The following is a 144179-nucleotide window of genomic DNA, read 5'->3' as shown; positions in this document are numbered from 1 at the left end:
TGGGGCCATGAAAGTGTTAAGTGTTGTGTAAGTGTTAAGTGTTGTGTTGGGGCCATGAAAGTGTTAAGAGTAGTTTAAGTGTTAAGTGTCGTGGAAGTGTTTTTAGGTGATAGAGTATTGTTATTATTATTATTATTATTATTATTTTATTTATTTTTTTATTATTGGCGTAGAGATTAACCTAGCATTACATCACTCTTTTAGTTGTCTAGGCTATGTGTTTGTGTTGTGTTTTCTTGGTGCTTTAAGTATTACGTTATGTGCACTTATTTACCTAGTTGTATTTACCTAATGTGATATACAGGAAATGAGCTACGCTCGTGGGGTCCCGTCTCCGGTTCTCAATAAGTCCAATTTTGCTTTGAACTCGTTTTTTTTTTTAGACTGGGCGATCTCTTTGTCCAGGCCATTCCACAGGTCTATGCATCTATATGGAAAACTACCTGGTATATTTCTTGATATCCTTCAAGCAACCTGGCTTTTTCAGTTTCATTCTGTGTCCTCTTGTTACTCTCCCATCCTATACAAACAGATCTTCTCTGTCAATTTTTTCCACTCCCATCATGGCCCTGAACACTGCAGTCATGTCTCCCGTCTCTCTTTCTCCTAAGGTAGGCAGATCTAGCTTTTCCAGCCTTTCACCGTACGACAGATCTGCCAGGCTATCTTGGTTGCTGTTCTTTGTATTCTCTCGATCTTGTTTATATCTTTCTTTTTGTGTGGTGACCACACTACTACCGCATATTCCACCCTGGAGCGGATCATGGCCACTATCAATTTTTTCATCATCTCCTCATCCATGTAATGAAATGCTACTCTTATGTTAGTCAAGAGATTATACGTCTCTCTAACTATTTTAGTGTGCTTTGACTGTATTCTTAGTGTGCTGTGACGAGTACTAATAGTAGTAGTAGTAGTAGTAGTAGTAGTAATTAGTATTTCAGTAGTTTAAACCCCGGCCTTTGACTCGTCTTCTTCACTCTTTCCAAAGTTTCAAATTTACCTTTTGTTATTTTTAATGTTCTGTGTTTTCTCTAAGCTTTCTGATGCCTAGATATAATGTCTTTTCTCATGTTTGTTAACCTGCTACCCTCCAGTCTAAGGTTTTCTCTTCCCTCTCTTCCCCTTCCTAAGTTTTAAAAATGACTCCTCTCTAGTCCTTTCTTAGTTCTAAGTGTCCTCTTGCCCTTGCATGTTTAGTTTTCTTTCAGGACGAAGTAGGTTTCAGACGTTGAACAAGTTCGCCCGAAGATACCAAGATTAAAGCAAATTTTAGATTATAGGCCAAAGGGGTTAGAATAAAAGAAAATTATATCTGTTTATCTACCTACCTACCTAACTACTTACCTACCTACCTACCTACCTACCTATCTATCTATATCTGTCTGTCTATCTATCTATAGCCAGACCCATTAACCACATTAACCCATTAGCTCCCAGGGTTCCTGTGTAGGGATTGTGCTTGAAGGGTATTAAGTGTACTGCCCTCCGCCTGTCTGCTCGTTGTCGGGACGCTCATAGGTCCCTAGCCCGGGGTTCCCCTCCTTGTTAACTTTGAAAATACCCAGTTCCGTCCTGCACTGGGGGCACTGGATGCAAGTGGGATGGCCACAAACAAATCGCCTTGATGTCGCCCTGTCCCCTGCCATATCGCTGCCCTCCACCCGGCGTACACTCTCCTCAAAATGTAGCTCCATTCCTCCATCTCATCCTCGGTCTCCCTCTCCCTATCTACACATGAATCTATACAGTTCAGGAAAAAAATATGAAATGAAGAGGCAAGGCAAAGCGTAAAAGTTAAGCTGACATTATGAAAGGCTTTGAATTAGTTGAATAGAGGAGTTTAGAGGTAGCAAGGACAAAATATATAGGCGTTATGGGAGGCAGGGAAATGACACCCCACCCTTGTGTGTGTGTGTGTGTGTGTGTGTGTGTGTGTGTGTGTGTGTGTGTGTGTGTGTGTGTGTAGTTGTCATTATCTTGTGTGTGTATATGTAAGTTCTGTCATTGTGTGTGTGTGTGTGTGTGTGTGTGTGTGTGTGTGTGTGTAGTTGTCATTATCTTGTGTGTGTATATGTAAGTTCTGTCATTGTGTGTGTGTGTGTGTGTGTGTGTGTGTGTGTGTGTGTGTGTGTGTGTGTGTGTAGTTCTGTCATTATCTTGTGTGTATATAAGTAAGTTCTGTCATTATGTGTGTGTGTGTGTGTGTGTGTGTGTGTGTGTGTGTGTGTAGTTCTGTCATTATCTTGTGTGTATATATGTAAGTTCTGTCATTGTGTGTGTGTGTGTGTGTGTGTGTGTGTGTGTGTGTGTGTGTATAGTTCTGTCATTATCTTGTGTGTATATATGTAAGTTCTGTCATTGTGTGTGTGTGTGTGTGTGTGTGTGTGTGTGTGTGTGTGTGTGTGTGTGTGTGTGTGTGTGTGTGTGTGTGTGTGTGTGTAGTTGTCATTATCTTGTGTGTATACATGTAGCCTAAGTTCTGTCATTGTGTGTGTGTGTGTGTGTGTGTGTGTGTGTGTGTGTGTGTAAGCTTTATAATTATCAGCCCCATTTAACATTATCACTCAGCCATGATAAGTACATTCCACACTGTTTTCTCTTCATCCTACTTTTTTTTTTCATTAATTCCTCGTGCTTTGATGTGTGTCTTTGTTCTCTCTTTGCTTTCCCAGGTGTGTGTGTGTGTGTGTGTGTGTGTGTGTGTGTGTGTGTGTGTGTGTGTGTGTACCTTAATTTGTGTTTGGTTGCGTTTTTCTTCGATATTTTTCTTTAATTAGCTGCGGTCGTCCACTTCCTAAATCTCTGTCTGTCTGTCTGTCTGTCTGTCTGTCTGTCTGTCTCTCTCATGTTTTTGTTTTTTTTCTCTCTCTCTGTCGTGTCTGTCCCTGTATCGTCTGCCTGTCTGTTTTGTCTTTAAGTATGTGGCTGTTGATACTCTGTCTGATCGTCCAAGGGATTTCCTGAATTAATTACGTAACAGTGTGATAAGGAACACCACATTACGTTACGGGGTGGAGGGGGAGGGGTTCAGGTTGACTCGGGTGTAGAATAAGGAGATTAGTTTCCTTAGAGTTTTTCCCCATCTCCGTTTTGGGAGATTAGTTTCCGTAGAGTTTTCTTTTTTTTCCTGGTTACTGGTGCTGAGAGCCTTCATGTGGTGGTACAGATATAACTGGGCGGTGGAGCTACCTAGTTAGCTACACAAACATTCCTCAACCCGCCTCCTATTCCCCCGAGAGGAGGATGGTGAACTGCAGCAATAGGGCAACTTCAGCCAGCAGACCACCGGATTCACGTTCATATGAGACTGGGGTTGCAGCTGATCCACTTTCTTGCAGCCGTTTGATGATTTTATTCCGCTGAACCCCAACCCTATGATGACAGCTTGTTTTGTAATATACTCTTGCTACAGGAGCTGTCTTCCTCTGTATTTCCTACTGCCTGTGGCCTCCAGTCTGTTAAACGCTGAGTGCCCAGGCATCTCGAAATACCGAAACGGATCTTGAATTTGAATCTGTGGTATCTTGCTGTTGTTTTTTTCTTAGAGGGAATCATCTTGCGGGCTTCTGGCCTTTGGTTCCTTCTTCCTTGCATAAAAGAGAAAAGTCAGGGTCGCGTATTAGTTTATGAGAGAGGTGTCGAAGTGCAGTAGCCATCATTTACATCTTCAGTACGAAATAATATGAATAAAATTATGTGTATGTAGGAAGAAAAACTGAACGTGTCGGATTCAGTGTGGTTTAAATAGACGTTTTGAAGTGAAGGGATTATATGGTTAGGGTTAAAAGGGCTACATAGAACGTTGATATACCTGAATAAATTATCTGGAGGTAGAGGTAGAGAGAGAGAGAGAGACATGGGGATTGAGGTGGTAATTGTCGATTTTTTGTAATCCTTTCGCGGTAAAATTTTTCTCCCAGAGCTGAAGGTAATAAAGTAATTGTAGTGAAGGGTTAAAAACACCCTGAAGCACCGTGTGTGAATCAGTGTGTGTGTGTGTGTGTGTGTGTGTGTGTGTGTGTGTGTGTGTGTGTGTGTGTGTGTGTGTGTGCGTCGTGCTAAATGTCTGTCTGCCCCAGTTGTCCATCGTTTTTCTGTCTTTGGGTAATATTTTGAAAGATGATTTTCCCTGTTTTCACTTTTTTCTGACATTTCCAGAAGCTCTTTAACCTATCCTGCCCCGCCCTAACCTAACCTGCCCCGCCCAAACCCACCCTGCCCCGCCCTAACCTATCCTGCCCCGCCCTAACCTATCCTGCCCCGCCCTAACCTGTCCTGCCCCTCCCTAACCTATCCTGCCCCGCCCTAACCTATCCTGCCCCACCCAAACCCACCCTGCCCCGCCCTAACCTATCCTGCCCCGCCCTAACCTATCCTGCCCCGCCCTAACCCACCCTGCCCCGCCCTAACCCACCCTGCCCCGCCCTAACCCACCCTGCCCCGCACTAACCCACCCTGCCCCGCCCTAACCTATCCTGCCCCGCCCTAACCTATCCTGCCCCGCCCTAACCCACCCTGCCCCGCCCTAACCCACCCTGCCCCGCCCTAACCTATCCTGCCCCGCCCTAACCTATCCTGCCCCGCCCTAACCCACCCTGCCCCGCCCTAACCTACCCTGCCCTGCCCTAACCCACCCTGCCCCGCACTAACCCACCCTGCCCCGCACTAACCTATCCTGCCCCGCCCTAACCCACCCTGCCCCGCACTAACCCACCCTGCCCCGCCCTAACCTATCCTGCCCCGCCCAAACCCACCCTGCCCCGCCCTAACCTACCCTGCCCTGCCCTAACCCACCCTGCCCCGCACTAACCCACCCTGCCCCGTCCTAACCGTGCCCCGCCCTAACCTAACCTACAAGACCCATATAAAACCATACATAAAGGCTTCAGGAAATAACATAAAAAACAAATTAGGGAAAGTCAGATTTCAAAATCATCCTGCTTTTTGTTTACATGTGTAGCGCATGAGGGAGTGACGGAGAGGGATAAAAATAAGTCACAATAAAGAATAAGTTAAGATAATGACGAAGGAGAAGAAGACCGAGAAGGAGAACGATGATGGCAGCAAACAACACTTTTTTCCGGTAAGTGAGGTTGGCTGTTTCTCCCCCCCCCCCCTCTCTCTCTCTCTCTCTCTGTCCTCTTCCTCCTCCTCCTCCTCCCTTTAAATTCCTCTCCCTTTCCCCTCTCCACTCCCCTTCCCCGATCCACTCCCCCTCCCCCACATCCTCCCCCTTCTCTTACCTTTCCCCCTCCTCACCTGCCCTAATTTTGCCTTCCGTGACCCCCCACTTCCTTCCCCCCCTCTCTCCCTCCTTCCCTCCCTCCCTCCCCCTCCCCGTCCCCTCCCCGATCATGCTGTCCTCCCTCCCGCTTCCTCTGTTTCCCTCCCTCCTCCCATCTTTATTTTTCTGTCCCTTCCCATCCTTCCTCCCTATTGCTCTCTCTCTCTCTCTCTCTCTCTCTCTCTCTCTTTCTCTTTCTCTCGATCACCTACGCCCTTCCCAATTTCCCACGCGCATGCACCCCTCCCTCACACACACACACACACACACACACACACACACACACACACACACACACACACACACACACACACACACACACACTAGAGAGAGAGAGAGAGAGAGAGAGAGAGAGGTCCTGAACTGGCACAGCACAGTGTCACGTTACTGATGGTAGGTACCGTATTAGTGCTGAAGTGGTGGCATGTGAAAGTGTGTGGTGTCAATTTATTTTTCACAGTACTGGTTTCCTCTTGATTCTTTTCTTTTTTTTCCTCTCTCTTTCTCCCCTTCCCCTCCCCTTCCCTTCCCCTTCCCTTCCCTTCCCTTCCCTTCCCTTCCCCTCCCTTCCCTTCCCCTCCCTTCCCTTCCCCTCCCCTCCCCTCCTTTCCCTGCCCCTCCCCTCCCCTCCCCTCCTTTCCCTGCCCCTCCCCTCCCCTCCCCTCCTTTCCCTGCCCCTCCCCTCCTTTCCCTGCCCCTCCCCTCCCCTCCCCTCCTTTCCCTGCCCCTCCCCTCCCCTCCCCTCCTTTCCCTGCCCCTCCCCTCCCCTCCTTTCCCTGCCCCTCCCCTCCCCTCCCCTCCCCTCCCCTCCCTTCCCTTCCCTTCCCTTCCATTCCCTTCCCTTCCATTCCCTTCCCTTCCATTCCCTTCCCTTCCCTTCCATTCCATTCCCTTCCATTCCCTTCCCTTCCCTTCCCTTGCCTTCCCTTCCCTCCCTTCCGTCTGTCTCATCAGTCTCCTGCATCTCTTTAAGCAACCATATCCACCATTGCCTCTTCAACCTGTCAGGCTTTTCATCATCTGCCACCTTTATCTACCATATTCAGTTTATCTATCGGCCTGTTCTTTTTCATGTCCAATATACTTTCTTTTCAGAGAGTTTATACATTACAGCAGCGACGCAGGTACCTGGTCAAAGAATATAGCCTAAGCATCTTGAATACTTGCCTAATTCACGTATACTGTAGGTCAGATTGGTATTGTGTGACCTCTCTCTCTCTCTCTCTCTCTCTCTCTCTCTCTCTAGCCAGACGCCGTAATCCCGTAAGTTCTTTCATATTGACTGGCTCAAATTTTCGTCCTTTTGCAGCTTAGTTCACCATGGCCAGAGGTAGACTGAGACAATATTACCACTCTGCATCCTCTCCCCAGCACTTCTTCGTGACTAGCGCTGTTTTTGCGTTCATCTCATGTTACTGATCAGTATTCAAGACGAATTGAGGCCAGTAGTGAAAAGATTAGAATGCCATCATCACAGCTACCACCACAACCACAATTACCACTACAACTGTCACCACAACCACAACTACCACCACAACCACTACCACAACCACAATTACCACCACAACTGTCACCACAACCACAACTACCACCACAACCACTACCACAACCACAGTTACCACTACAACTCACCACAACCACAACTACCACCACAACCACTACCACAACCACAATTACCACCACAACTGTCACCACAACCACAACTACCACCACAACCACTACCACAACCACAATTACCACTGCAACTGTCACCACAACCACAACTACCACCACAACCACTACCACAACCACAATTACCACCACAACTGTCACCACAACCACAACTACCACCACAACCACTACCACAACCACAATTACCACCACAACTGTCACCACAACCACAACTACCACCGCAGCGACAACTACCACCACAACCACTACCACAGCCACAACTACCACCACAACTGTCACCACAACCACAACTACCACCACAGTCACAACTACCACCACAACCACAACTACCACCACAACCACAACTACCATCACAACCACAGCTACCATCACAACCACAGCTACCATCACAACCACAGCTACCACCACAACCACAACTGCCACCACAACCACCACCACAACCACAGCTACCACCACCACCACCACAATCATCATCATCAGTGTTCCATAAAATTCCACTTAAAATCCAATGTTGTAAAAAGGCAGCATTGTTGACCCATTTTCTTTAATCACTGTGCTTTTCAGTAAGTTTCGTTCTTTCCTGTGGTGTTGAGGGGGAGGAGGAAGTATGGGTGAGCGAATAATTATGGGACGGAGCGAAGGGCTGTGGGAAAAGGGGTGGAGAGAGAGAGAGAGAGAGAGAGAGAGAGAGAGAGAGAGAGAGAGAGAGAATCTGTACTCACGAGACACTATGTATAAGAATTAATTTTTGCGAGGTCACCCAGCCTATTATGGGTTTATGAATTATTTTTTCTTCCTCTTTTCATATTAAAAAAAAAAAAAAATTCAGTGGCGGAAGCTGTACATTTTCGACTGACAGAGGTAAGAGGAAGCAGGTTATATTTATTACTGAAATATTACACTGAAGCATATTGTTTACCACCACATTTGGGACAGGGATGTGTGTGTAGGGGGGAAGGAGGATTGTGTGTGTGGGGTGGGGATGTGGGGTTGTGTGTGTGGGGTGGGGGTGGGGGGTTGTGTGTGTGGGATTGGGGTGTGGGGTTGTGTGTGTGGGGTGGAGGTGTGGGGTTGTGTGTGTGGGGTGGGGATGGGGGATTGGGGGTGGGGGTGGGGGGTTGTGTGTGTGGGGTGGAGGTGTGGGGTTGTGTGTGTGGGGTGGAGGTGTGGGGTTGTGTGTGTGTGTGTGTGTGTGTATGTGTGTGTGTGTGTGTGTGTGTGTGTGTGTGTGTGTGTGTCACCTGGAAATTTTGAAGGTCAGAGAGAGAGAGAGAGAGAGAGAGAGAGAGAGAAATTTGAATGGAGGTAGGGTTCATTTTTCTATGGTGCTCTAATGATAGTTGCTTTTTTCACTGTTTTCCTGTGTGTGGATCCTGCCCTCCCGTTTATAACAGTAGCAGGTTCCGGTACTCTTGCTGTATTACGTTGGTTTTCATCTAAGGGAACTGGATCACTCACAGTAAGTTGGATGAGCCTCTGGGGTGTGAGTCTCCCTGGTTACTAGTCAAATCAACTCTCCAGTCTGTTTGACCGTGGCCATCAGCCGAGTTAAAAGGGGTTATAGATTATTGTCAGGGAGGTGATGGAATGGGGGGACTGACACCATCCACTCACCTGATGTATTGTTGTCATACTCCGTGAAACCATTTACCTTGGTGGGTGTCTTGGATATAACCAGTAAATGGACGCCTGGTGGTTTAGTGGCTTAAGATGCCCCAAACTTCTGTCAGGGTTATGGTGGTGGTGGTGGTGGTGGTAGGTAAAGGCAATGGTGATAGTGATGACGATGATGGCCAAAGATGATGATGACGATGATGATGATGATGATGATGGTGGTGATGATGATGATGGTGGTGATGATGATGATGATTGAAAGTGCAAATGGAATGTCTTAGAAAGTGTGGTAGACGAACGCATGTCTGCGAGATTAATGCTGAGTGAATGTGGATGTGACTAAAACGTTATTATAAATGCATTACGAGAGAGAGAGAGAGAGAGAGAGAGAGAGAGAGAGAGAGAGAGAGAGAGAGAGAGAGAGAGTGGGGGGAAGAGGAAGGGTGGAGGTAGGGTGAGATAGTTAAAGGAACAGGAAGCAGGTGGGATAAGATGAGAGATTGGGGGAGGAAAGGTTAGGAGAGAGGGAGAGAAGAGGAGGGAGGGGAAGAAAAGGGCAGAGAGAGAGAAGGGGAGAGGAGGAAAGATGGGGGGATTTGGAGGGAGGAAAGGGGGGAGGAAGAGAAAAGGGCAGGAGAGGGGGAGTTAGGAAAGGAGGGGAAAACGAGAGGGAGGGAGGCAGAAGAATAAGGGGGAGGAGCAGGAGGGAGGGAAAGGAATGGTTGGGAGAGAAATGGATAAGGGAGGGAGAGGAGAGAAACTGAGGATAGAATAAGAAAGGTTAGACAGGCTGACAAATGGAAGAGGAGAGGAGGTGGAAAGGAGGGAGAGGAGAGGGAATAGGGAAGAGGCAATGGCATTTAGGAAGCATGGATGTCCTCTGAGTTATGCGTGAGTCAGTGGCGTGATTGCTGAGAGAGAGAGAGAGAGAGAGAGAGAGAGAGAGAGAGAGAGAGAGAGAGAGAGAGAGAGAGAGATGTGAGCGGGGCGTGTCGTGTGGGTGAATACTATGAGGCAGGCTGACATAAAGGACAAGCAAGGGAGTCTCTGGTTCAGTGTGGTTCCTGTCGGTGAAGGGAAAGGGGACGCTGTTGAACTCTCCTAATTCCGTTAAATTCGTTACCGTTATTCCGTCTGTCCGTTCTGTTGTTGGTCTGTTGTTCCGTGCGTTTGTAGGATGGAGTGGTGTTGGTCTGTTATCCGTTAATTCAGTGCTGTTATTCCGTCTATGCGTTCTGTTGTTATGGTGGGGTGTTGAAGTCCCTCTTGCTTGTTAATTCCGTTTATTCCTTTGAATTCGTTACCGTTTATCCGTTGTGTTTATCTTTTATTCCTTGCATATGGACGATGGACTCTGTTGAAGTCTCCGTTGCCTGAAATCCGTTCATCCGTTTCCTTTGTTCCGTTTATCCGTTCTGCTGTTTTTGCTCTTCCGGACGTGTGGTATTCTTTGAGCCGTTCTTATGCTCTTTTTTAAAATCCGTAATTCTGGTGTTTTGCGTGTCTAATATCCCGTTCTTCGTTATCTGATATTCGATTTTTATTATCATTATCCATCCTCTGAAAAACCAAGTGTGGTTATTTATGTTCAGAAAAAACTCTAAGAGAATGTTGCGTATCTGTGTTTATAACTTGAAAATTTTGATGAATCAATTATATACAACAGATTAGTGTGTGAAAACCATAGAAATATGTATCTGATGCTCTTTCTGAAAATCTTAAGTGTTTTATAGCTCTAGGATAAACAGATCTGTCGTGAAGTTTGAAAAAGGTGTATGGGGTGTAGCTGGAAAAAGTTGTAGTAATAAAACAGGTGTATTGGGTATAGTTGGAAAAAGGTGTAGTAATAGGAAAGGTGTATGGGTTGTTGTTGAAAAGAGTTGTAATAGATTATCTTTGGGTTAGAGTCAAAAACATCAATTTTCTTTCCCAACCCGGATTTGACTGTCTTAGACATCAGTACAGGGAAAGAATCTCTCTCTCTCTCTCTCTCTCTGCGCCCTTCCTGCGAAAAATAAATCTTAGCTGCGGCAGAGAGCTGAATGTTTCTGAATTCGTATCATCATCATCATCATCATCGTAATCCCTCTCTTCCTCCTCCTCCATATCATCATCATCATCATCATCCCAGTTATAAATGAAGATATTCTTAATGGTTGGGGTGAGAAAAGAGAGGCAACGGGTGATTGCACGTACGCATGAAGATTTTAATTAATGAAAAATTACGCGAAAATATATGAAAGAGGTCCAGATGTATGCGTTGAGAGAGAGAGAGAGAGAGAGAGAGAGAGATTGACAAGTAGATACATAAAGGGTGAATGGATTGGTAGGTAATGGATGGATGGATGAATGCATGGGTAGATAGATTATTGTAGGTAGATAAATTTAGATAGATAGTTGGTGGGATATGTAATTTCCTGTGTGTGTGTGTGTGTGTGTGTGTGTGTGTGTGTGTGTGTTTTGGTCAGTGCACAGTCACGATTATGTTAACATTTTTCATCCCACACGGGAAACTGTAAACACATTCTCTCTCTCTCTCTCTCTCTCTCCCTCCCTCCCTCCCTCCCTCCCTCCCTCCCTCCCTCCCTCCCTCTCTCTCTCTCTCTCTCTCTCTCTCTCTCTCTCTCTCTCTCTCTCTCTCTCTCTCTCTCTCTCTCTCTCTCTCTCTCTCTCTCTCTCCGTCCAGTAAATATGTAATGAATGAGTCAGCGAGAGAGAGAGAGAGAGAGAGAGAGAGAGAGAGAGAGAGAAAGAACGTGTCCTAGCATCCTCTCAGGTGTATAACGAAGAAAGTGTCAGGTGACTCAGGCGAGGTTACGTGTCTTAACCATAGTAATAATAATAATAATAATAATAATAATAATAATAGTAATAAATATTCTAATAAAATATAATATAATAATAATAGAAGTAGTAGCAGTAGGAGGAGGAGGAGGAGGAGGAGGGTAGACATAGATGGATGTATAGTTAATAATTATAAATGCAAGAAAAACTCATGATTTAGGATACCAATGATGATGATGAAAGAAACGTGATAAAATATAGTGAGAAAGTTGTTGCTGTTGCTAAGGTGGGTTTGGGTTGATCAGGTAGACGAGAAGCTGAAAGGTTACGTTAATGAGAGAGAGAGAGAGAGAGAGAGAGAGAGAGAGAGAGAGAGAGAGAGAGAGAGCAGTGCGATTCATTAAAGAGCAACACAACGCATACACAACAATAGCACTCAAATTTTAAAATCTTTTGTCATTTGGCCGGGCAGCTTTTCCTGAAACAAGTATATATACAGTAATTAAGGCAATAAAAGACTTCAGCACCGTATATTAAAGAACAGCGTGGCGAAATTATGTATGTAATATTAGTTCTGTATGGAGATGTGCACAGGATGGAGGATGAGTGACTGGCTAGAGGAGTGTATCTTGGTGAGGGAGGGAGGGGCAAGTTAAGGGTGATATAGAGGGATGAAGAAATAAATGAGAGGCAGGGGAGGAAGGATAGATACATACTGTAGATAGATTGGCAATACAGTCAAAAGCAACACGCCAGAAATGGGAATAGCGATATAATTTTCATTCTGTCTTCCATTGAGGGATAAAGAAGTATGTTTGAAAGGGGGGTGTAATATGGGGGGAGGGCGGCGAAATGACAGGGGACACGGCGGCATGGAGGCGGTTTGTTTCTTGCCACCCCATGCGGGATTAAGATATCTGACTAGAGATAGATAGATAGATATAATTTTAGCTCCCTACGTTGCGGTAAAACTCAGCACACTACAAAAATATATAGCCATGTAATTTTAGCGGGTTTGTCCTTGAAGCGAGATGCCCTTTCCCCCTCCTCTTAAGTGTTGCTGCACCCGAGGCTAAGAACACTGCCTTAACCTGCCATGCATACCCGGGTTAACCCAGTTCCATTGTGTGTGTGTGTGTGTGTGTGTGTGTGTGTGCTCCTCTCTTTATGCCTTGTCAGGCGGTGTATGGATGGATGAATAGGTAGGTAGGTAGATAGATAGATAAACGTCGATAATGATGGAACAACTTGCCGTCTTACTACACGACCTGTGTGTGGTTATGCAGTGAACAGCACAGTATGGCACACTAGTCTGTTTCAGAGAGAGAGAGAGTGTGTGTAATGGGAGGGAGGAGGGGGGGGGAGAAAAAGGTTGGGAAGGGGGTAGGGGGTAATGAGATATTTTATAAGCATCAGCGTGACGGGAGGGAAGGTAGGGGAGATGGGGGGTGGAGGATGTGAGGAGAGAAAACGAAGAGAGAGGGAGGGTAGGAGAGGAACTGAGAGAATGGGAATGAGGAAGGATGGGAGAGGAGGAAGGAAGGGAGTGAATGGAATGATGAAGTGTAATGGGATGGAGAAGAAAGGAGGCGAGAGGAACAGAACGGAACTGAAAGGAAAGAAAAGGGAAGAGTTGAGAAGGGGAGGAAGGAAAGAGGAGAGGGAAGGGAAAGAAGAAGAAGGGGTAGGAAGAGCAGAATAGGTTAGGGAAGAGGATAGAATGGGAGTGAATTGAAGAGGAAAGGAGAGAAAGAGAGAGAGGTTTGGAGAAGAGTGGACAGAAGTGGTGAAAAGATAAGGGAAGAGATAAGAGGAGGAAAGAGAGAAAAGGGTAGGATTGGAGAAGAGAGGAGGAAAAAAAGAGCAGGATAACAGGACAGGAGAGGAGAGAAGAGGGAAGGAAAGAGAGAAAGGGAAAGGGTTTGAGAGTATAGGAGGAGAGAGGAGAGGAGATGAGGAAAGTGGGAAGGGGGGAGGTGGAGGGAATGGGGGTAATGGGCGGTGACTCAGATGATGTCATTACTTCCTTCCTGTCCCTGATCCTGTGTATTAGAGGGAGAGAGAGAGAGAGAGAGAGAGAGAGAGAGAGAGAGAGAGAGAGAGAGAGCAACAACTGTCACTTGTAAATGGGAAAGGGAAATGTCCCCCCGAGCTAGACCTCATGACATCATATAGCCCTGCTAGGTGACAGGAGGGTGCTACCCCTTCCGGCATGGCAGCTACCTGGCATCGCTAGAACTCATGACCCCCCAGTCCCGAGTTTGACGCTCTACCACTGAGCCACCCTGTCCCCCCTGTGTCACTTGTAAAGAAATTCCTTAACTGTTGATCCCACGTGCCTCTATGGTAGTGGGAAACTAAGAAATGATGATGATGACAGAATCTGCTTTCATGTTTGTGTATTTATTTGAACTTGCGTGTCCTCTTTAGTTGTGGGAAATTGGGCAATAGTGATGATGATGATAGTGATGATGATTTGAAAAATGAGGCTGAAAAGCAAAGAATACAAACAACACGAATACTTAAGGAATGCTTAGTAAATAATTGGTATGGAAGTAATTAAAAAGATGACATAACGTTAAAAAATGTATAAATAATGAATTCTAACCAACAAAGCCTACTTAACAAAAGAACAACATGAACTGCATAGTTAAGGCAAGCAGTGTAAAATGTGTGGTGGTCTAGTGGTTATAACGCCCCAGTCAGAGTGACAGACCTACATAGGTTTCATCCACGAAAAGGTGGCTGGAGGTTTTTATGGCTTGTGGAGAAGATGGAGGATGACAATTGGGTGCAGAAAGTGAGAAGTGTGAATGTTGGGGGTGGGGTTGTGAGAGGCAGATAAAAAAAGACCTGGTACCTCAGAGGAGGTCGTAGAGTGTGACCTCAGGGATAAGGGACTGAGTAGGGAGGCTGCCAGAGATTGAGCAGTGTGGAGAGCCACCGTTATGTGACCAAGGGTGATGCATGCAAGCATGTTGGAGCCTTTATAAACAAATGAACGAATATGTTAGCCTTGCCTCTACCCCTAGGCTATACCTCAAAGGGGTCACCTACCCTGTAAATATACTGGACTACATTGGCCTAGCCTCGGCTGCCACACCTTGCGAGGATAATATGGGAATTGCTGTTACCATTTTTTTATGTCAGTGTAAACAAAATTGCAGCAAATAACAGGATGTACAGTTAAGAAAATAAATATTTGTGTAAGGACATAAAGAAAAGCATGTAAAGGAAAACAGAATTATTGAAAACCATGTGATGAAATAGTGTCATGGAGATTGGGTGTCATGTGAATGTGGACTTGTTTTGAAGTAAGGCGGTGTCATTTAAACCCTGGAGGGCATGAATGGGGAGAGAGACCATGAGGTGACCACTGTGGAGGAGGGAGGGAGGAGAAAAGGGAAAGAGACTGGAGAGAAGAGGAAGGAGTGGAGAAACACTGGGGAGGAAAAGAGGAGCCCAAAAGAGGACAAGGGGAAAGGGAGAGGAGTTGGGGAGGAAAGGAGGGAGAGAGGGAAGGAGGGCACATCAACACCTTCCTTGTCCGAGAGTCTTTACTTTGAACCTGATGGATTTGTGGTGGACAGGAAGAGGACCAAGATGAAAGAAAATATTATCACTCAGAAGTCACCTCCAACTCCTTCTTCTCAAAATATGATCACTTCCTCTCAGAATAGGACCCCTGCCACTAAGAATGGGACCCCTGCCAAACAGAATAGGTCCCCCTCCACTCGGAATGGGTCTTCATCCACTCGGAATGGGTCTTCCTTCACTCGGAATGGGTCTTCCTCCACTCGGAATGGGTCCCCCTCCACACGGAATGGGTCCCCCTTCACTCGGAATGGGTCCCCCTCCTCTCGGAATGGGTCCCCCTCCTCTCGGAATGGGTCCCCCTCCACTCGGAATGGGTCCCCCTCTGCTCGAAATGGTTCTTCCTCCACTCGGAATGGGATCCTCTTGGCTCGAAGTATGGCCTTTACTACACAGAATAGGACCACTTACAATAAGAATGGGGTTTCTTCCACACAGAATGGAAACTTGACCTCTTCCACTCAGAATGGGATTGCTGCCACACGGAGTATAACCCTGTCCACACAGAACAGAACCACTAATGCTAAGAATGGGACCTCACCTTCCCAGAACAGGACTTCCTTCACAAAAAACAGAAGCCCACCTACTCAAAAGGGGACCTCATCCACTCAGAATGGTGCCTCCCAAGCTCAAGATATGGCCTGTACCACTCAGAAATCAGCCTCATCCATTCAGAAAAGAGCCACCACTCAGAAAATGGCACCTTCCACCCACAAGGTGGCCTCATCCATTCATAAGTTGGCCTCTACCACTCGGAGTTCTCCCCCTTTTGTGCAGAAAATATCCCCATCTACTCGGAGTTCTCCCCCATCTGATCAGAAAGTGGTTCCATCCACTCAGAGGTTTCCCCCATGCGAACAGAAAATGGCCCTGTCCACTAAGAAAATGACCCCAACCACTGAGAAATCCATACCAGATGCACAGCAAACAATGGCTATAGAAAGGAACTCAAAGAGAAATGATATCAAAAAGGGCAGGGGGGGAGATCTGAAGGGGACTGGAGGTGGGGAGAGGGATACAGAAGCAGATATGAAGGGTACTGGAGGAAGTGTGACAAGTTGTGGTGACAGGGAATCAGGATGGGGTGCTGAAGGAGGCAAGCGGGACTTTGAAAGAAGCATGAGGGAAGATTGGGGCATGGGGGGAGAGAAGAATGGCATTAGAGGAATCATAAGAGAAGATCTGGGCATAGGAGGAGAGAAGGGCATTGGAGGGGGTGTGGGAAAAGATATGGGCATTGGAAGTAGTTTGGATGAGGTTGAGGGCATGAAAGAAATTATGGAGGGCATTGGAGGAAGTGCAAGAAAAGTTTTGAGTTTGGAAGGTGATGAGAAGGGCACTGGAGGGATTAATGGAAAGGGTATGGATATGGAGGGACACTTGGAAGGTACTGGAGGGAATATGAAAGAAGTTAGCAGCATTGAAGGGAGTGTAAGAGGAGAAAATGGAAAGGAAGTTAGCAGTATCGGAGGAAGCATAAGAGAAGATAATGGAAGAGACATTAATGGTATGAAAGGGAATGTACGAGAAGTTAGTGGCATTGTAGGGAGTGTACGAGAAGGTATCAGTAGCACCGGATTACGAAATGTGCCAAAGAGAGGGTGGAACACAGTAGGGTCAACCAAGGTCAACATATATGAGACTGAAGACTTGCTCCGCCATGAAGCCTTCCGCCACTACACCGCGGCTGGTGTCAGTCTGGTGGTGCATCCTGAGAGTGGGGTTCATGATGGAACCTGGAAGCCGGCCCTCACAGATTCTGCCAGTGTTGACTTCCTCACAGCTAGAGCGGTGTGTGTTAAAAGAAAGAGAGAGAGAGAGAGAGATAAAATGCATTTGTTCTAACTATATTTTTTTACACTTTTATATTTTTAATCTTAGTGCACTAGCCAGTGATTATTATTACTATTATTATTATTTTTTTTTTTTAATGTGTTTATAAAGTATATTGTATTGTCAGTCCTTTAAGATTGTTATGTTTAGTAATTAATATTTTGTTATTCCATTTATTACTGCATGTTTTTCTGTGATTCTATTATTATATTACTGTATTATTTTGAAAGTTATTGTAACAGTATTTCATTGTTGTATTAGTGTTCTAATGCTGGAGGGGGACATTGGGCCTCAATTGTGGTGGCACTAATATATCTGGGAAATTATACTGCCTTGTTATAGAAATGTCTCTCAAGTCCCTCCATATCCCCTGAATGAAAGGTGGTGGGCTGTAGGGGAAGGGCAGTTTCGGCCAACAGCCCACTGATCTGATGTCCTTATGAGCCTGGGATCACAGCAACAACAACAACATTATGCTGTCATTGTTTTATTTAAATTAATTCATTCCTCTGTGCAGGGTGACTACATATGGATTGAGCCAGTGTCGCGGCGGGAGTTTGACGTGGCCATTGGTGCGCGTGTGGTGAGTGCAGAGGGTCGACGCATACAGGTGCAGGACGACGACGCTCAGGTGGGTTAATTATAATTTTGCATAGCTAGCTTACTTTGGGTTAGGTGCATTAAATTGGGTTTGGTTTGGTTTGGTTTGGTTTGGTTAGGTTGGATTAGGTGGGATGGGTTATGCTGGGTTGGGTTAGGTGGTGTTAAATTGCATTGGTTGTGGATAGGTTGGGTTGAGATTAGATTGGGTAGGATTAGTTTTAGTTGATTCAGGTTGGGTTGGGTTAGAGTGGGTTGGTTTGGGTTGGTTTGAGTTAGACAGGTTAAGTTGCCTAGTCATTCAGTTAGCCAACTAGCCTACCAGTTTGTGACTAGTCAACCAAATTAAACAGTTATACAGTCAGTATTTCACCCAGCCAATCAGTCAGTCAGTCAAGCAACTCTGGTAAGTCACCTTTTTCTCACAGGAACAATGGCTGACCCCGGAGCGTCGAATCAAAGCAATGCACCCGACCTCAGTCCAGGGTGTGGAGGACATGATCAGCCTGGGCGACCTGCACGAAGCCGGCATTCTCAGGAACCTTCTCATACGATACAACGAGAACCTTATTTATGTATGTAATGAGGAAGGAAGCTGATAGCTGGTTTTATTAGTCATTTAACACCACTTGATATTAACAGTGTAAATTGGTAGTGATACCTCAGACATGCCTAAAGGCTAAGCAGATGAGTTGGGTCCAGAGGCACATGAAGGAAGGCATGAGATTAAAATAATATTTATTAACCTGAGGCCTAGAAGTACAGTACTACTAAAGCACTGGAACAGAAGTACAGTATTACTAGAGAACTGGCACTGAGATAAACCAAGGAAGACATGGGACAAAGATGTGTGTGTGTGTGTGTGTGTGCAGACCTCAGATCTAGAAGTAAGAGTAGAGAACAGAGGAAGGTGTTGGAGTGATATGATGTGAATCAATATGCCACATTGATAACAAGATGCACCTACCTGTAGTACAGTAATAGTAGTAGCTGCAACCCATGGCTCATCTGGATGTGAGCCTGGTGGACTCCATGCTTAAGTTGCCCTTCTCCTACAGTCCAACAAGCCTCTTTTTGGGGGTTAGGAATGGAGTTAAGGGACATTTGTATACCAAGGCATAGCTGTCCAGTTATATCAGCGCAACCATGTGTAGGCATTCCTCTCCAGCTCCATAACAAGAAGTAAAACTGAAAATGATGGTGAATTGATGGGGTGAGAGCAGTTTTAGGCCAGGTCAAAGTAAAATGACTAGCAGAGTAAAATGACAATGGTAATGAGCTGGTGGAGAAGAAAACAAGGTGGAGGAGTGCATTCAGTGAACCTGTCTGCTGCATGAATAACAGACAAAACTTGATGATGATGATGATGGTCACATTTTTTAACACATTAATGATTTGATGATGGATGGATGGACGACCATTAATGACGGCAGTGTGTGTACATTGCCTCCCGTGCTGTGATATGATAGGGTTGCATATTTCCAAGATAGGGGGTTGGTTTTGAGATAAGGTATCGAGGCCTTATCACTGTCCACTTTTATTGTCTTCATAATACTGTATGGTGCTGCTGGGGATGTCTCTGTGTGGTGGCACTGACATAACTTCTTACATGCTTAAAAAAAAAAAAATAAGTTTGTAGTCAATGTATTTTCCTTTGGCAAAATGGGTCCACTCACGCAACATTAGGTTGTGGTTGCATGAAATTCAGTGAGCTTTAGTCATGTGGAAGGGAGGAAGGAATATCCTCAGTAACCAGTCCTATTTATTCACAAGTCCAGCCACACCTGGTCATCACCTGAGCTGCAAAGGGTTTAGGGATCTTTGTTAGATGAAAACAAACAAACTAGAACAGTGGAATGTTAATTAGGTAGTACTGATGATGATGATAGGATAGGATGATGATGGATGTAGGGTGAGGATTGTGGTGATGATAATGGAGGCTGGGCTTGATGATGATGGATACAGAGTATGATGATGATGCCCGGATTCTGGAAATAGATGTGTGATTAGGATGCTGCAGCTGCTGCTGCTGATGATGACGATGATTCTCCCGAACCCCACAGACATACACAGGATCAATCCTTGTGGCTGTCAACCCATACCAAATCCTTCCGATCTACACCGTGGACCAGATCAAGCTGTATCGGGGCAAGAAGATTGGGGAGTTACCACCTCACATCTTTGCTATTGGCGACTCCTGCTACAACAACATGAGACGCTTCAAACAGGACCAGTGTATTGTCATTAGGTGAGTGCATATTATCTTTCTCTACCTATTTACCTACCTACCTTCCTCTGCCTACCTACTTCCTCTCTACCTACCTGTTACAACATGAGGTGATTCAGATTGGACGAGTGTATTTTTATGAGGTGGGTACAAGCACTCAGGATAGGCCTTTGTCATATCCTGTAATGTCTTTCTACTTGTCTGTTCATACCTAACTACCTGCCACCCCACCTACGTTTGCCTGCTTACCGTTCTACCTCCATACCTACTTTTGTCTACGCACCTACCTACTTCCCCACCTGCTTTTTCCTACGTACCTACCCCTTTCTGTTGCTATGTCTTTCACAGCAACATGATTTGCTTTAAACAGGACCAGTGTATTGTTATTACTCAGTACAGTCATGTGTAATATGCATTTTTCTTCAATTTTTCCATTTGTACTTACCTACATGTGTATCCATAGAGCTACCTTCCTAGAACCTGCCTACTTGTCTTTCTCCTTTCCTTTATCTCCTGTTTTGTCTTCTCTCCCCTTGCATTTCCGTTTTCTCCTTCTGCCTTAACCCTTGCCTCTCCCCCTCCTCTCCTTTTGCCATTCTGTCTTACCAGCCCTGCTTCTTCCCTTCCCATTCATTTCCTTTAACAAATATCACCTCTCTTCCTTGTCCCAATCCCTAATGTTACCTCTCCTTTTACCTACAGCGGTGAGCAAGGAACTGATAAGACTGAGAACACCAAACTGATCTTGCACTTGGCCACCTTGTCATATCTTGCTCCATTATCTTGTGTCTTCTCTCCTCTCTCATTTTCTCTATCTTATCCTGACATATCTTACATTCTGTTCCTGTCTTTCCTATTGAACCTTTCTTACATTTCCTTTCCATTTCTTCCATTCCGTTCCTTCCCTTCCCTTTCCTTCCCTTCCCTTCCCTTCCCTTCCCTTCCCTTCCCTTCCTTTCCCTTCCGTTCCCTTCCCTTGTAATTAATATTACTTCTTTTCATCCCTACAGTGGAGAGTCAGGAGCTGGTAAGACTGAGAGCACCAAGCTGATCCTGCAGTACCTGGCTGCCATCTCTGGAAAGCATTCATGGATTGAACAGCAGATCCTGGAAGCAAACCCAATTTTAGAAGGTTTGTGCACTGACATTTGAGTTACCTGTAGGTTTATGTTAAGTGACAGAGTTGCATGAAATTATATGAGCCTTAGAGTTCTTGGTTACTATTTAAATGAACCCTCCAGTCTGGCTACATTTGCCCATTAACTGAGCTGAAGGGGGTTAGGGATCTTTGTCTTCCTCTCTTGTTTTCTCTTCCTTGCTTTCTGAACCTTACCTCACCCCATCCTTAGGAGGGAAAAAGAGGCCAAGATGATGATGGTGGGTATGATGAATATTGATAATAATAATATCAATTCTCCCCATCCTCCAACAGCCTTTGGTAACGCCAAAACCATCCGCAATGACAACTCGTCCAGGTTTGGCAAATACATTGACATCCACTTCACCAAAGACGGGGTCATCGAGGGTGCTTCCATTGAACAGTACCTCTTGGAGAAATCTCGCATTGTATCACAGGGAGCCGATGAGAGGAACTATCATATATTCTATTGTATGTTGGCCGGGATGACCAGGGAGGAGAGGCAAAAACTGGAATTGACTGATGCATCGCAATACAAGTATTTGATAGGGGTGAGTAATATGTTCTTCTATGTCTGCCTGTATGTATGTATGTATGTATGTCTTTTTATCTATCATATTTTAGTGTATGTTGGCCCAAGATGACCAATTAAGATGTTGGGACAGACTGAGGTTTTACAGTATGTGGGTGCACTTATCATCCACTCACTCGATGTAGTGCTGCTCTTGGGTTTATGCCCTTTCCTCTCTTCCTTCCTTCTTTCTTTCTGCCCACTTCTGTCTTTTTTCCTTCATTCTTTCCTCTTCATTATGCCTACGGGTGACCACGCTTCCTCTTGTCTTTTTTTTTTTTTTCCTCTTCGTCCTTTCCTCTTCCATCTGCTTGTGGGTGACTCTACACTGAGTGACAAACCAAATGGTTTCCTGTACACCAGGAACCCACTTTCTAAGCTGGGTGGTAACCATATAACCAGATTATGGCACCTGGTGGTTTAGTGAGTAATTAAGGCACTCCAGTCAGATTGAGCATGTGCAGGTTTATATCCAAAGGGTGGTTGGGGTTTATTGCTCACATAATGCCACTCAGGGATGAGTGAGGCTGGTCACTCTCATCTTAACTGTCAGGACCAACTTGCTTAGCCCTGGGCTTCTACGCTTCTCATGGAGCAGCACAGGATTAGATGATGATGATAATGATGATAAGGGTGAGTACTGTATGGATATATTAAGAGTCATTCTCTGTCTTATATATGTCTTTCTATCTTTCTGTATGTTTACATCAGTCTGTATCTTAGTTGGTGTATGTTTTATATCCATCTATCTGTGTATGTCTGTCTGTCTGTCTGTTATCTCTGTCTTTGTTTATTTGACTATCACATATTCCACTCTATGTTCGTTTGGATGACACAGAAGAGGCAAAGGCTTGACCTGACAGATGTAAATAAGTAACTGATGAGTGAGTATACTTGTTTCTTTGTTTGTCAGTCTGTTTATCTGTTTCATCATCTTTTTCTCTTTCAGACTTTTGTTTGTCTCTGTCTGTGTCTTTTGTCTGTCTGTGGTATCTCAGGATGATAACTTTGATACTGATGATGATGGTGGTGTCAAGAACAGAGAGCTTAAATATTAATATGTAAGACCTGGTTTAATTTAGATGATGATGGTTGTACTGCAGGGTGGGAGCATCACGTGTGAGGGTCGTGATGATGCAAGGGAGTTTGCCGACATCCGTTCTGCAATGAAGGTGCTGATGTTTAGTGACTCTGAGGTGTGGGAGATTATGAAAATATTGGCAGCAATATTGCACATGGGCAACATCAAGTTCAAAGGAAAAGTTGTGGGTGAGTACAGGGTGTTTAGTATACGTAAAGTATAAGGCAAATTCACCTAATATTTGACCTCTTCTGCTTGACATTTTCTTCTGCTGGCTAATATACCAAAGCTGAGAGAAGCTTGGTATGTTTCTTTGTTCATAGTTACAAAATTTTGCCAAATGTTTGACTTTTTGTACTTGCCACTTGAGAGGAGCATGTGGAGTGACGTGGAGGGACAGGTTGACGAATGAAGAAGTGAGGGAGCGTTGTGGGGTGGATGTGGATGTGGTTGAGAAGATTAGGAGAAATGCACTGAGGTGGTTTGGACATGTGGAGAGAATGGAGAATGAAAGACTGACTAAGAGGGTGTATGTAGGTGAGGTGGAGGGAGGGAGAGGGAGGGGTAGACCGAGGATGAGGTGGAGGGATGGAGTTGAGAGGTATATGAGGGTGGGGGTGAGTTGGGGGGAGGGGAGTCAAATGGTGGGTGACAGAGTGACTTGGAGGCGTTTTGTCTGCAGCCACCCTTTGCGGGATTAGGGCGTCGGGCTATAGATAGATAGATAGATAGACTTTCCTTTGCTAATATCCGAAAGCTAAGAGGCTTAGTACTGTATATTTTTCTGACCATAGATTATTATCTTTGATATGGTGCATCAGGGAGGTGTGTGACAGACATACCCTAAGTGTTAACTGGTTTCAATGGAACAGAGGCCAACTAGACATTAGAAGATAAGATAACATGGGTATACAGGTAGATGGGTATGCAGTTAAACTGATATACTTGTTTCGTTTAGTTTTTGAAGACTCCAACATCCTTGCATGCGTCGGCCTTGGTCACCTAGTGATGGCTGTCCGTGCTTGCTCAGTTTCTGGCAGCCTCCCTATTCAGTCCCTTAACCCTCAGGTCACACTTTATGACCTCGTCCCAGGTCTTTTTTAGTCTTCCCCTTGCAACCCCACCCCTAATATTAATGCTTCTTACTTTCTGTAACCAATTCATCCTCCATCCTCTCCACATGCCTAAACCACCTCACTCTACCTCTCCTCATCACAGCAGCAATACACTCCAATCTCATCCTCTCAACTCTTCCATCATAAACCTAGCCCTCCCAGGCCTTGCACTGAGGGATGCACTGCACTTCCACCAAATCATTGTCATTTCTGTACGTTTGAGCCTGCAAATATCCTCTTCCTTTAGTGCCATGGTCTCACTACCATACTGTATTACACTCCTAACACATGCTGCATACAAAGATCCCTTAGCCCACAGGGAGAGACCTCTCAATGTCAGGAGAGGCAACAGCCCCCTGAACTCCCAGCCACTCCTCACTGTAGCCACAGAGCCGGCTCCACCTCCACCGTCAGCGTATAACATGTCTCCCAAATAACAAATCGCTTCCACACACTCAAGAAACTCACGGCAAGATCGGTCCTTTCACACCTGACAGTCTCCACACTTTCTCCCTGACACACCACACACATAAAATCAGCATTATCTCACAGTCTCCCTCTAATACCACTACATTTCTCATGCACCCACTTACCACAAACACTGCACAAGATGGAATTACCTCCCACTTTCTTGTGGCAGATTGCTCATGGCCACTCTCCCTCTTCTATGACAGTACCACCACCAACCCTAGATACCATCACTTTTGTTTTATCTGTATTTACTCTTAAGCCCTTGTGCCCCATACCATCTCTTCATTTCCTAAATCTTTCCTCTGCCTCCCATTCATTCTCTGCAATCAACACCAAATCATCAGCATGCAACATCTCCCATGGAAGTCCATTTCTGAAGTCACATGAGAGGGCTTCAGGTACTATTATAAACAACAAGGGACTCAAAAACTGATGTACTGTATAGACAAATAGCTAATAACAGTAGAGGTAAACAGATAAATGGTTATACAATTAAACAGATATATAGACAGAAAACGTAATAACAGTTTTGCCTACCAGACAACCTGGATGCATCCGAGATCCCTGACACAACCTCATTAGTGCGCGTGGCCAGGTTCCTGGGGATGGAGCCTCGTGCTGTGAAGGAGGCACTTACCACCCGCACCATCTTTGCGCAGGGAGAGACTGTCGTAAGTTATTATTTTGAAGCTGTATTTATGGTGGTGTAAGTTATATTTATTGTTAAAAAATGGTAAATGTCAATGTGGTTATGGTGGAAAGCATTAGAAGTACCTTGAGGTGGTTAATGTATGTTTATGATGTGTTGATTGTGAGTGATGCATGTATGTTAATTTTATGTGATGTTTGTGAGCAATGCATGTGTGAAATTTTTGTCTGTTTTTTGAGAGTGATGCATGTGTGATATTTGTGTGAGTGATGCATGTGTGATAATTTTGTTGTTGTTTGAGAGTGATGTGTGTGTGTGAGATATGTTTGCTTGTGCATGATGAATTTGTGTGTGATGATGTTGTTACATGATGCGTTTGTATGTAGAAAACGTCTCTGAGATCTGTTTGTGCATGATGTAGTTGGTGTGTGCAGCATTTGTGTGTGATCTAGTTGGAGTGTAATATGTTTATGTGTGATGCATTTGTGTGCAATGCATTGTTTGTGCATGATTCATTTGTTTGTAATCACCTGGGTCCCATACAGGTTTCCAACTTGAGCCACAGTCAAGCGACAGACGTGCGTGATGCGTTTGTAAAGGGTATCTATGGCCGACTGTTCATCTGGATTGTCAGCAAGGTCAACGCTGCCATCTTCAAACCCAAAGCATCATTCAGGACATCCATAGGAGTACTGGACATCTTTGGATTTGAGAACTTCAAAACTAACAGGTACTAATCCCCTTTTTAGTCATCTGTAGGTGCTGGAGAGGAATGCCTTCATGTGGTGGCATTGATGTAACTGAGCGGTGGACCTGCCCAGCCATATAAATGTCCCTCAGTTCACTCTCTTTCTCCCCATGAAGGAGTGATGATGATAATGGTGTTGACTGCTGCTGAACTTCCTTAATGTCACCTCACTTCCTCCATTCCACTCATTAACAGGCCATCCTCTCTCCATCCCCCAGCTTTGAGCAGTTCTGTATCAACTATGCCAACGAAAACCTGCAACAGTTCTTTGTGCAGCACATCTTCAAGCTTGAACAGGAGGAATACAACTCTGAAAACATCAACTGGAAACACATAGAGTTTGTGGATAACCAGGACACTCTCGATCTCATTGCCATAAAGCAGCTGAACATTATGGCGCTGATTGATGAAGAATCAAAGTTTCCTAAGGTAGGTTGGATTTTTTTTGGTTAGGTTTGGTTAGGTAGGGTAAGGTAAGGTAAGGTATGGTATGGTATGGTATGGTAAGGTATGGTTATATTTGTAAAGTTGGGTTAGGTTTGGTTTGTTACTTCACTAATATAACCCTTTTCAAATTAGAGGTTATGTAAAATAGAAATATCAGTACATAGGATGATAGTCATTGTTTCCTACTGTAAATCATATACAGAAATATGTCAACATCATGAACTAGACAACTGTGTGAAAGGAGAGTGGTGGCCGAGTGAGTCTGGGAGAGAGACTAGTGTACCTCATACTGTGCAGATGAGTTTGTTCAGTGATAGAAAATGTCATATTTCAATGCATGCCATGTGTTATCTACGTTGTATATGTTTTGAAATAGTTTCATGTACTTGCTAATCAGCCCACTGCATTCAGAACAATACTGCAGTGAAAACACATGTAATGGGTGAATAAAATATCTGAAAAGGTCTCACATATACTGTAGGTAGTAGGGAGTGATTCACATAAATAAGTAGATCGTTGGATGAGTGATTACCTAACTTGTCCTGCATGTTTTTCAGGGCACAGATCAGACCATGTTGCAAAAGCTGCACAAACAACAGTCACACCACAAACAGTACCTCAAGCCAAAGTCGGACCTCAATGCATCATTTGGCATCAACCACTTTGCTGGCGTGGTCTTCTATGACACTAGAGGTAGGGTGGAAGGAGTCAGTGTGTGAGATGGAGTGTATGTGTGAGTGTTGGAGGTAGGAGAAGGAGAGGTATACAGTACTGAATATGAGGTGTGAGAGTGATAGTAATGGGAGATGGAGTGGTAGGGTGAAAATGAGATGTAAGAGGAAGTATGTGAGCGTTAGAGGTGTGAGAAGGAGTGTATGTTAGTCTGTGTGTGTGTGTGTGTGTTAATGAGAGGGAGGAGTGTGTGTATGAATGTTAATGGGAGGGAAGAGGAGTGTGTGTGAATGTCAGAGATGTGAGACGGTGTAAGAGAGAGTGTGTTGGAGGTGTGAGTGTGGGTGATGTGATGTGGGTGGATGATTTTGTGTGGTGTGATGTGAGAGGGTGGTATCAGGTGTTAGGTTCTGTGGTGCAGTGTGAATTTATTAAGTCTCTGAAGTCAACACCTCATTTCTGAAAGGATGGACAGGGCTGCTGCTTCATTGGGGGGGGAAAAAAAAAAATGTGGCACAGTCAAAATATTTAATAGAGAGCTACTACAGTGATTACCTTTTCCATTTTAGGGTTCCTTGAGAAGAACCGAGACACTTTCAGCGCAGATCTGCTACAGCTGATCCACAACACATCCAACAAATTCCTTCAGCATCTCTTTGTGGAGGATATTAGTAAGTACATGCATACCCTGGTTTAACAGTGCAATTGGCTAAGCAGAAACCTGTCGCTAGGCGGGGTATTGTATCTCGTGGTAGATTTAACATGTATAGGGATGCATTTTTGAGCTATGGGTTTCCCTCCCAACCAAGTCCTAAACCCACACAGATAAGTCCAAAAACAAGTTTCTAGCTAACCTAAACCCCCAAATAGCCTTAAAACAAGCTAAATTAAGCCTAAAAGAAGTTTATAACTCGCCTAAATCCAAAAATAAAATCTGAAAATCATCAAAAATGTCTGGAAAAAATCAGATTTAGTAAACTGTACCCCAAAATGACAGTGTTTATCCCACCTATGACTAAAACACGTTAATCTAAAAACAGTATATAAATCAGCCGAAACACAAAATGTAACTTTAAAATATCATCAAATATGGTTTAAAAAAAAAAATAAAAAAAAATAAAATAAAAAAAAATAAATCATTATGCCGGGGTTTGGCCATCATTTGGTGGGGTAGGGTGGTATTTCTACCCTTGTTGCTATGCCGCAGTACCGCATATAGGGGTATCATATCTCGGGGTCTGCCTGTGTACACCTGTGGAAGTAATCAGTTGAAATAATGCTTATTTTGGTGATATGGTTTTGTGCGCTGTCCTTGTTTATGGATCATACCTTGCTTCATCTTTAGGTGGGAAAAAAGTTAGAATGATGATGTTGATGAACTCTTATTTGAGACTTAAGGTTGTAATGATGATGATAGTAATAGTAGTAGTTGTAGGAATAATAATAAACAGTAATAATGGTAATAATAACAATGAATATGTTGTTATATTAACAATACAGTAAACAAATCCCCCCCCCCCTCTATGGTCTAACAGGCATGGGTTCTGAGACAAGGAAGAGAGCACCCACACTGTCAGCTCAGTTCAAGAAGTCACTGGACATGCTGATGAAAACACTGTTGTCATGTCAGCCATTTTTCATCAGGTGCATCAAACCCAATGAGTTCAAAAAACCCATGGTAAGAGACTCTGTGTGTGTGTGTGTGTGTGTGTGTGTGTGTGTGTGTGTGTGTGTGTGTGACTAAAAAGTGTTCCCCTGAGCTAGACCTTATTGGATCATATAGCCCTGCGAGGTGACAGGAGGGCGTTACCCCTCCCGGCATGGCAGCTGCTGGGTGTGGCTCGAACTCACGACCCTCAGGTCTTGAGTCTGATGCTTTGCTGCTGAGCCACCCTGCCACCCAATGTGAGTGTAAGTGAGTTTGTGTGTGTGTGTGTGTGTGTTTTAGAGAGAGAGAGAGAGAGAATGTTTTTTCAGTGTACATTATTTATTAATATTTTTTTTGTATATTAGGTGATGATGATTTGCCTTTTTTCTATTGATCTATCTGTCTATCTATCTATTGCCAGATGTTTTAATCCTGTGAGGGCTGGCCACAAACAGATTTCCTCCATGTCGTCCTATCCCTCTCCATTTCACTGCGCTACCCCCAGCCCACATCCCCCTCTCTCACATACCTCTCCACTCCATCCTTCCATCTCATCCTTGGCCTCCCTCTCCCTCTCCCCCCTTCTACCTCACTCATAGACTCTCCTTGTTAGTCTCTCACTCTCCATCCTCTCCACATGGCCAAACTACCTCAGTGTATTTCTCCTAACACTTTCTGTCACATCCACATTCACACCACAGTGCTCCTTCACTTCCTCATTTGCCAGTCTGCCCCTCCATGTAACTCCACATGCTTCTCTCAGATAACTATTTTTTTTTTTTTTTTAAATGAAATCTCCATTTTTTAAATGTTTATTATATAATAAAGTATTTTTTGTTGTACTGTATCTCTTGTATATCTGACTTTGTTGTATGTTTGTCATATACTGTATCAGGTTTTGAGAAAAGCAAGAACACAAAGTAGCCATGAGGCTTAAAGTTCATGTATTTAAAGCCCTCAAGTTTTAGATCATTTTATTCAGGTGAAATTCTCATCATGGTAAAGGCAAACTAACTAAACCATTCTTTGGTATAAAATAGAGCAATGAAAATGATTGCCATGGAAAACGGTATATACTTGTATTTGTGTACATGTTATGTCAGTTTTTAATTTTTACATCTTCTGTTTCCATCTGTGTTGTCAATGTGTTTACAGTAGTCCCTGTATCAGTATTATCTGTCTTAATGTATTTGTGTTTCATGGCACCAGATGTTTGACCGTGAGTTGTGTTGTCGTCAACTGAGATACTCCGGCATGATGGAGACAATCAGAATCCGACGGGCAGGCTATCCCATCAGGCACACATTCAGGGAGTTTGTGGAGAGGTACAGGTTCCTTATCAATGGATGCCCTCCTGCCCACAAGGTACACACATCTTGCTTTTGTATATTCTGTATGTAGAGAGAATGAAAAATTAGAGATTGAATAAAGCTCATTTATTTTAATTTGGTGGAGATTTTTGTCCTTTTCCTGATTATTTTGTACAGTTCAGTAGCAGAATAAGGCAATATTATGGTGTGGCATCCTTTTCATAGAACTGTTTTGTGACTAACATCATATTCTGATGTCATTGTCTTGTTACAGCTCAACATTGAAGATGGAGAGGTGGCAGTTGTATGGCAACATAAAGTGAACAAAGTATAATTCCAGAATTAACTGTTTTTGTGTATGTGCAGGTTGACTGTCGTGCTGCCACCAGTAAGATCTGCCAGCAGGTGTTGGGCCGTGCAGACTACCAGATGGGCCACACCAAGGTGTTCCTCAAGGATGCACATGATCTCTTCCTTGAGCAGGAGAGAGACAGAGTCCTCACCAAGAAGATCACCATCCTCCAGCGTTGTGTCCGTGGATGGTACTACAGACGCAGGTGTGTGTGTGTGCGTGCATGATGGAGGTTGGCACAGATTGATGCATGCTTTAGTGATTTAGAGAGCACGCCATGTACTGTGCTTAGATGTTAAGCAATTAATTCTACTTTAGGGCCATTGCTTAATGCCAGGAAGGGCATCTGATTGGAAAGTGCTACATGCTGCAATAAAGTACTTCAGTATAGGGACAAAACTTCAACCTCTCAGTAGGGGACAGGTTGATTATGGTTATGTTGGCTCATAAAAGCCCTCAGCATCCTCCTAGTGCTGAGCTTGATGCCAGTACTTGTGAGATATTACTGAATGTGTATGAGGGAGAATGGTATAGACCTCTTTGTAAGGTATGTGAAGAGAGGAAGAGGTTTAGTGATTGCTTGATTGGCAAGTATTCATGCTTTGTCTCATTCTGCAGGTTCCAGAAGATGCGAGAGAGTGCCATTGTTATACAGAAATACTACCGTGCTTACGCCCAGAAGATGCGTTACCAACACATGCGAGTGGGATACATGCGGCTACAGGCTCTCATACGATCACGAGTCGTATCCCATCGCTTCAAGCATCTACGTGGCCACATTGTGTCACTACAGGTATGTAGGTTTTCAGATTCAGTGATAATAGGGAACCTCTGCATTTCCATTAGTTTTGTTTATAAAGACTCCAACATGCTTGCATGCATCAGCCTTGGTCACCTGATGGCAGCTCTCCACACTGCTAGATCTCTGGCAGCCTCCCAATTCACTCAAAATTGTGGGAAGAGTAGAATTTAGCATCTGTGTGGCCATATTGTATCACTGCAGGTCTTCCGTGAAGGGTAGACTGAGGTTGAGGTGGAGGGATGGGATGGAGAGGTAGATATGAGAGGAAACTTTGAGTTGGAGAAGGCAGCTAGATGGCAGAGGAGGATGACATGGAGGTGATTAGTCTGTGGCCACCCATTACAGGAGTAAGGCATCTGAAGATAGATGGATAATAGGGAACCTGTCTTTTGAGGTCCTAAAATTGAGAAAAGGTGTAGAAAAATATGTAAATATATATATGGACATTTATGGGACTGTCTTCAGGTTTATGATTCCTGGTTTTCAAATGGGTTAAGGCACTTAGTTGTGTAGGGCTCACAAGGGTGTCTGAAGGGTGGATGTCATTTATTACTCACCTAATGACACTTGAGAAGCAAGCAGGACTGGGCACCCTAGCCTTGAGTGTCAGGACCAAGTAGCCTAGCCCCAGGACCCTATGCTTGGTATGGGGGAGGGAAGAAAAAAAATTATATGGCGGATGGATGGTTGGATGGCACTGATCATGTTTTAAACCCACACAGGCGCGGTGTCGAGGGTACCTTGTTCGCCGAGAGTTCCAGCACAAACTATGGGCTGTAACCAAAATCCAGGCACAGGTGAGGGGACTTATAGCACGTCGACAGTACCGGAGGCTGAAGATGAGGATGGAGGCAGCCCGGCTAAAGGAGGAAGAAGAGAGGGCATTGAGGCAACAGATGGACAAACGCAAGGCCAGGGAGATAGCTGAAATGAAGTACATTGTGAGTACAGATAAGTGTTTTGTTTTAGGATACATGTTTTATTATCTAGATGGTGGTTTTATATTGTGTGGCACAAGGAGTAGGAGGAGTAGAGGGCACTGGGGCAACAGATGGACAATCGCATGGTCAGGGAGACTGCCAGAATTAAGTACGTAAGCTAAATTCAGGCTTGGTTATGGGGGATTTGTTTTATTATAGGGAAGGCATTTTGGTTTGATGTGGCTCAGGGAGGAGTACAGGGCACTGAGGCAACAGATGGACAAATGGAAGGCCAGGGAAGCTGCTGAATATTGTGAGTACACACTGTGTTAGTGGTGGGCTGTGTTGTGTAGCTATTATGTAGGATTTTTGTTGGAGCCACAGATGGATTACAGTATAATAACATAAACAGTAATATAGTAATCATCATCATCATCAGCAACATGCAGATCTCCTTTCCCATTCCTAGGGCAAGGTGAGGAGTAGCAACATCCAGACAGCCTAAGTTTGCCCGATTCAATGGGCCACGTTTCCTTTCACTCATCATTCAAGTCCACAGAATCCTGGCTTCATCTGATAGGCCAAAAAAATTTCACCACATTCTGTAGCTTCACATATACCTAATAATAATAATAATAATTCCAGGACTTGAATGGTGGGTGAATGAAGGTGTTGCTCATTTAGTTAGGCAGATTGTTGGTTAGTTTCTCTGTCAGATTTTTCTTGCTGTGTGGAACCATACCTCACCCTCATCCATAGGTGGGAAAGACCTAGATAAGTAATAATAACTAATAATGATAATAATAATTGTAACAGTAACAATAATGCAATTCCCACATGCAGGAGCGGATGAAGGAAATGGAGAGGGCTGAAGAACAGCGAGCGTTGGAGGACCGGGAGATGATGGAGCATAAGCGTGCGTTAGTTAGGGAAGCAGAGAGACAACGAGATGAACCTGTAGACGACTCAAAATTGGTGGACCAAATGTTTGAATTTCTGCCACCAGACTCATCATCAGAGTCACATGCACCACCATCAGCCTTCAAGGTGAGAGAGAGAGAAAGAGAGAGAGAGAGAGAGGGAGGGAGGGAAAGAGGGAGGGAGGGAGGGAAAGAGGGAGGGAGGGAGGGAAAGGGAGATGGGGGGGAGAGGGAGAGAGGGGGGAAAGGGAGGGAGAGAGATGGGCAGAGATGCAGTATTTAGCAAAGTCATCATGTTTGTTTGTGATAAGGAGTGTCGTGTAATGTGAAAAGACGGAGGGGAGTGGAGGGTTTGGAAAGGGAGGAAAGAGGAAGGGAGGGCAGGGCAGGAGAGGAGAGGAGAGAAGATTTGCTGTGATGTGTAGAACAGTGTGTTATGGCATATAATAGCAAAGGTAAACTAATATAATCCCCTCCTCTCCCCCAGGACTTACCCCAAGCAGGCAAGGGTACAGTGTCAGGTGAGGACATCATATCCGGTATCCCACGACCAGCTGGTGACCAGGATGAGGACCTGTCTGAGTACAAGTTCCAGAAATACGCAGCAACATACTTCCAGGGCAACGTCAACCACCAGTACTCACGCAAGCAGCTCAAACAGCCACTACTGCAGCTACAGACACAAGGAGACCAGCTGGTAAGTAGGTGCATGGATGCAGAGTAGAGGACCTGTTTTGAGGAGCATTGTAGATGCTATAGCAGACCTTGTAGCACCTCTTCCTTTGAAATTTCAGTTTATTCCATATTACACCTTAATGTTCCCTTTTTTATTATTTTTATGATTTTAATACTGTATTGATTTAATAAGAATGTACTTTACTCAAGGGTCTTATTAACAGAACTAAGGTAACCATACCAGTAACACAAGTCTAATGTTTTTCTTGCTAACAGGCAGCATTGGCTGTGTGGCTGGCAGTCCTGCAGCAGTTTAATAAAAGTGACTTATAAAGAGGACTTAATTTATTCATAACGAGAGCAGGAACAGTATTAAGATACACACCAATCATCATCATCATCATCCAGACCTCCTTTCCCACTCTAGGGCAGGGTGAGGAGTAGCAGTGTCGAGACAACCTAAATCTGGTCAAATCAGTGGGCCACACTTCCATTCATTCATCATTCAAACCCTTGAAATTCTGGCTTCATCAGATATAGGCCAAAAAAATTTCACCACGTTCTTTAGCTTCACATATATGTATCTGATAGAGCCAGTCTAAATGCTGTCACATTAGAAAGGGGTGCCCAATCCCTGGTTATGCATTTCTCTGCACAAAATTCATCCAGCCAGCATGATCCATTGTCAGTCCCTTAGCCTCACCAACATCCATATTTCTCTTCCTCACACACTCATCTACCATATCCCTCCACCTTCTTGGCCTACCTCGCCTCCTCCCTCCTTCAGATTCGCTCAGATATACCTGTTTCACCACTCTGTTGTCATCCATTCTCTCCACATGACCATACCATTTCAGTACACTGTCTTTCATTCTGGTGTCCACAGACGTCCTCACTCCGCATCTTTCACGAATCACATTATTTCGTACTCCACATACATTCCACAGCCATCCCATCTCCACTGCTCTTGCTCTTGGCTTTTCATTTTCATGCCACTCCATAGTCTTATATCCATGTGTTAAAGTTGGTACTAACGCTCCTTCATGTAAGCCTCATGCAGCTGCAACACTCAAGCCTCTGTTTCTTATCAAGGACTTCATAGCACCAGCTACTTTCCGTCCTTGTGTCACTCCACTTTCCATGTCTTTTGCACATTTTCCTCTCTTTTCTATCACTGTACCCCGGTATTTGAACTCTCTCACCAATTCCAGTCTCTCTCCATTCCTGTAATATCACACTGGGAGTCACCTTCTCTCTCAATAACCATCACTTTACCCTTTTCTGTGTTTACTCTCAAGGTATGACGCTCGCAGACATCTACAAAACTCTGCATTAGTCTACCAAGTTCTTGTCTGGTATTTGCAAATAGTATTGCATCATCAGCATGCAACAAATTTGAGATATTCCATCCATCACCATTCAATACCAACGGCATCTCTCTCTCTCTCCGTTACTCATGTTTTTACTTCTCTCATCATCCCATCCATATATATCTTGAACAACCATGGGGACATCACACAACCTGGTCACACACCCACAGTGATTGTGAACCATTCACTAAGATGCCCATTAACCCTTACACATGCCTCACAACTATCATGAAAACACTTGATGGCACCTAGTAGCTAACAATCTACACCATATATGTGCAAAACTTTCCACAGTCCTACTCTGTCTGCTTTGTCATATGCATTTTCCAGATCCTTAAATGCCATAAACACCTTATAGTCCTCCTCACAAGCTTTCTCCACTATTTGTCTCAGAGCATATATTTGATCCACACATCTGCCACTCCTAAAGCCACTGTTCATCACTCACTAGGACTTCTGATATCTCTCTTACTTTCCCTCTAGTAATTGTTCCGTGTGCCTTCCCGACAATACCCAATAGACTTATGCCATGCTAATTCTTGCTCTTGCTTCACTCACCTTTATTTTTGTACAGTGGTACAGTCACTGCCTTTTTCCACTGTACTGGCACAATACATATCTCCAGCAAGCACTTCATTCCTCTTTCTCCACTACACCTAATCACCTCTGCATACACCTCATCAACCCCTGCTGCTTTCCCATTTTTTTTAGCCGCTTCACAGCGTTCTTCACCTCAGCAGGTGACATGTTTCCTGGCACTGCATTTCGTCTCTGTACACCCTCCAAATCAGTCATGTTAAGTCATTGTGCTGTCTCCATTCCCATTCATCAGACTTTCAAAATATTTTTTCCATCTGGTCCTTGCTTCCCCATGGGTTAATAATCTACCATTTACCTCCTTCAAACTGTCACATTTCTGCAACACTTTCCAGAATGATTTCCAATTTTCAGAGTAATTTGCATTCATTTTTCTTCCTAGATTATCATTTACCTCCCCTTTTTTCCTCTTCACTAGTCTCTTTACATGCTTCTTGCTCTCAGTATGTTCAGTTTTCATTTCAACTGAGCCCCTGTTTTGTATCCGCTGTAACTACTTCTTCCTCTATTCCTCCACTGCCCTCTTGACCTCTTTATCCCTCCAGTACAGCAACATTATGTATTATGTAGTACAGTAGTAACAGTAGTAGTAGTAGCAGAATGTGAACACAGGACTGCAGGCTAAAGTTGTCCTTCTTCTGTAGGCTACTATCCTCCTTTTGGGGAGCAAGGAGAATGAGGAGCATTTGTATAACCATGTAGTTCCATCACCTACTTATAGTGGTGCCACTACTTGAGGGCATCTTTCCCTAGCACCCCATAACAGTAACACATCGTTTCAATTTCTCGGCAACAGGCGGCATTGGCTCTGTGGGTGACCATCCTGCGATTCATGGGCGACATGGCTGAACCCAAGTACCACATGATGGACCGGGACAACACTTCTGTCATGTCAAAGGTGTCGGCCACACTCGGCAGGAACTTCATCAAGAGTAAAGAGTTCCAGGAGGCTCAGATGATGGGCATGGATCCTGTAAGTATCTGCCTTTGTATCAGCTGTGTCTGTATGTATCTTTTTGTGTCTGTATGTATCTTTGTCTTTACCTTTCTACATCATTTTTTTTTTTTTTTTTTTTTTAGTCACTTCAGAAAGTATCTGTACTTTTTATCATCATTACATTTTGAAATTGGGTGAAAGGTTTGAAAATATTCTCCAGTAATTTCTCATGATGTGGATATCTTGAACTGTTTTTAATACAGCACAGAGAAGGATCTGTATCATCATCATCATCATCTAATCCTGTGTTGCATGTAACACATAATGTATTGTTACATCCCCATCCCACACTGCCTCAGACTCCAACAGCAGTAGTTCATTGTAGGAAGGACGTTGCCCAGTGAGTTGTTCTTCTTATGGTCTGTCTTTTGGTGTGCAACAATGAGATCAGATCAGGTGTTGTAAATAAACATTGGCTTCTTGGTTAGCTGTCTTTATTTTCCAGATAATTATTGTGGTAGGTGGGGGCGCTCACCATCCACTCACTCGATGTAGTGCTGCTCTCGGGTGTCTGCCCTTTCCTCTCCTCCATCTTTCGTTCCTTCCATCCTCTTCTTTTTTTCTGTCCTTCATTCTTTCCTCATCCTTCTGCCTACAGGTGACTTTACACTCCCTCTTCTGTCTTTCTTTCCTTCATTCTTTCCTTCCTTCGGCCTGTGAGTGACCCTACACTGAGTGACAAGCCAAATGGTTTCCTGTACAGCAGGAAACCATTTACTACGCTGGGTGGTAACCATATAACCAAATTTTGGCGCCTGGTAGTTTAATGGGTAATTATGGAGCTCCAGTCGGATTGAGTCGGTGAAGGTTTATATCCAAGGGGTGGTTGGGGTTTATTGCTCACATACTGCCACTCACGGATGAGTGAGGCTGGTCACTCTCATCTTAAATGTCAGGAGCAACTTGCCTAGCTCCGGGCTCCTACGCTCTTCATGGGGCAATGTAGGATTGGATGATGAATGCTGAATGAATTAAACTTAATGCTTGCCAACTTCACTGTTTTTACAAGCACCAGAGCTATACAGTCTTACTAACAACACTGACACTGAACTATACTCAAACTGAACTGAAACGATACTGACCCCAAGAGGCTTTTCCACCTCCTTATATAAGCTCTCTATTTACTTGAATGATGTACTATCTTCTCGGGAAAAGCAACAGTTACCAACTCGGAGACATCCAAAATATCCAGAGTTTTCTTACATTACACAACACTCTGACTGCTTTAGCATACAGACTGAAACAAAATTACATAATTTAACAATGACATTAATAAAATATCATAGAGAAAAAGAGCACAAAAATTAATTGATAACTTTACAAAATAACTCCCCTCATAATAGCAGGCTAACTGGCAACTCTGACAGGTAATGGAAGAATGCGAAAAGTACTGAGAACCCTCTAGACTATCTAACAAGCAAATCCTGCTTCTCAACAGTATTGTACCAGTATGTTCTGATGTATTTATGAAAAACATACAACCATAGCTCATGTGGAGGAGTAACCACATCCTGTGAATTCTGTGTGCATATACTTGGAAAGAAGTGTGGGATGATTGCATAGGTCAGCCAGATTCACCAGGCAGTAGGTGTCCAAGTTTCACAGTCTTCTGCAGCAGTCAGGTCCCTTAACTCTGAGGTCGTTCTATAAAACTCATCCCACAACTTTCCTTGGTGTGTCTGCAGGAGCATGGGCTTCCTCAACCTCAGTCTACCTCCTTGTCATCTTCCACTCTTCTACTTGCACTACCCATTCAGAGGGTGTTATTTTGCCTACAGGTTGTGTACATGTCCCAGAAGAACCGCAGTATTCGTCACAAGCTGGTATCACTGACGTTGAAACGCAAACACAAGCTTGGTGATGATGTGAGACGCAGACTGCAGGAGGATGAATACACTGCCGAGAGTTACTCATCCTGGCTGGACTCACGACCCACATCCAACCTTGAGAAGCTACATTTTATTATTGGACACGGCATCCTCCGTGCTGAACTGAGGTGACTTAATATTAATGCAACAAAACATATCCTAACTCTCCCCAAAACACTTACCAGTTCTATCTTAAATTTTCCTTTTCCTCAGACTGAGCTGAACCTTACCTAACATAACACTGTCAAACTAAACTTTCCTTATCCTTTGATGCCCTGCCTTACCTTACCAAACCATACCCAACCCTACCTTACCAAACCATACCTTACCCTACCTTACCAAACCATACCTTACCCTACCTTACCAAACCATACCTTACCCTGCCTTACCCTGCCTTACCAAACCCTATCCTATCCTACCCTACCCTTCCCTACCCTACGTACCCTTATTGTTTGTAACCTAGCCAACTGACTTAACTAGTGTATCTTAACTCAGCATAGCTTCACGATGATGGTGACAACAATGTTGATACTAATGCTGAAGCCATAGTATACTTTGCTAATCAGTATGCTTCTAATCCTCGCTCTTCAGAGACGAAATTTACTGCCAGATCTGCAAACAATTGAGCAACAACCCTTCAAAATCCTCACATGCACGAGGCTGGATCCTTCTGTCCCTGTGTGTGGGATGCTTCGCCCCCTCTGAGGATTTTGTGAAGTACCTCCTGTCATTCATTCGTGAGGGACCACCAGGGTACGCTCCCTACTGTGAGGAGAGACTCAAACGCACATTTGCTAATGGCACACGCAACCAACCTCCCAGCTGGCTTGAACTGCAGGTGCTGTTTTTAGTTTTTCTCAGTTTATTTTAGGTAATTATGCCCTGAAGGGATTAAAGTGTCTGGCAATAGATAGATAGACAAGATGCTCTTCATGCTAATAATGATGATGGTGATGACTGGGAATGAATAATGATATCAATTATGACAGTGATTGTGAATTTGGTGACAGATGTTATAATGTAGATATAAAATACTTCAGCTTCCTGACATCCCTATATTTTTTCTACATGCAAGAAATCCCTCAAATTTTGTTTCCCACCTACAAGAGCAATTAAAAAACAATAAATTTACTGGTGACAAAAATCCTCCTCCCCCCCAGATTTTTCCAGTATTGATTCCCCTCCCCCCACAGGCAACAAAATCCAAAAAGCCACTGATGCTGCCAATCACCTTCATGGATGGCAACACCAAGACCCTGTATGCAGACTCGGCCACAACTGCGCGGGAACTCTGCAACCAACTCTCGGACAAGATTGGGTTGAGAGACCAGTTTGGCTTCTCACTGTACATTGCACTGTTTGATAAGGTATGTCAGTGTATAGTTAGGTCTGTCTAGGTGTAATCAGTTTGTCTTTTGTAGCTGTGTATATATACTGTATATATTGTCTGTGTGTTAATGTTAATCTGTGTAATCTACTGTCTGTTGTATCTCTGTATACATGTCTGTCTGTCATACCTGCTCGCAGCTGCTGTATATATTTGTCAGTTTTGCTATTGCATCTATACATGCATCAGTCTGCCTTATCTGTGTATATGTCTGTGTATGTAGTTATCTATAAATGTCTTTCTCTATCTAGTTATCTCTGTCTGTCAGTCTGTCTTGTTATCTACATATCTGTCTGTCTGTCTATCTGTCTATGTATGTTTCGGTCTATCTTTTATCAGTCAGTCAGCAACCAGCTCTCAGACCAGCTCGAACTGAAGGACGAGTTAGAGTTGTCTCTCTACATCGCTCTCTCTAATAAGGTGTGTGCTTGTCTGTTGTCTGCCTACCTGTTTATGTATTTGTCTGTCTGTATGTGTCGTCTGTCCTTGACTGGGTTGGGTCCCATCTGAGGATAGACAGTGATGAGGGAGCAGTAGTGTGTCCTGCCATGTGTTCGTACATGTTTGCATCAAGATGAGGTTTCCAGTGTTAAATTCAGTATACTGCACATGCACTTCTCACCATACATACAAAAGCCATCCACACCTACTGTGTACCTGTATGTAAAACAGTGTTAGTGAGTAGCAGCAGGCCTTGCCTTCAGTCATGGAGTTTGGTGCTGTATGGTAGTGAGACCTGGACAGTGAACATAAGAACATAAGAAGAGAGGATAACTGCAGTAGGCCAGTTGGCCCATGCTAGGTAGCTCCTAGAAGAGTAACTGAACTGCTAGAATGAGATAAGGACATCAAAGAAGTGGGGGAGGAGGATGTTCGTGGGCTCAAGCATACAGAAGTAACGGTGATTGGGTGGATATGTAGTCTGTCCCTGAATGTGAGGCCTGGAAGGGCTAGGTTTATGACTAAAGAGCTTACAGGAAAGATGAGAGGGGTAGACTGAGATGGTTTGGGCACATGGAGAGGTTGGAGGATGACACCTGGGTGCGGAATGTGAGAAGTGTGAACGTTCAAGGTAGGGTTGCAAGAGGCAGACCAAAAAAGACCGGGGATGAGGTCATAGAGTGTGACCTTTGGGAAAAGGGACTGAATAGGAAGGCTGCCAGAGATTGAGCAATGTGGCAAGCTGCCATTAGGTGGCCAAGGCCAATGCATACAGGCAAGTTGGAGCCTTTGTAAACAATACGACGAGTGGTATTCCTTGGCTCTGTGGATCAGCTGCCCTTCAAATGAAGACCTATAAAACATAACTTGAATATGTATAATAGAGCTGCCCACCCATGCCACACCTGTACAAGTTAACTACGTCAATACATTCATGCCAACTCGCAAACATGAATGCATTTGGAGGACCAGTTTGGGTTCTCCCTCTATACCACACTGCCCAGCAAGGCTTGTGAATAACTGTCTGTCCATCTGTATGTGAAGGTCTGTATCCGTTTAACTGTCTTTGTGTATTTAACTGTCTGTCTGTCTAAATGTCTGCCTGTTTGTGTACGTGAAGGTCTTTGTCTTTGTACTTGGAGGTTTGTGTTTATGTTGCATGCTTTTGCCTTTGCTGTGCATGCATGTGTAAGCCTTTTCACTGTTGATGGCAACTAACAGTGCTGCTGGGTGCCATGCAGCTTTAGGTCTGCTGGTGATCTTGCCAACAATTTTTTTTTTTTAATGCCTTTTCAGTTGACAATTGCCAATCCTTCCTAGGGCCCTGTGTTTGAATTAATTTTTTTTTTTTTTTTTTTTTTTTTTTTTTTTTTTAGGCCAGCTGCCATCCAAGGCTAGTGAGTCCAGCATTTTGCCCAAATACATTATAGATTTTGAGGACTGATGCTATGTGTACCAACTCTTACAAGATACCAGAACTGTACAGTAATACTATAACAATATGTAACACGTGTCTTGTTTTCAGGTGTCCTCGTTGGGAAGTGGTGGTGATCACGTAATGGACGCCATCAGCCAGTGTGAGCAGTATGCCAAGGAACAAGGTGCACAGGAGAGGAATGCACCGTGGAGGCTGTTCTTCCGCAAGGAGATATTTGCACCATGGCATGACCCCACTGAAGACCCTGTTGCCACCAACCTTATATATCAACAAGTCAGTTTATCCCTCTCTCTGTTACTAACCTCCTACTGTAAATTAGGCAGATTAGCTCTTCATCCCTTATATCTATATATCTGTTACCAAGCTTGTACAGTATATCTCTTGGTCAGTTTTTCATCTATCTCAGTGTTTGTCTGGTTTGTTTATCCGTGTCAGGAATATTTAAAAAAAAGAAAAAAAAAAAATCAAATTTTTGCTTGTGAAGCCAAGATTATTGAGTCCTTTCATTTTAAATTAGATAAGCCTTATGTCCGTGGATGTTACTTATTTTACAGTGATAATGAATTTGTGGATGATTATGAGGATAATGATGCTAGTACATAAATATCTCCAGGTCGTACGAGGAGTAAAGTTTGGGGAGTACCGCTGTGACAAGGATGAGGACTTGGCCATGATCGCAGCACAGCAGTACTACATAGAGTTTGGCACAGACCTCAACCCAGATCGCCTGTACACCAACCTTCCTGGCTACATCCCAGACTATTGTGTGTCGGCTGGGGAGAAGGCCGTCGATCGCTGGGCCAGCCTGGTGACTGCCGGATACAGGAAGAGTTATTATGTCAAGGAGAGGGTACAGGCACTGAAGGTCAAGGAGGATGTTGTCAGCTATGCAAAATTCAAGTGGCCTCTCCTCTTCTCAAGATTCTATGAAGCATTCAGGTAAGTATTTAAGTCATGCAAAAGGATATTAAAAATGTCTGTTTCAAAGAGAGGGTACAGCCATTGACGGTCAAGGAGGATGTTAACTGTGCAATATTCAAGTGGCTACTGGAGGTTTTGTAAAGCATGCAGGTGAGTTTGTCTTAGTTTTTGACAGAGTCTCAGGATGTGCTGCTACTTGATTGGGAGGATTTTGACCCCTGACTGAGCACCCATACTTGATCATTTGAACCCATTTGTTTGAGTGCCTGGCTGTATTTTTATGTACTGTACTAAAAGTTTGGTGGTATTTTCATGCTCTCTGGACCCAGTCTCAGCCCATCCATAGGTAGGAAAAAAGGTTTGATGATAGTGATTATGGTGGTAGTGATTTTTGTGTTAGGAGAGGGAACGAAGGAATAAAAATAGTGAGCCTGAATAATTTCCTGCCTCACACAGTTACTTGTGGTCCAAACCTGCCAAAGAACAATGTGATAATTGCGGTGAACTGGATTGGCAAGGATTTTTTTTTTTTCCCACCAGTTTTTATACAGAAAAGAGAGAGAGAGATAAAAAGTGAGAACCTCAACCAGTGCCTTCCTTTACACAGGTACTCTGGCCCCAACTTGCCGAAGAATGACGTGATAATTGCAGTGAACTGGACGGGCGTGTATGTAGTGGATGACCAGGAGCAGGTATTATTGGAACTGTCCTTCCCAGAGATCACCACTGTGTCATGCAACAAGACGCAGAAGGTATACACACAGACATTCACCCTGGCAACGGTGCGGGGGGAGGAGTTCACCTTCCAGAGCCCTAATAGTGAGGATATCAGGGACTTGGTGGTGTACTTCCTGGAGGGGCTGAAGAAGAGATCCAAGTTTGTCATTGCATTGCAGGATTATAAGGCTCCAGGTTGGTCACAGGGTTTGGTGCTTGTCATTTTCATAATCTTCATCTTCATCTATATTTCCATTATCTTTATGTTTATCATCAAGTTGGTTGGTTTATTTTATGTGTTATTTCTATGTTCTTCATGTTTATCTATACTTTCACCAAATCTTTTTTATATATTAATGACAGCCAACTTTCTCTTATCTCAGGTGAAAACTCTTCCTTCCTGACATTCAACAAGGGTGACTTGATCCTGCTGGAGGAGGACTCGTCAGGGGAGACAGTGATGAACGCTGGGTGGTGTGTGGGTCGTTGTGAACGCACAGCGGAAAAGGGTGACTTCCCAGCAGAGACTGTTTATGTGCTGCCCGCTGTTACCAAACCACCACATGACATACTGGTGAGAGAGAGGCAAAGGGAGGAGAAGGAGGGGGAAAAGGGGGAGAGAGGATGGACTCATATTGTAGATGGTGATGATTGCTGCTGGGTGGTGTGAATGCACAGGAGAAAAAGGTAACTTCCCAGCAGACTGTTTGTTCTCCTAGCCTTTACCAATGAACTGGTGAGAGAGAGAGAGAGAGAGAGAGAGAGAGAGGGAGGAGGGGAGGAAGGGATGGTTGAGTAGACAGATGGATAGATGGATTGAGGGTTAGAGACAGATAGGTAGACAGATATAGACAGAGAGACAGAAACACTCTATGATTCTCCGGCAGGCACTGTTCACAGCAGAGGGGGCAGAACACGGGCGCAAGCTGTTCACACCACAACTGAACGGCAGTGATTCACAGGAAAAGCCACATACGCTGGAGGAGTATTCCCTCGATCACTTCAGGTGCGTTGTCACCCATTAATGTCTTAATAGTTGGTTTGTTTTTGCCTGATGGAACTCAGCCGCTCCCACAGCTTGCAGACCAAGCTGTGGTTGCATTAAGTTCAGTGAGCTTTAGTTATGAGATAGGAATATTGTTAGTTACTAGTCAGAGCAACCCTCCAGTCTGACTACACCTGACTATCAACTGAACAAAAAGGGCTTAGGGATCTTCCTCAGATTAGGACAAAGTTTTCCTTGTCATATTCTTTTTGCTGTTGCATGAATTCACATAGAAGAGGAGAACCCCCCCCCCCAAGCTTTGTTTAACTGAAATTAGAAGGAAATGAATTTAAATTTGATTTAGCATGTTAAGTATTAACTTTGTGTATTGACAAGAGTATTAGGAACATATCCTTCATATGTGTATTGACAAGAGTATTAGGAACATATCCTTCATAGATTATGAGGTAACACAATACAGTTTAACAGTATTTTTTGTGTCTGGTCAGAGCTCCACCCAAACGCACTGTATCCCGGGCCATCACCCTGACATCAGCTCGTCGACCGACCACAGACGTGTTGTGGAAGTACTCCCGAGAGCCACTGAAGCAGCCGCTGTTAAAGAAACTGGTGCAAAAGGAGGAACTGGCACAGGAGGCTGTGTATGCCTTCAATGCCATACTTAAGTACATGGGTGATTTGCCGTCAAGGAGGAACAGACAAGGCAATGACCTCACTGACCAGATATTTGATGGCCCACTCAAACATGTGAGTTGGTTGTACCTGTTATTTCCTGTGGTATTTTTGTGACTCGCTGCTTTTGTCTTAACTGTTCATTTCACTAATAGTATTTACATTATGGAGACATCTGAATTGGTTGAATATTTCAAGGGGATCAGTGGTTACCATCATCCCTGGGAAGAGCTACCCTGCAGTTGGCCTTGCACAACATTATCTGGCAGGAAACTAACCCACATTTACACAGTCAAAGTACAGGCTGAGATTACTACCCATACACATATCTTGCACAAAACTACAGTGTTCCCTAGGGTAGGCTTGGCTGCCTTGGATGGCAGCTGGCTGGGAGAAGAAAGACTCAAAAATTCAAACCATCAGTCCTAGGTAAGGGCTGGCATCAATAAGGGCACATAGCTATCTTAAAAAATAATAAATAAATAAATAAAAACTTGGCCTAACCATTTGTTGGTGGCAGACATGCTGGAGCTGCCTAGCAAGCAGTATCACCCTTAATTGCCACCAACAGGTAAAATAAGCTTACACAGATGTGGATGGTCAAGGACTCACAAATATAAATGTAGTAATTAATACATTATTGTCTTTTTCTGTTAAGGAAATCCTGCGAGATGAAATCTACTGCCAGATAATGAAGCAGCTGACCGAGAACCGTAATCGTCTGAGTGAGGAGCGTGGTTGGGAACTGATGTGGCTGGCGACAGGACTCTTTGCTTGCTCGCAGAACTTAGTCAAGGTACTGTGCAGAATTAGTTGGTGGCAGTGTGTTCAATTGTGTTTAAGTGAATGACTATGCAGCCCATCTCACTGGCTGTTCTGGTGGTTCTTTCACTTCTATACTTTCTCTGTCCTTGTTTCAGGAACCTGTAAATCCATCCTTTGGTAGGAAAAAAGGTCATGATGATGATGATGAAACATAAGTGGCATGTATCACAGTGGTCCTTTTTTTTTTTTTTTTTTTTTTTTTTTTTTTTTTTTTAAGTAATGATCAGAGGCAGTCCAATATTTTGAACTGAACAGATATATGATACTGATGTACTAATTTATTTTTATATTTGCAGGAGTTGTCCCAGTTTCTGCGCACCAGACGTCACCCTATTGCCCAGGACTCACTGCACCGTTTGCAGCGGACGCTGAAACATGGCCAACGCAAATATCCACCACACCAAGTGGAGGTGGAAGCCATACACCACAAGACCACACAGATCTTCCATAAGGTAGGTTCTGTAATATTCGCAATTAGCACCAACATTCAGAGTTTTCATTTTCTGATTATAATTTTCAGTTGTTCCAGGCAAAAATTGCCCTTCTCTTAACAGTCTACCATCCTTGTTTAGAGGCTAGAGAGGGAGTTGAGGGACATTCTTATAACTGGGCAGTACCAGTAGCTCTGCCGAGGTATGTCAGTGCCACTGCATGATAGCATCCCTTTCCAGCACCAGTGGCCAAGGTGCTGTACTAAAATTAACCACTCAGAAACCCTTGAGTTAGCAGCCCCAGCTCCCATCACATCCTCCTGCATCCCAGTTGGATGCTAACAGTCTTACCTTCTTATTGTAAGTAATTATCTACCCAGTTTCCCACATTCATTCTCATGCTACTAAATTCCACCTCCTTTGCACAGGTGTACTTCCCTGATGATACAGATGAGGCGTTTGAGGTGGACTCATCTACCCGTGCTAAAGACTTCTGTTCCTCCATTGCCCACCGCCTCAACCTCAAGAGCTCTGAGGGATTCTCACTCTTTGTCAAGATAGCAGACAAGGTCATATCCGTACCCGAGGGAGACTTCTTCTTTGACTTTGTACGGCACCTCACTGACTGGATCAAGAAAGCTCGACCGTCACGAGATGGTGGGTCTCACTGGGTTGAGGTACATTGGGAGAGAGAGAGATTGAGTAAGAGAATGTAGCTGTGTGAGTGAGGTGGAGGGGGAGAAGGACACTGAGGACAAAGTAAAGGGATGGGGTAGGGGTATATGAATGAAAGAGGGAGGGAAAAGGACAACATGGAAGGGATTTGCTTGAGGCCATATCCTTCAGCATTAAGACATCTGGCTATAGATAGAAGCTTGGTTTGGTTGCACACTTGGGTAGGCTGAGATTGCTGTTATTAACCCCTTCGCAACGACGATGCTTTTGTCGTCAATACCCTCCAAAGCGCACGTACTGTGACGCCCCCATGTTGTCACATATCGATGTTACGAAAGACAGCAGAGGGGTTCATTTATTGTGCTAGGGCCTTTCATATTGGCTGTTTTTTTTTTTTTTTTTTTTTTTTTTTTTTTTTAAAAATAAATAATATGAAGCCAATCCCAATATATATGGGAGGTCACATGATCACTGGTGCACTGAATAGGAACACTGCATGCTGCCATGATCAGGCTCTGCTGCGAATCATAGGAGAGTTTTTGTTGCTCCCTCCACAGTGAATTATAGCTGAATCACAAACTATTCTTGAGGAATCTAGCGATTCCTCAAGTGATGAGGAGTATATTGGACTGAACCCAGCAATTAAAGAATCTGAAATTGTGACACCTTTGGATGCTTTCAAACTAATTTTCGTTGCTGATGTGGTGAAGAAAATGTCAGTGGCTCAGCTAAGATACTCCATAGCCTGGGCCAAGCAGGGGCCACAAGGCCAAGAAAATGAGGGCTTAGATGTGCGTTCAGAGGCAACGTTTCTAATAAGTACTGTAAGTACATTGAATTAATTTCGTTTTGTTTTGTTTTTGAAGGCTCCAACATGCCTACATGCATCAGCCATGGTCACCTAGTGGTGGCTGTCCATGCTGCTCAATCTCTGACAGCTTCCCTATTCAGTCCCTTATCGTGAGGTCATACTCAGTGACCTCGTCTCAGGTCATTTTCGGTCTACCTCTCGCAGCCCTACCCTTAACCTTAACACTTCTGACTTTCTGCACCCAATTATCATCCCCCATCCTCTCCACATCCCCAAACCATCTCAGTCTACCTCATCTCATCACAACACCAATACACTCCAGTCCCATCCTACCTCTCAACTCTTTCATTGTAAATTTAACCTCCCCAGGCCTCACACTGAGGGATGCACTGCACATGCACCTAATCTCTGTCATTTCTGTACATTTGTGTCTGTGTATACCTCTTCCTTTACTGCCCAGGTCTCACTACCATACAGCATTACACTCCTAACACATGCTGCATACAAAGATCCCTTAGTACAGAGGGAGAGCCCTCTCAGTGTCTTTCACTTTTTTGTATTATTTATGATAAACCTACTCACAAATGTCTTTCAGTTTATATTATTTTTATTACAAACACAAGCAGTGGCAGATTCAGTCTTATGCACATAGGCCTATACTCACTCACTAATAATAATAATAATAATAATAATAATGATGTGCAGAGTTTTGCTGATGTCTGTGAGCATCATGCCTTGAGAGTAAATGTAGAGAAGAGTAAAGTGATGGCTATTGAGAGAGAAGGTGACTTCCAGTGTGATGTCACAGTGAATGGAGAGAGACTGGAATTGGTGAGAGAGTTCAAGTACTTGGGTACAGTGATAGAAAAGTGAGGAAAATGTGCAAAAGAAGTTGAAAGTAGAGTGACACAAGGAAGAAAAGTAGCTGGTGCAATGAAGGGCTTGATAAGAAACAGAGGCTTGAGTGTTGCAGCTGCACAAGGCTTACATGAGGGAGTGTTAGTGCCAACTCTAACATATGGGTGTGAGACTATGGTGTGGCATGAAAATGTAAAGTCAAGAGTAAGAGCAGTGGAGATGGGACTGCTAAGGAATGTATGTGGAGTACAGAGGGTGGATAGGATATGAAATAATGTGATTTGTGAAAGGTGTGGAGTGAGGAAGTTGGTGGACACCAGAGTTGAAGAGAGTATCCTGGGATGGTATGGTCATGTGGAGAGAATGGATAACAACAGAGTGGTGAAAAAGGTATACCTGAGCGAATTTGAAGGAGGGAGGAGGCGAGGTAGGCCAAGGAGAAGGTGGAGGTATATGGTGGATGAATGTTTGAGGAAGAGAGGTTTGGAAGTTGGTGAGGCTTGGGAACTGACAAGAGATCGAGCTGGCCGGATGAATGTTGTGAGGAGAAGTGCATGATCAGGGATTTTGGCACCCCTTGTGAGCATGGCAGCATCCAGATTGACTCAGTCGGATACGTTTGTGTGAAGCTGCAGAATGTGGTGAATGTTTTTGGCTTATCCGGTAGAGCCAGGATTCCAGGGGCTTGAATGATGAGTGAATGGAAGTGTGGCCTATTTGGATTGGGCAAGTTTGTGCTGTCAGGACATTGCTACTCCTCACCCTGCCCTTGGGTGGGAAAGGAGGTATGGATAATGATGATGATGATAATAATCTGGTCTTTTGTTTCTCAAAAGTGCCAGTTTTCTCATAGGGAATTCACTAGCACTTGACACACAAATACATTATTTTTCCAGTTACAAGAATTGTGACATCTCTCATATGCAATACAAACTTCATCAGCAAAAAAAACATGAAAGTGGCAGTAATTAAACCCTATAATCATCCATCATAGTACCTCTCTCCAGGTCATAGCATTTTGAAAAAAGAAAGACTTCCAGCTGTCTCTTAAAAGATTCAACAGAAGAGAGTTGTCTTATGGACATTGGTAATCTGTTAAATAATCTAGGGGCTCTATAGACAAAAGAATGATCAGAGAAAGATGATTGGTGAATGGCTCCAGGGTCATCAAGACACAAGGAATCACCTTCACTGCACAACGTCACACCCGGGCTTGCTTATGGGAGTTTTGACAATTCAGCAAGATACTTCGGTTCGCCAAACTTAAGAATCTCGCATGTAATAAGACACAGTTTAAATTCAGCACTAGCCTTTACTGGTAACCAGTGCAGTTCAGTTAGGAATGGGGTAGTTGAGGTTCTCAGGGGAAGACTAAAGATAAGCCGTGCTTCCCTGTTCAACACAGGGTGAACTTTTGTTAATATATTATTTGGAATTGTGGTAGGTGGGGGTACTCACCATCCACTCACTTGATGTAGTGCTGCTTTCGGGTGTCTGCCCTTTCCTTTCCTCCATCCTTCTTTCCATTCATCCTCTTCTGTCTTTCTTTCCTTCATTCTTTCCTCTTTCTTCTGCCTGCGGGTGACTTTACACTCCCTCTTGTGTCTTTCTTTCCTTCATTCTTTCCTCTTCCTTCTGCCTGTGGGTGACTCTACACTGAGTGACAAGTCAAATGGTTTCCTGTACACCAGGAAACCATTTACTACGCTGGGTGGTAACCATATAACCAAATTTTGGCTCCTGGTGGTTTAGTGGGTAATAAAGGTGCTCCAATCGGATTGAGCCGGTAAAGGTTTATATCCAAGGGGTGGTTGGGGTTTATTGCTCACTTAATGCCACTCGGGGATGAGTGAGGCTGGTCACTCTCATCTTAAATGCCAGGACCAACTTTCCTAGCCCCGGGTTCCTACGCTCCTTATGGGGCAACGTAGGATTGGATGATGAATGGATGGATGGATTATTTGGAAGACCAATCCACAGTGAAATACAGTAATCAACACGAGACAAGACCACAGGATGGACCAGTGTTAAGAGGCAATGTCTATTCAGGAATTTTTCTCACAGAGTACATTTGCAAGTTACACCCTCAGACAACTTGATTAACCCCTAACAGGCGGGCGACATTACATAACATCTGTGTGTGGGGAGGTGGGCAACATTACGATCAGCCATTTTCGGTATTTATTTATTGGTGAAATTGGGCGATAAGGCATCTTTGTCACCTACTGTCCTGGCCTCTACTCTCCCAAGCCTTGAAACAAGTAAAATAGAATATACATATAGAAGTTGTAGTGTTATAATTGTTCAAGTAAAGTAGTGTATACATATGTAGGTTTTATTGTTATAAGTGTTCAAGTATAACAGAAAACACATACAGTACGTAAGATTTTTAAGACAATGAATAGTGTAAAGAATGCATAAATGATAGTGTTCAAATAAGTGAATAGTTTGCTAGCCTCACCCCAGGCGTTCCTGGTGATAAGCTGCCAGCCCGGATTCCTCCCTCATTCCTCCCTTTCTCCTCCCACAGCCAGCAGAGACGTATTACCATGCTTTTTTTTTTTTTGCATAGGCTTCATAGCCTGCTATCAAGGCCCAGCAGTCCTCCTACATACCATACGCCTCTACATGTCACCACTTCGGCGCTGACACCCACCATCCATATTGAATACATGCTAGGGCTGTTTCATACAGGACTGGTGTATTGGTATTAGCAGGGGTATTTTTACGACATGTCGGCGGGTCTTCTGGTAGATCAGTAAAGCCTGATTTAATTAAATTCAAATCCTTAAACTGTTCCCTCTCCCAGCTGGGATTCGAACCTGGGTCCGTTAGGACTTCAGGCCACCTCTCTACCGATTGAGCCACCGCATCCCCTCTTGCCTTCGTTTTTCATCAATTTTCATCGATTTATGCATGTTTAGTCTTATTCCTTGATACATTATTTTTCCGAAAATATGCCGCCCCACACGGTTGTATATTTGACAAGTTGCCCGTTCATTAGGGGTTAATATGTTCTTTGTACTGTAATTTAACTTTGAATTAAAATAAACACCCAGATTTCGAACAGACCTGACTGGATGAAGCTGTGACATGCCAATGTTCAAAGCCAGGGCATTATTGGAGTCATCAACCCTTCTGTTTCCTCAAATGATGATGATCTCAGTTTTACCATCATTCAGCTTTAGTTTCCTCTTAGCCATCCAAATCTTAATATCAGACATTAGAGATTTAAGCTTTGTCTTAGTATTGTTGATATCTGACATCTTAACATAGAGCTGGGTGTTGTCAGCATAAAAATGATGGGACACATTGTGATTATCAAGTAAAGATGATAAACTACTTGTGTAGACAGTAAACAGAATTGGACCCAAAACTGATCCTTGAGGGACTCCAAACAGATGGGGAGCAGAATCAGAGCTAGCGCAGTCAACAACCACTCTCTGAGATCTGTCCGACAGACTTGACTTAAGGAGCGAAAGGGCACTATCATGACCGCCATAAAAATACAGATCATCCAACAATAGTTTATGATCTACTGTATCAAAAGCTGCAGACAGATCCAACAGAACTAGGAGAGAGGACATCCCACTACAAGTGTTTGCCACCAAGTCACTCTGAATCCTTGTTAGTGCAGTTTCAGTTGAATGGTATTTTCTGTATGCTGACTGAACAACAGGAACAACTCTGTTGTGTTCCAGTAGTGGTAAGAGTTGATCAAGTATGGCATGCTCAATAATCTTGGATAAGAAAGATAGGTTAGAGACAGGACGATAATTTGTCGTGCTCTCGACATCAATGGCAGGTTTCTTGATTAGTGGCCTAAGCAAAGCACGTTTCTCAGACTGCACAAAATTACCTTCTAAGAAGCATCTATTTATTATGTTGCAGATAAAGTCTGCTGCTCCTACACATCAGGCAGTTGTGACAAGTTACACCAGTTGAGTGGGCAAAATGTTTTGTTAAGTTCTCTGCTGTAACATTTGACTTTGTTTACATCCAGTGGATGAAATGTTGGAAGTAATTGACCCCCTGTGTTCCGTGATTGGAAGTCAGCTGAATACACCTCACTAAAAGAATTGTTGTCTAAATTATTTCTTGTGCAAGATATCTTAGTTTTAAAAAAATGAAGCAAAATCAGAAGCCAATTGGGCATCAGATACAGAAGCTGGTTTAACAATTACAGTGGAACCTCGGTCCTCGAACGTCTCACATGTCGAACAAATCGGACCTCGACCAAAAAATTCAAGAAACTTTTGCTCCAGAGGTCGACCGAAATATCGGACCTCGACCAACCTGAACGTAGCCGAACGAAGGGAAGCTGGCTGACCGACAGTCACGAGTCCACCTTTGTTGTTCGTCAACGTGGTTGTCCTGCTGTGCTTCACATTTTTTCTTGAGTCAGTGTAGTATTAGCCCCTAATAATGGCTCCAAAGAAAGCAAGTTCATCCAGTACAGCTACTGGCAGTGAAAAGAGGAAAGTAGTGCCGAAAATAATTGAAGAAGTGGAAAAATTATTGCTTATCTTCATCAATGAGAAACAGTTAGCAGGAGACAGTGTTAGTGAGTATATAATTTGTGAAAAGGCAAGAGAAATATACAGTTACCTCGTAAAGTGCTGAAACTTAAATAGGTAAGCATCTGGGGTCTTGGAACGGATTAAAATGATTTACATTATTTCTTATGGGGAAAATTAGTTCGGTCCTCGACCAATTCGGTCCTGGAACAGCCTTCCAGAACGGATTGTGTTCGAGGACCGAGGTTCTACTGTACATTCCTTCAACCAACCAAATTGTTCACAATTGCAGACTTCTTTTTTTTTTTTTTCTTTTTTTTAAATCACCACCACATGAATCAAGTCACACGCATACACACAAGCATACAAAACACCATAGCTTTTTTTCACAAGATAGCAGCTTTTCCCTGGCAAAGCAGTGTGGGGAAACGAATGGGGAAGCCTCGTACAGAATACCGCATGAGATTATTCACCCTCATGGTGAAGGGGTTAAGTTACTGATGAATTACTGCAAAACACGTTGTATGCCACACTGCATCAGGATTTAACTTTAAAATTGGTGAAAAGTTAGGTGAAAACTTTTAAATCTTGTTATCCATGAGTCAGTTGCTGTTTTTGTTACTGCAGCACCAGGTTCATCTGCATGGAAACTTGATGAACTGCAGATTGAAGCTGCCCATTTCCTGCATTCCACTATCCCTGTTTCAGTGGAAAGGGAGGAACTTGAGGGATGTAACACCAGGTGAAGGCATCCCTCCCCAACACCAGCCTTGAGCTTGATTTTTTTTTTTTTTTTTAAATAGATAATGAAAGGAGGAAGGAAAAACGAAGGGAAAAAAAATAAGTCCATGTGCCTAAAGGCATTCTCCATTCATAAAATATTTATAACAACTGGATTTTAATTGAAGTGGATTAAATGCTTGTGGGTAACAACTCCCAGGAAGTGAATTCCAGAGAGTAGTAGTTCTGGGGATATATGAATTTTGATAAGAAGAGGTTTTGCATTGCAGGGGAGATAGTGTGAGTTCATGGGCGCTCCCAGCTGCCCGAGTATTTCGGGAGAAAATGTGAAGGGGAGGCACAATTGAAGCCAGATTGTCAGAGCACTTATGGTAAAAATATCGACAAAATGTGCATCACTTTAAAGATTTGTCATTTTATGAAGTATTTTACATGCCGTTGTCATATGTTATGGTGGAGTCAGGATTCTTGGGTTTGAATGGTGAGTGAATGTATGAATGTCCCTTTTAACTGGGCAGAATTTTGCTAATCATTTACATGTTAGGTTTTTTTCTTGCTGTCTGAACCCTACCTCACCCAATGTTTTAGTGGGAAAAGAGGTGTGGTTGATAATAATGATGAAATGGTACTTGTCCTTTAATGCTGACCTGTTATATTGTTTTTCAGGAACAACACCTCACTTCACCTACCAAGTGTTCTTCATGAAAAAGCTGTGGACCAACACCATACCCGGCAAGGACCGCAACGCTGATATCATTTTCCACTTCCATCAGGAGCTGCCCAAGTTGCTCAGAGGTAACACATATTCTATACCTAGGACTTTTTATTTTTTCTATCCTTACTACACCCCATCCATAGGCACAGAAAAAAGGCTGGGTGGTGGCTGCAGTGGTGTGCTTGTGTTAAGTCAGGAGTAGATTGGTCATATGCCCAAATTATGGGCTACGGTATCATAACCTTAGGCCCCTACACTCATTAAGAGTTGCATTATATTAGATTGAATGTTATATTTTATACCATACTGTACACCATGTTGTATTCTTCATATTCATTGTTTGAGCTAGGTCAGTGGTGTGATGGATAAACATACATTTCATTGAAAGAAATTGGAACAGTCAGAAGTTTAAGAAAGTCAGATGAATATGATTAGGCACAAGAAGGTTATATCAATCAAGAATCCTTTTAGTATTCCAGCTGTGTGATATACAGGTTATCTGTTGTTGAAGGTTTTGAGGATTTTGGATTTCCAGTGCTTTTTTCAGTCCCTTAGTTCCAGAGTCTGTCTCTTATTATTCCAACCTATAGTCAGTGTTCCAGTGTTACATTTTTAAAATATTCCAGAATTTTTAAGTTCTACTATAGTATTCCTTCATTCTGGTACTTGTGCTTTTGATTCATCAGCTTTTATGTGTTCATGTATATAATATCAGTCCCCTCCCCTTCCCCCAGGCTACCACCGGTGCACCAAAGATGAGGCAGCGAGACTGGCGGCGCTGGTCTACCGTGTCCGCTTTGCAGAGAGTAAACAAGAATTGTCCCTCATACCGTGAGTACCTACACCACCTAAGTTTAAACACATTTAGGCACTGGAAAGGATGCAGACTGAGAGACAGACTAATAAAGTGTATGTGAATGAGGTGGAAGGGGAGACCAAGGATGAAGTGGAGAGGTGTATGAGACAAGGCGGCCAGATGGCAGAGGACAGGGTGACATGGTGGTGATTTGTATATGGTCACCCCTCAGGCAGTTAGGGCATTTGGTGATCAATAAGACACTTTCATCATTCCAGTCTCTCTGTAGTCAGAATTTCTAATACTGTATTCTAATTTTCCAATATCCCAGCTTCCAGGTATTAAAGTTGATAATGATGATGGTATTAATGCTAAACTGTTTGATGCAGGAATATGTTGAGGGACCTGATACCCGCTGACCTTGCCAAGTCTCAGAGCACCAACGAGTGGAAAAGAGTTATTGTACAGCACTACAATGGCGATGCAGGTATGTCATCCATTAAAAGGCCTCACACTTGTATGGTAGTAGATGAATGACTACCATCAACCCTGGGGGGTACTACTGTGAGGATAATTGTGGCTGCAAACATGGTAGCTGGCCACACAGTCATCACTCTTAGGCAGGAAGCATTTAACCACAAGTACAGTAACTCGGTGATTCTTCTGAGTGATTGAATGTACAGTCATATGAGTTTGAGTCCAGATAGAGATTCTTGCATTGTTACAAATCTTATTACACATCTCAAATTTTTTTTTTACCTGACAACTTCCAGCAACTGCTGGGAAGTAATTGGCTGGCTTTGACACTTACTTTAGCCTCCAGTCCATACAAAACATCAGCTCCAATACAGAGTTTCCTCAAGAGGAGACATTGCCTCAGTTTTTGATAAAATATGATTCTTTCTAACTTAATAATGACACAGTTGGAAAAATTTAATAGTAGTAGATTTTGCATCATGGTTATATCAGTTTAACCAAAATGGAATAGTCTGCACAAAGCCAGGATTCTGGAAGTTTGAATGGTGAATGAATGTTAGTTCACCCACTGTAATGTTTGTTACTTTTCCTTGCTTTCTGGACCTTACCTCACCCCACGTGCAGGTGGCAAAGAGGCAGAACAATAGTGATGATGATTCACAATTTTATTGCTGAGAATGATTTGACAGTGCTAAAAACTTTGCTTTAAGGAATGAGCCCTGAGGAAGCGAAGATAGCGTTCCTGAAGGTGATCTACCGGTGGCCAACGTTTGGTTCTGCATTCTTTGAGGTGAAACAGACAACGGACCCGAACTACCCTGAGCACCTCCTCATTGCCATCAACAAGCAGGGAGTCTCACTCATACACCCAGTCACTAAGGTGGGTATTTTTTGTACTTTTCATACAGCATTTCTTATAGGCTTTTGCTTTATTAACCCCTTAAACGCGGCCGTGAACAGTCGACCCCCCCCTGAGTGGCGGGGTTGTATTGCGGTCTGAGTACCTGTAGGAAAATATTAGCCAAAAATCAGAGATTAACCCTAGAACATTATACTTGGTATGGCAGATAGTACTTACATTCAGCTTTCTCCAGAGACAGGTGTTGAGCCTTCGTGGACTACCCAAGGACTTGTGGAGACTTGCAAAGTTGGGTAACCAAATCTTCACTTTCACACCTCCAGCAACCCGGTTTCCCCTCTACAACAGCCTCATTCTGTCACAGTAAACTTTATACTACAACGTAAAGGTAGTTTGGAATCCGTATTTGTACAATAAGCACTGAAAATATGGCTAAAATCAACGGAGCGTACGGTCGACATGCACCGTGGCGGCGGTCTTCCCGTCACTCAACAAACATTTTCATTTTCACAGCTTTCACATGTATATTACATTATTTTCAATCATATTACTTCCCAAAAGATCACCACGGCGCGCTTTTTATTCTGCGCCACTTTATTCTCGTTCCTGTCGGCCGCTTGCACTGACTCGTAAGAGTTAGAACTCCATAATGTCACTTTGAAAGCCTGCGGTAAACTGATGCTAAACAGGGGCAAACCGTGAGAAAAAAAGCTAGTGTTACAACTGGGGAAACAAGCGTTTCCTATTAGCATAAACTGCTTGTGAGAGGAGAGCGCAGATTTACAGTTCTGAGCGCTCAGAGCGCTGCCATGTATCACAGCCAGGCTGGCCTGGCCGTGGTGGTGGTGGTGGGGGGGGACGGGGGAAAAACACGATACTTGGCAACAACTGAGGTCAGTGGTACAAAGGTAAAGTATGCTAATTGTAGCTAAAGGGTGGTGGTACTGATAGACAATACCAGCTGGAGCCTGCTTGCCCGCGGTTATTCAAAATTGACTAGAATCGCAAATGCGACAATCCGCCGTTATGTCCTTTTTGCCGAGCGTCGCAAACGAGACGATCCGCATTTAAAGGGTTAATAAAAAAAACATTATACACAGTTTGATGATGATGATGATGGTTTTCATGTGGTAAAGATCCCTAACTCAGCCACTAGGGTAAGTTATTTTGTATTTTTCATAGTGTTTCTCATTTGCTTGCAGTTTTACGTTTTTCATCTTACTCCAAAATATGATTACAGTCTGTTTCTTTTCACCTGGAAGAGATCTCGAACTCCTCACAGCTCAGTTGATGACCATGTGTAGTCCGATTTGAGAGTTGATTTAACTAGCAACCATGAAGACTAAGTCATACCTCATAACTAAATCCATCCATCATCATCCAGTCCTGTGTTGCCCCATGAGGAGCCTATCAAATTTTATGTTATCACAACTTAGCATTCAAGTTGTGGGAATGGACCAGTCCTGTCAGGTGAAAACAAAGCCACAAGTAAAATCATTACAATTATTGCAATTTACTTACAGTTGCAGACAGAAGTGTGAAATTAATGTAATACTTTATAACAAACTTCAGTTTACCAAATTTGACTGTAGCAAACATCTTGTGCTAAGACATGATGCATCACAGCTGCAGTGAGAATGAGGCATCCCTAACGCACCAAACCTGATATTGCCTTATTTAGAATGGGTACAGCATCCCATCAGGAGGCACCAAGAGACTGAGTATGTCTCTACAGATCACTGCATCACATGCCATGACAATTCCTCATGTTATGTGTCATGAAAGCTGAAGACCAGACATAGTAGCTCAAAGAACAAAAGATAGTACCTGTTAACATCCATGTGTGATGTTACCATCTTCAGAATGGGCATAAAACCCCATCATATGGCATGAGAAGAAGCCTAGATCTGTATAGCACTACAGCCAGCATGATGCTTGTAAAAGGTGGGAACAGGTTTGAAAAAAGGCATCCTCACCGAGCCAGGTTAATGCTGTGAGGCGGTTAAAATTGTGAGAGACGAACTGGCAGGATGTATCCAAGGATGGTGGGAGTTGGTTCACGAGAAGTCATTCTTCCTACCTGGAAGATCCCGCTCTTGGACTCTGAATCAATCTGAGGGAAACTGGTATCCTGCAGAGATTGTCAGTGGAGAGCTCAACCAGGGAGGGAACACAAAATGCATGACTCTAATTAAGTGACCCAAAGGCTGCAGAGAGAGGGGTGGGGGGGGAATGTGGTAGACCCACCTGTAGCACTTGCCTCCCCAGCAGCAATAGTTAGGGGGAAATGATCCAGGGTGGACTGAAGCCCATAAGACAGAAGAATCCTTGTCCCATAGGGCAAGGCACAAGAAAGGCCTGGAAAACACAAACAAGAAGAACCATGAAAACAAAAGGAATAAGCAAAGAATGAAAAGCATTCCAAGAATGGAGGAAAGAGAAAAAATGGAAAAGAAGTCAAGTCAAATCTTGATCAGATCACATGGAGGGAGTAAGAATAAACCAGTAAAGTACATGTAATTCTAGGGGTTAGTCTTGCCATCTGTATGCATGGTGTTGTGCTGTGAATATTAATCTTTATCTGATGCGGCATCTTTGTCAGAATGGAGAATCAGGCTGTAGGGTTTATGTAAGAGCCCCTGAGTGGCCACAAGCACATTTTAGTACAGTACAGTACTGTACTCACTATTGAGGTAAGAGGCAGATAGAACGCTGTACTGTAAGAGCCCCTGAAGGGTCTCAGGTACAGTAGTGTCCTGGACTCACTATGAAGATTTTGAGTCAGATAGAAAGCCTATAGTAAGAGTCCCTGAAGGGCCTCTAGTACAGAATTGGACTGTACTATCTATAAAGGTAAGCGGCAGATAGAAATAAATCTGTAGTGTATGTAAGAGCCACTGAAGGACCTGTAGTACTGTGCTGTACCCATTATAAAGATTGAGAGTGAGATAGAAAGACTCCTGTATGTGTTTAAGAGCCCTCAGGGGCCTTCAAGTGCAATGTTATACTGTATCCACCATAAGAAGTTGGAGCCAGATGGAATGAAGTCTGCAGCACAACATGATGCAGAATGAAACTCAAGGTAATTGTTACTAGAATGACATGCCATGACACATTGGATCACAGAACACAGATCTAGACAAGACACAGTACAGAATGGCACCACAAGTAACTTGCAGTTCTGATTCTTGCAACTTCAAGTACAGTCCTTAAGTACTGGTAGTTTGGTGTAGTGGGCAAAAATCAACTGTCCCCATGATAATGTCGGTAACATATTCTTTCACGTCCTTTCTCCTGGTAAGGCAGATGCCATACCCACAAATGTTTGTTCTGGTGAGACTCCTCACATGGTAGGGAGGGAGACATCCGCTTTATTAGATCTTGTAAAACTCCATTTATTTTGTCATAACTTAAAATTTCTTCATCCGTCTAACCGTCTATCTGTTGCCAAACGCCTTAATCTCGTAAGGGGTGGCACAAACAAATCGCCTTCATGTCGCCCAGTTCCCCGCCATTTCGCTGCCTTGCTCCCGGCTCACACCCCCCTCTCTCATATACCTCATGACTCCATCCCTCCATCTCATCCTTGGCCTCCCCTTCCCTCCCCCCCCCCCCCTCCATCTCACTCACATACACTCTCCACATGACCAGACCACCTCAGTGTATTTCTTCAAATGCATTCTATCACATGCACACCACAATGCACCTTCACATACTCATTTGTTAGACTGTCTCTCCATGCAACTCCACATTCTTCTCTCAAGATTAGGCTCTCACTCTTGACTTGTGTCCCTCCAGCAAGGTCCAAGCTTCACTTCTATACAGTAGAGTTGGTATCACAATATTGTCATGCAGTAACTTTTTTTTACTTCCATGCCCACTTCCCTGTTTCTCATCACTGCTTTCAAAGAACCAGCAACCGTTCTTCCTTGTTGAACCGTTTCAAACACTTCACCCTCCAAACATCCATCCTAACTCATCACACTACCCAAGTATTTAAATGCACTGACATTTTCCATTTTCTCATCATCCAACATCACTGTATATCCAGTGACTTCATTTCTTTCAAAAAGCAGGACTTTACTCTTCCCTATATTCACCTTTAGATTCTGTTTACACTCTTCCAGACTCATTCACCAAGCCTTGAAGTTCCCCTTTGTCTTCACTTAACAATACAGTATCATCTGCAAACAACAGTACAGGGAGTTTCCAAACGTTGACCTCAGGTTGTGGCGCTAACCTTCCACTCACTCGATATAGCTGTGCTCTCGGGTGCCTGCCCTTTCCTCTCACCCTTGTTTTCATCCATCCTCTTCTCTTATTCTTTCCTTCATTCTTTCCTCTTCCTTCTGTCTGTGGGTGACTCTACACTGAGTGACAAGCCAAATGGTTTCCTGTACATCAGGAAACCATTTACTACCCTGGGTGGTAACCATATAACCAAATTATGGCGCCTGGTGGTTTAGTGTACAATTAAGGCACTCCAGTCAGATTGAGCCGGTGCAAATTTATATCCAACGGATGGTTGGGGTTTAGTGCTCACTTAATGCCACTCATGGATGAGTGAAGCTGGTCCCTCGCATCTTAAATGTCAGGGCCAACTTGCCTAGCCCCGGGCTCCTGCACTCTACATGGGGCAACACTGGATTAGATGATGAATGAATGAATGAAAGCCCTTTCTCATTAAAGTCACTCCAACATCCACTGCGCTACCTTGTATCTCTTTCATAACCCCATCCATATACAGATTGAACAACCATGGAGACGTGACTCATCCCTGTTTCAGTCCAACCTTCAAATAGAAAAATTCACCTGGTTCGTTGTCCACACGCACTGCAACCTTAGCCCCCTCATATATACCATTCACGGCAGTCGGCAACTTCCCATTTACTACATATATTCTTAATACTTTCCACATTCCCTTTCTATCTGCCCTGTCATGTGCTTTCTCCAAATCCATGAAGGCCACATGCAATTTCTTTCCCATCTAAGAAGCTTTTCTATTAAAGACCTAAGAATATCTGATCTATGCAAACTCTTCCTTTCATAAAGCCTCCCTGTTCTTCACCAACTAATTCCTGTGTTGCTTCCTTAACTCTTTCAATAAGTATCCTACCATACACTTTTCCTATTACACCAAATGATTTCTTCCTCTCTTCTCACCTCCCTCCTTCTCCCAACAATTCCCCAGCCACTTATCCTCGCATCACTTTCATTCTCTATGCTTAACAGTTCTTGAAAGTGCTCTCTCCATTGGCTCACTCTTTCTCCCTTCTCCACTAGCAATCTACCATTTTTATCTTCACTTCTTTATCATATATATTTAATGTATGTTGTTGGTACTGTACTATGATTACCATGGCAAAATCTTTTCCTAATTACAGAAACATTTTGATAAAACATACTGAACATTACTGAAGGCCTGTAGGATTGCTGACGTCTAAGTAGTGAACCTCTGTCTCCTAGAATACCTGTATTACATTTTTTATGGCAAAATTTACAAAATCAGGTACAGTAGTAAGTACTGTATATCTTTACTAACATGACTTCAGTAATGATAATCTTCCATAATACTGATAGGCCTATGTACTGTAAAAGCTAGTGATTCATTTGTCGTTACTAAAAGTGGTCGATAACTTGCAGGAAATCCTTGTGACCAACCCATTCACGAGGATCAGCAACTGGTCTTCTGGCAACACCTACTTCCACATGACCATTGGCAACCTCGTACGTGGCACCAAGCTGTTGTGTGAGACCTCCCTCGGATACAAGATGGACGACCTCCTCACATCATACATCTCACTCATGCTTACCAACATGAACAAACAGAAAACACTACGGCTAAAGTAATTTGTGCACTGTATAGTATATTAAGAATGGTGTTCCCAGAGGAATATATAGGACTAACTGAGACTGCAGTCCAGAAACTCTTAACAATTCTAAGAAAGGGAATATATTATTGGACAGAAAGAAATTACTCAAGTAAGTTTAGGATTCTATGGAAGTGTACAGTATATAAAAACAGTTGTGACTGCACTGAATACTATACCTGGCTGTACTGAAACTGACATTTAATATACAATATATTTCAGAAGACTTTAAATTTATCTTCACAGGGCAACTGTATAAGTTAAAAAAAAAAAAAAAAAAAGTTGTCCCCCACAATAAATATAAATTTCTTTCTTTAGATCTGAAAATGAATGAAGTATTTAAGATCATACACAGTATACCCTTTTAATCTGTGTTTTCCAGCCATCCCTGTAAAGGTGTTTAGAGCATACAAGCTAATGTATTCAAAATACTATAATGGTGAAATACTTCATCATTATTGTCCATGGCTGATTCATCATCTCCCTCATTAACTCTATAAGGAAGTAACTAAACATAACCACTGGATATATATATGCTACTTACTGAAAATTGTTTTTTTCCTTTGCCAAGTGCACGCCCAAAATAAACCCTGGCAAACTATTTCAGCTGGTGCTTTTCGGCTGGATTTTCTCCGTAATTTTTCAAGGGATAACTGTTATAAGGAAACAATGCAGCTAGATTAATTCTCAACTATCCACAAACTGCAACCATGTCCCTAACACATGTGGTTACTTTGGACCATATATTTTTTTTTAGCAAACTGGAATGTGGGAAATGTTAAAAGTTACCAAATGATGCACATAATAGTAACTTCTGCAGCTCAAATGTGTCTCCCCAATAGTAAAATGAAAAAATGAGGAAGTAGCCAGAATGTAAAGAAAAAGATGCTCAAGGACTGAATGAGATTTATAGAAAGGTAGCATTATCTGGCAATATGAGTAAAAATTAAAGAAATCTGAATAATGTGACTTTGTAAAGTCTGACACACTATACCGTATTTATAAATAGTTTTGTGCTTGGAATGCCGTGTGTTTTGTTAATGACGTAAAGTTATGAATATAAATAACAGTTCACTTCCCTATGATGAGGTTAGCAAATGACCCTTTCCAGTATGATGATAGATTATAACGCATACTGTATATTTGTAAGGAATCTTGTGTATGGAATGCTACATTTGTTAATGAGGTACAGTACTGATATGGACATAAGGATCGCCTCGCATCCTTATGATATATAATGACGTGGTGAACAAGAACTTTCATGACCTGGTGATGCAATCTGTGGGGTCTACTGAGCTTTCACAAATATTATGTTGAGTTTTGTAATTGTATGAAAATATAAATACATGTCAGAATAAGCGTAGGTGTTGTAAGAGGAATTTTGAAGGCTCTGATAATTTTTATATTGCTATTTAAATGTATATGCATAATATCAGATATGCTATGTGACTCTGACTAACGAATGGTAAAACACAGTTCAGTGGATTACATTGTAGGAATATTAATTTTAGTTTGTGTGAAAGTTGTACGTGTGAGTGATTAATGTGTATAGCACAGTATTCATTAACAACTAAATATGATGATAATATCCGGCAGTACTTTGAAATATTGCCATTTATATAACCAGGGGCACAGCTGGGATATTAAAAAAGGGGTGGCCCTAAGGAGAATTTGGGGTTGCCATTGGGGTGTCCCTTGGGTATGCCACATTGTATATAAGTATGGTAGGAGCTGGTAATATTTTGAAATATTGCCATTTCAATAGGATGGGGCCAGCAACCGAGTGAAAGGAAGTGTGTTTTAGCAGCTCAGCCGTATGTTGTTTCAGATTTCATTTGTTGGGTAATTTTTAAGTTTATATATGAGAGACGTTTAAAACCCCTAAACCTTGGTATGTATTTTGCAGTTTATTCTCTCTGCCTCCAGGCAGTTTTATTGAATTTTGAGGAGACCTTTTATAGTGAGGTAGACTTATTGTGAGATGACCAGAGAAACATTTACAATACTGGACTTCACAGTTTTAACAGATTTGGCCATGGATGTTTAAGTTTCATTAAAAGCAACAGATAGTAATAAATTATTGCCTTGCAGCTCCAGTACCACCAGTGTATCACCAAGTACAGGGCAATTTTTTTTTTTTTTTTTTTTTTTTTGACCATATGTCCGCCCAGCTGCCACGCCTGCCCATGGCCTCAGGTTTGAATTTGGAGTTTCCCCATCCCCTAGGCCAGCTGCCACCCAGTAATAAATTCAGCCCACTCCAGGGAATAGACTGTAGTTTTATAGATGAGATATATACGTGTGTGTAATTGTCTCAGCCTGAACTTTGTCTAAATGTGATTGAATTCCCACCTGGGAGTGGTGTGCAAGGCCAGTTACTGTGCTTATGACCTCATGGCAGTATCATGCAGGTTGTAGTTTGAAAAGTCTCCACTATACAGAAAAATATATAAAATACTTGTCTGTGTGCAGCAAGAATAAAACTAGATATCCTTGGTTTGAAAAAGGTTAACCAAACAGATATATATGGTTGTATATTTCATTTATATATTGCTGATAGGGCACAAGCTGAACTATAGTAATGTAAGTACTCTCAAAGATTTAATAATAATACTGTAATTTTTTTTTTCATTCATCGTCATAATCATCTTCATCGTCATCATCATCATCATCATCATCATCATCATCATCTAATCCAGTGTTGCCCCATAAGCATAGCAGCCTGGGTTTAGGCAAGTTGGTCCTGATGTTTAAGATGAGAATGACCAGCCTCACTCATCCTTGAGAGGCATTACGTGAGCAATACACTCCAACCCCCCTTGGATATAAACCTGCACCGGCTCAATCCGACTGGAGTGCCCTAACTACCCACTAAACCACCAGGTGCCATAATTTGGTTACCACGTAGTAAATGGTTTCCTGGTGTACAGGAAACCGTTTGGCTTGTCACTCAGCACAGAGTCACTCGAAGACAGAAGAAAGAGGATAGAATGAAGGAAAGAAAGACAGAAGAGGAAGGAAGGAAGAGAAGAAGAGACAGGCACCCGAGAGCAGCACTACATCGAGTGAGTGGCTGGTGAGTGCCCCCACTGACCACGAATAATAATAATAATAAATAATACCCCTTCAGTATGAGCTCCTTCCTGGATATAACAGCCTGTTGGCAGAGTGAAACAAAGATGTGGTAATGACAGGAGTACTGCAAATTTGTAACTACCCATATAGTCTGTTTACATCTGAAGGAACTGAGCCACTCTCATAGCTGAAGTTGTAAACTGTGGTTGTAAGGAAGGTATGAGTCTCCTTGGTTAGTACTCAAATTTAGCCACCAATCTGACTACACCTGGTAATCAGCTAAGCTGAAAAAGGGTTACAGATCTTGTCAGAGGAAAACAAACCAGCTTCAGTGGCTTGCTAAGGGGAATAAATTGCTGGTAGATATCCAGGATGAAACAGCAATCGTACAGAAGGGCCAGTGATGCTGATGGACCTGTCATATCTTTTTACATTTACACAGAATGACTTGGGAAATGTGTGTGAGAAATTTAAGCATGTTATTCTTGGACTAATTTTGAGTAATAAGTGGTATATTAACATGGGCATAGTTCTTGGCCACTGTAGAGCTAGAGTTACTGATTACCATATGGACAAATGGCAGTAGTAGTAGTAGTAGCTGCAATCTCAGGCTTGTCGGAATGTGAACCTAGTGGACTGCAGACTTAAGTTGTTCTCCAGCAGTCCACTACCCTCATTTTGGGGGACAGGGAAGTAAATGAGACATTTAAGCTGGCAGTTAAGCCTCCTGGTTATATCAACACCACCACATGAAGGCATCCTTCTCCAGCACCACTGGTACTGTAATGTATGTCTTTGAGGATTCTATTCAGCCTGTTTCACTTGCTGACAAATTAAGGCTTTGGAAGTGCCCATCCAACCTATCTTATTCGGAGTTGGTTAGATTATGCTTATGTACAGTTTTCTTAGTGGTGTATATATTGTGTCTGTGTAAATTTCATTAAAAAATTAAAATGCATGACGATAGCAGGTGGACTGGGTTCATTAGGGATATTGGCTTCCTCCCTTTTTATACATGTGGCATCTACTTACATATTACTGTTCACACAAAGATGAATTGTGTAAGAGATTTGTTGACACTGTTATATTTGCAGCCTTCCTTTAACAGTTACAGGCTGAGTGTTAGAGTCACACTGTTGCCATATGCCTGTCGTTGACTGTGGTGTTGCCAATATGGCTGCTGGTTTTTGCATGAATCAAAAGGCAATTGTATTCTGAATGAAATTAAATCCCGTACATTACTTCATAAAGCTGGGCTGTTTTACATCTGAACTTGCCCCATCCATAGGTGGAAAAAGAGGTCTGAATGATGACAGTAACGATGATGATTATTAAAGAGACAGGAAACCAGTTCATTATGAGGGGGAGAATTTTTGGCTACATAATTGAAGGCTTTTTAAATGAAATGATACGATAAACGATATGAGTCATTAGTAACTGCAGCTCTGTAATGACAGATTTGAACCCTTCTTGATATAGCATTTTATTATCACAGTTGACTCCCAAATAACCTGAAGCTTCCACACATGCTTCTTGGGACATCTGTATGTTCTTTGACTTCACAGCTGAACAACAGTGATTTAAGTTAACATTCAGCCTTGTATTTATGAAGCTTTGTGTAAATATGCCTTCTGTACCACTCTGTATATCTTATCCTAGACTTAAACAGTGACAGAATAAGCTTGTTCATAATTTATTAGCCTACTGTAGTTAGCCCTGTGAATATGGTGATTTACATTTAGTTTACTCTTGCTATCTCCAGGTGATTTTGTTCAGTTTAAGGACATTTTAGATTGGAGGGGTTGGATACACAGTGGAGAATGAGAGATTGGCTAAGAAAGTGTATGTGACTGAGGTGGATGGGGGAGGAGTAGGGGGAGACTGAGGATGAAATGGAGGGATGAGGAGTATGAAAGACAGACTTGGAAAGTGTATGTGAGTGAAGTCGTCGACAGGGAGAGGAGGAAGGGGAGACTGAGGATGAGATGGAGCGTTGAGGCAGAGACGTATAAGGGGGGTGGGATTTGTGAGTTGAAGAGAGGGCAGACAGGATGAGGTGATGGAAGGGGTGGAGATTCAGAGGTATATGAGAGAGCAGTTGTGAGTTGAAGATGAGGCACCCTGATGGTGAGGACAGGTGACATGGAGGTGATTTATTTGTGGCCAACCCTTACAGGATTAAGACAACTGGGTATAGATCAACACAGATACAAACAGGATTAATTACTTGTACATCTGGCTGTTAAGATAAATCAGTATAACCCATTAAGGTGTCTTGCTATGGAGTGATACTGATAGATATGGGAGGAAGGTGTCTGGCTGTTGATAGACAGATATAGCCTTCCTCATGAAATAAAATCATCTGGTGGTAGGTGGAGTAAATTTAAAAATACCATCATACAAGGGGTTGATAAGTGATATGAGAAGGTAAGAACAAAACTGATTTGCAAAGGCCAGTTGAATGAGAAAAATAATGTAATAACTTTAATAATAATAATAATGAATGATACTGCAGATACTGATCAGTGGATATTAAGAGTGTAACATTTGAACAAGATTGTCAACAAAGCTGAGTGCAGCTAAACAAGAAAAGAAAAAGGGAGAAAAGAAAAACGATAGAAGAAAAAACAGATACTGAAGATTGATTATGCCTAGTGAAGCAAAGGGCAGCGTTACTTTAAAACAATTTATAACAATGCAAACAAAATTTAAGGTAAGCCAGGGATAACAGTAGTAACAATGCAGATTTTTGGTACTGGTATGTACAGTAATTTGCTCAGAGGGGAAGGGGGAGACAGAGGATGAGCTGGAAGGATGGGGTGGAGTAGTAAGAGATGGAAGAATGGGGTGAATATGAGCTGGGGAGAGGGCAGCCAGATAGCAGAGGACGGGGAGACATGGAGGCAGTTCCTGTGTCCCCCCCCCCCTTCTGGGACTGAGGCATCAGGCTACAGATAAATATATATATATATAAAAGTTACTTAAGGCTAAATGACAAAACAAACTACTGTTCAAGCTGTTTGGAAATTTGTGTTTCTATCAGTGGCCTCCTTGAAGTCAGTATTGTTACACTGTATAATTATTTTGTAATGATTTATGAATAAACACTGTTAGCAAAAGTCAGTGTTGTCATTTCACACAGATAATAGGTTTTCCTGTTAATTAGGCTTCAAATTCGGTGGGTTTTAAGGTCATACTCTAAGTGGATTTTGAGGTTCAAAACCCCTCTTTATTGGAGATTCATTCACACATTACACATTAATATCCTCTTGTATGTTAATGGGGCAAGAAAGGATATGCTGATGGGTAAACAGAAATAATACTGTATGCCATGTAATGCATGTAATGAGGCCAAAGATTATTCTGTCATTCTTTACTTCATTCATTCCTCGTCCTTCTGCCAATGGGTGACTTTACACTCCCTCATCTATCTATCTTTCCTTCATTCTTTCCTCTTCCTTCTGCCTGTGGGTGACGCTACGCTGAGTGACAGCCAAATGGTTTCCTGTATATCAGGAAACCATTTACTATGCTGGGTGGTAACCATACAACCAAATATTGGCACCTGGTGGTTTAGTGGGTAATTACAGCACTCCAACTGGATTGAGCCAGTGAAGGTTTATATCCAAGGGATGGTTGGGGTGTATTGCTCACGTACCGTAGTGCCACTCAGGGATGAGTGAGGCTGGTCACTCTCATCTTAAATGTCAGGACCAACTTGCCTAGCCCCAGGCTCCTACGCTCCTCATGGGGCAATGTAGGATTGGATGATGGATGGATGAATGAAAAAAAAAAAGAGGGGGGGGAGGGTATGTTACAGACATACCAGATGGGAGCTACAGCTGGGTCATCACTTGAAAAAAAAAAAGTGTTTGCCAGGTCAGTACTATTATATACCATCTTATCTTACAATGGCATTCCCATACAGTTTTCAGAACCTTCCAGTATTTCACCAGGTCACCGAGGGACAATGAACCAGATCCCACTGTACCGATACTTATGCCAGGTCTTACTGTATAACCCTTCCGTTGCCATGAACAAACTTGGATAATGGTAACAATATTAAATCAGATGTTGAACAAAACTCATCACTACTCTTGCCATGATTACACACTAGTATGACAACATAAGTCATAATGTTTTGTAATACTGCACTGTACTCAATTGCTTTTTGTGAAAACCATATACTGCATTATTTTCATGTCATCTACTATTGTAAAACTTGGTATTAACAGTAATTCTCACCATAATTACATACTGATACCACAACATAAGCCAAAGTTTTGAAATACTGCACTGTACCCTTTGTTGTTATTAGGATGATTATTAACTATTTTATGTCGAGTTACTGCAAAATATCTATTGTATTATCAAAAAATTCCCATCATGATTACATAAAAGTAGGACAAATTGACAACATAAGTTGCAAAATTTTAAATACTGCACTGTACTCTAGCATTTTTTACCATATATAGTACTGTATTACTTTTGTATCGCCAGTTACTGTAAAACATGATCATTTCGTTTCGTGTTGTTTTTGAAGTCCAACATGCTTCCATGCATTGGCCTTGGTCACCTAATGGCGGCTCTCCATGTTGCTTGATCTCTGGCAGCCTCCCTGTTCAGTCCCTTAACCCTGAAAATCATAATTTTTTGGTTTTCCCCTCACAATTCCATCCCTAATATCAACGTTTCTCACTTTCTGCACCCAATTATCATCCCCTATCCTCTCCACATGCCCAAACCACCCTAATCTACCTCTCCTCATCACAACACCAATACACTCCAGTCCCATACTACCTCTCAACTCTTCCATCGTAAACCTAGTCCCTCCAGGCCTCACACTCAGGGACACACTGCACATCCACCTAATCATTGTCATTTCTGTGCATTTGAGCCTGCGATTATCCTCTTCCTTTATTGCCCAGGTCTCACTACCATACAGCATTACACTTCTAACACAGGCTGCATACAAAGATCCCTTAGCATGTATGAAGAGCTCTCTCAATGTCAGGTGAGGCAACAGCTCCCTTAACTCCTTCCAACCACTCCTCACCCTAGCCACAGAGCTAGCTCCAGCCCCACCTCCAGCACATAACATCCAAAAGCAAAACTCTTCCACACACTAAAGAGACTCACCAGCAAGTTCAATTCTTTCACACCTGGCAATCTCCAGTTGCTCTCCCCTACACACAACACATAAAATTGGCATTATCTCGTAGTCCACCTCTAATACCACTACATCTCTTAAGCACCCACTCGTCACAAACACTGCAAAAGATGGAACTACTTCCCATGCCCTTGTGGCATACTGTACATGGCCACTCTCCCTCTTCTTTGACAGTACCATCACTAACTCTAGATACAATCACTTTTGTTTTGTCTGCATTTACTCTTATGCCCTTGTGCCCCATACCATCTCTCCATTTCCTAAATCTTTCCTCCACCTCCCTTTCATTCTCTGCAATCAACACCAAATCATCAGCATACAACATCTCCCACAGGAGTCCATTACTGAAGTCAAGTGAGAGAGCTTCAAGTACCATGATAAACAACAAGGGACTCAAAACTGACCCCTAATGCACACCAACATTCATGGAAAACTCATCACTCAAATCTCCATTCACTCCTACCAGGGTGTGAACACCCACATACAACTGTACTGTACTTTTTGTCTGTTGATTTTTTTGTTATTTACAACATCCGTACTGTATACTGTACTATTTTTATGTCACCTGTTTATATTCTTCCTACCAACAGTCAACTTTACTAATGGCAGACATTCTCATAATACTATAAAGGGGCTAAATTTTGGTACTCCGAATACCTCTGACCCTCACACCTCTTAGCACTGATGTTGAGCTGCTCTTGCTTGAATGTTTGAGAGGCAGAGAAGTGGTTAGTTCTGTGCAACCAGGGGGAAAATTGTTTACCTCTGCCTTCACATGCACAGCTAATTCACTGATCTCCGTTTTGACCTGTCCTGTTAAACTGTCAATGTTGTTTGTGTCATGCATTGTTAAGTCATTGATATTGTTTGTGTTATCTTTTGTTAAATTGTTGGCCTTAGCTAGCTCATGTGAAACTAAATTACCAAGATCATTTTTAATTTGCATGGTTATTTCGCCGAGATTTTGTAAATCACTGACATCGTCCAAATCTGTGACTTCAACATCGCTAACTTCCATTTTGACATGTGCAGGTATGTCACTGTGCCGTTCTTTCATGTGTCTTACTAAACCAGTCTTGTGCAGGAAACAGTTACCACACTCCTCACAGTCAAATGTTTTGACCTCAGAGTGGCTCTTTAAGTGTCTGTTCCGGCTGTTGCTGCGGGGAAAACGTTTGCCACACACGATGCACTCATAACTTTTGATACCAGTGTGCATGACAAAGTGTCTATCGAGTTCATTGTTAGTTCTGAATGACCTCCCGCATGTCTTACATTTAAAGTTCCTCACCTCAGAGTGTGTGAGCGTGTGTCGACTTAGCTGGGAACTACGCGCAAATAATCGACCACACTGCCTGCACTGGTGTTCCTTTAACCCCGTATGAACAACGCTGTGTAACAAAACCTCGTACTTGGACTTGAACATCTTCCCACACTCATCGCACTTAAACTTCCTCACCTCAGAGTGGGTCAGTGTGTGTCTGTTGAGGTTGCTCACAGAAATGAATAGCTTGCCACATTCTGCACATTCATAGTCTTTCACTCCAGTGTGGATCCGATAATGCTTGCCCAAATCGCTCCGGCTTTTAAAAGACTTCCCACATTCCTCACACTTGAACTTCCTTTCAACCCTGTGATTGTAGGTGTGTCTGTTTAAGAGGGCACTACAGGGGAACCGCTTGCCACACACAGAACACTCATAATCCTTGACATTTGTGTGCGTCTTGGAGTGCAGGGTGAAGTCACTCTTACGTGCAAACAACCTCCCGCACTCCAGGCACTCAAACTTCTTCAGTGAATGAATTACTGAGTGCTGGACGAGGTGCCGCTGCATGGCAAAAAATTTACCGCAATCGGGACACTGAAATTCCTTAACGTTGGTGTGCGATTTTAAGTGTCGTGTGACATTTGACTGGCACGAGAATGTCTTGCCACACTCGGGGCACTCAAACTTCTGGTTCTTTACTGTATCTGAAATACTCGGTGTTACGGCCTGTGATTTATGCCGGTGCTTCTTCCTCCTCTTCCTACACTGTTCGCTTACCTCATCTTCGCACTGTGCACTCCTGTCCTCGTCTAACTTTGCACTATCCCCCTCTTTACACTGTTCACTCTTCATGCCTCTGCACTGTGCACTCCTGTCCTCATGTACCCTCTCCTCCTCTCTGCACTGTTCATTCTCTCCTTCTATGCATTCTGTATTTTCAATGCTGTATTTTTCATCCATCATAACACTTCTGATTTTATAACTTCTGTGCTTCATCTGATTCACTTTACCATACCTTAATTCTTTCACTTTTACTTGGCCCAGACTACTGTCCTTTGTGAGTTATTTCTCATAGTTCAGTGGCAGAAAGAGACAGTGCTATGGCTTGTGCATATTTCTCACATTTCAGTAGCAGAAAGAGACAATGCTATGGCTTGTGCACATGGCTCTACATCTTGTCATGTGTTCACTTTGCCATACTGTAGTCCTTTTGCAGCTTATTTTATGATGCCACGTGGCAGAAAAAGGTAGTGCTATGGCTCTTCATCTTTTCAATAGCACTTCTTTGTGACTAGCACCATATTCTAGTGTTAATTTTCTGTTATAGCTCAGTATTCAAGATGGAGAGATGGCAATTTAGGCCAAGTTAAACCATAGTATAGTACTGTACCTGTATATATCCAAAAATGAACATATCCACTGACCAAATACACACACATACCATAATACTGTACTGTATGAATAATTTAGGTTGCAGTATGGCTATAATTTTACATGTCTACCAAATAATTCTACAAATGATGTGTCTGCCCTCCTCTCTTCCTATTTCTCCAATCTTTCCTGTCACTTCATATTGCTTTTCTTTCTTTTACAGGTGGCTTTACATTGAGTGACAAGCCAAATGGGTTCCTGTAAGCCAAGAAACCATTTACTACGCTGGGTGGTAACCATATAACCAAACCATACGTGTTCCCTACGTGTCAACAAGTGGGTTGGTGGAGGATTAGTGCCCCTCCCCATAAAAGAAATAACTCAAAGTCAAATGGCCACCCCTTACGGGATTGTGGCATCTGGCAATAGATAGATAGATAGATAGAAAATAATTATGATACAGTACCAGTCTATTCCTATGGTTCAACATCTACTAGCCACAGGTTCCAATCTTATAATAACTACTAGAACATTCTTACAGTTCAATGGTTCAGTAGATCTAAATTTTCTACAAATACATATCATTTTCACAAAACCTTCACTTTGGTGTTGCTGCTACTCTCAGTGACGTGCAGTAGTGGTGGTAATGTGGTGCTTCAAGATACACACAGAGGAGGCAGGGACAACAGCTGTAGTGGGGGTCTTGCTGCTGTCACAATACTTGCAGTCTGAAGCCAGCTGTGAACCTGAAATTAAATAATTACTATCATCATCATCACTTAGAAATACCTATGGTAACAGTTGAAATAAAATAGCTGTAGTGGCATCCTTTTACCTCTCACTACCTGCAGTCTGTTGCCAGTTGTGAACCTGAAATGAAATCATTGGTTGGGGGAAAAAAAAGAACACCCAACATAAGTTCTAAATTCATCCAAATTTGTTTCAAATAATTTTTAAAAATACAGTAACTATTCCCCTGTACAAAGGAAAAGGGGAAAAAGAAGTGTTTGACAATCATAGGGGCTTTTGTCTTATTAGTGTGCTAACAGGAAAAGTGTATGGTAGAATACTTATTGACAGATTTAGGGAAATAACAGAGGAATTACCTAGAAAAGAACAGGGAGGTTTTAGGAAAGGAAGAGGCTACATAGATCAGATATTCATTCTCATGTCTTTAGTGGAAAAGTTTCTAGACAAGGGAAAGAAGTTGTATGTGGTCTTCATGGATTTGGAGAATGCATATGACAGAGTGGATAGACAAGGAATATGGAAAATATTATGAATATATGGAGTAGATGGGAAGTTGTTGAATGCCATGAAGAGTATGTGTTAGGGTGCTAAGGCTGCAGTATGTGTGGACAGTGAATTAAGTGAATTTTTCTATCTGAAGGTTGGATTGAAACAGGGATGTGTCAAGTCTCTATGGCTGTTCAGTCTGTATATGGATGGGGTTATAAGAGATACAAGGTAGGGCAGTGGATGTTGGAGTGGCTTTAATGAGAGAGGGCAACGTTTGGAAAGTCCCTGTACTGTTGTCTGCAGATGACACTGCATTGTTGAGTGAAGACAAAGGGGAACTTCTAGGCCTGATGAATGAGTTTGGAAGTGTGTAAAAGACAGAAGCCGAAATCACAGACGAGCAAGCAACTCACTCAACTAACTTAAGTCATACTCTGATACATCACATTCTTTTATACTCACCCAAAGTTCTTCAATGGATTTTGAGCTAAAGACGATTCTCACGATAATCAAATGTTTTCCCTGACGTGATATTGACCTTAGTAAATCGAGGTGTGTGGAAGTATTATGACAGGTGTTTATCAGCTGGCGTCCATGTAAATGTTTTGGTTGTTCAATCAGCGATTCAGCGTTGCCAAGTTGCCGATGTTGATAAACTGAATATTAAATTCGCTAGAGGCTGAATTTCTCAATATTGCTGGTAAAATGCAAACAGCTTTGGATCATTGCTAAAATAACTAGAATAGCTTGAGGTGTTATATTACTATTCAAACAATTTAATAAAATGCTGCTAAACTTAAAATCAAAAAGTGCAAAAATGAAGCTAGACATAAAGAGGTTATTCACCATTAGACTGGTTGGTTACGTCAATAAACCATTTAAAACATTTTACAAGTTGTGATATCATTAGATTAAATACCAGTGTAATTATATCGAAAAACAAATTCGTAACACGGCGCTAGGATGTAGCAAGACAAGTGATATAATGCTGTAATCGTTAGTGACTACTGTCATTCTCAACAATTTCAGTTCCTACGGTAGATGTGGTGATTAAACTTGCAAACAATTACAAAATTAGTCTAAGACTGTTAAGAGTGAAAGTTAACAATCTTGTGTTAAGAGTGGAAGACACCAAACTCAGCTGTTATAAACGTGAGGAAGTATCTACCTATTTTCTCGTCTTCATCCGTTAAACTACGGTTTGTGTCAGTAAGGATTCACTTTTCCTACTAAAATGTTGACACTCTATTAGTCTGGACACTTAAATCTTTCTTTTCTTCAAAACTTGAGCACCACAGGACTCTACAAGCATTACCGGTACATGATCATTCCACTCTGAAAAGGTGTTTTCTTGGATGAAGTGTTGACAGTGTCTGATAGTCTTTATAGGTTAGTGCATTTTTTTTTTCTTTTAATGTTCGTAAGTGGGAGGGTACTGTTCGTTATTGTTCCGTGCAGTGTATATAACTTTGATTTTATGGAACAGGAAGTTAATTTTATCGCCGAGCATTGTTTTACTAACATAATCTCATGGAGTTTCCTGTCTGCTGTACTGAAGGTTTGCTTTATAATCACACCTACCTTCACCATTGCATGGTCATGAGGCCAACAGAGTAGCTCAGCAGTAGCGCTCATGCTTCCTGACTGTAGGGCTGGCAGTTTGAACTCACACCAGGGTAGTGTATTTCTGGTGAGAGATATATTAGTAGTGGTCTCTCCAATGCTTTCTTTTTGCCGTGCAGAGCTATATGGTCCATTGTTCCTAGTTCGGGGGATTCACCCATTTTAGTATTAGCTATTGTTTATTTATTGCATGGTCATGTAGTGGTTACTGAATGTGTCATGATCACCTACAGTAAGTCTTAATGCATGATACTGTTTTGGTGCAGTTTTTACCTAAGGCACATTTTAGTTTGCATGCTGTGAGGCAGGTTATAGTAATTTAGGTGTCAACACTCCTTCAGTCAGGTTTCCACCACTAGGTATATGTTTTTAAACTTTGTACATTTGAGTTTGTTTGGTGCCCTGATGTGTCCAGTTGGCAGGATCTTTAGTAAGCATGCTGTCGGAGAAGTTCAGGCAGATTTCTCAAGCATAGCAAAGTGGGTTTATTTTGTTTATTCTCTTCAGTGTGGTACCGTATGTGGTGGCAACCATCATCCACTCATTTGATTTATTGCTGCCTACTTCGCCCTTCACCTCTATTATTCTTTTCCTGTGTCTTCCCTTTTCTCTTCCTGTTTCTCCCATCTTTCCTGTGACATTACCATACTCCTCTTTCCTTTTCAGGTGGCTTTACATTGAATGACAAGCCTAATGGTTTCCTGTAAGCCAGAAAACCATTTACAACACTGGGTAGTAAACTTATCACCAACTTATACATATTCACTGCGTGTCAACAGGTGGGTTGGCAGAGGATTAGTGATCCTCCCCATAAAATAACTAACTCAAATGGCCATCCTTTATGGGATTTTGACATCTTGCCATAGAGATAGATAGACTCTTCAGTTTTTTCTGTCTAAAATCAAATGTTAATTACATGCAGTGTACCTAGTACCAATGTTTTTTCCTTAACCCCTTCGCCCCCGTAATGTAATGTTTCGTTTGCCTTTGCTACTTTCAGACGATTTTATTAACCTCCGGAGTGATAATCTGAAGTCTATCTATCTATCTATTGCCAGACACCTCAATCCCGTTTGGGGTGGCCACAAACAAATCGCCTCCACGTCACCCTGTCCCCCGCCATTTCACTGCCCTGCTCCCAACTCACACCCCCCTTGCTCATATACCTCTCCACCCCATCCCTCCATCTCATCCTCGCCCTCCCCCTCCTTCTTCCCCCCTCCACCTCACTCACATACACTCTCTTCGTCAGTCTCTCACCCTCCATCCTCTCCACATGGCCAAATCACCTCAGTGTGTTCCTCATAACGCTTCCTATCACATCCACATCCACACCACAACGCTCCTTTATATCCTCATTCGTCAGCCTGTCTCTCCATGTGACTCCACATGCTCCTCTTAAATAACTAATTTCCACTGCTCTCACTCTTGACTTGTGTCCTTCCAACAACATCCAAGCTTCACTTCCATATGTTAGAGTTGGTATCACAATACTGTCATGTAGTAACTTTTTCACTTCCATGCTCACTTCCCTGTTTCTTATCACTGCTTTCAAAGAACCAGCAACCTTTCTTCCCTGCTGTACCCTTTCAAGCACTTCACTTCAGAAGTGAGGGGGTTAAATATAACTTTATTTAACCCTTTCAATATGAGACGTCTGAAGAAAAATCATCTGGAGATAATGACGGTAAACAGTATAATATGTCATTGTAGTGAACAGGTTAAGAACGTGAGTTTGTAAGAAAACAGCCTGAATCACTGCACAATTGTCCAAATATTTTACTAAGAGGTGTTTTTAATCTTAAGTTTACACCTGAATTTTTGAAACCATGAGTACACACAGCATAACATTATGTCGGTTTCAACAATCCATCCATCCATTATCCAAACTGTTTTTGTCCCATCAGGAGCAAGGGGATCCAGGACTAGGCAAGGTCCATCATTTATGGCAAGGGTGACCATTTTTTCTTATCCCTGAGTGGCATTGTATGAGACATAAATTCCAACTAACCCTCAGATATGAACCCAAAGTCAGGTTAGAGCACTTATGTGAGCAATAAACTCAAACCACTTCTCGGATAACCCTTACAAGCTCAGTTGGATTGGACCACATTAACCCAGTAAACCACCATGCATTATTTGGTTATGTGGATACCACCAAGTGTAGTAAATACAGGTACCGGTAGTTTAAATGATATGTCCCGTTATACTTTCAGAGTTTTAGGGTATCCACATGTTGGACTTCAGTAGCTCGGACAGCGAAGATGATGTGAACTTCTGAGAGGCTTGCTACCCAGTGCTAACAGCTGCGTATGAGAGGAGAGGAGAATGTGAAGAGGAAAATTTAAAAAGCACAGACATTCTCTATATGGTCCTTATATCTCTCCATCCTATCCTTCTATCTTATCTTCAGCCTCCCCTGTTCCACTTTTACCTTCCATCTCATACAATTATACTCTTAGTCAGTCTCATTCTCGTGACAGTCAAACTATCTCAACATCAGTAATATTTTCAGAGGTTTAGAGGTGCCCACATGCCAGACTCTAGCAGCTCTGACAGTGAAGATGACACAAAATTCCGAGAGGCGTGCGACCCAACGCTGGCAGCCAAGTATGAGAAGAGAGGAGAAAATGAAGAGGAAGATAATAAAGACATTGATAAAGAGGGAAACACACAAAAAATTGCCAGCACAAACTTGGATGATGCTGACACAGAGATGAGCGAATCATTTTTGTTGCTACAGAAGGTCAAGAAGTCTATGGCAACTCTGCAGACTAAAAAAGGTACCGTACTGAATTTATATCTGGTGCAGTGTGGTGTGGTGCTTGATGGGGGCTTTGGTGCTGAGAGGGATGCTTTTATGCTATGGCACCAATATAACTGTGTGGCTTCACTGTCTGGCTGTACAAATGTCCCTCAGCTCCCTCAGTATCCCCTGAAACAAGACTGTTGTACTTCAGGAGAAAGGCAACTTCAGCTAGTACGGTGCTTTCATGTTGTGAAACATTTATATAACCAGGCAGCATAGCCACCCAGTTATTTTGGTGCCACTATAAGCAATCATCCCTCTCCAGCACCAGCTGGTACTGTATATTGGCAACTCATCATGACAATTAGCAGTGTAATTGTTAAGAGTAGTTTTACTTATGGTTGGGCCGATTAATCGGCAGGTAATCGGCAGTCGGCCTCCGATTAATCGGTAATCGGCCATTTGACCAAATAAATGAGGCCAATTGGTTGAACAAGCTTATTTCTTTCTTTTATACTAATCTGCTTAATGTAGTACTGTCGGTACATGAGTACTGTATGGTGATGTTACCAAAACTCTGATACCTTCTCCAAAGCATTTATTTCAAGCAAGTTCCCATACAAAACTATATTAGTTACCATACATTATCTATGCAGTATTAGTTTTATGTGCTCCTTCTGGTTATTTTTACCATTTCCCATATTACGGAACAGATAAACAGATAATGAAAATAGAAGAACTGAGTTTTTCATCTTGTTATAGTTCTTCATAAAGATTAACGAAAAGGAATGAACGAAAACTCTTCGTTTCAGAACTTTTACAGATGCATGTGTTGTAGGGAAATAGTAGATGTTGGTGACTTGGTGTGTGATATACAGTATGTTGTTGGTGTGTCATGTTTTCTCGTGGATGTTCAGGCAGACTCTTATATTTTTGTGCAATTAGAAAATTACAATCAAAACATACTGGTATGTGTTTTTTATTGGAAATAAAAATCAAGAGTGGTATTTAAAGCAAACACACACTGTATTAAGATCGCAGACAAAGAAGTTAGTAGAGGGTTTGAGAGAGTGATACATTTTTTGTACACTACCATTTCTAGTAGCATCTAGGATCACCACAAGAACAAGAAAAATGGCAAATTCTAACAAATTACAACCACAATGCACAGAATGAGATGTTGCAACAACACAAAACTAGCCTGTAGAAGAGTGGCAAATGACTAAAACTATTTGCTTTCTGTACAGATAACGGTTGGGCAGTAAGCAAAATCAAACATAACATAGGGTGATGTCTTTAACTTTGTGCTACCAATAATTTCATGAAGATTAATCACATTTAAAATATCTTAATAATTGGCCGATTAATCTGTATCGGTCAAATATTGACTACCAATTAATCAGTAGCAAAATTGTTTATCGGCCCAACCCTAGTTTTACTGTAATGCATTGTGACTTAATATCAGAATGGAATACTGGGATGGGTAGCTTATCACAAGGACTCAGCAGTTGTTTTGGATGTGTGCAGGGTGTGCATTGATCAGACCCATACGTGGTGATGCTGGTGGTGGTGGTGGTGTGGTTGGTGGCAGAACCAGCATTGTCCTTAGCCACTCTACCTCCACACTCTCACCTTACTTGGCCAAGCAGCTCTCAACCATATTGGACAGGTTAGTGTTCACTGGGTTGCATCTTCTCATTTAACCATTTAGCTCAGGTGACATTTATTGTCTCAAGAGGCCAAGCAGGGAGAATGAAGAATAATAGATGAAGAATAAGAATGGAATGGGAGACTGAGGGTGAGATGAAGGGATAAGGGGAAGAGGTCTGTAAGAGAGGGGGTGTGAGTTGGAGAAAAGGCAGCCTAGACAGGTGGGAAATAGGTTGGAGAGGGCATAGTACTCATCATCATCATCCGGACCTCCTTTCCCACCCTAGGGCAGGATGAGGAGTAGCAACGTCCAGACAGCCAAAGTTTGCCCAATTCAATGGGCCACGCTTCCATTCACTTGACATTCAAGCCTTCAAAATCCTGGCTTCATCAGATAGGCCAAAAAAAATGTTCTGCAGCTTCACATATTATCTGATAGAGCCAGTTTGAATGCTGTCACATTAAAAAGGGGTGCCAAATCCCTGGTTTTGCACTTCCAGCTTTATGAAAATAATGTCTCTCACCCTTGTAGTTGGAGAAAAAGAAAAAGTTTGGTCTGTGCACCAGTGTGGTAAGGATGACAGGGAAAAAAGAACAGTTTGTGACAGCCTAACTGGAGGAGTGTTCAGAATAAACAAGGATGTGGTAGTGGTCACAGGTGACCAAAATGGCCATGTAGGTAGGTAGGTGGAGATGGGTATCAAGATGCCCTGAAAGAGACAAAACAGACTTGCAAGATATCAGTCAGGGAACGTATATATAGCCAGTTGATAATGCACTGCTATGTATATCAGACAGAAATTCAGTCAAGGACATAGGAACGATATGGTAAGCAGTTTGTAATCTAACAGCAATTTTTTTTTTTTTTTTTTTTTTTTTTTTTTTATGTGTCCGACTCTGGGCAAAGGCTTCAGGGCCTATATCTTGGGGGCAGTAGCCTATCCCAAGGCCCAGTAGTCCTCCTACACCTCCACATGTCACCACTTTGGCGCTAACACCCACCGTCCATATTGAATACATGCTAGGGCTGTCTCATACAGGACTGGTGTATTGGTATTAGCGGGAGTATTTTTACGACATGTCGGCGGGTCATCTGGTAGATCAGGAAAGTCTGCTTTTAATGAAATTCAAATCCTTAAACTGTCCCCTGCCCCAGCCAGGATTCGAACCTGGGTCCATCAGGACTGCAAGCCGCCTCTCTACCGATTCAGCCACCGCCTCCCCTTGTATATGAATGCATGTTTAGTCAGTGAAACATGAGGGGGCATTGTTACCTAGACCAAAAATGCAGTAGTTGAAAGAAGAGGCTGTTAAGGAACTTTTTCAGGTGGTAGACTGCAGAAGAAGGGCAGCTTCAGCCTGTAGTCCACCAGGGTCACATTCAGATGAGCCGACAACAGCGACAGCCACAGTGCCAAACTATTTTCATTTTTGTTTATCTTTCAGAAATGTAAATCTGACTACCAAGAAGGAATACATTCCAAAATCCGAAGGGCAGAAGACAAGGGCAGACCAGAGCTCTGTTTGTTTACTGAGGAACATGAAGTTTGAGCCTGAGGAGAATTATGAGGATGAGAGGAGGAAGAGGAAGAGAAAGGCAAACAAGGCACAAAGGAAGTCTGCATATTTTGATAGTTCTGATGAGGTGAGTAACTATGGGGAGAATCCTTTACAGGTACAGTTGATTTGTTTTCTTTGGGGGAAATTTGGCCACTCCCACAACTACATGAAATTCAGTGTTCCATAGTTATGATAGGACTGAGCCTCCATGGTTACTAGTCAGATAAATTCTACAGCCTGAGTACACCTGGCCATCATCTGCACTAGGAGGGGATTTAGAATCTTTGTCAAGTGAAAAACAGACTGACTGTAGTGGTTATAATACTCTAGTTAGAGTGACAGCCTTGCATAAGATTGATCCCCAGGAGGTGACTAGAGCTTGTCACTCATGTAATGCCATCAGGGGAAGCAAGCTGGTCATCTGCCTGGAAATGTACTGGACTGTGGTAACTGGTAAGCCAGCTTCAGGCCCCTACACCTCAAAGGGGAAAAATGGGAATGGCTGTTTTTAACTTATTCTACAAGTAAGTCAAGGGTGAGTTCCAAAATATCACAACTTTATCCTTCCAACTGGGATTGTAAATAGGAATAAGTAGCCAAACTAGAGAGATGGATGAGGAGGGTGTATGTGAGTGAGGTGGAGGGGGGGGAGATGGAGGGGGAGGCCAAGGAGGAGATGGAAGGATGGAATGGAGAGGTATATGAGAGAGGGGGGTGTGAGCTGGGAGCAGGGCAGTGAAATGACGGGGGACAGGGCAACATGGAGGCGATTTGTTTGTGGCCACCCCTTATGGGTTTGAAGGTGAAATTAGATGTATAACTGTGCAGTATTTGATGGAAGAACAGTTAATACCAAATTACTAAAAGAGAGTTTGCGTGTACAAGAGGAGGGTGTCTTTCAGTGCTGCGATGTTGCTGTCACCAAGAGATCATTTTGTACAATGTTGCCAAGAGAGTGTTTGGTGTGCTCAGTAGGAGGTTGTGTCTTGCTGCTGCAATGTTGCCATCACCAAGAGAATATCTTGCTCTATGTTGCTTTAAGTGTGTTTATGCGCACAGGAGGAGGTTGTAACTCGGTGCTGCGATGTTGCTGTCACCCCACATTGGCTCCTCAACAATGCACACAGCACACCACCTCACCCAAAGAACACCAGGTTAGTACAGTAGGATATCCTGTTCACTAAACTCATTTTCTCTCAATTTCTCAATCAGATTATGACACTCTTAAGGAAACTGCAATATAGAAATTGGTCATGGTACAGGTGATGTTTTCTGTGGACTGGAAGCTAAACTAAGGCCTATGTTCTTGTCAGCTAAGTAAGTTCCCTAACACCTTTTCATGAGCAATTTATTTTGTTTATGAAACCTCTTGGCACCTAGTGGTTTAGTGGGTAATTAAGGCGCTCCATTTGGACTGAGCCAGTGCAGGTTTATATCCAAGGGGTGGTGGTTAATTGCTTATGTAATGCCACTTAGGGATGAGTGAGGCTGGTCACTCTCATCTTAAATGTCAGGACCAACTTGCCTAGCCCTGGGTTCCTACTCTTCTCATGGGGCAACTCTGGAACAGATGATGAATGAATGAATGAAACCTTACTTTCTTTCTCCATGTTACATACCTGGTACTTCATTTTGTTATTGCAATTCTTGGCATAGGTAATGTGCAATAGGTTATTAAACAGCCATATCCAAGGAAGTTCCCTAACACCATTTCCTAAGCAACTTACTTTGTTTATTCCGCCTTACTTCCTTTCTTTGTGTTACGCACATCATTTTAATATCACCATATTCTGCATAGATAATGTGCAAAAGAATATTAACCAGCTGTATCCAGAAATAAATCACTAAGCATGAGGTGCTAAGGAGCTTCCTTACCCAGTGAGAATACAGGCCAAAGTGCCAAAACCAGCTGATAACATCCCAACAGTTGCTGGAAGCTGTTGGGGGGAAAAAGCAGCCGAGATGTGTAAAAATATTTATGACATTGCAATAGTTTCAGCCTGGACATTGACACCATGTATTTGTGACTGAATGGTTCTTGTCAGGTGTGGTTGTGTGACAATATCCATTTTACTCCAACTTGGCCAAAATTGCCATATCTCAATGTTAAATGCCAAATTGCATCATTAGATAAGCAATAGATTGTGGTGCTAGTCATGAAGAACAACTAAGGAAAGAGTGTAGTCCTAGTATTGTCTTTTTCTGCTACTAAGCTTGTAGCCACACTTAATTTCTAATGGTAGCCTTTCTTCTTCAACCTAAAATGGTAACTGTTCATGCTCTTTGTAAATACTGCAATATGAGTTGTATTGTCATATGCTCTCCTTTAGGTACCTGTATTAGTATCCTGTATGATATTGTATTTTAGGTACCTGTATGAATATGTGATGAGGGAGAGGCGAGATGATGGCAGTATTGTTGCCCATGTTCGTGAGGAGGCAGGTGATGCACAGGAAGGAAATATTACTGCAGCTGTTAACATTTGTACAGAGCAGAGAGGCACAAACACAGCAGTACAGAAAAGAGATACAACATTCCTGCAGGAAGACATTACAGTTCAGAAAAGAGACATGGGAACACAACCAGACACAGTATTGCAAGAGAGAGAAATAGCATCACAGCAGAAATATACATCATCAAAGCAGAGTGTCAGTGCTTCAAAACAGATGGGAGAAACTCTAGAAAATATAGACAGTACCACAGAATGGAGGGAAAGTGCTTTGGATGGTGCCTCAGAGCAGACAAGCGATACACCTGGACACTGCCAGCCTGCCGAAACTCACAAGCCAAAGATGCCAAATCTGTCTATATCCACCCTTAATAATTCTCTAAAAAATGGTGAACAAGTTAGAATGAATGGCAGACAGAACTCTATGGGACCTGGGAATGAAAATGATATAATGCCCAGCAGTAAAAAGTTGAGGAAGCAGTCAAGGAAGAGAGGCAACAAGCACAAGAAAAAGGCAGGTTCAGAAGCTCAGACTAAAGAAATTTAATAACTACTGTAATAATATGTAAGGTGCCCATCAAAGATGCAGGAGGAGGAAAACTGCAAGAAAAGGTGAGAATAAATGCCATCTATCTATCTACCATCCAGTCCTTTTTTGCTCCATCTGGAGCATAGGGACTTGGGGTTAGGATATTCAGCTGCAAAATTTAAAGCAAGGGTAACTTGCCTTATTTACCTTGGAGGGACATTATGAGTAGGAAACCCCTACTTTCTCTCAGATGTGAACCCCATCCAGGTGGAGCACCTTAACCAAGATCACCAGGCATCATTTGGTTATATGGTTACTATTCAGTTTAGTAACTGGTTTCTCGGTTTATAGGAGACCATTTAGCATGTCACTCATTTTGTCCCCCAGAGACATCACTAAATTGATCAGGTGGATTGTAGGAAGGGGGTGAAGTTGCAGAGTTGGGTATAACCTTCATTAACCCTATTAACCCCTAGGCTGTGGTGGCCTTAAACATTTCCTGTGTCCGTGGTGTGGGAAAACTGGTTTTAAAAAATCGTGTTTTCATCATGTGTTTTGACCCACTTATACCTGACCAAACATGATAACATTTTAGTCAGACAAAGTTTACACTCCACAATGACAATTTGTGACCCACTCATCAAGCATAAGCAAGCACTAGGTGCAAAAAATGATTAAAAAAGTTCACATTATTTCACACGGCTGTTCCAAAATGTATGATGCAGTCTACTGATCGACATTTCCAGAATGGTATATGCAGCTGAGGGGTTAAAAGGAGTGTTTTCTTGTGCCAAATAAAATTATTTGGAGGTAGAAGAAAAATAACAAAGATGTAATTTGTTTAATGCATTGTATTTTCACTGTCAGCATTCTAAAAAAGTATATCTACACTGACATAAAACTCAGACTACAATACAAATCCTGGGCACTGAAGTCTTTTATGGCTGCCCTATTGGAACTACTCTGGCCATTATTAAGTGTAATTCAGTCTACTGTATGTACAATAATATTATTTTGGTCATTCGTTAGTATACAGTATATACATAATTCAGTTATTTACAGCAATAAAACATTTTATTAATATAGCTACAATTTATATATTTACCAACCTACCAATAGTATTTTGTATTGGTCTAAACCTACCTTCATTGATGCCCTGCCTACTTAACGTGCCTCCGTGCCTCCTTGCATGACTGACATTACTACACCCTTATCCACAGAAGAACAAGACCTTATCAAACATAATTATGGGGAGACCTAGGATGGAATAATGTGAAGCTTGTAAATAAGGATGTTTATGTCTGATGCTGCTGATGAAGATTGATGATGACTGAACACTTCCAGCTGCCCTCCCTCATCCCCTCCTACTCCTCCCTGGCCACCTGAGCCTGGTACTCCTCCTCAAGTTGGTTTAGCTTCTGTTGCCATCCAAGAGCATCCACCAGCTGCCGTATTGTGCCCACCAGGTCCCCCAGCAGGAGTAGGTCCCGGGGTCGACTACCCAAAGTCCCTGCCGCCCCCATGTTAATGAGCACACGCGGGGTCTTGAGGCCCACCCCTTCAGCAACACCAGCGAAAGGGTACACCTGAGAATAAGCATAGTTGTGGTCTCATTTAATTCGCTTTCACTGAACATATTTTGACTGTTGCTGTTATGGCACTAGGCTCAACTGCACATGAACTCAGTGGGGTGCTAGCCGAAGGTGCTTTTCTGCAGCCCACAATCATCAAGGAGGGGTGAGGGGTGTTTGAATAACTATACAGCTATGTCACTTTATTATATCACTGTCTTCATGTAAAGATATCCCTCTCCAGCACTATTAATATTAGAAAATTGTTAATGAACACAGAAACACTGTTTACATAACTTGTCACTGTGGATTTTTTAGTAGTCAGGATGTGCAATGAAGAGTTTCATTTTGTTTTTGTTTTTAAAGGCCCCAACATGCTCACATGTATCAGCCTTGGTCACCTAATGGTGGCTCTCTATGCTGCTCGATCTCTAGCAGCCTCCCTATTCAGTCCATTACCTCTGACATCACGCTCATTTACTTCATCCCAGGTCATTTTCGGCCTACCTCTCACAGCCCTACCCCTAACATTAACACTTCTCACTGCACCTAATTATCATCCCCCATCCTCTCCACATGCCCAAACCACCTCAATCTGCCTCTCCTCATCACAACATCAATACACTCCACTCCCATCCTACCTCTAACTCTTCCATCGTAAACTAAACCCTCCCAGGCCTCGCACTCAAGGACGCACTGCACATCCACCTAATCATTGTCATTTCTGTAAGTCTGTGCCTGCGAATACCCAGGCTGATTAATTATCATCAGCATATATCATTTTATATTAAGAGAACAAAATGAAAAAAAGATGTCTTTTGGCTGAGGGTTTTAAGAGGTATTACCATATACCATAGTGCCTTTACTGTCACCTGACAAAGATATGGAACTCACTTTCAGCTTAGATGATGGCCAAGGGTGGTCAGATTGGAGGGTAAATTTGATCAGTAACTAGGAGACATTTCCTGTCTCATTACCAAGGCTCACTGAAGTACCCACAACTGGAAGTGACTCAGTTCCATTATTGTACTGTAGATGAGAATAAACTGGTTATAATTTATCCCCCATCTTACCTCCAGTGAAGTGCCCATCACCAGGAGTAGGTCAGTGAATGGTGTGAGGTTGTGGTAGTCCCAGAACTTCTCGGGCAAGTTCTCTCCAAAGAATACGATGTCAGGTTTGACTTTGCCCTTGTGGAGAAAAAATGTTAGGCAATGTTTGGTGGGATTTACTTCACATCATCATCATTACCCTGACCCTATTCCATTATCATAATCATCATCATCATCATAGCCTTATTCTGTCATTATCATAACCTTCAAATGAACCCAATTTCACACTAAAAACTGAGACGAGAGAGAAATATTTGTCCAGACAGAGAGATAGGGAGAGGGAGAAATACTGTATTTGTCCACAGAGAGAGAGAGAGAGAGATTTGTCCATGTGTACTGACCTTACACTTGCCTTCTTGGCAGTATGGCACCTGACCCTCCAATATGGCAGCTTTAACAACATCAGAGTTGTGTACGTGTCCACACAGCGTACACGATGCGCATGCAAACGTACCGTGAGCCTCCATTAGTTTGTCTTCTGGTACACCAGCCACTGCAAATTTCATCATAATAAGTAGCAACATCACAATTATCATCATCACCATCAGAAGCATCACCATTGTCATCATTAGAATTACCAATTTTCCTTATAGATATGCTGGTAAGATAATGCAGAAAAGTCTAATTCACTGGTAACTAGCCTATGCAGCCTTACCTAAGGCTAACCAGATCTAACCTGGAAAAACCTCTCAACTGCTTTAACCTAAAGTAACCCAGTCCACTGCAACCCGATGTATCATGACCCAGTGACCCTGAGGACATTACTTTGAATTTAATTCCTGCCATATCCTGATGATTTTATTCAGCTTAGGATAGACTTTAAATATCAAACTGGAGGAGTTAGATACAGCCTTATTAAACTCCTTTTTGTATGAGAGGTCTTTACTAAGTTGAATAAAATTATATGGTAGCAGCAAGAATAAATAAACATGACATCACCCAGAAAGGCTTAAGCTAACCCATCACACTTCAACCCAACATAAGCTAAAATTGAAGACTGACATCGTTCAAGTCCATCAATATTCTGCGTGTAGACCACCTGCAGTTTGCCCTCTTCGTGCAGCAGTCGTAGGAAGTGGTGGGCAGTTGAGGGGGCATACCTTACTCCAGGGTACAGGTCCTGTGCTGCAGGACAAAACTGGAGTCAGTACCACTAGTGTAGGACAAAACTGGTCATACATTATGACAAAACTTTGGTCATTATAGCAATGCAGGATAAAACTAAGGTACACCACTGTAGGACACAACTACAGTCAATGCTTCATTACAGGACAAAACTAGGGTCATTATATCTTAGTGGTGTTGGTGTTGATCGACCCCAGTCTGTCTGGTGGAGCAGACCCATCAACCACAGGCAAGCAACTGCCCCTGCAGGGTTGTCCCATGCAATGAAAGCTGACAGCACCTCACCACAGCAAGGTGTGGCAGGGTACAATGTGGAGGTTTGGCTCTTGGATGGACACTGCATTTACATCTCAACCCAGTTAACAGGGGCACCATAGCTGGCTCACTTCACCACATTATTTGGTTATATGGTTACCACCCAGCATTGTTAATGGTTTCCCAGGTTACAGGAATCCAGTAGGCTTGTCTCTCAGTGTAGAACCACCTGAAGTGGAAAGAAGAGTAATAAAAAGTGACTGGAAGGAAAGGGAAAAGTAGGAAGAAAGGAGGGCAGACACAGAGTAGAAAAGACGTAGGCAACATTTCATCACCTACTGCTAACGACCATAAACATAAACTCAGATTAATTTCAACTTTGTTCAAGCATGTTTGTTTACCTAGTGTATAGAATGGTCGAGGATCCATCATGAAGTAGTTGATATCAAATATTGCCTCGGGGTACGGCAGGTTGTATTTTTGAAGGTTATGGTACAGGCCTGTCCCTGGAGTCCTGTGAGGAAAATAGCAGCATTGGGTCATATGAGAGGAGCATGTTGAGTTACAAGAAGAGACAGACAAATTAGGAAGTGAAGGAGCACTGTGGTTGTGAATGTGTTGGAAAGCATTAGAGGTATCTTGAAATGGTTTGGCCATGTGGAGAGAATGAGAGACTGACTAAGGGAGTTGGGGGGAGGGGAAGAGGCAGACTGAGGATGAGCTGGAGGGATGGGGTGAAGAGGAAGTAAAGGAGGGTGCTGTGAACTGTAGAGGCAGCCTGATGGCAGAGGACAAGTTGCCATGGAGGTGGTTCATTTGTGGTCACTCCTTTTGGGATTAAGGCACCTGGCTATAGGTTGACAGACAGATAGACAGGATTGGCTGAATGAATGACTGATTGATAGAAAAAGATAGACAGATAGGTTATATGGTTGCCACCCAATGAAGTAAATGACATCCTTCCCTATAAACTATTACAAAGGAGCCAAGAAAGAAAGAATACTGCCTAAATAAGTAAAATAACCTTAGTGTGTTTATAAAGAACTGCTCTTGAGGCTTAACTGGGAATTATAGAAAAAAAAAAAGTGAGAGAAAAAAACAGACTCACCTAAAATCAGGAATGCCTGATGGTGTGCTGATCCCCGCACCCACCATTACAAACACATTGCACACTTGCCCCTTTATGAACTTCGCCAAATCATCAACATTCTTCAGAACTGGTGCATTGTCCCTGGATGATGACGACCACAACTCACAATATCCGTACCACACACAACTGATTCTCCTGTGTGAAACTGCCCTCATATTTAACATCCCCTTGATGCTGAATTTAAAGACTCCTGATAGAACTGTGGCCATTTTTAATACACTTACTTATGGCCCTTATGGTGTTGCGAATAGAAATGCTGTAAATGTTTTTGTAATAAGTAAGATTAAAATAAACAAAAGTCTAAGCTAAGGTTCATACTCTTACAAATGTTATTTGTTTTTAAAGGCTCCAACATGCTTGCATGCATTGGCCTAGGTAATCTGATGGTGGCTTTCCATGCTACTCAGTCTCTGGAAGCTTCCCAATTCAGTCCCTTGTCCCTGAGGGCGCACTCAACGTTTACGTCCCAGGTCTTTTTCGGTCTACTTCTCACAACCCTACTCCTAACGTTAACACTTCTCACTTTCTGCACCCAACTATCATCCCCCATCCTCTCCCCATGCCCAAATCACCTCAGTCTACTTCTCCTCATCACAACACCAGTACATTCCAATCCCATCCTACCTCTCAGCGATTCCATTGTAAACTTAGCCCTCCCAGGCCTCCACTCAGGGATGCACTGCATATCCACCAAATCACTGTCATCTTTGTATGTTTGAGCCTGTGAATATCCTCTTCCCATACTGCCCAGGTCTCTCTACCATACAGCATTACATTCCTACCACATGCCACATACAAAGATCCCTTTGCATGGAGGGAAAGCCCTCTCAGGGTCAGGAACAGCAACAGCTCCCAGAACTTCTTCCAACCACCAAAGGGTAGACCAGAGAACTCATGGCTGGAGCAGGCTGATCATTCATGTCAAGCGATACAATACTAATGAGTGGAAAGAGTCGTTGCTTGGAGAGTTGGATGAAGGAACCCACGTGAGTGGAGTCGGAGGGTAAGGCTATGCACCCCTCGACATTTGCCCCCTTCCCCCATGATGTACAGTATGCCATGAGCCACTTATTTATCAATGGGGCTACAGTTTTTGAGTTTCTTAGTCATTTGTACGGTCACTGGACTCTGTAATATTCACCACTCATCAAATACGAGTCTGTCTTTTTGATGATGTTATAAGGGCTGTTCTGACTGGAAACCTCGTCGGCACTGGCCCTTTCGTCGTGGTGTGACGTGCGTGTGTTTGTTTATGATAAACAGCTGATTCGGATGCTGGCCAGTTGGGCGGCAAGTCATCTCGGTGCATACCAACAGTTATTTTTCATACTTATTCATATAATTCCTCCGTTTATGATATTTTATTGAATATACGTGAAAAATAAACATTCAGCCAGTAAGAATACAGCAGGAATATTTTTCTTGCCGATTCCGATATCAACAAAAATGCAAGTACTGAAGACAATACCTGCGATCGGTTGACTGAAATATTTATCATTGAAAGTTATACAAAGTACATACTATACAACAAAAGGAGGTGGTGGGCCTTTTTAGTTAGAAAGTTTATAATGAATCCAGAAATTTTCTAACACTGCCACCTAAAAATAAGAACTGTATGTGGCAACTGCAACTTGGTGCATTGACTGGCAAAGATCCGTCCATTCATAAAACATTGCACGCAATCGCAATTCATTCCTTTTCCCATGAGACGGGACTACCAACTGCTCATCACATTTAAGACGAGGGTGACCAGCCGGACTAATAAGTCCCAACCACCCTTGGACCTTGCTGGCTCCGTCCACTTGGAGCACTTAAGCCAATGGGCCACATGGTTACCACACAGCGTAGTAAATGCTTTCCTTTGACTTGTCCCTCAATGTACAGTCACCTGAAGGCAGCGAGTGCGTGGATGGTGGCCGCTCTTATCTTACACCCACCTCTGAAGAAAAATAGTTGGAAATACTCTAATTGGACTTCGTTCTTAGCCGTCATCCATATTCTCTCGGCCTTCTTGGGATGTGGCGTAAGGCAGGAATGTAGTTGACAGGTAGATGGCCAACGCCATCATCCCCATCTCAGCCTCTGCCGCCTACCGTCAGCCTCACCCTCAGCCTCACAATCACCGCCATCCTCCCTTCAAATCATCAGTCGTACAGTTTCCATTTTCACACAGTATACTCTCATGCTCACCCGCCCCCCCCCACCACACCCCCACTGCCATTCCTGAACACCTCACGCCCATCCCCCCCTCCCCACACGCCCACTACCATTCCAGACCTCTCCACGCCCATCACCTCCACACACACCCACTGCGATTCCGGACCATCTCACCCATTTGTGTTTCCCCCACGCCCATTGCTCCCCCTTTTTATACTTTCATTGAAAGGGTGGGGGGTAAATTTTGAAATACACCATCTTTATTATCAAATCACTAATCCTTCTACACCCATGCTCACAGAGTATACTCCCTTGCACCAGCCCCACCGTTCACCACCAGCATTCCCGCCCATTCCATCCATTGCTCAACACGCCCATTTCTTCTCCATTTGCTTGTTTCATGATGCGACGCAGGTCAAGTGGTCGACGAACACACTTGTTGCAGGAAAGACAAGTAAAGGCGAGTGCAGGAACTCATGTGTCTTACGCATTTGTAAAAATATATTGTGTTTCTGTCTGTAGTCAGACGCCTTAAACCAGTGGTTCTCAACTCGTTTCAGGTCACGGACCACCAGCCCAGTTAAAAGAAATATCATGGACCATTTCATTTTTGAGTAATGATTAATAAAGCATAGACAACAAACATTTTGGTTTGAAAAATATTTCTTAAATAGGAATAATACAATAAAATGAATGGGCAATTGTTTCTATCTATCTATCTATTGCCAGACGCCTCAATCCCGTTTGGGGTGGCCACAAACAAATCGCCTCCAAGTCGCCCTGTCCCCCGCCATTTCACCGCCCTGTTCCCAACTCACACACCCCTCTCTCATATACCTCTCCACCCCATTCCTCCATCTCATCCTCGGCCTCCCCCTCCCTCTTCCCCCCTCCACCTCACTCACATACACTCTCTTCGTCAGTCTTTCACCCTCCATCCTCTCCACATGGCCAAACCACTTCAATGTGTTCCTCATAACGCTTCCTATCACATCCACACCACAACGCTCCTTTATATCCTCATTCGTCAGCCTGTCTCTCCATGTGACTCCACAGGCTCCTCTTAAATAACTCATTTCCACTGCTCTCACTCTTGACTTGTGTCCTTCCAACAACGTCCAAGCTTCACTTCCATACGTTAGAGTTGGTATCACAATACTGCATTTTCAGTAATTTTAAAAATATATGCACCAATCTCCAGTTTAATACCAGATATAGTGAACGTCCTGTGGACCACCCAAAAAGTCACCATGGACCTCCAGTTGAGAAACACTGCCTTAAACCACAAACAAATCTCCGTGTCACCCTCTCCCCTGCCATTTCGCTGCCCTCCCCCCAGCTTACACCCCTTCTCATTTACCTGTCTATTCAATCCATCCCTGTATCTCATCCTCGGTCTCCCCCTCCCTGTCCCCCTTCCACCTAACACATACATTCTCCATCCTCTCCTCATGTCCAGGTTAATCTCTCACTCTCCATCCTGTCCTCATGTCCAAGTTAAACTCTCACTCTCCATCCTTTCCTTTTGTTCAAGTTAAACTCTCACTCTCCATCGTCTCCTTTTGACCATGTTAAACTCTCACTCTCCTCCTGTTCTCGATCTTGTCCAAGTTAATCTCTCACTCTCCATCCTCTCCTCTTGTCCAGATTGTATTTACGGACTATTAACTGAGATTATGGACCGTATTTTTAATGCCTTTAAAGATATCGTAACACGTACAGTACACCTTCCATAACGATTTGTTCTTATATGTTACTGATGCAAAATGTTTCGATGATAGAATTATATAAGTAGCACACAAGAGGCTGTTAAAATGTTAAGGAAGAGGTACTGTACAACGAAGCTTCCTGTCTACCTCTATCTATCTATCTGTTTATATATCAGTCCCCAGGCATTTTAATTCCTGAAGGGTTTGTCACTAAATAATGGCGTCCTTGTATTGTCTGCAACGGGATTGCCATCTCCTGCTCACATACCCTCGCTCATGTACCTCTGCACATGATGCACATCCCTCCATCTCATCCTCGCTCTCCTCTCCCCTCCACCTCATTCATACTTGTAGTCAGTCTCTCATTCTAGCTTCCTATGCCAGTCACCTAGAGTATGACTCAGTCTGAAATAGCCTTATAAATAAGTAGGTATGTCGTTAGACAGACAGACAGACATTTTATACTAGTCCAAATCTATCCCCACCCCCTTGACCCCTACCACGCGGGAACTATTTATAAAAAGTGATAAAAACGGGAGGCTGCGACAACGGTTATACCACCAGTACCAACACTCACCATCACCACATTTTAGTCGTATAGGCTAAGATGAGGTGCGTAAGAATGGACATTTATACCTGCGAGGTGAAGACAGGATTCCCAGGGTTTGATTGATGAGTGAATGGGTATGACCCATTTAATATTCTAGAATTTTGCTATTATCTCCTTACACACACACACACACACACACACACACACACACACACACACACATATATATATATATATATATATATATATATATATATATATATATAGATAGATAGATAGATAGATAGATCCCATTGGAGCCCGGTGTCCATAGTATTGGACAGAACTGGGATTTTTCAAGTCTTTATAAAGTAGGGAACCCCCGGGTAGGGACCTATGAGCTTCGCGACTATGAGCCGATAGGCGGAGGGCGGTACGCTTAGAGCCCTCCCAGTGCAGTGCCTCGCCCAGCACCCCTGGGATCCAATGGGTTAATGACTGGAAAACCTATCAGTCTCTTTAACCCTTTTGAGACCAGTGTCCAGAGTATTGGACAGAACTGGGATTTTTCAAGTCTTTTTATAAAGTAGGGAACCCCCGGGTAGGGACCTATGAGCTTCGCGACTATAAGCCGACAGGCGAAGGGCGGTACGCTTAGAGCCCTCCCAGTGCAGTGCCTCGCCCAGCACCCATGGGATCCAATGGTATATATATATATATATATATATATATATATAAATATATATATATATATATATATGTATATATATATATATATATTGCTCTTTGGATGCTACCTCACCCCATCGCCAAGGTGGGAAAAGGGATCTGAATGATGCTGATGATGACTAACCATTTCATCCGGATGGTGTGTTGTTCTTGATATTTGCAGACGATTTTCTTCACGATAGGAGGGACCTGTCTAACGTGAGGGATTAGATCGGTAAAGCCCTCGCTTAGGGCTGATCGAGTAGTAGCAAAAATAAACTATAGACGCCACAGTACTCGGATACATAAGTCCTGGCTGCGTAATTTTCCCATACAACCAAACCAGAGGACTTTTTTTTCTTTTTCTCTCACTTCGTAGAGTCAGCAAGACAGAGTGTTTCTCCAAGGTGGAGTTACGTGGAGAGCAAAACCGCGGCGACGGCCACCGTCCGCGTCGGGGAGAGAACGGCCACCGTCCCTCTCTTACCTGCTGTCCCAGGGTCAAGCGGAACCTCGGCGGCGCCCCCTGTGTCCGTCGGGGAGGGAGCGGCCACCGTCCGTCCCTCGTCCGCTACCCCTGTGACGCCCGTCAAGGGTAACGTCCCTTGCTTGCCTCACCCCTCCAGAGGCCGAGTGGGACACCCCTCTCGCTCTCCCCACAGAGCCAGTCCCCCGGAGGAGTTGCAGCTCTGCAGCCAGCGCCCCCTACATCACCCCTCGCTGTCGGACTCCCAGAGGAAGAGACGCCGCAGGCAGCCCCTGACGGCCTCTTGTCCCGAGCGAGGCCGCAGCCCCTAGCCACACAGGGGCGTCCCCAGGACTCCCGGCCGAGACCTCCCCAGCATCACCAACGAGCAGTCCTTCCCCAGGAACAGGCGCAAGGAAGCGCGCCTGCTCGCCCTGTTCGGCCCCAGTCCTGAGGGCCGACTTACCCACCGAGGCCGCACCAGGGAAAGGCCTCCCTCTTCACCCCCCAGCAGCCCACCTTGGACGACCCGGCCCCTGACGGCGGTCCCGTGCCTCCTGCGGGGGAGTACGCCTGACGGGACCCCTCCCACTCCTGGACGACACCTGTAGCAGCCCAGTCACCGGTAGCCCAGCTCGGGTCCTTTGTGTCTCAGAGAGTGTATTAATCTGTTCATTGTATTGTGTTTAGTATTGTGTATCTTTGTGGCAATATACATGTAAGGTTGGTTGACCCGAGTTTTTATGCCCTGTTCCAGTAGCTCGTGCCCAGAGAGCTTGGAGTTGAGCTCTGAACACGTTTCATAACAAATATGAAGGTCATAATAGAAATAAATAAAATAAGGGAGTAGGGAGAAATGAGAGAATAGGGGGCAAATGAAGGATGATGGAAAACAGTAAGGCGAACAGGGATAAAGTGGGAATATTGTTCTCACTCTTACCTATTATCAGAGTAATTTGAAATAATGTAACACTTTCTTCCTCAAACAATGTCCCAGTCACTCGAGATTGTGTGTCAGCAGTATAGTTGCTTGGCGTAATAAATGTTTACCCATACGGCGAGCTATTTTTGCAGGGAGCCATTGTACGAGACGAACTGGGACTACATTTATAAACTCCCTCCATGAGTTAGGCTAGGATTTGTTTATACTGTATATGCGCTTGTCTTCACTCCGACATCTACCAGACACTTCATTGTCAAATTATAGTGAATATTGAAGCGACAGAATACGAAAAAACAAGACGGTATGTGATATTAGATGGCTTGTAGAGCTTGGTTCAGCCTGTGTATTGGTTAGACTCCTATATAAATATTCAACCCTAGTACATGAGGGTCCGTACTTCGCAGGGAACTTTTCAGCCACGGTGTAACAAATATACCATTCACTGATAAGATTTTAAAAGCAGTCTTAACTTGTGTATCAATGATTTATCCAAATACTATCACTGGTATTCCCAGGGAACATGTCGTTTGTCATTAAAGGAACTGTCTAGAATATCTCATTGTAGTTAAAATGACGTTTAGATTTTTTGTATAATTTCCATAACTATTTGCCGGCAGTTAAGTAGAAATATAATGCTATCACAACTGATAATAATGGATTCCTTATGCATATTTATTGGCTTAATTTATTTTGCATGATTTGGTAGTAGTCAGTTTAATACCTGTCATATGCCATTCCTGTCATATCCGGATGATTTTATTCAGCATAGTAGAAAAGGTAACCGATATAATGCTTGTTGACAACTTCACGTCAGGCTAGTCCATAATGTCGTCACGGGGGAGTAAGTGAGGGATTTTACCTCTCATATGTATTTTCCCACCACATACATGACTCTTCGAGGGTTGTTTTTTCGGCTTATAGTACTTCATAAAATATGTTCTAAGCACCATACGCGAAAGGTTAAGTAAAAGCCTTAAAGCGGCGTGTGAGAGAGGCATTAGAGAAGGTAACCGCCCCCATCCTAAAAATAGTGGTAGCCTTTGCGCACCACCTGAGGGCTGTGGTAGTGTGGTAGTGGTGCTGTGGTAGTGACGGGGTTTGGCTGCAGTCACTCATGCTGTGTCACTCGGAAGATGTAAATATGGTGAGTAATGGCACGAGTTATTAACTCCATTACGTATTAAAAGCCCCTTACTTCGGTTCACCCGAGGATGAAATGGAGGTTGAGTAATATCAGAACAAATTTTTCCGGTTTGGCAATGGAGTCTTGGCTGGAAAACGGGCTGATTATTATTGTCGCCGATTTTCACCATGTGTAGGCCATTTAAAGCTGTATCTTGTGACATTTTCCATCCAGTTTATATATGAAATAGTAAGAATATTCAAGATAGGGAGCAAACTAAATAAAATGAGCCGGTTTTAAGGATATGTCGAAGGGTGCTTGTGTGTATCCTTATCAGGCTGTTAGGATTTCTCGGCTACATAGAATTGTTTTTTCAGTTCTCACGTTTTTTGCGTTTAGATTTTATTTTCTTAAGTTCTTTTTTGTGATTGGTTTGATTTTGACATTACCGCATCTGACACCTGAGTCAGAACTTCCAGTTTTAATAAAAGTACACCGGAAACTAATTTGCAAAAGAAATGGCAGAGTAGGATGAATAGGGCCAAATTCACAACTTTGGAAAAGTGTGTGTGTGTGTGTGTGTGTGTGTGTGTGATTCCTTGTGCTTTTATATAACAATCCATTCAAACTGGTATTATTTTACAAGTGGGCAATAGGCAGTTTTGGAATTTTAGCACCATTATCGTTTAGTATAGTCCCAAAGGATCACAAATAACCACCATTACCCCATTCGGAAATTGATTATTACTTCCCCAAGATAGGTTAGGTATGTTGGGTTTGGTTTGGTTAGTTTGATTGTGTTTGGTGAGTGGCATTTCCGAAAAAATGAAGGTCAGAAACATTCGAATCGCATCAAAAACAGCCAGAAAAATATGTTGCACTACCTGGGGGGTGTATTGTCCACTTGTAAAAATTTACCTTCAAACTCATATCAGAGTGCACTTATAATGTACTCTACTTGTTTAATCATAGGAGTACAGTAATGTAGAAAAATGCAATGTACAGTAAGTATTTAGTGTATATATTAGGGTAAATATCACTTTTAACAAGTAATCACTTTTCTCTCAAAAATGGAAGAGGGGCTTATGCCCTCCTCTAAATCCATACCTGGATGAATACAGTATGGTAAATTTACATTTTGGGGCAGTTGCAGTTCTTCTGATGGCTTTTTGTAAGAAACCTAACTTAACTAATCTAGTCTACCCAAACAAACCTAAGGGCCTGGACACACTTGCACCAGAACATGTGATTGACAAGACAAAATGAAGCACCGGATTAGAGCTGCTTCAGTATTTGGGTCTGAATGTTGGACGGATCCCTGAGCTTCATTTCCTCTTGATGATCACATGTTCAGGGGCATGTATGTCTGGGCCCTTGCATACCTAACTAATCTGCTCTAATCTAAAGACTTAACAAACTGAACAAGACATGTGACTGAAACGACTTAAATTCTGTCCTGTTTTTATGTGACTGGTTCATTTTTTTTTTTTTTTTTTTTTTTTAAATTCTGAGTGACACCTGATGGGCCACACCGTCTGTAGTTTATAAAAAAAATTTTTGCAAAGGATGTGCTGTCGAAGAAAAGCAGTGATATTGATGAATACCAATGAATGTTACCCTCTGTTAGTAGAAAATTAATCAGTACCGTATCTTGCGAGTGGATGTGGAAAGTAAAACAGGTAAATGTAGGTTTTCCTCTAAGCATCAGGAGAACCATACCAATTCAGTTGCTAGTACTGTACTCCACTTTGTATTCTGTATTTTTCTGTTTTCATGATGGTAAACAATTGCTTATGTTACTTATGTCTCACTGATGCAGACTGGTTAAAACTTACTCTAATCTTTGTTAGCTTGGGTTAGGTTAGGTTAGCTTAAATTGCTGGTTTAGGTTAGGTTGGTTAGTTTAGGTTAAAACGTAAAGTTAAGAAGTACTAAGAGGCAACTGAGACTTACGTTGGAATTGACCACCTTTACATTCGAGAAACAGTTGATACAGCATCAAGAGCATGGCAGAAAACAGTAGGGAAAGAAATTTAACATGAAACATTAATTTACCACCCCAAAAAGAACCAGAAAAAATATAAAAGACTGTCAGGAGAAGAAGAGCTGATTTGGGAAAGTTCTTCTTAAAGTAAGACATATGGTTTCCTTAAAACATATATTGTACCGTAGTCATGCATATAGAATGAAATGCTTATGCATGTCCACAGCAGCCTTGTGATATTCCCCTAAGCATGTGGATTTTAAATTGGTGAGGTTAGAAATTAATCACAGTAGCTATAAGTAAATCTCATAATTTTCCAGCCTGCAGGGATTTGAAATTGTAGAACTTTCATGTACTGTACAAGTAAGCTAATAACCTCGATAATAGTTTCAGTGTTTCCTTAATAGAGAACACAGAGAATGAAAGTAATGTGAGTGTAAGTGGCTGGGAGACAGGGATGTGAGAAGAGAGGAAGAAATCAGTAGGATGGAAGTGTGGAAGCAATGAAGAAAGTTAAAATGGGGAAAGCCCCAGGAATTGATGGAGTGTGTGGTGAAATGCTGAAGCATGGGGGAGAGATAGTAGTACAATGGATGTGGAAGATGTGCAGATTGGCCTGGGAGGAAGGTAGAGTCCCAGAGGACTGGAAGTCAGGTATTGCTAGAAGGAAAAGGAGAAAAAGAAGTACCGGTATGTGGTAATCATAAGGGCATTTGTCTTCTTAGTGTAATACGAAAAATATCTGGCCGGATACTTGTTAACAGAAATAGGGAAATAACAGAGGAGTTGTTGGAGAAGAACAGGGAGGTTTTAGGAAGGGAAGAAGTTGTGTGGTTGTGTAGATCAGATATTCATTCTTACAGTAGATCTTCTGTGGAAAAGTTTCTAGAAAAAGGGAAAGAAGTTGTATGCAACCTTCATGGATTTGGTAAAAGCATATGACAGGGTGGATAGACAAGGATTGTGGAAAGTATTAAGAATATATGGAGTAAATGGGAAGTTGCTGAATGCCGTGAAGAGTATGTATGAGGGTGCTAAGGCTTCAGTGCGTGTGGATAGTGAACTGAGTGAATTTTTGTATTTGAAGGTTGGATTGAAACAGGGGTGATAAAAGAGATACAAGGTAGGGAAGTGGATGTAGGAGTGGCCCTAGTGAGAGAGGGCAGTGTTTGGAAGCTCCCTGTACTGTTCTTTGCAGATGATACTGTACTGTTAAGTGAAGATGAAGGGGAGCTTCAAGGCATGGTAGATGAGTTTTGGAGTGTGTGTAAGAAACGGAATCTAAAGAATATAGGGAAGAGTAAAGTTATGGTCTTCGAGAGATGTGAAGTCAGTGAATGTACAGTAAGGTTGGATGAGCAGGAAATAGAAAATGTGAGTACATTTAAGTACTTGGGTAGTGTGATGAGTAAGGATGAAAGTTAGGGTGAAGTGCTTGAAAAGGTGCAACAAGGAGGAAAGTTGCTGGTTCTTTGAGAGCAGTGATGAGAAACATGGAAGTGAGCATGGACGTGAAAAAGTTACTGCATGACAGTTCTGTCTTGTGATGCCAACTGTAACGTATAGAAGTGAAGATTGGACCTTGGAGGGACAGAAGTCACGAGTGAGAGCAGTGGAAATGAGTTATTAGAGAGGAGCATGTGAAGTCACAGGGAGAGACAGACTGCCACATGAGGAAGTGAAGGAGCATTATGGTGTGGATGTGATAGGAAGCGTTAGGAGCAATGCTTTGAGGTGGTTTGGCCGTGTGGAGAGCAAGAGACTGAAGAGAAGAGTGTATGTGAGTGATGTGGAGGGGGGAGAAGGAGAGGGAGGCCAAGGATGAGATGGAGGGATGGAGTGGAAAGGTATATGAGAGCGGGGGGTGTGAGCTGGGAGCTGGGCAGTGAAATGGCAGGGGACAGGTTGACGTGGAGGTGATTCGTTTGTGGCCACCCCTTGCGGGATTAAGGTGTCTGGCAATAGATAGATACATAGATTGACACATCCCTAACTGCTGTACTTTTTTTTTTTTTTTTTTTTTCAACTTTTATACAATTTTAACTAAAATCTGTCATTACCGTGCATTTCCTGACTAGTGTATGGTACATGAATCATAAATCGTCGACCAGTGAAAATTAGCCCCAGTACCATACAGGGTATAACCAAGCTTAAACTTGACATTATTTCATTAGCCATGTGTATTTTGTATTTTCATGGTTTGCGATCTTAATAACAATGTAGCCATTAAACTATTTTAGCAGTTCATAAAGGTGAGTCCCCTTGCTTGATGGATTTCAATTTGTCAAGCTATGGAAGTATAAATATACAAAGTGTGCAGGCAAAACATGGCAGAGATTGGCTCAGTCAAGAAATTCGTGGAAAATGTTTGTTGAGGCCTTTGTTCAGCAGTGAACTTGTAATGGCTGATGATGATGATAGTTAGTGTAGTTTTTTAATTCATGAAGGGGTATTTGTCTGTCCTTGTTTATCAGATCTGTAGGATTTCTCTTGGCTAAGCAAAATCATCAGGTGTTAGATTGATTTATTTCCTTCAGTGTACTGTATTTTTTTTTTTTTTTTTTTTACAGGGAACTTCCAAACACTCTTATAATGATAAGTACTGGTAGGGCCCCATATTAGTGAAGGTTTGATTGTAATATATAACATTCTGAAAAGTGTCCAAACCATTGTAACTTTGCAGTTTTGGGTAGTCAAAGTTCAGATATTTTTTTTTTCTAACTTAATCAAACCCAACCTGACTAGTCTAACATTACTGAACTCAGCTGAGCTAAGCTAATATGGTCAACTCTGACTAGCCTAAGAGGAGTGTGACTGAAACTGCAGAAATACCCAAATCTTATATAAATAAAATCTTTTGGTGGTGGTAAGAGTATGCTATTGGTAAAATGTCATTCAGTGGTGTAGCCAGAAGGATGGTGAACACATTTCATAGAAAATGACAGTAGAAGGGAGCATTACGAGAAATATCAAAATAGTTTGGCCTTGGGAAATGTTTGCTTGAGATGACTTAGACATGCTTAGAAAAAGGTTATGTGGAGAGGATGGAGAATGAGAGGCTGGCCAGAAGAATGTATGCAAGTGGGGTTGAGGAGATGGGTGGAGGGAGAGACCAAGGTTGAGATGCACGGCTGGAGTGAAGAGATGCATGTGAGAGGAGGGGGTGAGTTGCAGAGAGGGCAGCTAAGTGGCAAAGAGGGTGACTTGGAGGTGATTTGTTTGTGGCCACCCTTTACAGAATTAAGGAATCTGGCAGTAGATAGAAAAGAGGCAAGGGAGACTGGTTGAGGAAGGTTGTGGGTATGATTATGGAGGGAAGAACATCTAGAGGCAGACAGAAGGCATAGGCTCAGGTCCTGCAGAAGTTTAGGATATAGGATTGAATAGCTAAGTTTATTGTAAAACAGAGGGAGTTAACATACACTTGCCAGCATGGCACTGGTCTCTGAATGGGAAATTTTCACAGACATCCATACATAAGTTACACAGGAAATGTTTGTTGAATTTTTTTGCTATATATAAAGCTCATTTGCCAGATTTCCCCTTTTTCCAGCATCGTTTGTGTGAATAACAGTAGTAGTAGTAGTAGTGTACCAGTACAATAGTACTAGTAGTAGCAGTTGCCAGCAGCAGCAGCCTCAAGTTCATCAGAAATGTGAACCTGGTGGACTGCAGGGAGAAGTTGCCCCCATTTCCAACAGTTCACTATCCTCCTGAAGGATGTTTATGTAAGTGAGTTGAGTCAGCCCAGTTGTAACATTGCAGTCATATGAAGGAATCCCTCTCCAGCATTACAGTATTTGTTTGGAAGAAATTGATATGGTGCATTGGAATTCATCCCTAACTTACAGTGAAAACTTCCATTGTCTGTAGTCAGATGCCTCAATCATGTTAGGATGGCTGCAGACTGATTGCCTTAGTTGCCTTGTCCCCTGATATTTGGCTGCCTTTCCACCAGACTTGCACCCCATCTCTCATAAATCTTTCCACTCCATCCCTCCACCTCATCCTTGATCTCCCTTTCCCCCTCTCCCCTATGTGTACATTGTGGTGTAATATTGTTGTAATTTTATTCCAGTCTAGTAGCAACAGTGCAGAAATCTCCGGCTCCCCATCCCCGGCTCCCAGCAGTGTGGGCAATAACGCACCAAAGTATGGAACCCTTGTGCCTAACAGGTCAGAATCAACACACAGTGACTTACATTTCTGGTAGTTTATATTGTATTTTGTTTTTAACTTTATGAATATGGGTAATGTTCTGTTGTTGATGCCTGCTGCAGCCACACTGTTTTTTGCAACTTGGGAAAGGCCTCTCATACTGACCTAAGTCTGGAGCGGCCGTAGCATCACTTATTTTTCAGGAAAAGTCCATAAATATGACTTAAGTCCAGACTGGTGACGCCCAGACTTCCCCCTTTTTTAATGGAGGAGGTGTGTAAAGTGTACAGTATGGTACAGGTATAGCTACCCCGGATTATCGGTGCTGTTGGTTAAGTAAAAACCAATCGATAGGTAGGGTATAGTATCTTGGGGTAGATTTAACATGTAAAGTATAGGGATGTGTTTTTGAGCCTTGGGTTTCCCCTTCAACCAAGTCCTAAACTCTCCCAAATGAATCCAGGAACTAGTTTAAAGCTAATCTAAATTGCCTAACAGGTGTAAAAGAAACTAACCTAAGCCTAACCATCCATCCATCTATTATCCAATCCTGCATTGCCCCTTGAGGAGCATAGGAGCCCGGGACTAACACCTGTAAATAACGCACAAAATCCAACGAATAAAATCAGAAAATTGTCATATATAAGTCTGGGAAAAAAATCAAGCTTAGTAAACTGTACCATAAAATGACAATGTTCACCCCACCCATGGCTAAAACATTAATCATAGTCTAAAAACAGTTTATAAATCAACTTAAACACACAATTTTAGTTGAAAATATCATCAAAATCGGTAATAAAAAAATAAAAACCCATTGTTAAACCAGGGTTTGGCCATCGTTAGGTGGGTTATGGTGGTATTTCTACCCCCATCGCTAAATCGGGGTATCGATATAGGGTATCGTATATTGAGGAATACCTGTATTTGAAAAGTGTTTTAACCCATACAATCCCGCCGTCGGCATGGTGCCGACGGTACAAAATGTCTCAAGTAATCGCAGCGACATGATGGTGCCGACAGCATAATTCGAGTGCTGTTGCGTGTCTTTGACTGCTTTAATCTAGCTCAGTTTTTGCCAAGAAGTAGCTTAATGTATTGGCAACATTGTGCACAAGCACATGTAGCACTGAGTTTGGTTCGGCATGGCTGGGTAACATCAGTGTGCCACTGTCCTTCACAGTGTTAGAATGTCGCGGAAGTCACGCCATTTTTCCGTTGTATTGGGCTGGAGGAGGTGGTTGACACTGTCACATGGACCCTCTGTCCCTTCATTTAGTGATTCTATAGAAGAGGAAGACCTGAACAACTCTTCTGGGGAGGAATATGAGCCAGTGGAGAAGGATATTGAGAACGGGGATTCCCCCATTCTCCTTCCCCGTTCTCTCTCATCCTGCCCAGCTGGGTGGGAAAACATAGCTCACGGCTTGGGAAACTGGGCCAGAAACACGATGGACGGCCATCCTGCACTTATTTCTCCTATAAGGAGTACTTTTTTTTTTTTGTGCTTTTCCTTTTGGATTGTTTTATGCATTAAATTTTTTTTCCATTTTTGGTCCGGGATTGGGTGGGTATAAAATTGCAAAAATGCCTGGGATGGTACGGATTAAATAAGTTGTAACAATATAGTATTTTTTAAGTGCTAAAAAATTAGGAAAGTGATCTACATTAGTATCAAATGCTAACATTATTGGAACACCTTCAGTTGTAAGTGTATAGTACTGTACAGTGTAATTTGTTTCAAAATTTTCCTGATTGCTTACCTTAAAGTACATTATAGTACAGTACTGGTTTAGTATAAGTGCCTTAAATTAAATAAGTGTGTCACCCACCTCTCCAGCACAATCATCTCCACTGTACAGACTCCACTAATGGACCATTTCAGCTACATTCATCACAGTCAGGTAAATAAAACATTTTTATCAGTGCACAGTACAGTATTATTATATATACCGGTATTGTACCATTGGATTATTGCAGTGAATGTATAATACATTACAGTACTGCAGTGGTAGTGAAAACAGTTGGTGACGCCACAGTGAAAAACCATTGGTGTGATCCGGACTAATGTCTGATATATTGGAAAAAGTCTGGGTTGGCAGGGGGAATTCCAGATGTCACTTTTATCGGACTTTCATATTTTTCAGACTGGCTTGGTCTCCAATTAGTCCATCATGGTGAGGTTGTACTGTACTCCAAACTGAATAAACCACCACATGTATGGGCCATTAGCTGGAATAAAATGCAATATGCTTGATTTTAATTGAACTGAAATGGTTAACCTTTCACTCAGGAGTGTAATTTTTTTATTCTTGTTACCCATAGTGAATTGTTATTAAAGTTAGGTAATTTACTCATTAATTTTAGCCCTTCTAATTATGAAATTAACCTCGAAGGGGTTGTTGTTGCTCTAAGCTGATCTAAATTGTGAATCCAGACTGCAGGCTTAAGTTAACTTTTTACAGTGCATCCTTTCCAGTTGAGGGTAGGGAGAGAGTTGAGGGATGTTGGAGCTGCCTGGCTATATCAGGAGCACCACATGTTGGCACCTCTCTGCAGCACCCACTGAAACAATGTAATATAGAATGTGTTGTTACCATACTTTATTATTGTTATTAACCAGTGTGTTTGTGGTTGGGATTAATCTTGCTTTAGATAGATTGATAGGTAGATAGAACCCAGAAACATAGCCCATATTGTCACTGTATTTGAGCATTTGTGGGTGGGATTAAGATATGTGGCTAGAGAGCCCACCCAGAAACATACCATAACTGATATTACCATTTTATTTCAGAGTGTTTGTGGGTGGGATCTCAGCAAGCACAACAGAGCAGGACCTATTGGAGTTATTTTCAAAGTACGGCACAGTGAAGGCCACCAAGATTATTAGCGATCGCGCGGGAGTGTCCAAGGGTTACGGATTTGTTACCTTTGAGACTGAGGAGGAGGCAAGGAGGCTGACACAGGAGGTGTGTTATAGGAGCCATCCTGGTTAACATAGAAGGCTGAAAGAGGAGACTAAAATAAGCTAATGCAGGTGGTGGATTGTATGCAGACTGCATCCTGGTTTAGGAGAAAGTATGTGAGTGAGGAAAAGAGGAAGACCTAGGATGAGAGAGAAGGGTGTGTTGAGTTGGAGAGAGGGCAGTCTGATGGGTGGGGGGGAAGATGGATGCTGAGAATGAGATGGAGGGATGGGGTACAATGGATAAGGGTTGGTTGACGTGAAGAGAGGGCAGCCTGGTGGTGGTGGACAGGGTAAGATGGAGGCTGTGTGTTTGTGACCATGTCTTCTGGTACTGAGGCATCTGGCTTTAGACAGATGAATTGTTGGATAGCAAACAACTATTTCAACTAAGTTTCTGGCCAGATATATAGCAATAGATTGCTGTATTAGACTAAGGAATGTCCTCTCATATTGTAGAGGTTCATTAAGAGTATATCTAACCCCTCCAGTTCAGAAAGTCTATCCTAAGCTGAATAAAATTATCAGGATATGGAAGAACAAAACAGAAAAGACAGCCCAAGGCTCAGTGGGTTTAATAATGCCGTATGTATTTTTCAGGCGGACAATATTATGCTGAAGGACAGAAAGCTGAACATTGCTCCAGCCATTAAGAAACAAGTCACTGATGTTGGTTACATAAAGGTAAGTCTACAGCTGGGTTTATGTGGGAGTGCCTTTGTTTCTAAAATGGTAATTGTATTCGTATAGGCTACTCTTTTTTCACCTTATCCTTGCCCAGATTGTTGCCCTTTTGCAGTATGTTTCAATCGGCTCAGTTGCAGAAAAACACTATACACCCACTCTGTATCCTTTCGGATTGCTTCATGACTAGGATCATATTCTAGTGCTAATCTGTTGTTATAACTTGTTTTATGGCGAGGTGGGGCTAAAAGCTTATCTGACCGCCTGAAGATTAAGGTAATGTTCACAAAGGAAATTTTAGAGTACAAGGGGGTGGCTGGCCACACCAAGTCTTAAGCTTAGAAGGGGGAAAAATGGTAATAAAGTCTAAAATAAATAGCAGTGACCAAATGGGGGAATGAAATAGGCAATAAAAATACTTAACTTAGTTTACTTAACACTAATTAAAGCTACAAGAACGAAGTCAAAACAGGCTCAAAAAGATTGTTAAACTAAGACTTGCAGAAATTATCCCAAGGTTACATACATACATACATCATCTAATCCTGTGTTGTCCCATGAGGAGCATATGAGCCTGGGGTTAGCAAGTTGGTCCTGACATTTAAGAGGAGAGTGACCAGCCTCACTCAGGGATGAGTGGCATTAAGTGAACAGTAAACCCCAACCATCCCTTGGATATAAACCAACACAGGCTCAATCCGGTAGAAGTGCCTTAATTACCCTCCAAACCACCAGGCACCTTAGTTTGGTTATATGGTACCACCCAGCATAGTAAATGTTTTCCTGGTGTACAGGAAACCATTTGGCTTGTCACTCTGTGTAGTTACCTGTAGACAGAAGAGAGATCCCAGCCACTCCATCACTCCCTCATCTTGGTGCGCTGCGGACTGGCATTGAGGTGGTGCTCAAGTATGCTGAGCACCCTCAGTGCGACAGGGAGTTGGTGCCACTCAAGCTGGCCATGGATCTGCGGGCAGTCAGGGACAGTCATTCTCTGACGGAATCGCTGCACCTATTGTCAGATAAAAATCAATTCCTTCAAGCCCAGCACCCCCACTAGTGCCAACCCCTTTTCCCCATCACGACCACCACCACCTGCTCGACCCCAGCCTTCACTCTCAGCCCCAAACCGAGCACATCGACAGCCATTGAGTCACCGTTAGACTCGAGCTTGCAGCTAGTTTGAGAGAGTCCTGAGATGGGTAGGGCTTCATTGCCTCACCACATGTCCCCGCTCATCGGCTGGCCTCAGCAGGTGGAGGAGGAGGAGTTCTTGGACCTTTGCTAGGTTGCTGTGTCAGCCACTAGACCACAAGGGATACCTGTACACCTGTTGCAACCAGGCGGGTTATGATGCCTGTCCGCCGTTCACTGGATGGTAAGTACTTTTTTTTTTTTTTTTTTTTTTTTTTTTTTTTTTTTAGGATTACATTGCATATTGCAGTGCATGTTTTGATGTCTAAAAACAACTGAAAGACTGTAGAACACTGGTGAAAATAGGAGGGGTACTTTACATATTAAGTGGTAGGTGGTGGCGACCATCATCCACTCACTTGATGTAGTGCTGCCTACTTCTTTCTTAGCCTTTATCATTCTTTTTCTGTGCCTGCCCTCCTCTCTCCTATTTCTCCCATCTTTCCTGTCACTTCTTATTGCTTTTCTCTGTTACAGGTGACTTTACATTTAGTGACAAGCCAAATGGTTTCCTGTAAGCCAAGAAACCATTTACAACGCTGAGTGGTAACCATGTAACCAAACCATACGTGCTCCCTACGTGTCAACAAGTGGGTTGGTGGAGGGTTAGTGCCCCTTCCTGTAAAACAAATAACTCTGAGTCGAATGGCCTCCCCTTATGGGATTATGGTGTCTGGCAATAGATAGATAGATAGACTTTACATATTGGTAAAGGTTTAGCATTTTATTTATTTTTTCATTGTTTTCTTAGTGTTTTGGATTACATCGCATATTGCAACGTGTTTTTTGATGTCCAAAAAAAGACCACAGAGTACTGGCAAAATTTGGAGGGGTACTGTACAGATAGGTTGGGTATGGGTATAGGTAGGGTATGGGTACAATAGAGGATATTACTCTGTATCCGGTCATGCCTTTGGCACTATTGTGATGGATAATTGAGGGATTACTGTATTACCCCCCACAGTAATTGCAACTTATATGTGATTACTTCTTTATTAACATTAAACCAAAGAAGCATTTATAAAGCAATAAAAATAAACAATAAAAGCAGTTTGATGCATATCATAGGCTATGCTAGGATAGGAGGTTGCATAGCCTAGGCTAGGTTAGGCTTGGCTTAGCAGACAGAGTTGAGGAAGTACTGTATTGTATGTGAATCTTTGAACACAAACCAACAGTGTAGGTTATTAGCATGTGTAAAGCAATAGTAGAGAACAAATTCAGTGCATATAATTTCTTAGGTTGGTGAATGTCTGTGCGAAGAGCTTTTGTAGGTTAGGCAGCTTGTGTTGGAGACAGATGTGGAGGGGCACAACAATCACTTAATTACATAAAGTTCTGCACTTATTTACATCACTTTTCAATCAAATTAAAATGTAACACTTAATATAATAAACTAAAATGTATCCCTTGGAATATAATAAACTAAAATGTAAAAGTGAAACAGTACAAATAGGCTGCAGTGCCAGTTGCGAGACCTCCCCCGACAATGGTCAGATGCAGACTGACTGTGCGTCTGCCTACGGCCGGCTGCCAGACCCGAGTGTCGGGGCAACATTGCCAGGCTTATTTTGCCACAAAATTCCCACTAAAGATAAAATATCCACTAAAGTTCTCATATGGGGATAAAATTCCCACAAATAATTCTCACCGATTTAATGGCTGAAATGTCCTCCCACAAAACTTCACACAAAAGGCCAGTTCTCCCACAAATTTGAGGGAAATTACTACAAAGTGGCAAGGCTTGGTCTGAGTTTGACTTACCAGAAATTCAACCTTCTGCAGTTTTGACTTCTTGAGGTTGACCGCACATACAAAATGTCCCAGAGCAGAGCACACCAGCACACTGGTATAACTTTGGCTGCCAAGTCAACTTGGTAACAGACAGCAGGCTTTTATATACAAACTCACATAAGCACGAAAGGCATAACAAACTTATTAACAAGGTCGAAACATGGGCAGGCTCGAAAAGGTAGTTGTAACTGCAGCTATGGGTCTATGGAAAGCTTCAGAAACGAATGTGCGCATTCGCTTACACATTGGAAAGGCATAAAATTACATCTCAGCAGTGATAGAAACTCATACAGGTAAATTTTACCTCACAATATAACACTTCAACAAACGACAACTTGCATCCAGGCCAGCTACTCTCACATGATGTGGATATTTATAAAACTCTGTTCTGTTCACACAAGTGCTAAGCACGATGTTAACAACACGAATGAATAATAAATGCTTTGAATGATGCGTGAGATTATAAGCAATTTGATTGGCCACATGTAACAATTGGCATTCAAAATGGAGAGCTGGCAACTTATAGGCCAAGTTAGAGTAAAGGCACTATAGTAGATGGATCGCTACTGTCAGCCGTGGGAGGTCTGTGTGGTTTTTACTTGAACTTGGCCTAAAATGGCCTTCTTTTCATATTGAGTGCTGAATTGTAATAACCAATTAAGACTAGAGTATAGTGCTGATCACAAAGCAGTAATTAAGAAAGCATGTAGAGCTGTAGCAGTGTCTTTCTGCCATGGAACTAAAATTAAATAAGCTACAAAATGATTAAAGACTAGGCTAAGTCAAGGTTAAAGATCTATGCCATGAGTGAAATGTGGCTATAGGCTTGATAACTATACCCTCTTAACTCAGCCTTAGCCTAGATGTTCATCTTTCGCAGCTTTTTTTCACATAGATTGGTGATGGAGAACGTCAACTTAGTTTGGCCCTACTGTACATCCTTTCCGTAGCACTTCTTCCTGACTAGCCTCACATTTTAGTGTTACTGTTACAACTCAACACTCAAGATGGAGAAATGGCAGTTTTAAGCCAAGTTGGAGTAAAATGAGTGTAGCTACACAATCATCACCCTTAGGCAGGAAACTCAGCCACAAAAGAACACTCACATTGTTTCAAGTCTAAGTAGCTTCACATTTTAGATTTCTCCTTTCCCATCAACTACCAGCAACTCTTAGGAAGTAATTAGGTGCGTTTGGCACTTGTAACACTGGTAGTTGTAGTAGTAGTAGTAATAATAATTGTAGTAGTAGTAATAGTAGTAGTTTAGTCTAGTTGATTGACCTGTGCTCCTGAGATGTATGGGGCAAGTAGTGTGTGTTTGATTTGTGGCTGCTGATTGGCCACTGATGATGTCATTGAAGTAAATGCAGGTCTGTATTGTTGTGCAACATGTGGACATGGCTGTGCACCGTTGGTGGATATTATAGTGTAACGTGGCAACATGGAGATGTAGTTGTATACTGTGGGTGGATGCAGTGCAGCATACGGACATGGCTGTACACCGTGGGTGGATAATTTACTTCAAACGTCACTCATTGTTTGATAACACCTTATAATCATATTTTAATTTTCTTTGATAACAGTAAGCTTTTAAAGCTAATTTTGACAACCTTAGCTTCCAGAATTATTCCATATTTAAACTGGGTGCTTATATTGCAGGCAGTTAAAAAAAAAATATATATATATATATATATATATATATATATATATATATATATATATATATATATATATGTATGTATATATATATATCATCATCATCATCATCAGCCGTTTTGAGTATCCACTGCAGGACCGGCCTATCCCGACTGAAGTCGGGACGATACAGCCAATGTATCTCTACCAAGTGGTTTAGGCTGTATAGTAGAGATTGTATATAGGGTGAGAAGTGCTTGTTAGTGTAATTGTAGTGTTGGAGTAGCTTTGGATGTGTGTGTAGTCTGTGAACCAAGTGTAATCAGCCCGCGCAAGCCGACTGGGTGCAAGCATACTTTACAGGAAGCGACACTGGTTCAACCACAGCACCCCTGGTGTCCGCCAATGCAGTACGTGGCCGGGTGAACACTCCCAAAGTTTATTACCCTGGCGGGGCGCGAACCCTGGTCCACCCGTGTACGAAACGCACACTCCGCCACTGTACCACAGAGGCTCCATATACAGTAATCACTCCAATATCCGTCGTAATAGAGCCATAGGTAGGTCCGGATATTGGTTCTGTCCGGATATTGGGCCCCAGCTTATGGACTTGTACTTATGGACCCTAACTCAGAGAAACACCTATACAACTCCCTCTGGACATGCATAGCACCTATTTAAGACCCAAATCACACCAATAAGGCACATAAATGACTGAAATAAATGCAAAAGAAACATAAAATGAGGGTTTAGAAGTAGGTTCATACAATAATAAACATTCTGGTGACTGGCTCCTGGACTAGTACTTATGGACCCTGACCTAGCCTAACTCAGAAAAACACCTTCCTACTGCACATGCCTAGCTCCTAACACCCTATTCACACCAATAAAGGACATTAAAGAGTGAAATGAGGTAAGTATAGTATGGAAAAAAGTACAGTATGAAACATTCTGATGTCTGGATGGTGGGGATGTTCGGACATTGGGCGTCCGGATATTAGAGTGATTACTATATATATATATATAATGTGTGTGTGTGTTTAAATAAGAAGAGCTGTAGATTTACATCATTGGCGGCCAATCAGCAGCCATGAATTAAACACACCCTACTTGCTCCATACATCTCAGCTGCTCAGGACAATCAAATAGAGTATAGACGTAGTAGTAGTAGTTGTTCTAGTTGTTCCCTAGGAAGTCTGGCCGAACAGCCTTGAGTCCCAAAGGAAGGCTACAGCCAAGACTGGGCATTCCCACAGAGCTCTCAAGGAGTGTAGGTTGTGTTGTTGGCACAGACGATTGTGTGCAATGCAGTCTTCCATAATGTGCTTAATAGTACGAGGTGCTGTGTTGCATCCTGGACAGGTATCAGCAATGGAGTCATCCAGCCTCTTCTGAAAACTCAAGAGAGCTGGATGATGCCCGCTTCCGCACCTGGAAGTGGCTTCTGTTGCCTGGGCAAGTAGTAGTAGTAGTAATGTTAAATGTGTTGTTACAGACTTACTCGCCACGTGTGCTAGAAGGCAGCAGTGGTGTTGTGGGTGGTGGTGGTACAGTGTTCTTCAGTGGTGGTGCTGGCTACCCTACCTACACTTCCACCCTGCCAGTCATCACCCCTTCAGAGTACCACCACCCATCCTTCCACCCACCTGCAGCGCCATCCACACCCACATCCTACCCTACCATCATGTACACACACCAGCCTATATACTATCCTACACAGTACCAGTACCAGCCCACGGTAAGTCATATGAAAACCAGCATCTGTCTATGTATTAATAATAATAATCCATCCATCCATCATCCAATCCTGTGTTGCCCCATGAGGAACGTTGAAGTCCGGGGCTATGCAGGTGGTCCTGACATTAAGATGAGAGTGACCAACGTCGCTCATCCCTGAGTGACATTACGTGAGGAGTAAACCCCAACTACCCCTTAGATATAAACCTACACAGGGTCCATCCGACTGGAGCGCCATAATTACCCACCAAACCACCAGGCGCCATAATTTGGTTATATGGTTACCACCCAGCATAGTGATTGGTTTCCTGGTGTACAGGAAACCATTTGGCTTGTCACTCAGTGTAGAGTCTTCCATAGGCAGAAGGACGAGGAAAGAATGAAGGAAAGAAAGACAGAAGAGGGAATGTAAAGTCACCCATAGGCAGAAAGAAGAAGAAAGAACGAAAGAAAGACAGACAGAAGAGGAAGGAAGGAAAAGAGGAAAGGGCAGACACTCAAAGCAGCACTACATTGAGTGAGTGGATGGTGAGTGTCCCCACCTACCACCAATAATAATAGTAATTTGGTCTTTTGTTTCTCAAGAACACCAGTTCTTCGTAAAGACTTCACTAGTGCACAACACTCATTTAAACTTTTACCATTACAAGCATTGTGATGTCATTCATATGTAATGGACTTTATCTGCAACAAAAAAATGATGGCAATTGAACCCTGTAATCATCTGTCACATCTCTCCCCAAATTAAAACTTCTTGAAAAGAGAAAGGCCTTGAGCTGCCTTTTAATAAAATTCAACAGAAATTATCATGAATAATGGCAATGTATTCTTCAACTTATGTCTATGGAGGAGAAAGACCATTCAGAGAAAGGCAACTGAATAGCTGCAGGATCAAGGCACAAAGAATGATCTTCGCTTGTTAACATCATACCTCGGCATGCAAACCGAAGTTTTTACAATTCTGGAAGATGCTTTGTTTCATCAGACTTAAGAACCTGGAAAATAATATGTCAGTTTAAATTCAATTCAACATTGAGAACTGCCATTAGGTGACCGAGGATGATGCATGCAAGCATATTGGAGCCTTTATAAGAGATCTGATATGAACAGTACCATTACCAGCCCACAGCAACACCCTGACATACACCTGTCTGCCTGTCTGTGTGTATGTCAACAATACTATCACAATCAGAAAGTGTACTGACACTTCCCTGCCAGCTCTGTTGCTTAAAATGTTTTTGTGGTAGGAATATGAAGCACACAGCAAGGGAATGATGGAATAAGAATTAAGGAAGGAAGGGCATGATGCTGGTGGGGGATTGTGGGGAACTTTAGCTCATGGTGACTCACTGTTCATAGACAGATTGTGCGACTTAACATGTATTGATGTTTCACCTCACGGCTTCCTCAGAATGCAGTTACTGTATAATCAGCAGTTGTATTCTGAGGAAGCCGTGAGGCGAAGTGTCAGTACACACTAAGTCCACATTGGTGTTTCTGGTGTTTCTTTCACCAATGTATCTTATGGTGTTACATGTTGTCTTGGCTGGTAAAACTTGACTTATTAGTATTTGAGTTCGGTCAGATGACAGTGATGGTGGTAATCATGATCTTGGTGATTGTGATGATGGCAGTGATGATAATGGTTGTGATGATGGTAACAATGATGATATGTTGCAGCAGCAGAGTGTGGGAGTGCAACAGTGGGCTACCCCACAGTGGAGGTGGCTGAGTCCCACATCCTTCCCTCAGGTCAGTTGTATTGCCTCTGATACTTTTAACACTTTCATGATTAGAGTAACTATTTCATCTACTTAGCTAGGCTTTTTAAAATCAGTATACATGATTTTTCAGTTCTGGCACAGTTTCACTCATCCAAGGCATGTGCCAGTAGTGTGGAAAAAGGCAGTGATTGTACCCCTGTACAAAAATAGTGAGTGAAGTGAGTGCAAGAATTTTCGTGGCATAAGTCAATTGAGTGTTGTTGGGAAGGCGTATAAAAGAACTATTATAAAGTAAGAGAGATATCAGAAGTCCTAGTGAGTGACAAACAGGGTGGCTTAGGAGTGGCAGAGGATGTGTAGATCAAATATTTGCAGTGAGATGGTGGTGAAGGCTTGTGAGAAGGACTGTAAGGTGTTTATGGCATTTATGGATCTAGAAAAAGCATGTGACAAAGTAGACAGAGATGGATTGTGGAAGGTTTTGTGCATGTATGGTGTAGGTAGTAAGCTGCTAGGTGCCATCAAGAGATTTTATGATGGCAGTAAGGCATGTAGAAGGGTAAACGGGCATCTAAATGAATGGTTCACGATCATTGTGGGCGTGGGACAAGGTTGTGTGATGTCCCCATGGTTGTTCACTATATATATGGATGAGGTGATGAGAGAAGTAAAAACACAAGTAATGGAGATGGGATGATGTTGGTAATGATTGGTGATGGATGGAATATCTCAAATTTGTTGTATGCTGATGAGGCAGTGCTACTTGCATATACTGGACAAGAGTTTGGTAGAATAGTGCAGAGTTTTGCAGATGTCTGTGAGCGTTGTGCCCTGAGAGTAAATGTAGAAAAGAGTAAAGTGATTGTTGTTGAGAGGTAAGGAGGCTGCCAGTGTGATGTTACAGTGAATGGAGAGAGACTGGAATTGGCGAGTTCAAATACCTGGGTACAGTGATAGAAAAGAGAGGAAAATGTGCAAAAGAAATGGAAAGCAGAGTGACACAAGGAAGGAAAGTAGCTGGTACTATAAAGGCCTTGATAAGAAACAGGCTTGAGTGTTGCAGCTGCGTAAGGCTTACATGAAGGCGTGTTAGTGCCAGCTTTAACATTTGGTTGTGAGACTGTGTTGTGGCATGAAAATGAAAAGTCAAAGAGTAAAAGCAGTGGAGATGGGTCTGCTTAGGAATGTATGTGGAGTACAGGGAGTGGATAGGATACGGAATAATGTGATTTGTGAAAGATGTGGAATAAGAAAGTCTGAGGACACATGAATTGAGGAAAGTGTACTGAGATAGTATGACCATGAGAGAATGGATTACAGTAGAATGGTGAAAAAGGTATATCTGAATGAATTTGAAGGAGGGAGGAGGTGAGGATGGCCAAGAAAAAGGTGGAGGGATATGGTGGATGAGTAGATGAGGAAGAGAACTATGGAAGTTGGTGAGACGAAGGGACTGACAAAAGATTGAACAGGCTGGATGAATTTTGTGTGAAGTGCATGACCATGGATTTGGCATCCCATTTTAACGTGACATTGTTCGGATTGGCTTTGCCAGATAGGTATATGTGTAGCTAAAGAATGTGGTAAAATCTGGGGGGCCTATCAGATGGAGCCAGGATTTCAAGGGCTTGGATGATGAGTGAATGGAAACCTGGCCCAGTGGATTGGGCAAACTTTGGCTGTCTGGACATTGCTACTCCTCACCCTGCCCTAGGGTGATGACGATGACAGTGATTATGATGATAAAAATAATAACAATTCTTTAAACCATTCATCATTGAATCCTGTGTTGTCCCATGAGGAGTGTAGGAGCCCAGGGCTAGGCAAGTTGGTCCTGGCATTTAAGATGCTAGTGGTGAGCCTTATTCATCCCTGAATGGCATTATATGAGCAATAAACCCCAACCATCCCGTGGATATAAACCTGCACTGGCTCAGTCCGACTAGAGCGCCTCAGCCTCTAAGTGCCGGTTGACGTGTACAGCCGTCATGATTTTGGGCATGGAGCAACACCGGTCGATGTGTATAGCAGCAAGCGTCTTCCCGCCACCCTTTGAACCTGCGACCATTTCTGTGACAACCATAGGGTGGGTAGGTATCCTAGGTACCTCACTGGCATACGGCTCAGTCTGTACATGACACTGGTCAGCCTGATGATGAAGAGTTAACCCTTTCACATCGGGTGGCGCGTCGATGTGTCACTAAGGAAATGTCTGTAACCATCTTTTGGCACATACACATTTTCAGGACTTTTTATATTTGCATGCCAGTATTGGGGCCAATATTTTTATATTTGCATGCCAATATTGGTTCAGTATCAGGAGGTGGCAAGACCGAGGAGTTGCCATCATGCAAGGACTATTTTATTGTCTGTTATTCTTGTCATGTACGAGAAGTATGTCGAGGCATGCTGTACGAGATGTTTTGCTGCCGCGGCAGCTTATTTGGATCTGATGGAATGATGTCTGATGACTCAGATTACGCTGTCAGATGAAAGTGAGAGTGAAAATTAGTGATATAATAAAAGAAAAAAAATGAGAACAGCTTTGAGTTTATTATTATACCAAATGGTATACGTCTGGCAGTGGAGCTCCAGCCTCGCAGGATTTGACAGCTCACATCACCGATTATTATTATTTTTTAACATTATGTTGGACATCATTTTACTCAGGAAATATGGTCTGTTATTTGGTGTGGAATATTTTATCAAAACAATTATCTTTATATATCGCAAAACCCCCATGTGTGGGACATCCAGCCAAAAAAATACACCCAAAGTGAAAGGCAAAAATTTGTTTGTGGTCTTTCCTTATTGGATTAAGACATTGGCTATATTTAGATAGACTGAACCTCAGTTGTACCCTGGCTAACAGTGATTTTGGAATTCCTTAACCCTCACAACCTTAGGACATTTTGCTTAAGTTGAATAGATCTGTGTGATATTAACAGAACACAAAATGCATCCATGGGCTGCAAAATATTAACTTTGTTTGATCCCCACAGTCTAGAGACATCTTACCTAAGGTGTATGAGTGTCTTGTGGTAGCTAGCTAGAAGAAAGGAAGATGTTTATAGTCCGCCAGGGCTAAGAGGAAATGTGGTTTCATTTTATTTAATTCATTGGCTTTTTTTTTAAATTATTATTTATAGGCTGAAGAATATGTAGTCATAAGGATTGGGGTGATTTTGTAGTTGGTGTTAATTATAATGGTAGTGCTAAGTGATGACTGTTGGTAAGCACACATAACTGCATCGTTTCTCCCCACGGTCATTATATGCAAAGGTTGGTGGTAGTTACATATTTAGTGGTGGTGTGAGAAAAAGATGACTGAGTGATGATTTTGGTGATAAATGTAATGGTGGTGGTGGTGATACGATGATGATGACAACGACTGGTAACTGACAGGCTGGTGGTAGTTACATATCCAGCGACGGTGTGGTGACCCAAGCTGCGCCGGCCTACATAGTACCTGACCGCAACTATTGAGCCCAACCCACTGCCAACATTGTGAGCAGATTTTCTACATTTAATTTCTGTTTAATGGCTTTGGCTGTGCTTGCTGTGATTCTTGTTTTGCTTTACCTTGTCTTGGTACTTGTTTGCCACTCTGCTTGAATTCTGGTTGCTGTGGGGTTGAACTTTGCCTGCTGTTTGCTTGTATTGACACACCTTGCTTGTATTGCTTGTTTCTTATGTTGTGGAGTTTTTAGATTATCCTGGTTTGATTCTTGCTGCTTTGCTTGCTGTTTCATATGAACTCTGCCAACTCTTTTGCTTGGACTCTTTTTTTTTTTTTTTTTTTTTTTGATGGCATTTTTACTTATTGCCTGTCTTAACCCACTGCCAGCATTATGAGCATGGTACCCACTTTATCTCATTTGATGACTTCTGATTTCCTTGGATATTTTGCTTTCTGTTTCGTCTGAATTCTGCTTACTGATTGCTTATATTGCATATGGCTTATGTAGTGGCATTTTTACTTGTTGCCTGCCAAGCATAGGGCTAGAAGGCCATAGGAGACTTATTACTGGGTATTGGATAACCTAAATAGTGCTGAAAGGAAGAATATGGTATTTAAGGTGGTAAATAAGATGAAAAGGGAGAGCAGGGATATCATGGATGAGCAGTGTGTGAAGAATCATGAAGGAAAGATAGTGGTGGACAGTGATGATGTTAACCCTTCTAGGGCCACCAGTGTTGAACAACAATTTTTCAGAGCCTGGTTGCTGGCGTTGGTGCAGCATGACTTGCAGAAAACTGCGAAAATTTTTGGGAAGTGAACGAATGTCACGGATTTCTTGAGATTAACCTACACTACACTCCCAAACACCCTATCAGTCAGTTCAGCGCCTGTGGCTGTGATGAGTGAATTTTTTATTTTTTTTTGTCCTTGCCTAAATGCACACAGCTACACCTATTATCTCGTCCCAGGCAGAAAATATCATCATTCTCCTCCCTTGTGAAACAAACAACTACCCTGGATGTGATTATAAACAGATACAGGCATAAAAAAAAAAAAAAAAAAATTAATATGAGAAAAATACATTTTGGGGAGTATCTTTACCTATTTGCACAGGTTTGTTGTACTGGTTTGGATCATTTTACATATCTTTTGTCTTGCACTAACATTACAGTGTTTGCTGTGTTCACATGATGTTTTGTTAGGTGGAAAGGCCTCCCTTCCCTTTCCCCCAGTCATCTAGTGTGAGATGCAAATCGCAGGTCATTTCAAATTTCAACCCTCAGCGTTGAGCTTGTACACTGAAAGGATGACCTTTATCTCATCTAGGTCTAAAAATATAATCACTTGCCTCCCTTTTTAAACAAGCTCCACCACCCAGAGTACAATAATAAGTCGATACTACAATAAACACCGAAAAATGCTAAGTAATTTCATGTATATTTTAATCTAAAACCTCACATATTATGTATGAATGAACTTCAGAATACACACATCTAGTCATTTCACACCATTTCACCACCACTGACATTGTTTTTCCATAAAAAGAAAAAAAAATACAGCAATACCTACAGTAGGTGTAATTGATATGTCTGTAAATTTGCGCACTTTCTGTGCTTTTTTGCGCAGTACAAAATGGGTCAAGGAAACTCAGAATCATATTGCCAGGTGTGTCTGACATTTGTCTTCAATTTGGCAAGAAAAAAAAAAAAAATCAGTTTTTGAAACTTGAAAAATCATCCTTGTTGTCAGCCAGTGGGTCCCAACAAATTCCGGAGGTTCGGCCACGGAGGAGTAAAAAACCCCTAGTTGCTGAACAACGATGGGTAGATTGAGATGGTTTGGGCTTGTTTAGAGGATGGGAGATGACAATTGGGTGCAGAAGGTGAGTAGTGTAAATATCAGAGGTAGGGTTGTGAGAGGCAGACTAAATAAGGCCTGGAACAAGGCCATAGAGTATGACCTCGAGGCTAAGAGACTGAATAGGGAGGCTGCCAGAGATTGTGCAGAGTGGAGAGCTATCATTAGGTGATCAAGGCCGACGCATGCAAGCATGTTGGTGCCTCTAAAAATGAGACAATGATTAACTCCTTGCCTGTCTCAACCTGCTGCCTACATTGTGAGCTCCTTACCAACTTTCACCTCTAGTTTGCTTGCTTCTGATTTGCTTGTTGTTTTGCCCGAGTTGTGCCTACCATGTTGCCAGAACTTGGCTTGAACTTGCTGCTTCCTTGAACTTTGCTTGCTACTTTATCTGCCATTTTTCTGGAACTCTGCTTGCACTTGGCATGTTTCGGGCCCAACATTATGAGCACATTATCCATATCTGATTTGTTTGATGGTTCTACTTTGCTTGATGGTTTGCTTGAATTGTGGTTCTCATTTTGCCAGAACTCTGTTTGCTGTTTGGGTTGAGCCCAATCCACCGCCAACAGTGTGAGCAGATTATCAATGTTTTCTTAACGCTTTGCTGGAATTGCTTGCTGTTTGTACTGAAGCCAGTCTGCTACTGAATGTGAGCATATTATCTGTTTGGGTTTGTTTTTTGGATTGCTACTTTGCCTGCCTTTTCTGCAGGACTGGTTTGCCATTTTGTCAGAACTCTTCTTGATATTTTTTGTTCTGCTTGCCATTTGCCTTCAGCTTGGCTTGCTGCTATCATTACTGTTTCTCCTGTAATTTTCCCAGAACACTGCTTGCTATTTGCTTGTGATGCTTCTTGCTTTTGTGACATTTTTATTAATTGCATGTCCCAGTCCTCTACCAACATTGTGAGCACATTATGCATGTTTAATTTTCTTTTGCCTTCAACTTGGCTTGCTATTTTGTTTGTTTTGCATGAACTCTGCTTACCAGCCAGAACTCTGCTTGTTTTTTTGCATTCTGTTGTGCCTGAACTCTGCTTGCTGTTTGCTTGTATTGAGGCAGACCATGTTTTTGCTATCCACTTTTGCATGTGCTTGTTACTGACAAGGAACTTTTGTGGTGACACTGCTTCCTGAGTGGAGCAGCTGCATTATCCACCCAGGAGCCAAACCTCCTCATATTACCTTGCACCTGGCCATGGGAAAGGTCCTGGGTCCAAGCTTGGTGAGTTGCTGTCTACCACAGGGTGGTGCCAGATCCCTACACAGGATATGTACTGTAGTGTACCTGTAGGATACACAGAAGCGTTTGCTTACTTGTGGTTGATGAGTCGTCTAGACTTGACAGACCAGGGTGAAGCAACATCTTTGTCTTTTGCTCATTGTGATTTGATTTGGCATGTGCATCTTTTCAGTTTTGCTTGTGTCTGTTGCTTATTGCATGTCAGGCATCCCACCCCCCCTCATCATTTGCTTGTATCTGTTCTTATCAATTTTACAAATTACTTACAGCTTGCTTGTGCCTGTTTGTCGGATTTACTGTTAACTTGTGCGTATGCTTTGTTTTGCATGTTGTATGTTCTATTTTTACCCCCTCCCAATTGCTTGTAGCCCTTGTTTTTTGTGTGTCAGTCATTTGTATGTGTCTCTCTGTGTATTGCATTTTACTCATTTGTTTGCAGTTACCTGGTGCTTGCTTGCATCATACATTTCTATACAGTACTGAAAATACTGCTTGTTTTGAATGAGATGTCAAAAATTATGGCTGGATTTGAAGAGGAATATAGTTTGAAAATGTAAGAAAAAATGAAAATTAAAGTAAAAAAAAATAATAATTATTGAAAATTATGGCTAGATGTAAATAGACAGACAACAAATGTAAAAATAGGGAGAAATGTAAAAAAAAAAAAAAGATTCAAAGTTATCAAATGATGACTAAACCTTCAGTACAGTGATGAACATTGTTGGTAGGATATAAGGTTGTGCTGATATAATGCTGCTGCTGCTGATGGTGATGACGATGACAGTGCACTTTTTCCAGCCTGAGTGTGACCCCCCACCCTGTGTGTCTCTGGGGGACTCCACCACCACCACCTTCAGCACCACCGCAACCATCACCACCACCAAGAGAAGCCCACCCTTCACCACCACCACCATCTCTGACCCGTCCACCCCAACCACAGCCACAGCCACAACCGCTGCTAGACCCCCAGACTCACTACTGCAGATCAAACCACTCTCGCAGCAACCTCCTAGACCCAGTGCAGCCAACTTAAGACCATCAAGACCATCCCAGACCCAGATCCAGACCCACACCACACACAAGAACACACCCACATGGGCTGATAACAACTTTATTGAGGTAAGATTGTATTGTAGTGTTTGTTTACACCAGACAAATAGCACTATCCCTTTTTCAGCTTAGTTGATGGCCATGTTTAGTCAGATTGGAGGGTTGATTTTACTGGTAATGAAGGAGACTCCCTTGAACTTAAAATGGGTTCACTGACTTTCTTGCAGCCATGATGTAGTATTTGGGTTGTGGGAATATTAGATGAAATCAGACCAGCTGACCATCATGGTTTGTAGGACTTTTCAACATTCATATTTTTTTCCCCCTAGAGTTAGTCATTTCCCCCTAGAGTTAGTCAGTGCAGGTAATATGTTTGTGAAGCATACCATCACCTAATCCTCTTTTGCCTCATCAGGAGTGTATGGGTCTGGGGCTAGGCTATTGTTCAGACTTGTGAGGCAAGGGTGGCCAGCCTCATGTGCCACAGTGGTATTATGTGAACAGTAACCCCAGCCACCCTTTGGACATAAACCTTCTGGACCCTGTCTGGTTAGAGCACCTAAACCCATTAGACCACCAGGCATCATATGGTCATATGGTTACCACCCAGTATAGTAAATGATTTTCTGGGTACAGAAAATAATTTACTTGTCACTAAATATAGTCATCTGAAGGCAGCAGTACATGGTATGAACAGATGGTTGGTGTCCCTCACTCAGCACAGACATCCACACCTTAAAGTGAAATAGTACATTCAGTAGTGTTGATGATGATTGTTGTTTATCAGTGTTGTGTTTGGCAGGGAAGCAGGATGGGTGGACACGACAGTCGGTCGAGTCTTTATCAACATCAACAGCAGACTCGACCCGTCCCTTATGCCGTACTTGGCCGCACTACCACAACCACCACAACCACAACCACCACCCAGGCCAGCCCCTCTACCCCACCCTCACCCAGCCCCTCCACTCCAGCATGGACCAGTGGGCAATGGGTGGGGAGGAGTGGGTTGAGCGGGTCAGGCCAGAGCCAGGGTAAGGGTCAGGGTCAGGGTCAGGGTCAGGGTCAGGGTCGTGTGACTGGGTATGGGCAGTACATTGGGGGGTACGTGGTGTCCCCATACTGGCCCCTCGCACAGACCCCACGGCCCCCCTCACCCCCATCACCACCCTCCCTCTGGCCCCCACACCCCACACACAGTCCTGTGACTCGGCCCCCCCCACCCCCCCTCACCCCTCCATCTGCCCCGAGCCAGGTCAGGGGACAGGAGTCTGGCTCCCCAGCCAGCCCGACCCCCACCAAGACAGCCCAAGCCCAGACTCAGGTCCTGTGGACCTGCACGGACCGCTACAGTGGTGGGATCGGGACAGATCAGGCCCAGAGCCAGGCAGCATGTGGTTACCTGAACCTGAGTCACGGCCAGACCCAGAGCCAGGCCATGATGGTGGTCCCATGGTACCAGTACAGCACAGGTGTGGGCCCTTACTACCAGTGGCCAGGGCCTCTGCTCCTGCAGTGGCCAGTCTCACACACCCCGACCCTGCACCCCCAGGCATCAGTCCAGGCAACTACTTTGGCCTCACAAGCAGTCCCCACTCTGGCCTCAACCACAGCTCTCACCCTTGCCTCAGTCCCAGCCCCAGCCCCAGGCTCACCCAAGGGTGCAGTCTCAGGTCTACCGCACACTGTGTTGCCATTCACCCCAGACAGCCCTGGATGCACCATGTCCTCCAGTCCTCATCTGGACTCTCGCCCAAGACCTAGAGGCACCCAGAGCCCTGGCTGCAGCAGCACCCCACGAGGGCCTGCCAGCAAGACCACTCGCCTCTACTTCAACCGCAGGAGCCCTTACAGCGGGCTGGGTGTGGCCAGCAGTGCTGGGTCATTGGCACCAGCCACAAAACACCCAGACCACCGACAACAGTGGGATGTGAAGGCCACGGTATCCACCTCCCCCACCAAGCAACAACAACAAGGTGCCACATCTCCATGCCGTGTGTCAGAGGTGGGGGTCCCCAGTCCCCAGTCCAAGAGTGTGGGCAAGCAGTTGTGTGGGTCTGCCAGTAGGACTGCAGTGAGGGTGAGGACCACACGCATGCCACATGACTCCACCCACACTACCCTCATGCCCATCACACCACCACCCACACCACTGACTGATGATGATCATACCTCCATTCCACTCACTACACCAGCCCTGCCTCTTGCCTAACACACACACACACACAGACACACACACACACAGACACACAGACACACACACACACACACACACACACACACACACACACACACACACACACACACACACACACACACACACACACACACACACACACACACACACACACACACACACACACACACACACACACACACACACACACACACACACACACACACACACACACACACACACACACACACACACACACACACACACACACACACACACACACACACACACACACACACACACACACACACACACACACACACACACACACACACACACACACACACACACACACACACACACACACACACACACACACACACACACACACACACACACACACACACACACACACACACACACACACACACACACACACACACACACACACACACACACACACACACACACACACACACACACACACACACACACACACACACACACACACACACACACACACACACACACACACACACACACACACACACACACACACACACACACACACACACACACACACACACACACACACACACACACACACACACACACACACACACACACACACACACACACACAAAACAACTAAAGCGCACACAAACATTTCCTGCCTAGCGTAAGAATGAAATCAAGCATTAACTGTGAGTTTGTCTGGCGGAAATTGCCATCCATCACTATGCATTTGCAGTTGTGTTCATATTTATAAGTGCTTTCAGAAATTTAACTCTTTGACTGCTTGTTGTGGCTTCTCCCTGTTGAATAAAATGGCCAGGGAGTTAGCTGGAAAAAGAAATGCCTTTAAGTTTTGTTATCCCAGTGAAAGAGTTACATATTTTTTTTAATCCCTTTCACTACCTAAGGTTTATCTTTGTGGATTATATAGTATTTGTCTGGAATAAGTGTGAATAAGTGATTAAAATTTCTCTTTGCGAATCACATTCATGAGGAGTGTAAAGGACGGAAGGGAGAAGAGTGTGTAAGTGTGGATAAAATTTTATGGATTACTTTTCTGTAGTGTGGATAAGATTTCCTAGTTCAACAATCACAGTGAAAGAGGGAGACTTTCTTGAGTCATTCTGCAAAATATCTGGAGTCGGTCTCAGGGACTACGAAGAGTTTTCCTCAAGGTAAAGAGATGCTAATCACTGAAAGAGAGTAAGCACACATTTCCTGGTGATAGAATGAAAAATTTTGGCATTAACAAATATAATATGAACCATCGCAGTGAAGAATTAAGTATATTTTCCCCCTCTTGAATAAAGTTGTCTGGTGTTAGTGAAAAGCAAATGCCAACTAACACAGTAAACATGATTACATCCTCTAAAATAAAGCCATGTGGAATTAGCAAGAAGAAAATAATCGCCATCACAGTGAGTAACTGCATAAAATTTCTCATAATTATGTGGAACTCTAAAATGAAAACCAGTGCAACAAGAGTTAATAAGAAAATTGTTAAAAGAAAACTGACAAAGAAATTTGGTTGTGGTAAAAAGAAAACCAGTTGTTTTGATAAAGCCAGTTGTGTTAATAAAGAACTAATGATATTAAACAGGTTGTTAAAGAAGGATGGTTTTGTTAAAAGAAAACCAGTTGATAAAAGAAAACTTTCTGAAAAGAAAACCATTTGTAGTGAAAGGATTAAAAGTAAAAATAATACAGTAGTTATAATAATAACCGGTTGTGCTGACTCAGTGTGTGGGCTCCTTGTGATCGTGCCAAAGTCTTCCCGCCCGCCCAACTTTCTTGTTGAGATGTGTGCGAGAGTGAGTGAATGAGAGAGAGTTGTCTAGAAGTGGCTATGGGGGTTTCTTAGCCTCTACCTTGGTGATTTATCACTACTTTACACCTCAGTATCCTTTCATTTGTTATTGAATCAGATTATTTGAGTAGTTTTTTTTTTTTTTTCCCCCTCCCTCCCCCAGAATTCTGCCTCACCCCTTCTTAAGGTGGGAAAAAGCAATTTTGATGACAATGATGATGGAGGATGATGGTGATTTACAAATTACAAGAGAACCTCAAAATCCTTCAGTATATATTGGTTCAGACTGTTTCTGTAGTTCAGCAGTGTGAATAATCTGAAAGATAATGTTAAGGTGTAGTACTCAAAAATAAATAATAAAGGAAGAGGTGTGACAAGGCTTCCAGTGCCACTTGTATGACTCCGAGTGCAGCCCTTGATCTCCCAGCCATTTGTGCTCTCATCATATGCCATTGAAGAGTTTTTTATCGCTTTTTGGCAACTAGGTGAAGTCAGCAGAATAATGTATCGTTACATGCAGGTTAGGTTTGCTTAGGAAAAAAGACTGGTTGGAATTGGTCCTTTGCAGTTCCTTTTTATGTAGGTTTTTGATGTGGTAATTCTGGATAGCAAAGCAAATCAAATTGTTAGATATTTGAGTAACAATATTAAATAGAACACAGTCTTTGAACCTCACTTGCCTGAGATGCCTTTATGAAGATGAGTAAATTATTTGGTGTTAAGGTGAAATAGAAAAAAAGAAAATATTGTACTTGGCTGAAGAGGTTGTGGGCTGGAATAAAGATGCTCTGGGATAAATGGGTTGAATAAGAACATTTTAAATCTTGTCGATCTATATTTCAAAATTTGAGGCACAGAGATTTTAACGATACATTTCTTTTTGTTGACTAATGTACCATAGCTTGTTGAAATTTTGTTGTGTAGGGAGTGTATTTTCATCTGCTGTGGAGGGTTTTTGGCACCTTCTCTCTTGATTTTATTTTGCACATTATACTCTGTGTAAACTTTTGTACATTATACAGTGGTCTCTTAGTTATCATGCATAATTGGTACCGTGCCAAGTGTGATAACAATGATGCAAAATAACGAAAACACAGAACCTGTGGGATTTATCTTTATTGATATCAGGCACCCGACTTGTAAACTCAAATCTTTCCATTTACAACAGTTTAGACCCAATTAATACATACATGCTGTTATGGTAATTATCAGTGATGAAAAGGGCACAAGAAAGAAGAAACATGTACCATATAGATACCCCAGATGGGCTAGAGGTAAAGGGTTCTGAGGCTTGGGGATGGAGATGTAGTGGTCTCCATCATGTGGGATTAACTCCTCGAGTAGGGCCTCGTCTTTGAATCCCTCAAACCTATCTTAACTCTTTCACATCAGGTGGCACGTCGACTTGCCATTAAGGAAATGTCTGTAGTCATCGGGTGGCACATACAGTATATGTTTTCTGGGGTTTTTGTATTTGTATGCCTGTATTGGGACCCCAATAGTGGTTCAGTATCAGGAGGTGGCAAGACCGAGGAGTTGCCATCGCAGGAAAACTATTTTATTGTCTATTATTTTTGTCAAAGATAAGTATGTTGAGGCATGCAATACGTGATTTTTTGCTGCGGCGGCAGCTTACTTGGATCTGACGGAAGCGATGTCTGATGACTCAGATTATGTTGTCAGATGAAAACGGGAGTGAAAATTAAAGTGTTGCAAAAAAAAGAAAATATAACAGCTTTGAGTTTATTATACCTAATGGCATACCGGTATGTCGGGCAGTGGAGGAGCTCCAACACCACAGGTCTTGACAGCTCACCACACAGATTTTTTTTTTTTTTTTTTTTTTTTACATAATATTAATCATCATTTTACTCAGGAAATTATGGTCTATTTTTTGGTGTGGAATATTTTATCAAAACAGTTATCTTATATATCTAAAAAAAAAACTAGTGTAGGACATCCAGCCAAAAAAATACACCTGAAGTGAAAGGGTTAAACTACAGATTTTGCACCATTATTTTTGGCAGAAACCAGCTCAGGTGTGTCATAACGAAGTTTTTCAGCCAAAAATATGCTTAATAATGGCAAAAGTGCAGATTTTCATCTAGCAGTGGTAACGAAATCTGCTATGACCAAATGTGCAATGACCAAGGGATCACTATATATATATACTGATACTCTCTTGTATGTTTTCTCATCATACTTCATGTATATCATTTAATATGTTCATGTCTTATTGCACTTATATACAGTTCTCTCTTCTGTGTTATTCATTTGATTTTCTTTACTGTACTTAAACACTATATATTACACATCATCCTGTCCTCTTTTCCTGCCTAAAAATGGGGTGAGGTAGGCTTCAGATGAGAAGAAAAAGCCTGATGGAGGAAGGACTGTGTAATTTCTACCCAGTTAAATTTGCCACACACTCAGTCACAAAAGATAATATTGACATGCTGTATGCCAAAATACTATAAGCCATAATGTACAAGAGGGTATTGGAGTGTAAAGTGCAGAAGAAAATCATTGAAGACAAGGCTTTGGGAATCTTCCAGGCCACTCATATTGCTACCCTAAAATGTCATCACTCACATGGATACATTGTTAAGTAGGCATTCATAGCATTGTTGTAGTGTAAGAATATACTTAATAATTTTGAGTAAGCAGAGCATAATAGCTTGAGGCCGTATTGCTGTCACCTGAGGAGAGTGACTAGCACATCTTGCATACCAGTGTTAATACAATTTATTGTTAAGGATGAATGTCAGTATTGGGATAATATATAGCCAAGAAGTCAAGGCATTCTGTTTCTTATTAAGGGGAAATATTAGTTTTGGAAAAATGTCTAACAGAGAAGAGGTCAAGGCAAACTGTAATACTAAAAAGATAAAGTTGAGGCATAAGTTGTCATTATTATTTATAACTAATTAATAATGGTATTTTCTATTGTTCTTTATGGGAAATGTCACTAATGTATTAGGAAGATATAGATACCGTAAATTATGTAGAAGGGATACCAAGATAAAATACCAAAAAGATATTGCTAGGAAAAAGGTGCCATTTTTATACGTATGGTGCATTCATACTTGATACTGGTATTGGCAGAGTATCTAACAGATATTTAGGAATAATATATTGAAGGTATGATTAAGGAAAGGTGTAATTTGTGTTTGTTGTAATACCAGTACTCTTATTTGTTATATAGGTGAAGTATATCCGTACTGGAAAAGTAATTTCGCTTGCTTTAAAATTTCAGGACTGGTAGCCTAGCCCCAAGTCACTGTGTTCCTGATAGGGTAGAAAAAGATTAGATGATAATGGTTAAATATATAGAAGGGAAGAACAAGGTTTAATAAGTAATGCAATGTAAATCACTGTTGTAAGGGTGCCAGCAAGCCTCCCAAGGTCACGGGAATACAAGCCTCTGAAACTCATTGCTCACATGGTTGGACTTTGATGTGACAGACTATGCAAGTTTTGTGTACATTTGTTTGGATATCACAAAGCTGTCAGTGGTTCAGATGCAAGAACTATTAACCACATAAGCAGTAGTTGTGTATTGTAGGTATGTTGCATTTCCAGCTCATCTTTGATCTTCATGTATGAATAGAGATGGAACCTGTGACTTGGTGATCTAGTTGGTCAGGACAGGGAACCCATAATGGTTTTAATGCGAGGGGTGTTTCGTGATTATTGTTCACATAGTGCCACTCAGGGACGAGCAAGGCTGGTCACCTTCACCATAAATGTTGGGACTGACTAGCTTAACCCTGGTCCTCATTGCTTCTGATGGCAGCAAAAAACAGATTGGATGATGATGGAATCTGTGTATGTGTATACTGTATACCGGTATAGTATACAGTAGTAGGTTGGAAAGAAAAGAGGGTATTAGTCCTTAATTCATGCCCAAGGAGGGTCCATGTTGGGCTGAAAGTGTTGTATATACCTCCCCAATAGCAACTGTTCAGTGGTTGTAATTCTTCATATTGTGTAAATTTCTCCTCCCCATGTTAACTAGCAGAGCTTTGCATGTGCTCTGGTATGGTGAAGGCATTACATTGGGGACATAACAGTAATCAAAATACTAGCACTTTAACTCGTTTGTTTTCACTGGTGTCCTTTGTTTATTTATGCTGCTATCAGTCGATTGTATTAAGCTGAAGGCCTCATGTTTTTTTTTTTAAAGCTGTGGTCTTGGAGAAGGTTGCTGTCATTTATTTGTACTGATATGACCAGATGATGGAGCTGCCTAGTTGTACAAACATCCCTTGGTTCCCTCGCTTGTGCAGTCCACTATCGTCTTTTCATGGAATAAAGTAGTAGTTGAGGGATGTGTGTATATGCAGTTGTCACCTGTTCATATTGGTGCCACCACACGAAGGCATCCTCTTTTGCAACGTAGCCTTAATAAACCCCTTCAGTATGAGAGATCGTTCCTACTTTAAACAACATGGTCTGGTAACAACAGCGATAAGCAAAAATTGACATCAGCCATAATCAAAGAGTTAAGGTGACATTATGTAGTTATATATAAAGTACTGTAAGTTATGTAATTTAACACAAATGGGTCTTCCTCTCCCGCGTGTTTCCGTCGATTTGAGGTGTTTGGGGTTACAGTGACCAATGACCAAGTTCTAACTATAGTCTGATTGTTTTCACCCGATGGAACTAGGTCATTCACAGCTCTTAAAAGGTCTCTCTAGAGCTGAATAAAATTGTCTGGCGATAACGGGAATTTAGTTCAGGAGAGATCTTTGAACTGTAGGTGTTATATTCGGCCTTCATTAATTGCTTTACTAACATCCTTCATAAGCTGAATAGAATTATTTGTTAGGAGCGAGGATAAATTAAATGGGAATGAAAGGGTTTAGATGCCTGCAGATATGTGGGCTAAGAGAAGAATGAGGGAGCTTTTGTCACTTGGGGGAACTGGACAGTCAGCTACCCTTTATAATTTTAATTGTGTCAAGAGGCTGGAGTTTCTCTCTCTCTCTTTTCTCTCTCTCTCTCTCACCAATAGAGGGATAGGTTGGTCAGTGACCTTTACATGTTTTACAAGCTCTTGGAGTGGAGAGATTAAAGTGCATTAAACCCAGTATAGATAGCAATACTTCCATAGGCAACCTTTGAAGAGAGAAAAGTTGTCTGTACAGTAGCATGATGTAAATTTAACCTGACAACTGTGGCATTTTGTTTCCCTGGTCCACCCTCCATATGCAAAACGACTGGAAAAAATATTTTTCTCCAATAAGTTTTCCTCGTATGAAATGAGAGTGCATGGAAAAGTATAGGAAAGGCAAATATGAGTTCATTTTTTACCCTAGTTCAACCATGGTTAAGTAATGAGGACATAAAAATATGTATCGCACCCATTTAAAAAAAAAAAAAAAAAAAAAAAAAAAAAATGCTTGCACATATGCTGTATGTCGCAGCTATAAGTTTTCCATCATATGATATACGTTGCAGCTGTCGGGTTAAAGTGTTCTCGGGCTGTATGTATGTATGTATTTAACCCGCCCTCTGCCAGAGCCATTTGTAAACGGCCATGCCCTTTGCCGCGGGCAGTACCAGAGCTGTTCATAAACAGCCAAGGATTTAAAAAATAGCCAAAAATCAAAGTATTGAGCATAAAGTTTTGAATATGGTGCATCATGGGAGATCACTATGAGTCACCCAGAATGCGTACCGCACACGTTCACTGCCTCTGCATCAGGTCAACTTTGACCCCATATTATAAAAAATCAGATAAAAATTGCATATCACTATGCTGGAGAACAGTGGCTACATGCCCCTAGGACACGGGAGCATCACCAGGGCATATACGTTAGTATACAATGGCCAGACACCAAAGAAAAGTGCCTGGTCCCCTATAAAGTCTACAGGGTTTATTCCTGTATTTCACCAGATAGGTGCGTCATGATGGCAGCCCGAAATCAACCTTCCTGGTTTCTATGAGTACCAATTTGGGTGTTTTTATGAGTTTTGCGACAAAACTAACCTATCTAGGCAAAAAAATAAATAAAAATAAAAAATAGCTTGGCACTAGGGGCGTCAGATGTGTTAAAGTTGCTGGCAGAGGGGGGTTAAGAGTTAGAACATTAAAATATATGAAGTTTCCTAACCTTGTTGTATTGGTCACTGTTGCCCCAAGAGGATAATATTATATACATAGATATATATATATTGTTTATATATGGAGGGAGGCTGAGTAGGATGCGTTTCACCTCGCCTCTCCTGTACATAGGGAAAAGAGTCTGAGCTTCCAAAATCCTTGTCCAAATTTCTGCAGGCAAATTTGTTCTTCAAAATTTCTCAGGCACTTCATAGCAAAGAGCACAATGTCTGTTTTTCATTGCTTTAGCTTGATCACGCTCACTGCAAAATTATAAATGGTCATGGATTTCTGCAGCTTGGATTTTGGAAGTTCTAGGTAGACTGCCAGCCTTTCCACTAAAGCCAGTTTTGCTCTGAGGGAAGGAAGGAATGCATTGATGAAGATTAGAGGCAGTGTTTGGAAGGATTTGTGTGTACTGATGTTCATTGAGGTTTGGAAGTATTGTTAAGAGTGGACCGAGTAGCCTATCCCTGGGCCCCTGCACTACTGGCAGGGCAGTGCTGGATGGTTAAGACTTGCCTTAAATGTCTGGACTTGGTAGCATAGGTCTGGACCTACATGTGTGATGGGGCACTATTGGACTGGATGATGGATGATAAAGATCAAAAGATTGGGTTTGATGTTGAGTAGTACTTGGTTTTACTGGTAGAGCTGAATAAAGTTTGGTTTTAAAGTTGCAAGGTTTATTTTAAGATTGAAAAAAAAAAAGAAGTTTATACTAATGTTCATTAAGGTTTGATTATGATCTGGAAAGATTGAAACTGTAGGTTTTGTTGTAATGCTCACTAAAGATTTGGCTGTAACGTCAAGTGCAGTTTTGAATAAATACGTTGTGTCTCAACCGTTCTTCCCAAGCTAGAAAGTCAGTTGTGGATAGTTAAATTTTGAAGAAAAGTGTGTGGTAATGTGTATGGAAATAGTTTTTAATATTAGTCAGTCTCTTCCCAGGCTGATGTATTAACATGTTAGGAAAATATAAATGGTTATAGTCTGTAGTTATGTGGTTAATGCTTGATGTATAGAGATGATCATTGTTGTCAGTTTTTGCTCAACCGTGGCCCATCTGATTGAGCGGACCCACTGAATGCAGTAATGTATGTGAGTTGTGGAGAACTTAGCAAGATGATAAAGTGATAGATGGACATCCAGGTTGTGTATATATGTTGAGTATTAATGACTGGAATTGACTGTAGCTAAGGATGGTATTATAAGTGGCTTTGGAGAATAACATCTCTTCCATAGTGATTTATGCTGCACATTACACTTTGTATTGTATCATCTTGTATGTTAATGGTAATCTGTTATTAAATGATAAAAACAGCATACAAGAGAATGTTAAGGTGTAATATGCATAATGAATTGCTAAGACAGGGATGCAGTGAAACCTATGCCACCTTCAGTTATTAACAGATGTAGTGTTATTCCTTCAGGTGATTCACTGGCTGGTGGAGAGGTTGGTCTGGTGTTGATGTGAACCAAAGACGAGTGTGACGATTTATCTCAAAGGTTATTTTATATGCAGGAAAAATTATAAGTGGTAGAGGTTATGTCTCAGACTTAACCTTGAATTTTAGTTTGTTATTCAGTTACTCAAGAGTCCTGTATTAATGTCATTAGTTTTGTGAGACATTAGGAAGATTTTTATGTCTAGTGAAAGGTTGTGTTAGCTCAGGTTTTGTGGCGAAGCCATTAAGCTGGAGTTGCACTGGAGGTGCACTTTTATTAAGTAGCATTCTTTTTACGGAAAGTAAAACTGGGCCATAGTCACTAAGTGGGTTACTCTGATGTTTTGAGAATGTGTGAGCTTCATGGCATATCACCACACATGATCCTGGCAATTAAGTACATTTGACTTTATGTATGATGAAGTCAGGGATAAGCTTGTGATGTTAGTGACTGTGGCCCCACGTGGCACTGGTGAAGCGGCCAGTGTGGTGTGTAGTGGTGGGGTGAGAGGTTGGACCTGGCCTGTCTGCCTGCCCTCCATCTCAGTCTCCCTCCCTGTACCAGAATATCACTGCCACCTGTCACATGCTGAGTGCTGGCACTGCACCTCTCCTAAATGTGAAGAGATACCAACCCAGACCCAAACTCATGGACTCCCTGAACCAATGTAACAACTGACATAGCCATATTGAAAGAGGATGAAAATACTTTGTCTGCACTGTGAGTGATTCAGATGAAAGATTATTCCCATATAGAGAATCGGTTTTTATATGGGAGAATAATCCTTCCAAAATGAAAATCCACAGGCCTTCTTTTATATGAGGAAATAAATGATGTGGCGGTAGATATCTGGATCAGTTCACCTTCACCATAGGCTAGGACAAAGTTGGGGGGGTTAAATCAACTTTTATGGCTAGCTCAGTTATATGGCAATATCATTCAGTAAGGTTAGGTCTTCATTGTTTGGATTAGGTTGTTAGGTTGGGTTTGTATGGCTTTTCTTGGTTAGGGATTTTTTTATTTTTTGGTGCTATATTTTTCAAAATGGCCAGGTCAGTTAGTCTTTCACAGTTAGATCAGAAAAGTTAGGTTTAACTTGGATGGCTTTTGATGTTTTTGTGATGTGTGTAAGTGGTGCTTATTTATGTGGATGTGGTGCAAGGTTTTTCAGAACGACTAGATCATCTACATCCTTCCACAGTCAGGTCTGGTCTGTTAGGTTGAATATGGTTGGCTTGTCATGTTTTTGGGATGTGTGGATGTAGTTCTAGATGTGGAAGTTTTTCAGAATGGCAAGATCAGTTACATTAGTTCAGTTAGTTGTATTTGGTTGTTTGTGTGGCCCGTCTTCATGTTTCTATGACGTAAGTGTTGCTCAGTTATGGACCAGTGATGATGATATTCTCCCATACCTTCCTGTCTCATTGCAAGCGCTGCAGCACATCATCCTTGTTTTATATTTTATGTTTTAAGCAGAGATCTATTCAAAATTTTATTGTATTGTATTTATACTTTATGCATATCATCCTTACTATTCCCTTATTGGTTGTGAGTCTGTGTAAGCTAAAGTGGTGACATGTAGAGTTAAGTGATTCACATCCCCCATTATATATATTGTAAGTGGCTACAATGCACTGTGGAAACTGCACGTGTGTGTTGGGAGCTCAGTGAGGAACTTCAAGCATTTAGTTCTATCCAAAATAACATGTGATAACACCAAGTGCAATACTGTATTTGTTATAAAAAAAGATTATTATATTTAGAAAACTGTTTGTAGGTATTCAGATTTTCCAAGAAATTTTGTAAAATCAGTACTGAATAGTGTAAGAAATAGGATTGTATAGTTTCCATAGGTTCTAGTACTGTTCACATCAGCATTCAAGAACAGATTGCTCAAAGCTGCCCATTCCCCATTCTCAGAACTTTGAGCACAGGATGGGGCGAGTTGTCTGGTACCGTAGTGGTTGCTAAAGCCAACGGTCTTAGCACTTGAAGTTTTTCATGTTATGATGTGGAGTTGCAGTCGAGGAGACAGTGGGATGAGAGAAAGTGCCTGTGAAGCAAGGAAGCTAGTCGGTTAAACTTCCTCCTGTGAGTAAACTAAGGAATTACCTTGTGTGTATCATTCACCCTAATTTCCCTAACTCCCTGTAGTCCTTCATATAAGGTAGTCATTACAAACACAAAATATAATTAGCAAACAATCCACTCTGCCCAATGTCCCCCACTGAGGGGGGGTCACCATGACACGGTGGCGGGGTTTGAAATGTGGCTGGCAGTGCCACCTACTCTGGTGGCGTGCCTGCCTTTGAAGGGTTCGGCATGTCAGCCTCGAAGCACCCCCCTGCTTCCCCTGCATCACTGGTAGAGGAGGCTTGCTGGTGATGTTTCTTGTCTCTGCCCATTTTCCATCTCCCCCCCCCCCCCTTTTTTTTTTTTTTTTTTTTTTTCGTGTTTGCCACCCTTGTCTGGGTACCCCAGTGGTTACCTGTGTATACTCCCTACCTCTGGGGTTGCAAGTGGTATTTTGGCCTCCCCTTGTTGGACTCCATGGTGGGTGGGGGATGAATGAAGTCTTATCACTCGCATGCTACTTTTTCTGTAACACTGTACCGCTACTACGCATACCATCTGTCGTCGTCGTCTCGCCTACGTCTCTGTTGTTACCCTAACTGACCTATTTAGTTGGCCTACCTGGACAGAGTTTTTTAATGTTCCCGCCTCTACTCCCCTTTCGGGTGATGACCAGAAATTTCACCTACACATGCTCTCTCATGTAGGCCAAAGCATTTTTTTCCGCTCCCGATCTGATGGCTCCCGACTGATTATAGTTCAATCTGAGGATGAGGCAGCTCTCATGAGTCTCACGGATTCTTTGGGGGCTACTATCCCTGCGGAAAGTGATGTCCGCCTCAATCCCAGCTACGGCTCAATCCTGGTCCCCCCTGAAATTAAGTTTGACGACTGTCTATTTTGTGTTTGTAACACTGATATTCAAACCATCCTGGAGCTCCAACAGCATTCTATGATATCTGTTTCATGCATCACACTCCCTGTGGCTGCTCGTCGTAAACGGTCGGCGAATATGGCCCATATAGTCTACTCTGACAGTCGCACACTCCCCACTCACGTTATCACTGGGGGTATCCGTCTTCCTATGCAGGAGCGTTTTCCTCCTCTTCGCCAGCGGCAGTCGTGTTCGCGTTTTGGGTACCTTGCAAAATTTTGCAAGTCTGCTCTCACCTGCTCCCTGTGTGGGTCAGGTTGATAATGCCAGGGATACTAATTGTTCCACTACTACCCGGTGCTGTCCTAAATGCTATGAACCGCAAACGGCTTTGTATAGGGGATGCCCAGCATTTCGTTTTGAATCCGAGGTTGCTAAGCTGCGAGCTCAACTGGGACTTTCCTTATGTGAAGCCCATCACGAGGTTCGTCTTCGCGGTTTTCCCATCTCCGACCTTTATTCTCAGCGTCTTCGAATCTCTCGCCCCGTCACTTAGGTGTATACTGTCTCTCGACCCTCTGGAGTCCTGCTCTCTCCCTTTCCTGCCGTCCCCTTCACTTCATTTCCTTCCTCCCTCCCTCTCTCCACCTTCCTTTTCCATCCACGACTCTTCTGTGCTTTCATCTTTCCCCTCCTGCGGGCCTTCCCGGTCTCCATCCTCCGCTCACTCTTGTCTCTCAGCCTTTGCCCCTGTCTCGTATTTCTTTCCCTCTCTTGCTTCTATTCCTGATTCCTCTCCTTCCCTACTTTGTTCCTCGTCTCCCTCCCCGCCGCCTCCTAACTCTGCAGGCTCTCGGTCCTCTTCTCCATCCCCTTCTCTTCCTGTAGGCAAACGTCCACGTGTTCGATCGCGCCTCCTCCTCGTCTTACATTCCTGGTCTCTCCCCCTCAACTTCTGTCCAACCTTTCAAATGTCTCTTGTGCTCAGCTTCCCCACCCCCTACCATGTCCTCCCCTTTATCCACCTGTCAGTGCCTTCAGGTCATGATGTTTTAATACGCAGAAAGAAAATACTGTAATCAGAAATTTGCCGGAAAGTGTGTTGTTAAGCCACTATACAGTTCCTGTTGTATGTTTATAAAAGCTCGTTACTGGGAGGCAACGGAATCATAATGCGACATGTCTAGTCAAGTTTAAAAATTTTCACAGTCTACTGCCCAGATGTTCAGACAATCGTTTTCTGATTTCGGACAAAGTATGGGATAGCACAACTGCTAAGGGCAAGCTGTTTCGGACACATATATTACTCTGGCTGAGAAGAATCTACCACGCATCTCAGTCCACATGAGGTTGGAAGATTCCAAGGAAATGTCCTCGGGTTCTGATGGTAGGTTGGGGCTTAAAGACGTCAGAAGGCTGGATAGGTGATAGTCCATTGAAAATCTTCCACACCTTAATGAGATCGGCCCTAAGCAACCTTCCTCGTACTGAGTATAGATATAGAGTAGCGAAATGTGCAGCATAGTCCAAGTTAGAAGACCAGTCGAGATTTGTTTAGTCCACCGACGTTGCTCCCCCGCCAAGTTGCAATTTCCTTCATACCTAGTGTGCCAAAATACTGATGAAAATTAACTGGACGAATGTGAGTTGATTACAGTGTAACCACGAAAGCAGACTCTCGATTTACCGTACTCTTCAGCAATGAATGCAACACCACCACCTCTGTTGGCGACTGTGCAAATGTGCTGGAGGAACTTACTGTATATAAGCATTCAACCACTACTCCCGGGTCAGAGGCAGATTCTATAAATTGTTTGGAGAGATTATTCATATAGTAGTGGGAGTATGGGTCTAGGTCTGGTACAGCACTACGGCAGAACCTGAGAATTGCAGTACATCTTGTCAGCATTAATTTTGAGGTCCCAGGACTCTGCTTTGCTCACCAGTAAGTTGATGTCCATTTGCATGAAAGATATACCATACCAAGTAAGGCAGATGAGATAGGGTGTCTGTGAATCTTTGTGTATTTTCAGGTCGTTAGCGAATATCTTAATTGTGCTTGCACTGAAGTCCGCTAACGACAAAGATTATGAAAATAAGAAATAGGGTGGGCGTTGAAAACTATTGCCGTTATGAGTTTTTATGCTGGTAATAAAGCTGTGTAAGATCTTATGGAAGAGCTGAGTCTGGTTTAATATCTACGTCAAACTCAGCATTATTTCGGGAATCAACACCTGAAGTTAGCGAAACACTGACTTTCATAACTCCTTATTTAAACTTGATATTAGTTCCAAATTATTTAGAACCGAGGCGAAATTGCACAAAGACGCGAGTGTGGCAGCTCATCGAGGGACAGAAGGAGCGGGCGAAAAAGAAACGGCCAGTCATTGTTCACTGTTGCCCGAAGCCTGAGAAACAGGTGCTTCTTTAACCACATCAGTAAAAAAAAAAAAAAAAAGTAATATAGTCCAAATGTAAAAGCTCAATGTGTTTATTCTGTCCTTATCTGGCCTGGTTAAATGTAGGCTACCTCAGTTCATGAATACAAGAGAATCGGTGGCGAGGTGTGTGTGAGGATAATGGCTTTGATATACATTGCAGGTTGAAGGAGAGAATGGATAGAGCTGGCAACCTTAATAGACTGGCTCAAGGAGAGGATGGTGGTCCTGGTTACATCACTGGTGCTCAACGCTGGACGGAGGCAGGTATGTGTGGACTCGTACTCTCGTTAGAACACGCTCCATAGCATCTCTTCTGTATCTGGTGCCTTAATGTATTCTTGTATGCCATATATGTACTCTATGTCAGTATTACGACGATATTAGCAGCTTATAAGAGAACGCTAACGTACTGTGTGGGCGACTTTTACTCCCTAATGAGTAGTACACACCCAGACTTGGTGCCATCTACGGACCTGTCACTATGTGTACAGTCTGGTGACGACCTATTGTCTCTAAATTTGTCGTGAAGTGTGGTTTAAGGTCACAAAGTAGCCATACTGTAACTGGCCCTAAAATTACAGCCTTTCTTTCGTAAATGCTGCTGAAACAAAATTAATATCAGAACCTCACCGCTTCCTGATAAACTCAGGAGTATGCAGAACTGTCTCTCCCAAATTACCCTCCCCCCGTTTTTCGTCTTAATAATTATACCTTGTCAGTGACCATCTTGAGATAACAATACAATTATTTTTCTTCTAACTGAAGATACATTCAACTAGCCACGCTACAAAAATTCTTTCCCAGTGAAACTGTTTTTTTGCTTTATGCCTTCAGTACCCGATTTCAAGTACTTGGGCCCGGCCCCTTGTTGCATTCGCTGGACTGAAACATACAGGTGGCTGCGGCTCTTTCAGGTGAGAAAACATGAAACTAGTCACGATCGAAGTGCTATGGAAAGGATACAGAACCGTAGCTTTGTCATTAACCACTAAAAAAACATGAAAGAATCGGTAATAGGACGAAAATATCACCAGTTCCACTGATGGTGGGGACGCTCACCATCCTCTCACTCGACGTGGTGCTGTTCTCGGGTGACCTCCCTTTCCTCTCTTCCTTCCTTCTGTCCTTCCTTCCTCTTCTGTCTTTCTTTCCTCTTCCTTTTGTTTATGGGTGACTCTACACTGAGTGACAAGCCAAATTGTTTCCTGTACACCAGGAAACCATTTACAACGCTGGGTGGTAACCATATAACCAAACTATGGCGCCGGTGGTTTAATGGGTAATTAAGGCGCTCCAGTCGATTTGAGCCTGTGTAGGTTTTTATCCAAAGAGTGGATGAGGTTTATTGTTTACATAATGTCACTCAGGGATGAGTGAGGCTGGTCACTCATCTTAAATGTCAGGACCAACTTACCTAGCCCCGGGCTCCTACACTTCTCATGGAGCAACACAGGATTGGATGATGATGATGATGATGATCTGATAGGAAGGGGGGAGGGAGGAATGGGGAGAGAGCGGTAGGACGGTAGGACTTAGCCCACTGTAGGTGGCGTCAGTGACATATTTTGAATATTTCTTCTCCCTCTATTGTATACTCGGACTATGTCTGGGCCAAGTTAAAGGTGAAAGAACTACAGGGTGGTCCAAAAGTTATTTTACCGTAATATTATTGATTAACACGGTAATACTACAACTAAAACACTGTTATATTTCAGCTTCCAAATTAATTTGGATGCAGCATGTTGCACCTCCTCACAATGGTACAAATGTGCAAGAATTTCTCGGTAACACTTTCGACACATGGGGTGGAAGAAGGGGTAGTGTTGAATGACCTCCAAGGTCCTGACCTAACGCCATGGGACTTTACAGTTTAGGGGATGATCCAAGAGAAAATTTACAAGACAAAGCCTAAAAGTCTTCAAGAATTGAAAGAAAAAAATAACAGCAGAATCTGATAACTTACAAATGATCATGAGCTGAGAACAAGAATTTGCCACTCTGTGTTTATACGAAGTGCAAATCTGTTTTGGGGAAGAAGGAGGCCATTTTGATCACTTGATTTAACTTGATTTTTAATTTACTTGATGTACACTTCACTTAGTTGATATATAATTCGTGTACACTTTATTTAGTTGAAATATAACTGTTCATAAAATAATATTATGGTAAAGTAAATTGGACCACCCCGTGTAATACTACCCTGGCGACTGTGGCGGGAAGGGCATTCACATTAGAGCGATATATTTACTCATCGTGAAAGCCACATAGGCCTGTTGTGATCCTTCGACATCTAGCACGGAGCCGATGGCCAAGAAGGGAGAAATAAGTATGTGGCATTTAAGGTTGTTAGGTCTTGTTAGGTATCGCTTGTATAGTACACACACACACACACACACACACACACACACACACACACACACACACACACACACCAGTGGTAACATTCCCGCTTGCCAACTGGTGGACGGGAGTTCGCGCCTCGCTCAGGTTGCGAAAAGTTTCACTGACGAAGTGGGTGGTTACTGTCCCCCTTGAGCAAGGGGACGGGTGTGTGCGTGTGTGAAGGTCACAGCCTTGCCCTTAGATCGGACTATACGAGCTCTCAGCTCCCTTCCAGGAGGGTAAAAGCTGACGATCACGACCATCAAGTGATCCTGACCGACCCGGTGAATTACACACACACACACACACACACACACACACACACACACACACACACACACACACACACACACACACACACACACCTCTAAACGATTTTATTCAGCTTAAGAAGGTTCTCGAAGGTGAAAAATGATTCCCTAAGTCTCCCTAACTATCTAATTGTCGAGACAACTCTAGACCAGATGATTTTCTTGATTTGGAAGTGGACTATAGAAGCCTGAGTGCTACCAAACCAGGAATGACCTTTTGGTTTTGATTATGTAAAGTCCTCCTTGCTTCCCTCGCCGTATCTCTGCTATCTCTGAGTATCACAGCGAGTAATTCTCTCTCTCTGCTGTACTCTCCTTTTCATATACTGTACTTTTCCAAGACATAGTTATTATCTTCACAGTTAAAACCTCAACGCCCCGTGGGACCGTAAAGTCAGTGTAATTTGTGTATCTCTCTCTCTCTCTCTCTAAATTAATAAAATCATCTAGAGAGCATGAATTTTCTAAACAAATGCATGGTTAAATAAAAAGGATTTAACCGTCTCATGGTCTGCACAACTCTAGTAGCCTATTCTTCTCTCGTTAACGACAGACGATTTAAAATAGCTGAGTAATAACAGCCTGAAAGTGTTTATACCGTACTGTCGCCATTAACCCCTTCATGGTTGGAACAACTCTAGTATTGTATTAATACCACTTGTCAGATTAATATATTCACTGGTGAGGGTAGTACAGGAGAATGAAAATATCAAGAGCCTGGAAGGAAAGAGTACAGGACAGAGGTTGAGATAGGACCGTCTCACTGGAGTACTGATAAACCAAAGGCGCAGAGGACAGTATCAGTCAGGGTTCATTGGACTTTAGATAAACCATGATGCACGTCAGCAGCGTAAACCAGTAAGTGGTGGAGGTTAAGCCTATTCTGGGAGGGGAGGGGGCAAGGGCAGTGGAGGGGCCATGGATCTGACTTATGGTAGGTCTGCCATAGCAACGCCACTGGTGCACGTCGAAGAAAAGGGTTCCCTGCCGAAGAAGAAAAACCTACAGTACTAAAAAACAGGCCTAACTAAACACAGTATAAAAGAAATAGACACTTTGGACTGCACATTACACCCATCAAAACTATTAACCTAACTTCCGGGGCAATGGTCGGCAGGAAGCATGATAACGTGAAGAAAGTATGAGAGCCCGAGGTAGGTCAGCACCTCACACACACACACACACACACACACACACACACACACACACACACACACACACACACACACACACACACACACACACACACACACACACACACACACACACACACACACACGGCCAGACGCATAATATCACTATATGGCAGTCAGTGAAATGTGATCTCTGTTACCAGTGTATGCTTTGTGAGTCCTTAAACCTCTCTCGTTCCCCTGAAGAAGTCAGAGACGATACTATCTATCT

At 42.6% G+C, this 144179-nt stretch overlaps 4 protein-coding genes across 4 annotated transcripts; 3 read left to right on the top strand and 1 right to left on the bottom strand.

Moving 5' to 3' along the window:
* The first annotated feature begins 16232 nt into the window (after positions 1–16232).
* ck (unconventional myosin-VIIa ck) lies at positions 16233–62355 on the top strand. Its single transcript, XM_080279655.1, has 37 exons — positions 16233–16741; positions 17301–17414; positions 17812–17958; positions 19447–19631; positions 20621–20742; positions 21043–21299; positions 22423–22588; positions 24527–24657; positions 25181–25365; positions 25602–25812; positions 26388–26523; positions 27072–27173; positions 28038–28180; positions 29360–29515; positions 29827–30017; positions 30431–30605; positions 31337–31555; positions 32378–32581; positions 32942–33151; positions 35893–36069; positions 37872–38089; positions 38553–38799; positions 39155–39328; positions 41315–41500; positions 41841–42166; positions 42756–43060; positions 43249–43439; positions 43753–43871; positions 44360–44618; positions 45202–45339; positions 45665–45820; positions 46228–46456; positions 54068–54196; positions 54851–54947; positions 55302–55399; positions 56100–56269; positions 61892–62355. Exons 1-37 carry the CDS (start codon positions 16313–16315, stop codon positions 62096–62098), a joined length of 6909 nt encoding a protein of 2302 aa, XP_080135781.1. The 5' UTR covers positions 16233–16312; the 3' UTR covers positions 62099–62355.
* A 13064-nt stretch (positions 62356–75419) lies between these two features.
* Positions 75420–85028, top strand: LOC145408964 (uncharacterized). The gene is made up of 5 exons (XM_080279541.1): positions 75420–75449; positions 78379–78646; positions 81709–81907; positions 82882–82976; positions 84191–85028. Exons 3-5 carry the CDS (start codon positions 81803–81805, stop codon positions 84816–84818), a joined length of 828 nt encoding a protein of 275 aa, XP_080135667.1. The 5' UTR covers positions 75420–75449; positions 78379–78646; positions 81709–81802; the 3' UTR covers positions 84819–85028.
* Positions 85029–85268: 240 nt separating this feature from the next.
* On the bottom strand, positions 85269–90253 carry LOC145408940 (NAD-dependent protein deacetylase sirtuin-3, mitochondrial-like). The gene is made up of 6 exons (XM_080279521.1): positions 89972–90253; positions 89265–89377; positions 88486–88608; positions 87825–87976; positions 87445–87561; positions 85269–86386 (listed from the first exon to the last, which is right to left on the bottom strand). The coding sequence occupies exons 1-6, from the start codon at positions 90220–90222 to the stop codon at positions 86165–86167; spliced, it is 978 nt and encodes a 325-aa protein (XP_080135647.1). The 5' UTR covers positions 90223–90253; the 3' UTR covers positions 85269–86164.
* A 7386-nt stretch (positions 90254–97639) lies between these two features.
* LOC145409081 (uncharacterized) lies at positions 97640–125439 on the top strand. The gene is made up of 9 exons (XM_080279628.1): positions 97640–97669; positions 103711–103808; positions 106582–106756; positions 107353–107436; positions 113555–113797; positions 115477–115548; positions 122887–123207; positions 123941–124239; positions 124336–125439. Exons 1-9 carry the CDS (start codon positions 97640–97642, stop codon positions 125345–125347), a joined length of 2334 nt encoding a protein of 777 aa, XP_080135754.1. The 3' UTR covers positions 125348–125439.
* Positions 125440–144179: the final 18740 nt, after the last annotated feature.

The sequence above is a fragment of the Coenobita brevimanus genome, chromosome 79, assembly GCF_032717465.1.
Source record: "Coenobita brevimanus isolate Jiangsu-jjx chromosome 79, ASM3271746v2, whole genome shotgun sequence".
Lineage (NCBI taxonomy): Eukaryota > Metazoa > Arthropoda > Malacostraca > Decapoda > Coenobitidae > Coenobita > Coenobita brevimanus.
The sequence above is the reverse complement of the archived record's forward strand: the minus strand, read 5'-3'. Positions and strand labels throughout refer to the sequence as shown.

Excerpts from the sequence above, each read along its gene's own strand:
- LOC145409081 (XM_080279628.1), top strand. The coding sequence starts at position 97,640 with ATGCTGTGTCACTCGGAAGATGTAAATATG. Across the intron at positions 106,757-107,352 it reads CAAGGAGGCTGACACAGGAG|GCGGACAATATTATGCTGAA; the intron begins GTGTGTTATAGG and ends TGTATTTTTCAG. Across the intron at positions 107,437-113,554 it reads CTGATGTTGGTTACATAAAG|ACTTACTCGCCACGTGTGCT; the intron begins GTAAGTCTACAG and ends GTGTTGTTACAG.
- ck (XM_080279655.1), top strand. The coding sequence starts at position 16,313 with ATGGATATGGAGGGACACTTGGAAGGTACTGGAGGGAATATGAAAGAA. Across the intron at positions 30,018-30,430 it reads GGATGGTACTACAGACGCAG|GTTCCAGAAGATGCGAGAGA; the intron begins GTGTGTGTGTGT and ends CTCATTCTGCAG. Across the intron at positions 54,197-54,850 it reads GCTGCCCAAGTTGCTCAGAG|GCTACCACCGGTGCACCAAA; the intron begins GTAACACATATT and ends CCCTTCCCCCAG.
- LOC145408964 (XM_080279541.1), top strand. The coding sequence starts at position 81,803 with ATGAAGTTTGAGCCTGAGGAGAATTATGAGGATGAGAGGAGGAAGAGG. Across the intron at positions 81,908-82,881 it reads ATTTTGATAGTTCTGATGAG|GAGGAGGTTGTAACTCGGTG; the intron begins GTGAGTAACTAT and ends TTATGCGCACAG. Across the intron at positions 82,977-84,190 it reads CCTCACCCAAAGAACACCAG|GTACCTGTATGAATATGTGA; the intron begins GTTAGTACAGTA and ends ATTGTATTTTAG.
- LOC145408940 (XM_080279521.1), bottom strand. The coding sequence starts at position 90,222 with ATGGCCACAGTTCTATCAGGAGTCTTTAAATTCAGCATCAAGGGGATG. Across the intron at positions 87,562-87,824 it reads GCCAAGAAGGCAAGTGTAAG|GGCAAAGTCAAACCTGACAT; the intron begins GTCAGTACACAT and ends TTTCTCCACAAG. Across the intron at positions 86,387-87,444 it reads TGATGGGCACTTCACTGGAG|GTGTACCCTTTCGCTGGTGT; the intron begins GTAAGATGGGGG and ends GCTTATTCTCAG.